Consider the following 144179-nt stretch of genomic DNA (forward strand, 5'->3'; position numbering starts at 1 on the left):
GCTACAGTTTTTTTCTGTCAGCGTCGTCTACTCGTCAGGGTGGGAAAGCCTGTGATGCAGCATTTAGTCGTCCACGCTTCCCTGAGAGCCAATATGATGAAATAATTTTGGGTGGTTGGCGGCTCCTTGCAGTAGGGTGAGCCAGGTTTCATCACAGGTTTTAAAGAGTGGCTCCCCTGAAGCCGTGGAGTTCAATCTTCCCACACCAGAGTCATTTCTCTGCTAAGCTCAGAGATCAGAGAGAAAAGTCTGTTATATCAGCAGCAAACATTCATTTGTAAGCGGTTTATCAAGGAATCTATTTGTTTTGTCAGCCTAATCTCAAGAAAGTGTCATGTCAACAGGCCTAGAATGGACTGACATTGACAAAAATAACAAAGTGATATTTTTCTAGGGTCTAGTAAAAGGAAAGGCTCTAATGAGGCCAATATATCACCTCGCTTCCTCCTGGGATAATGAAATTGTGTTGACATTCATTGTAAGACTGTGGATGTGTTCTAACTTCAATTTGTTGAAATTCTTTGGAGATTTTTCTCATAAAAGTGACAGAGAATGACTTTTAGAATCCAGACATGCGAGCAGCTGATGAAATAATTACTAACTTGCTGATATGCAGGTGTTTCCAGGGACAGCACAAGCGCTGGAAACAGCCAACCCAAAACTTTTACTGGGAAGTGCGCGAGTGCTATCACTTGTCAGAAGCATCCGTTTGATGCATGCACCTCTCCGGGAGCCTGTTGGCTGTCATTTGAGTTTAATCTTGCTGTTTTTTTTATTTTTTTATTTTTACGTTTTTGCCACACTCACCGATGATGACACTGACCGCGTTTCTATCAACGTATTTGTATGTACATTGTGTAGTATTGTATTGCAGAAGGAATGCACAAAAAGTCCTGACATAATATTCCCATTTGTTACCTTGTAAATGACCAAGGCAACTGGTTTATTGGCAGGTAACCAACAACTGTTTTGTTATTATACTCTGTTATTTCAGCCATGATAGTCTGACAGTTATGACAGTCTACAACTACTCCGGTGGCAAGGCCACACATTAACTCATGAACTTATCCTATCAATAAAAATGTCTGTCATATTGAAGTTGGTTGAAACCTCGTTTGGTGTAACACTAGAAACATCTAAGGGAAAAAAAAAAAAAAAACATGGAGCCAGCCCTGCAGTCACTGATCTAACAACTTGAGGGAGAATGTGTATTTTCAGAGCATTGGGAGGGTGTATTCGTGATAACTGGCTGTCCAACATGTGGGCTTTTGGTCCAGTGGTTTCAAAAGAATGGGCCGTTGGAGCAATGGGCAGTCACTTGTGTATCTGATAACCCTTCAAACTGAAATCCTCTCATCGATGTGCCCTAATAAGTGATGTGAAACCATCTGAGACGGTTATTGTGATAAAGCTTACAAAAATGAAGTTGACCCGACTTTAAATGACTCCGACCTGTAGCCCCATTAACAATACAGATGGTGAGTTTGTGCAGCGGGGCATATTTAAGTCTAACCTCAACCTCTACATTAAAGCTACCGTGTTTTTCTTAGCAAAATCTGACAGAGAAACATTTACTCCACTCAATCAGCCTCCTAATTACATGTCATGCTGGTAATGACATTTAGGCCTGTATGTGGTTCAGCCCTTGAAAAGGCCACACTGTCACCTCAGAAATGTTAAGCAAAGTTAGTTTTTGTCATCACGTCCCCTGATTACACTATCTGAGAGCGCCTCCAGCCGAAACCTTGGCCTCTGATAAGATATCGACCTCTCCTCTTACTGAAAGGTGATTTACAGCAAGCTAAAGAAGTGCTCTTGAGCAAGGCATTCAACATAACAAGTCCTGGTGAATCTGACACCTACCACTGGCTGAGGATACAGAGCTCTGTGTATGCTAGAAAAGGAAGAAAAAATGTTGGAGTGGCATATTTATTATGATAGCAAAAGAGTCAGTGAATCTGTGCTGAGTTCATGCTTTTCTTACACTCTAGTTTCATTTTGTTATCAAGATCTTGAGCTGAACTAAACTGCCCGATACAAACACCGCTATTTTAGTAAATTTCAATTTAAGCATCACAAATAATTGGATCAAGGTAGACTGCTCCAGTCTGGGCCTGTTGCTGTTAACAGCAGATAAAACCCTAACATTTGTGCTGTTAAGTGATCAGTCGTTTGCCATCTGGTCCAGCTGCTAAAAGTCGCCAGAATTAAGATTATTTGAATTAGAAGTCTTACTGGGTTTCACCGGACAGGACTGCCAAGTGGGAACATAATAATAATCGTTTTTTTAAACATGACCACGAACCACAAGCAAATGGAAAATGATGTGGTGTGCCCTGAGTGACAGTGTGTTAATTTATAATTAACCTTTTAGTGCAGAGAAGCAACTTTCACAAAGTTAAAACGTTTTTCTCCTCCAGCTCTCTCTGCAGAGCTTACAGTGGGTTGCCAACATTTTTACATCCAAATGGTTCTTTTTCAACATCTCTTCTCCCTCTCAGCAAGAACTCAGTCGTTGGGTCGTTGGTATGAAGACGTGTTCCTTCCTTCCTGACTTTCCACCCTATCATCTGGCGTGACCCCAAAAAGTTATAGTGACAGACTTCAAAAATGTCAAGTATACAAGTGAACCAAATACATAACCAGGGTCTAGGCATTCTGGGACATTTTGATTTAGAAATGTTACATAGTATGTCTTTAATAGAGCAATAAAACAATACAAGCATTTATTGATTTATGAATATTATCATTTGACAGCTTCAAACAAGAGGTCCTTCAGCTGCCTAAAGGAAATTACAACAGATAACACACACACAGCTAGAGGAGAGAGAGCCATGTGTTTTATTGATCTGTGAACCTCTGATGAATTTACATGAACCTCATCAAGGTCTATAAAACCACTCTAACCAAAACTGAAAGTACACAAGGTTTAAAACCCCCAAACCAACATGATACAACACACGCACACACACTGTGTCTAATTCATTCAAGACCAGAGGATAAGACAAGGAAGGTGAGTCCAGTCAATAAAAAGAAGGATCAGAGGTCATGAATAAGGAGGGGAAGAAAGAGTGTGGAGGATGAAGATGCATGGGAGGAAGGAGGAGTAGGAGGAGAGAGGGGACAACTGGGGAGGAGACAAGAAAGGAAGGTGAAATGGATGAAGAAGATGGAGAAGGAGTGTGTGTGTGTGTGGGTGGGGGGGGGGGGGAATAGAGCGTTTAAGAGGAGAGGCAGATGAACAAAAGGATGTTCAAGTAAAAGGGGAAAAGACAGGGTGACGGGAGGTAAAATGGAGATAAACAGCAGTGGAGGAAGGACAAGTTGGAGGTGATGTCGATGGGAGAGGAAGAGGGAGCTCTCTCTCTCTCTCGTACTATAAGACTCTAATCTCTCTCTGGGTGGAGAGGATCAGAGGTCAGTCAGAGGACTCATGGTGAACGGTGGGAAAAGGATCTGTCAGCGTGTGCACACACACACACACACACACACACACACATATGGATGTACAGTGCACACTTGCTATTCACTCCCAGTCAGCCAGGTATATCCATCCATGTCGTTACAACCCCCACCCACATGCACACATACATGCTGTTACAACTATCAAGGAAACACAGGGACTCTTCAGGAAAAGGTATTGGAGGAAGATTTCAGACAAAACTTGCAACAAACAACTTGCAGCATTCTCCTACACAACTGGAAAAGCTGGGTAATGTTTTTAACTTGGATACAAAAACAAAACAAAACAAGGAGAAAACAGGTCCATACAGCTTGTCTAACTGTTACCCTAACCCAGCAGAATCACTGCTAGTCCAAACATGGATGCTAATAATGCTAATGCTAATGCTTTTAGCAGCTACAGTGAAGATCTCAGCTTTAAATAGGGTGTAAAAAACATATTCTCATATCACCTTTGGATCTCAGGGCTTCTGAAGACTTGGATTACTTTTGTTTTATTGTGAAAGAAAACTATCATTATTACCATCAGCATAATAATAATAAGGGTTTGCATTATAATAATGAATGCATTTTAACTTTTGGGTGAACCTATTCTGTAATATTAAAACAGTTGAAAAGTTGCTTTTTTTAAGGACATACAGAAAGAAAACCACATTCTGCAGCATAAATGTTGCATCACTATTTTCCTTTTTAAAAACAAAAAATATGTTCCATTCTCTCACTGAAGCATTGCACGTCCTTCAGGGAGACTCACAAATATTCAATGCATTTGAAAATGAAACCTGGATTAAAAAATGATGCTGGATCTGAGAAAAGAGCTGGTGATTATGCTCCTTTAATTCTTTAATTCATTATTTTTGTGGCTGTCACTATAAACTAAAAAAGTTGACTTGTGATATCTGCTATTCTCCAGTGTCCGTCCAGTATGTAGTTGTTTCTATATGCACACTCAATGTATAAATGCAGTTATGCATTCACACATGCTATCTCTCTCTCTCTCTCTCTCTCTCTCTCTCTCTCTCTCTCTCTCTCTCTCTCAGCTACACAAACACACACACACACACACACACACACACAGACTGCAGTGTGTCCCCTCTCTCATGTGACTCAAGGACAAGTATCAGTGGCCGAAGGTCAGCTGGTTCCACGAGTGGCCGGCATTCCAGTAGTGTCACACTCAGCTATGTGTGTGTGTGTGTGTGTGTGTGTGTGTGTCAGGGTTGGTTGACCTCTAGGACACATTAGCATTCTAACACAGCAGGATCATGACTGTGACTTTGAAGGGATCTCTCTCTCTTGCTCTCCCTCTGTGATTACTGTACAACTGTGACGGTGTGTGTGTGCATTTATACCTATGTGCATGTGGAGCATCGTGACTCTGTGTGTGTGTGTGTGTGTGTGTGTGTGCGTTGGCTTGGACCCTGTGGCCTGTCACAAGTTGCCATTAGCGCCACTATTGATCAGTAGTTGGTATTACACGTGACTGTGTGTGTGTGTGTGTGTGTGTGTGTGTGTACCTGACAGTGAGCAGTACGTAGCATGTGTGTGTAAATGTAGCTGATTGAGGGCCTGCTTAGGTTTCATTGTCCATTGGTATGCATGTTGGATGAAGGTTGTGAGGGTGTGTGCGTGCGTGCGTGCGTGTGTGCGTGCATGTGTGTGTGTGTGTGTGTGTGTGTGTGTGTGTGTGTGTGTGTGTGTGAAAGGTGATGATAATAAGCCTCCATCTCATTCTGCTGGTTCCAAGGCCATCTCAAGGCCACATCACCATCCTCTGAGTGTTTTCTTCTGGATCGATGCTCTCACACAGAGGAGAGTGGAGGAGCTGTGGTCACAGTAACAGAGCTCAGCTTAGCTCAGCTCTCCTTAATGTAGTTCACTGATATTTTGCGTAAAGGAAAACCCCAAAATGCTATTATATGTGTGGAATAAAGGTCTAGAAATCCATTAATAAAGAAAATGGACCTTTGAGCTGTGAACAAACAGAGCAGTGAAGTGAAACAGCGGTCTAGAAAGGACCTTGACACAGTTCAAATTACATTTAGCTTTGTAGGCTGCGTTTCCCTGCGCCTTGCTGCACCAATACAGGGAGGATTTACTGCACTCCGATATGAAACATGACTGGCTGTTAAGCTAACTTGATGTTAATGTTAAAGGGTAATTCCACCAAATTTTACACATACCTGTCTCGGAGAGGGCAGTGTGACAGTGGGGTTCTCTCTGGGTATTCTGGCCTCCGCCCACAATCCAAAGACATGAAAAAGTTCGGTTAATGGGTTCTAAATTGTGTGATTGTGAATGTGAATGGTTGTTATTGACTTATCAACGGTGTAACCCATCGCCGCCCAATGTCATGTCATAATTGGCTCCAGCCCCCCTGTGACCCTGAAAAGGATAAGTGGTTTCAGCTGATGGATGGAATTACCCCTTTATGCTCGTGGATGTAATCTGATAAACAGCCTAAAATGGTGTCACCCAATGGCTAAGTTGCATTGTGGGTAATGTAGGCACCAGGTTCTGAAAAGGTGATATCTCTGTATATGCTGTATTGATTTGATTGATTGTTGTTAAACTGTCCACAATGATTCCAACAGTGTTAAGTGCAATGCTAGGTCAGTGGACTGTTTTTTAAAACCTACATTACCCACAATGCAACTTAGCCACTGACAGACCCCTAAGTGAAGGCAGTATATCAGATTGCACGCAGCCTCCTCTGGAGCCACAAAAGGCTTTATATAACATATAATCAGTCGCACTCCCCATGGCCTGTAAACTCACACTAATGTGTAAATGTGGTGGAGGTACAATTGATCAATTTTATGGAGCCAGGGAGAATGGTAAAGGATTTCTTAGCACTGCAAGAACTTTCAAACACTTTATCAAAATAGCCTGTCACTTTGTATATTTTGATAGACTAAAATCCATGTGCGTATCAAACATTTCTAATCATTTTCACAGGAAAGGAAGCTAAGATACAAGATATAACCATCTAATCTGAGAGGAAAATACCTCAGCACTGGTGAAATCAACTGTCCACGCAGTGAAATGCTTAGAATTTCAAGGTTTGAAATAAGTGGAAGATGCTGTTTTTTTTAGATCAAGTTACTTGACATCAGACTTGTTACAGCATAGTAATGAATGAAACAGACTGAAGACTGATGCAAGCAAATCATTTCGGCTTCTTCTTTTCAATTCCTTCTTTTTAGAAGTTTTTTTCTCAGGGGAAAATAATGATATGTCTCTTCACCCTATCCTAATGTAGCTCGTTTCAGCAGAAGTGAAAGATTCTCATACTAAACTAAGCATCAGAGCTAAACAGACCACTTTCCCAACCCCTGACATTCCAAGTGGAATCATTTTTCGATTTCCTTGCTATGAACAACTATGAGCAGCCCTGAACAAACGTTGAGTTTATTCATTAATTTAGTCGAAAATCAATACCTGAAAGCAGATAGAAGTGATGCCTGGCTGCCAGCCTGACTGCATCAACAGTCAGATTCATTCACAGGAGCTATCATGCCCAGTGGCAGACAAAATGGCACAGCGAATGCATTTGAGATCTTGGCAGGCACAGAACTTTTCGCAGTGACCAAACAGGATTGTGTCCTAGTGGCCTCTGAGTGCTTCTAGTTTAGTTTAATTTAGTCTTTTTAATCTTTCAGTTTGATTTATTTCAGTTGAGTGTAAGGAGGCCATCAGGGGCTGCTGGCCGGCTATCAGATCTGACCTTATTCTAACCCTAGATTAGTTCAGTTGATCACTTCTAGTTTGTCGGTTGTATGAAGCACTCGTGGTGCAGATGCCTTGGGTAAAAAAAATCAGAAGTTATTATGTTTGTGCAGCCGTAACGTGTGATGAATACAAATGATTCTGATTCTAACTCAGCTGTAATTTTCATGGTGATTAAGCATAGTGTTACACAAACTGTCCTCATGGCGTTAGTCCACCAGCAGCATGGCCTGACTCATGAAACCACCACTGACCTCCCTCCACCTTCCAAACAGTAGAAACACCTCTGTTTACTCCCCGTTGACCTTTCGCTGCTCTCACTGCAGACGCATCACATGTAATTTCATGAGAAGTGATGCAAGGCTTCTAGTTTTTACCACATCGAGCCTAACAAGGGTCAGTTGGAGGCTACCGCTGCCCTCCAAGCCTGATGAGTTCATATTCATACACACCCACAGCCAAGAGGGGCTTTACTGATGGGAAAAATAATGATAGGAATATTCTATGTGTAATTTTGGAGGGTAGGACGTGGAGAACAGGTCCCATTCCCCACCCTCTCTCTGTTCATTTCTGCTACGTTTCTCCTATCTCCAGAGAGGTGACTCTAAAGAGCATGAAGATGACCACTTATCAAGAAATAGATCTCATTTTTTTATCAGGAGAGAACGGGGTATCGAGAAAAATGTCGATGTGTGTAAGGATTCATAACGTAGTTCATTTTCTATGAGATCAAAGCAGGTAGAGCCACAGATTAATGTGTGATACTGTGGATATAAATCCTGGATTTTAGTCTTAAGAGGAGGATTGTTTCCATTCATCAAAATGAAACTCATTTTCAAGTTCTCCAATTTAATGTGGAAGTGAAAGGGTGACAGCGGTCAGTCCTCTTACCTCTAGCAGTGTCTTGCCATGCAGAGATTCTTTTGGTTTCATTTGGTTTGATAACTTCCTCCACACCAATACAACGGAGCGGAATGGAATTACATGTTTTGTGCCTAAAGCTGTAACACAAAGCCGCCCTGTAAACATACCACCTTTTAATTGATTGCACATTTTTTCACTTTAGTCGTTCCCAGTGAAGAGTGAGGGACTGAAAAAGAATGATAGTGACGTCACCAGTGCCTTTCTGAAAAGTTCCAAGGTTTTTGACCAGAAACGCTCGGGGTGGCTGCCCACAAAAACAGCAATGTGATGTGCCCAGCGCCCCTTTTCAGAAGGCTGTGACTTTTTTGTGCAGCGACCCCAAGTGTTTCTGGTCTTTGAACCTCTGAACTTTTCAGAAAGGCACTGTTTTTTCAGATAGCAGTCACATACTAGATTGGATGGGACTGGTAACCAAGAAAATGGAGGAGAAGCTTGTTTTGGTCATGTCCGTCTATCTTAAAGGTATAGTTTGTGTTTTCTGAAGTGGGGTCATATAAAGTACATATCTATAGTCGGTCTGTTCCCTACCGAACTCACCGATCAGCGCAGCCTCAGTTTGGAGATGTGGAGAGCTGCTCCAGCCCAGACGCTCAGCTTTGTACTGCAGTGAACAGAGAACAATCGAACTTTGACCACCTAAAACAAGGCTCACCTAAAAAAATCTGTAACAGTTCAAGTGTACGTTGTACAGAGAAAATTCTCACCGCTTCACATCGCCGTCAGACCTGCTTTTCTTTTGGCACTACATCTTCTCACCCATAGAACCTCCGTATCCCTACGCAGTTGCGCTAATGTGTAGGGATACAGAGGTTCTGTGGTCTGTATGTGAAATTGTTAAGTTTTGTTTTTATCGAAAGTAAACCTCTCATCCAGCAACTGCACCTCGTATTGTATTTCGCCGCTAGCGAAAGCCCAGTTGCACTAATGCGTAGGGATACGGAGGTTCTACGGTGTGAATTTTACCTATACAATGTACACTGGAGCCACAGATCCCGTTCACTGCAGGACAAAGCTTTGTGTCTGGGCTGGAGCGGCTCTCTACTTCTCCAAACTGAGGCTGCGCTGATCGGTGATTACGGTAGGGAACAGATCGACTATAGATATGCCCGTTTTTGGGAGCACATCAGCGTGTGAGTGAGTGTTGTACTGTCATCACCCTTCACTGTGTAGTCACAGAGTGAACCCTCTGTCATTAGCACATGTCACTAAAAAACAATGTACAGCGCATTTTGTCTCACATCTCAAAATTACCTCCAGTCAGCACTCCCAAGAGCGCTGCCAGTGCTTTTCTCCTCCTCAAAAGAAACTTTAATCCACCCAAAATGTCAACCTCACGGTGGTCTGACAGTGAAAGTCATAGGGCAAACACAACCGTCAGTATTCATCCTCTGGGAAACGTGTATGTAAGTACAACATTTTGCGCAGAACCCTCAGGGAGATGTATAGAGATTGACTTCACTGGATAACTGTAAAATCTTGCTGTTACACGGTAAAAGTCATTTGACCAACACAGTCTTTGTCACCCATCACAGGTGGCTTTCAAATATGAGTCCACCCATCATCATTATCCCTCCAACACCTGCCAATTAAAAATGTCAAGTTGCTGTTGGTGCCTGAGGAAAAGTCAGGGGATCAACAAAGTCGGCAGAATTCATCTTCTGGGGATCATAAATGTCTGTATGAAATGTAATGGCAATCCAAGCAGTCTACAGACCTCACTGGTAACAGTTTTTATTGGAAATACTGTCTGCTAAATCCCCTGAGAATGTGCTCTTAAGACTATCCTTAATAATGGGGAAAGGCTTTTTGGAATGCCAATGTGCTTTTTATATGTTACTATTTTCATCTCTATTGTATCTACTGTATTGTAAAACTATCTCCACTTGTGGTAATTGAGAACTGCTGTTGCTTGTAAGTCATTTTTGTCCGAAAGCTCAGAAATCGATCCGCGTTTCATAAGTGCTGCGGTGATATTCTGCTGATATGATTTGCGGCGGAGATGCTGTGTGTCAGCATGAGCATAAATCATTTGCAAATCCACTGACATGAGGAAGTTGTCATGTCAGCCCGGTAGTTTTCCTCTCCTCCTCCTCCTCCCCGCTCACACTCAGTGTATCGCTCCCATACAACTCTATTATGACAGCTGGCTTAGAGGAATTCAAAACAAGAACGCCTCCAGTCTTCCCCATGGGCAATCTCCATAACACACACAGTCAGACCTGCACAGACACTCAGACATGCATGTGATGGTCACACAGACGTGCAAAATAATTGACACACACACACTCACACACACACACACACACACACACACGCTGCAGCCCCCACCTCTTGTGTTTTCATAACGTGGTGTAAAGGTTAAGTCTGGCTATGCTTGTTTAACGTGCACACACACTCACACACACCGCCGCTGAAGTGGAGAAAAACAAAAAGTCCTAACGCTTCCTTTAACCCCTGGCAGGTGTAGGGGAGGGGTCGGGGGGTGGATGTATGGATATAGGGGCCGATAGGCTGCACATGAGGCTCCAGCCCTCAGGCGCAGGGGCAGACAGTAAGAGGGGAGGGGGAAAGTCGAGGGTTTGAAGTTTAAGGGTCAGTCCCCTTGGAAATACTTATTAAAAAAAAACATGTTTGCCTGTATCTCTGGTGATATACGGCCATGTGGATCATTTTTGTTCTATTGATGAAGATCATCTGTCTCTCAACGTCTGCCATCAGATACAATAGAGGTGACGGGAATTTGAGGCGGTTAAAGCATTTAAAAATTCTATTCAGTCCATATTCTGTTCCCTTGTTGATGAGTTCATCATTTTTTGTCCTTACCACCTCTCCTTGTTTCTGTCTCTAAGAGCATGTGTTGAGATAGCTAGAGTCACTTCAGAGGACAGCCTGAAGCCAGCTCCCAGGTGACACACACACACACACACACACACACACACACACATACAGCAGACACAGACATAGTGCAGAGATAACGGGTGTGTGAGCACTTCAACATGCTGGGGTGCTGTGTATTGCAAGGCACAGATACTGTATTGCGTGCCAACAAATGTGCACATCATCATGCTCACATGTATGAGCGCATGCACCTCCCTCACACTCTCACATGCTCATGTTTGTGGAGTGTTTATGTAGTACCGTTAATGCATACCTTACTGTTTAACTCAAAGTTTAGCAATGATTGTTTGTGTGGTAATGTATTGACAGATATGTTACCTGATGGGATCGAAGGTGCTGTATAAGAACTGTCACCTGTTGAGTTTATACTCCAAACAAACCAGGGGCAGCATGTCCTCAGAAAGTTGATCACCAGAGCCTGACCATCTTCGATTTTTTGGGGTCCACCCTGATATGAAGAAGTAAAATATTGTGATATCAATGCATCAGCCAATATGCACACATTTTTAGTCTCGATAAAACATACAACACAACACATCCAACTTGATTCCTTCACTTGCCATGATCTGTCCCAAACATGAAGCCAGTGTTAGTGATTGTTTTGCTTTACAAAACATGAATTATTTCTAATGGCCGTCTAATAGGCGTATCTACTGGTTGCAAAAAATGTAGTCGATTAATTTGATTGTAAATGAGCCTATGAGAAAATGGCTCTGTTCTCACTTGAAGTAATGCCTCAGTTTACAGTTTCTTATTGGGTTAACCATCTCAAGCACTAGTTTCAGGTCTTCTTCAGTGCAGCATGCTGTTCATTTTGTAAATCATGGTCCTGTTTAGAGAAAACTTGGCTATAAAGCAGGGTAAGCTTTAAAGCATAGGTGCCTTGTGATTGACTAGATGCTACAACAGTGTGTTCTTGGGTTCTCATTTAGATCCAATCAGGATATCCTTCCCATGTCCACCCTCTCATCCAAATATGGCCACTTCTTGCTAAAAAAAAAAAAAAAAAAACACTCAAAGATGCTGACAGCCATAATGCTAAACTTGACGGTTCAAAGTGGCAGTCCACAAACCAAAGGGGAATGTCAAAACCCTTGGGCCAGCACACCAAGGTCATCCTAATGCTTCTTGAGGCAAAAAAGTGTTATTACAAGATTGAATGGGCCAGGCTAGCTGATTAGCATGCTAGCTTCAGTAGATTTCTCTGCAACACGATACGCAAAAATGTCATTTCCTTACATTCTCTACAATCCTTTTTGTTCATTTTCTAATGTTTTACAACTAACATCCTCAGAGAAACGAAGGAAAAAGAGGAAATAGTTTGATATTGAAGCAAAACAAATTGGTGGAGAGATTTACCATTTCTAAACACAGTAGGTTCTAGAAATCCTTTTTTTCAGATAAGACCTTTTAACTATGACAAACACATCTCACTAAAATCATTTTGATTGTTTACAGGAAACACTCAACTAAACTGTTATTTTTTTGTTTGCATCCATCTTGTAATCCATGTTAGCAATCAATTCACATGTAATGTTCATGTATAGACCTCGACACTTTATCAGAAAGTTATTTGGCACTCTTTAGCATCTGTCTGAAAAAGAGTTTTGTGAAAATGTACGTCAGTAGCAGAGAAAACAGGAAAATAGAATGTAAAAGAAAGGAAGGAGTGGGTCCCGAAAGAGAAGAGGCTGTTTTGCATGCTGGTGGCATTTGTTTATGGTTTAAACAGCAGCCTGTGTGTGTGTGTGTGTGTGTGTGTGTGTGTGTGTGTGTGTGTGTCTGTGTATGCTGTGCATATGGACTGTGTAACTTAAGTGTGAGAGCAAATTTCAGTATCAGTGTCTGCATATGTGTGTGTGTTACCAAATGAGAATTCTATGTGCATGCATGTGTGTGAAGGTCACCATGTGTGTGTGATAAGTCTGTGTGTGTGTGTGTGCGTGCGCGCGTGTCTCATTGTGCTCATGTGATATACTCTGCAAATAGCAGCGTGCCACAAAAGAGGCAGCAGACACCGGTGGCTGCTCCCTGTGGTATGATAGAAATACAACACACACACACACACACACACACACACACACACACATGCGCGCGGAAACACACACATTGAGATACTCCCTGGCTGAGAATGATAATGCAACTGCCAGATGAAGGGACACTAGCAAGTGATGATACTGGTGGTGGACAATAAAATGAGGGACTGTAATAGGAGGGGAAAAGGAACTAACAGAGAACAACACAGAGGAGCTTGAGAATGATAAAGAAAGTGAAAACTAGAACACGGTGGAAAACTGGAACAGATCTATTCCCTCAAACATTGATAAGCCATGCTAACGCTAACAGCTATCCCTGGCCAGAAGAGATAACAAGCCTGCGGCCAACACCTGAAACAAACTGTTAACTGACATTTGACCTTTTCTGTAGCAACATGGAACAGTGAGTGTGTTTGTGAACTAACTGATGTCCTAAATAAGAACCTCATTAATAGCCAGTGTTACATTAACGCTTTTCCAAAAAAAATAAACCTTAGCCCAACCTTACTGGTAATTCAATTTTGATATGTCAGAAGGCACCAGCTAACCCAGAACTAAAAAGAAAAGTTGCATTCAAACCATCAAAAAAATTTGGTTTAGGGTATGGACTACAAATAGATTTCAGGTGGATATCTTGAAGATTTCCAGAAGCGGCATTTGGAAGTGCATTTTGTGCCTCACTGCTGCCCAGAGATCCAGTGTTGCCTTTATGATGTCAGTCAAAAGTCAAGTTGTAGTTCTGTCACGCCTCCGTAACGGCACCACATGAAAGCAATTTGAAATTTTCTTTTTGTAAGTTTCTTCAACGCCTTTTATCAGCCTTTTCTTTGGTCCTTCAGCCACAACCATTACCAGTTACGTTAGCTGTTTACTCCCAACGCTAAAAGAGACCAGGACAAACAAAATAGTTGTGTCCCATGTGAACCACTTGCTCTCTCTAACCGGCCGCCCACTGGGGGGGTGAACGCATCACTAACTGTGCACAGCTTGTGATATTTTATCAACATATTCAGGCAACTGTTTTTATAGACATATTGGTGTAACATTTTAATTCCAAAATGTCGACATCCACAACAGTGTCTACTCATGGAATGAAGCATGTTTTATGTCTTTATGGCCATGCACTGGCAAATCAAAGGATTTAGATAAGGAGAGACATATTGATTAAACATTAAACATGATTCTACAGCCATGCTAGCGGCTCTATGAGGCTAAGTCACAGAGGTGCTATGAGCAAATGCTAACATTATGCTTGTGATGAAAATCCTTGTTTGGCAGTTTGCAACCTCACTTGAAATGTAAGCATGATAACTCTTTCTATGTATGACTTATTATGACTACAGCTGAGTCTTGCGAAAATGTCATTAGTCTTTCAGGCATGTTGGTCAGGAGTCAAAGTATCGTAATAATTTAGGCTGGTAATGGAACAAAATTAAAAATTGAGGGATTACCAAGGTTTTTTTTGATCATGTTCTTGTCAGGATGAATCCAGGTCATTTTCATTCACTCAGCTATGGGCGGAAACGCTAAATGTCTAACTGGAAAAGCGGACAGTGTTTTGGTGCGGTTGATGCTGTTTCTGTGTTAGGATTATGTTTGGATAGTAACACAAGCACACTAACTGAAACTACCAGGTCTTTTTTTAGAAGTGTATCTCCTGAGTGTTAATGGGGGTGGTGGTTTTAAGAGCTTTGGCTGTATTTCACTGAGAGTCTGGACTGCGAGGATTCTGAGAAATGTGTTTGTGTGCGTGCGTTACTGTGTTTGTGTGTGTGGTTGTCCTGTGAGACATGACAGCACAAGTGTGAGTGCTGTGGTGGTGAGAGAAGTCCACAAAAAGAGATAAAATCAGTGGGACAGAATGTCACCAGAGTGATAATAAAAAACAACGGAATGATATCTTTTACAGCCACGCCAGTAAGTCTGTTGTGAAACAGTTTTGAACATGATAAAGAGGGACGATCAAGTGCTCTGTTGTTTAACCAGTCGATATCTTTTTTTTTTACATTTAAAAACTTCATTGGTCTGATTTGATTTTTTCATGTGGAAAATTGTAGTTTGTATTTTGCATGGCAACTTAGGTTTAAACATGAAGCACAGTCCAACTGATGGTTTCACACCATTCCTGCGTTGGTACAGGTTGGTGGTAATGCTGGCGTAGGAATACTTAAAAATGGTTTGCAAATGTTTCATGTGGAAGGTAATGCACTGAATGTAAAAGACATCATTCCGAGTAGTGTGTTAGACGTACAAAGAAACAATGAGTTTTTGTGAATGATGCTTCAACAAAACATTGAACTTTGATATGGGAGGCTGCTGTTTTTGTTCGCATTTCCAACCAGTGAAATCCAACAGTGAAACTTCAACACAAAGGCTCATTACCACCGTCTCCGTTTGTTGGTTGGTTTGGTTTCCACAAAACATAAATGCAGGATGGGTCTTTGCCAAGAACAGGCCTGGATAAAGGGACCAGTCAAGGAATTTGTCCTCAACATTGCGAGATGTCGACATTTTCATTCATTTTTCAGGGAATAATGCATGGCTCTTAATGGAAAAGTGCATTCAGGGCTTGGTATCTGAAAGGGACCTGAACCAGAATGTATGGAAAATGATCAAGAGTATGAATAGAAATAATTTGTAGAAGGCAGAGACCAGAGATGCTGTCCTGCAAAAATGGATGTCAGAAAACTGGTTCAGACACACCTCAAAGAAGCACAGTGAAACTCATCTGCCCAGCAAGTGGTGGAGTTCAATCAAGTCTGCACCACCCACTCCTCGCACATGACTGACTGCAAATCATAGGCAGAGTAACGTTAATTAGGACTTGATTGTTCCACACAGCTAATAAGATTTAAGGTTTTTCAAGTTCCAGTTCTCTTTGTTCCATTAATGATCAGCGCTGTGAGGGCGGTTTACATTTGATCCATCATGTCAATTTTTAATCAAGAGATCATTGTGATTCATTGAACAATAATTAAAAATAAGTTTCCCGTTATGAATGTAAGTGTGATGAACACATTTGTTTTGGGGATTTTATTTCTCTCTTTATTACTCTTATTCTGAAGATTTGTACTGTGTTTAAAGATAAATGCTCAAGTTTCTATTTAAGATCTTAATTGGTTTTAAGGCATATTTCCTGTTTGTGATGATGACATTGTTTGTTAGGTTGCTTATTGACTCATAACTTGACTTTATAATAGAGGGTAATGATATATATTGACTTTTGGATCATAAACACAACCCTTGTCTCACACAGCCCATTCAAGGGATTATGTCCATGCATAATGGCTTTCTGGGAAATCAAACATGGCTGTATTCTGGTGCACTTCCCAAAATTGTGTCACTTGACCTAGTTGTTGTGGCCTTCCGAGCATGGTGTAAATGTTGATTGCCTGGTTTTAGGGCACAAGCAGACTTGGCCTCTTCTGACTCTGCTGACCTTCTCTTTACAGACATTCCTGTTTACACTCTGAGGTCCAGAGACAGCTTCTCTCAGCTTCTTTTGAATCTCAATGCAAGATGTTTTAAATTTGCTTCGAAATAGTGTGTGTTGTGTGTTGTGTGTGTGTGCGTGCATGCATGCATGCATGCGTGTGTGTGTGTGTGTGTGTGTGTGTGTGTGTGTGTGTGTGTGTGTGTGTGTGTGTGTGTGTGTGTGCTGGCAGGTGGATTACTGTGAGAGGTCGGACACTCCAGTGATCTTAAAATGAAACTGAAACACATAGCATGCTTTGATGGTTGTGACAGCCCTTCAGCGCCTCGTCACACACGCATGTGCATGCACACACACGCACTTCCCCTGGTGAACAAACTACAAATCCTGCTTACCATATCTCACTTTCCAACTCGCCATCTGACCTTGGCTCTGACTGGCTGCTGCCAAACACACCTGTCAATCTAAGGAGGGTGAACTTCTTGTTTGGTTCCTGGGCAAAAGCACCAGCCAATCAGAATGAGCCATGCATCCTGGTGCACCAGAATCAAATTACAGTGCTGAGTGTAGAGATTTGTTTTTCAGTTTAGTATCTTCATGATCTATTTGCTTACCTGCTTTATTAAATTCACTTTAAGTTTACAGTAGAAAAATACTAACAAGTGTAAAAGTGAAAAGTCAGATTTGAAAAAAAAATGACATGGAAATTTTGTTTCAACTTTGATATTAAATGAAAAACTTGAAAGCGCAAGTCATTTTTGAGGTTACCTCGGTATCATCACTCCTTTGAGCTACTGCAAAAATAAACTATTTAATATTTCATGATGATCTTGGAATTCAGAGCCCAAAATAAAACGTGTGCGTGTTTGTGTGTGGATGAAAATCCTGCATTTCTAATGAGAGACCGAGGAGACTTGTTCTACAGTATTACTCTCCAGAGTTCACTGCAGTAGTAGTACTACTGCATGTGCACACTAATAGATGCACAGTGCTGCTCCGTGTCCCCTCGACGCTGTTGCTTCAAGACAGTGTTAGTTCATGTTTCAGGAATGAAAGGCATGAAAGATGTCTGACCTGAGCAGTCTGAACAGTGAATAACACGCACAGGCACACACCTCCTGTCTCCATCCTCCTACTGACTAATCTTACCTTCCTGTTATTCCAACTTTCTCCCTCACATTGTCACTGTCTGATGCCACAGCAAAATACACACAGTCATCACATGAGTCTCAGAAGTCTGCTTAAGTTTCTCACTTACAACAGAAACAGGCAACTCCAGCGTTTCCTTGTTATCACTGTTGGCGCTGTTGGATTACCTCAGTGAGTGTCACTGTTATTTTGTGATTCTTGTGTGTGATTTGGCTTCTGGAATAGTGCAGTTTCACTTTAGGACAATCACAAGAGTTTAATCATCAACTATCTTAATACCTATTTTGATAAATGACTAATCATTTCCTGGTTTAATTTCCTGATACCAGCTTCTCAAATGTAAGAATTTGCAGTGTTTCAATGTTAAATGTAGAATGTTTTTTGGACAATCTTTTTTGCTGTTGGTCAAGACTTCACAATTATTGAGATTTTATAGAATACATGAAAACAGCTGAAAAAATACAGCTGAAAGTCTCCAGAAGCTCTGAGATCCCACATCAATTTGAGAAGACAACATATACACCCTTTTTAAGCACAAATACGCAAATGAAGTGGGTGCACAAGCTTAACTGCGTGCCAAGGCTGTAAATAACGTCTTTTCAAATCAATATGAGATCCTGGAGCTTGCGGAGACTTGGATTATGCCCAGCGAGCTGTGTGGAGCCATCTTATGTTCAGTCGTTTAGGAGAGTGCTGCGTCGCTGATTTATTGTGAAGCTCCAGAGATGTTATGTGAACTATGAAACACATTTTCCAGCATGAGGTTAAGCAGATAATGCTTCAGTTCACCTTTTCAAGAGGTCTTGTGCTTCATTTTACCAGAAATGTTTTTTTTTTCTGAAACATCTGTTGGGAAATAGATTTCTTTGGGTTTGAATTCTTCTTCACACACAAATGTCTTCCGATGTGACGGCGTGTGCATTAAGGCTATCCAGCGCTTCCTGCTGTCCTGTGGAGTCTGTCTCTTTGTGTTTCTTTATCGTCCTCTCTGTAAGCTCCTTTCCATTACAGCTAAACTTTATTACACTAAATATTTCATCTGTCTCTTCCTGAGAGTTTCAGCTGCAGGGACTCTCAGCGCCATTTTGATCCGGGTAGTGCTCATCTATCCCTCCGTATCTCCTCTCCAGTGGAACAGTGACACACACAATAAAGCAGAACTTCTCTGCAAATCTGGGCTGACGAATGCGTACAGAGGAGCCCTTCTTTTCCTCTTCAACTCCCCCTTGTCTTTATTCCTCACCTCAGCTCCCCGTCACCTGCTTTTACCTTCCTGCTCCTCCCACGCCGAATTCAGACTGACAGCAGCAAAAGGTGATGAACAGTAGCACGGAATTCAATTCCCTTTCCTGTGTTCAGAAGCTCTGAGAAAGCCTTTCCTCCAGTAATGACATCCAGCACATATCTCAGTTGTATGTTGCCTGCAAGTTAGAAATAACAGCATTGACTGTTGGCATGAAAATCAAAAATGGCACTTTCCAATCACACATTCCACACTTCATTTTCTGCTGTTTATCACCTGTTTCCCTCGCTACTTCCTCCATCTCCTCCTGGGGAATTCAAACGGGTTCCCTTGCCAGCTTGGATATGTTTTATCCCTCAAGCAACGGTGGGCCTGCCTCAGGGTCTCCTCTCAGTTTGACAAGCACCTCCACAGAGAGGAGACATTCGTGCCAGATGTCCAAACCACCTCCACTGGCTCCTTTCATCCTGAGGGGGCTGTGATTCTAGTCAGAGCTCCCTGTGGATGGTTAAGCTCCTCACCTGTTCCCAGGGTTGATACCAGATAGAGGCTGTTATTTCCCAGTCAAATGATGATTTCAACCACCAGGACATTTTATTTGTAAATGCAATTCTTCAGCCTTGGTTGTAGTTTCATAATCGCCTCCCTCCTGGTTTTTGGCCATACTACATTTTAACTCATCACATCTGCTGTAGAGAACATGCAAATGTAATATTTTATATTAAACCTTTCATACAATTCATTCTCTCCAAGTCAAAACAAAAGTAAACGCATACATTAATCCCATGGATTAGCTATCGTAGCTAACTATAAGGTAAGGATCTCTTTCCAGGGCACCTTGTAGGCTAACCAAGCTAGCTACATATGCTAACCCTGGTATCACACCCATCCACATAACAGACCTGTTTGGCCTTGTCCACCCATGAAACCAACATGTTTTCGTTATGAGATCAAATTAGCAATAACAAAGATGCAACATCTCGTTATACTTTCAAAGTAATGGTACTATGTGTTTAGGTTTAGGAAAAGATCATGGTCTGGGTTTTGGTTTGAGACTGGATCGGTCCATACCGTTTTTTAGTTTTTGTTTTTGTTTTTTGTGTGTGTGTAAGACTGTGGATCACTCTCAGTTTAGCTGTGGGTATTCTATAAAAGTATTAGCAAACAACAGAAGATGGATTGTGCCTGTAACTTATAATAGTTTTTTGTAAATTGCAAGAATAAAATGACAAGTTACAAAATGCAGTTTCCAACTGAAACTACATAAGACTAGGTGGAGCTAGCTGCTCTACATGAGTGAGAACATGGAATCCCTCTTTGCAATGACATCTTCATGTAATAGTCGGCCAGTGCTTGTATTATGGGCCAGACGTGAGGCTCAGCTGTAGACTGGAGCCCTCAAGAAAACAAAAGTTTGGGGGGTTTTGATGAACTGAGAAATTGTCAGCCATTATCTTAAAGCAATTCTAATGCTCTAAAGGTTTAGTTATGATAGTTTCAAATGTGTGTGTCTCTCCACTGTATGTGTCTGACTGTGTTTTGTTATTAACTTTTATAAGATGTTTGGTGAACATTGTGACTGAATGTGACTGTTTGCTGTTGTTGTGTGGTATTGTTATGTATGGATTTGATGTCTGATAGATCAGTTATTAACAGGCATTGGCCCATGCAGTGACTGGACCTGCAATTACATTTTCACAGCAACATGCTTTTGGATGTTGACAGCTAATAAGCTAATATCATGAACATCGACCCCTGCAAGGAAAGCCACATTGTTATTCAAAAACTGCAGCGGGCCGACACCACTGCTGGGTGTGGTCAACTCTTTGGTATTAGGGGTTAACAATAAGGAGTCATTACAGTGATTTGTTTTCAACTTTATTTTTTTCATATACACGTATCAACATACTCATATCCAGCAAATTAAGACAACTCATGGATATTATTTATCGAGTTGAGTTTGTTACACCCAAATCCTGAAGCGCATCCAATTTCTTTCAACAAGTAACCCGATTAAACTGTCATCTTTGCTGCCCTTGATGAGAAAGTAGGGTAATTAACCTCTTGCCCACTTCCTCTGATTCTCATGATCACTTTCCTCCTCCTTTTCCTCTTCTTCTTAAACCATCATCCTCACTTCAGCTCCTCTTCATCTCTTCTGCATTCACCTTCTCTCATCTCCTTCGCCTCCCTATGCATCTCTGTGCCTCTTCAGTTTCTCCGCTACCTCCTGTGGAGAGAAAAATATGCAGCATGTGTACTGAAGCTGTGAACTCCCTGCAGATGCTGCAAAATATAATAATAACAACACACAGGTGGACGCGCACACACACAGATTCAAAGTCATTTTCACAAATCACACACACTCACAAATGTGCTTATAAAGAGCTGTATATCTGTCATTTTCTCTCTCTCTCTCTCTCTCTCTCTCTCTCTCTCTCTCTCTCTCTCTCTCTAGCATGCACACACACACGCACACACACACACACACACACACACACAGTTTTCCCTGTAAGAGCAGTCCAATCTATTATTGAGAAGAACGCCGTCATTTCAGGGCCTGAAGGTCACTGGCATCAATAACTCTGCTGGTAGCCACTAGACGACCCCACTATCCACACACACAAACACACACAGCTGGTCACATGACGGAAACTCTCAGTGCCAGTTAATACTGATACGAAAGAAACCCGCTGTTACTGCTGGAGTAGAGGCTTCAATAAATGCAGTCCTTCCTAAAACTTAATTTAGAGATACAATATTAAATATTTTGCATTAAAAACTCCAAAAACGACAAATCTTTTGTTATTTGTCTTTGTTATGTACCTATACTGGTAAGCCATAACATTGTGACCACCCACTAAATATTGTGTTGGTCCCCTTTTGCTGCCTCAACTGCCCTGGCATGGAGGCATGGACTCCACTAGACCCCCTGGAGGTGTGCTGTGGTATCTGGCACCAAGATGTTAGCAGCAGATCCTTAAAGTCCTGTAAGTTGCGAGGTGGGGCCTCCATGGATTGGACTTGTTTTTCTAGCACATCTCACAGATGCTTGATTGGATTATGATCTGGGGAATTGGGAGGCCTTGTTGTTGTGCTCCTAAAACCATTCCTGAAGCTTTTTTGCTTTTAGGCACCTCGCATTATCCTGCTGTAAGAGGCCACAGACATGGTCTGCAACAATGCTTAGGCAGGTAGTACGTGTCAAAGTAACATCCACATGGATGGCAGGACCCAAGGTTTCCCAGCAGAACATTACCCAAAACATCACACTGCCCCTGTCAGCTTGCTTTCTTCCCATAGTTCCCCATGTAAGTGATGCACATGAACCCGGCCATCCATGTGATTTAAAAGAAAACGTGATTCATCAGACCAGACCAAATTCTTCCTTTGCTCCATGGCACCCTGACTGGTCTGCAGCCCCATACACAACAAACTGTGATGCACTGTGTACTCTGGCACATTTCTATCAGAACCATCATTACCTTCTTTAGCAATTTGAGCCACAGTAGCTCGTCTGTTGGATCAGACCACATGGGCCAGCCTTCGCTCCCCACATGCATCAATGAGCTTTGGCCGCCAATGACCCTGTCGCCGGTTCACCACTGTTCCTTCCTTGGACTACTTTTGATAGATATTGACCACTGCAGACACCCCACAATAGCTGCAGTTCTGGAGATGTTCTGACCCAGTCATCTAGCCATCACAGTTCGGCCCTGGTCATACTCGCTTAAATCCTTAGGTATGCCCATTTTTCCTGCTTGTAACACATCAACTTTGAGGACGACATGTTCACTTGCTGCCTCGCAACATTCACTCAAGGTAACAGGGTAACTTTTCACGTGGTCGCTTGTCACTATATCTTCAGAGTCAGAGAGCGAGGGAGGAAGTTAATGAATGTGACTAAAACCTGAAAACATTACCTCGTCTGTGAACATTTGTGCCTGAATCACGTTAGATTTTGACTAGCAATGCTGTTTCTTAAATGATAAGTTCGCCACCTCTCTATAACATTACATTCATGAAGTAAAGTCCATTTCTCCTCCCCACTATGGAGGTCACCTCTGTGATTCACTGCTGCAGTCAGGTTGATAAACAAGAGTGAAGATAAATCCACTTTTGAATCCCAAAAGTGTAAAAGTAATCTCTTAGCTCTCCCACGTTAAGTAGCAGAATCCGATGTGACTCCCGGTGTTTATTTCCCCAGAGGATCAACATCATTCTATGAAGCAATGCAAATGATTAAGACTTTATTCTCCACCATTTGCTTCCATTTACTCCATAGTTGACAGAATATCATCTCCTCTTCACAATGAATCCAAGATGTGAATAAAAAGAATGAATGAAAAATGAAAGCATGCAATCTTGTAGTGATAAATGGAGCCTCATTTGGCCTTTTTACAGGTGACTTTGATCCTTGTATAAAGGCAGCTCAGGTTGATCGCAGCGCCTTATCAAGACCACACTTGATCCTTTGACAAAGTCATTCGCGCGTGTGTGTGTGTGTGTGTGCATGCGTGTTTTAACGAGGTGTAGCTCAGTTATCAGGCAAACACCGTGTCATGATGCTGTGTTACTGTTAATGGTTTGCCTTTGAGGAAACGGAGTGCTGCAGTAAGCATATCAGTGGCACGATGGGTGAACGACACACAGCAGCAAAGGCATGAAGGGCGAGCCAGAGAGCGGGAGTCATAGAGGTCATGGTGTGTGTGTGTGTGTGTGTGTGTGTGTGTGTGTGTGTGTGTGTGTGAGGGATAGAGAGAGAGAGAGAGAGAGAGAGAGAAAGAGAGAAGGAGGTGGTTTACTTATTAACTGTGCTCAATGTAATGCAGATAAATACATGCACAAGAGTTATTAACATCTGATTTGAGTTGTGTTGTGTTGTGTTTTTTTAATTGAGTAGTTCATGTTTTTAAAGCCAATGATCAAAGTAAGAGTCTGTGTGACTATAATTCTACTATAGTGTGGCTATTAGAGTGAGGCAGATAAAGACAGGGGGACAGTATGTGTATGTAAAACTGAATACAGTGACCACATGTCAAAGGCCATCTGGTGTCATGAAATGAATTATGGCTACTCTGTGTGTGTGTGTGTGTGTGTGTGTGTGTGTGTGTGTGTGTGTGTGTGTGTGTGTGTGTGTGTGTGTGTGTGTGTGTGTGTGCGTGTGTGTGTGTGCGTGCGTGTGTGCGTGTGTGTGTGTGTGTGCGTGTGTGTGTATGTGTGTCAGATTTCAGATGTGGGATTATAGCATCATCATCTGGCCCAAATGGACAGAAGGTTAAACATCTGACCACTGCAGGAAGTCTGCAGATTAACAGACTGACAGACATGTCGACTATACTTCCATTTAAAACTCATTCACTACAACTACTACTACCACTACTACTACGACTACGACTAATACTGCTTCTACCACTACAATGTTAATACTGCTAATATGCAACTCCTCTAATTGTCTTTTCAAATGCTAATGCCATCCACCTTATTCCTAGCCCCTGTGATACCTTGCAGAAATTATGGAAAGGATTTTTGGCCAGTCACTATGACCTGTACTATTACTGTTGTCACTTCCACTGCTGCAGGCACTGTTTCTGTAAATACTCAATCTGATATTACTGTTTAAACATGCATGTTAGCATGTTTAAACAGTAATATCAGATTGGGTTATTTTATTTTATTTATTTATTTATTTATTTATTTTAAAAACCTCACTTGTCATCATCATCTTCATCCTCAACCCAGCTGACTGGTCCCACTGCGGACCAACACCTCCCAGTTTCCTCTTTGGTCCTGACATCCAGCCACCGGTCGTCCCTCCGCCTGTCTGTCATTGCTGTCAGGCCAGAGGCTGTACTAATACCCGGCCTGAACTGTCAGTCACTGTAACCTCCGACCCTGAATGTGTCAGCCATCATCAGCACTGCAGTCCTCTTGTCAACAAGAAACACAACAAGACATGAGCTTTCGCACCTTCTCCCCCCTGCTTTTATTTTTCAGCATTACATGAACATTTTACTCTTCTCTGTTGGCTGGATGATGAACCCTCACGTTATCACACCCAGGGTATTTGCTTTCTCATTATTAGGGTTTCTGTTCACATGTGTATTTACATCTTAAGTCTCTCTATTTGTATTCACGTTTCATAGACATAATTAGTCATCTAGTCATCTAGCTAATCATCCAGTTATGATTATTCTTGCGCATATTTCCCATTTAGGATTGTATATCCACTATGCACTGTAGTCCTTATCACAACTTTCTCTATCGTTGACCTTCTGAAGGGCTACAGAGAGCCGTCATCTCACTTCATCATCTCTATGGTGCCACCTATCTACACACAAGTTATTCACAGTAATATAGGCATGCACTAAATTCAACATAATTGAATTTTATCTCATGGATATCATCTGTTTCACCAACTGTTTAGTCTTCACTCTCCTATAGCTCACATATGCATTAAGTCACTGCTAATGCGAACACAACACTTCGTACTCCTACATGTCCACATTCAACTGGCTAAACACAGGGTCTGTTTCACTGTGAAGCAGTCACAAGAACCAGAATGTATTTGTCACTGCTGACTATGACTGTTCTCCAAAAATGTGTCACAAGACAACAAAAGGACAACAGTCATTTTCAGGATATTTTGACGGTGAATCAGTGAAATTCTGCAAGGAGTAATGGAACAAGAAGGAGCCTCCACAGTGAGCTGTCAGGAGGCAAGCTGCACATGTCCAACTCCCCAGCAAGGTAACAAACACCTATTACTGTTTCCTGCTGTGTGTGAAAAAGCTACTTGTGCCATGTGCAGCATGAAATCACATCCCGGGTGCAATTATTATTGACTGAATTCATAATTAAAACAAGAGTTTGCTCGACTGACTGCAAACTGATAACAAGAGTAGCTGCTGTAGGAGTGTTTGCTGAAGTATTAAACCACATTTTCTGTTACCAACAGTAACCAAGACTGAAAATGTAAGGACTATAACTTCAAAAGATCCCACAAAAAGGAGAGATTATCTGCTAAATTGATCAAATACTATGTAAAGACTTCTTACACAAGTGAACAAGTTTAATTTAGTTTAATAGTTTGATCCAGTTCTTGAGTTAATTTTCAACTTGCAGCACTGATACGCTCTAATGAGTGCGTCTGCTCAGAGTTTAAACTGATAAGGCGCCACAAAGTAAATCCAGTTGACATATTCAACACACACAACACACACACACACGCACACACACACACACACACACACACACACACACACACACACACATTCACGTAAACCCAACAATACACCAATACCAATCACACGAACATGCATTCACACACATACTTGAATAGCACACACGCACAAACACACCAGAATACAGACCACAGACATTTACTAAAATGTACATAAAGATGAATACTTGCAAAAAACCCAAACACACATGAACAATGACACATATTATAGTTTGAATGTATATATAGATTAATGTATATTGAACCAGGGGTCACCATCTCGTTTCAGCCCTCGAGACAAATTTATAACAGTATTGATCTTTTGGAAGTAGGGCAACACACACACACACACACACACACTTATCTGTTCTTTTACACACCAACTTGTGTGATGTCACTGTAAAACATTCATGTTTATGGTTGTGTGTGTGTGTTTTTGTGTCTCCATTTCATAGCACATGTAGTATGGAAACCACACCCCCTCACTTTCTGCACATCGAGTCACGATCAGCCTGTTTACAACCAAACAATGGGGTCAAACTGACCATGACGAGGGACAGGAATTGACCGAGACCAGTCTTTTTATAGTAAAAGCATAACATATTTGTAATGGCGAGAACAGATGGGAAATGCTGTTCCTTTTCCTCCACTACATTCATTCAGGATTCAAGATTCAGAGTGTTTATTGTCATATGCACGGTAAAGAAACATGTTCTCACTTGACGCAATGAAATTCTTCCTTTGCTGTCTACAGAATGCCAACAGTGTAATAAAGAATTATACACCACTGAATCATACAATATACAAAGTAAAGCACTTTTAAAGCACTTTTACACATGGCACAAAGCAGCAGCACATATGTAATCTGTGCAATGAGGGTAGGAGTGTGAACAGTCTGTGCTGGGGGTGGGTGGGGCCTTTGAGGATGGAGGCAGCTCTCCTGTGGACTCTGCGGTGGTAGATGCTCTACAGAGAGGGCAGTGGAGTCCTGGTGATCTTCTCCGCAGTCTTTACCACTCTGTGCAAGTGTTTGCAGTCCAAAGCAGAAGTGATGCCATACCACATGGTGATGGTCAAGATGCTCTCAACACTGTCAGCTGTAGAAGTTACTGAGGATCTCAGGCGACATGCCAAACTTTGTCAGCCTCCTCAGAAACTACAGCCATTGTTGGGCCTCTATATCATCTGCATGGTGTTGAGTGAACAAGTGAGGTCCTCACCGATGTGGACGCCCAGGTATTTGAAGCTGCTCACCCTCTCTACTTCAAGCTCCCAGATGTACAGTGGCTGATGAGGTCTCCTCTTCTTCCTCATGTCTACTATCATCTCCTTGGTCTTGTCCGTGCTGAAGGTGAGATTGTTGTCACACCATGACACCAGACTGGCCACCTCCCCCTGCAGGCCGCTTCACCCTGCCAGTGATGCATCCTATCACTGTGGTGTCGTCTGCAAACTTTAGGATGCTGTTGTCTTTGTGCAACACAGTCATAGGTGAACAGGGTGCAGAGGATGGGGCTGAGGACGCATCACTGTAAAGTGCTGATGTTTGTGATAATGCTGACTGAAGTCCTGTTTCCCATCCTGACAGACTGGGGCCTGTCAGTCAGAAAGTCTAGGAGTCAGTCACAGATGGTGGGGTTCAGAGTACAACTGTAGACAGTTTGTCAGTGAGTTTGTGGGGGATGACTGTGTTGAAGTCGGAGCTGTAATCCACAAAGAGCATACTGATGCAGGAGTCTTTATTTTCCAGGTGGGAGAGGGAATAGTGGAGAACAGTGAGAGCAGTGATTTATTGACAGTTTCAGATACTTATTACTACTTATCAGACTTCTGATATGTTTTTAAAGTTATAATAATATTATATCGGTAATAAGGAACCATTGTTTTGTGGTACAAGTACTTGTGTGTTTTTGAGGATGTTTTGTGATGCTGTATTTTTACATCGTTGGTTTACTGAACATCAAAATGGTCCAACAAAATGAGCAATTGGTCTTCATTAGGGTCAGTAGCCCAAACAAAAGCTGCATTTGTTTTTTTGAAGACTTTTCTGATTTATTACGACTTGACACTCATTTTGGCCTCGTTTCTCTTAGTTATAACATACGATAAGATAACACATCGCTATACAACAAAGTCCAAATAGTCGAGAGACAAGAGCAGTCAGACAATCAGACACACTGTAAACAAGCCATCACTTCATCCAAATTATCTTAAGCACGTTATTTTGGGAGTAAAACCAAAGGTGAGTCACGCTGAAATGTCAGTAACAATCATTTATTAGTATATTGGTACATAACAAAATAGTCCCCTTCTCATGCGAATGCAGCCTGTCACATTAGGCAAAGATGTGATTTGACTGGGTTGCAAACAGAAAACAGAGTCCACCAGCAGCAAGAGTGAAGCCTCTTTTGTCTTTTTGAGTAGATAAAAGTAAAATCTGTTCCTGTTTTTTGTTCTCGCTGCCAAAAAATCATCCGAAGCACCTCATCACCAAACACAGCGTGGCTGCAGCTGGCAGCAGCTCGCTGGCCAGATACTGCCGCTCATGTTTAATAGACGACCAGATAGGAGCAGCGTGAATTCAGTCGGAGACGAGATGAGGGAGCTGTGGTCACACACACACACACACACACACACACACACACACACACACACACACACGTGGAGAGAGAGAGAGAGAGAGAGAGAATGTGTTCTGGGTTTGGAGTGACTTTGATATAAATCTTGTCATATCGCAGGGTGTCCACCCATGCAGCCTTGATGTATACACGTGCACACACACACACACACACACACACACACACACACACACACACACACACAGTCATAAATGCCCAAACATATGACAGATGGTATGCATTGTGTTTATCATGGTGAACTTCCCTGGTGTTTAAGAAATATACACTGAACAGCAGGAATAGGTGTGTGTGTGTGTGTGTGTGTGTGTGTGTGTGTGTGTGTGTGTGTATGCATTGCCAAAAAGATGAGTTCAGAAACATGTCAAGGAGTGAGGAGACAAAGTAATGCAAACAATACAAGTACTGCAGAGAGTGAAGACAGGCAGGAGACCAGTGTATCCAGTCCAGACCAGTCCAGACGAGACGTCATCCAATCTGGACTGAGCTTCTTAATGAAAGGTTTATCTTATAGACTCTCTGTACCCATCACTGCCAAAGTCCTCAGCGCTTGAGAAAGTAATCTGGACAAATGTCCTTGAGGGACAAAAACAGTTACAGCCTCTTGTGACTCGTTTTTAACCTTCCAGCACTCACAGTTGCAAAGAGAGACAGACGGAGAGAGAAGGGGGGGGGGGGGGGGATTTGGCATCTAGATAAAGTTTGATTGATTAGACACATCTTTACTGTAGAATAAATGTGTGAGTAAAAGTGGTGTCTCCTTGCATAACTTTCATCCGGACAGTGAATAAGCATATTTACCAAAATACCAAACATTTCCTTTCCAGCTGCCTTGGACTTTATGCACAGTATGTAACTTCTACCACTGTGGGTCTCTCAGTCAAAACAAAGAAAAAAAACAAGACATAGTTTTATGACACAGGGTGGAATCATGGGAGTTGTTCTTGTCTTCATTATTAAACAACCAATGCTGCAGATGTTAGTGTAGCTTAGCACAAATTTCAATCAATCAAACTCCATCTAGACTGACCCACTGACCGACTCATTGATGAAAATTATGAATGATGATCTAACAACTGCTGTAAATGTTTGTTTCTCGCTCCAAACACAAGATTAAGGGTTCAAACAGGATTTTCCACCTTCAGTTCTCACACATAGCGTGTGTGTGTGCGTGTGTGTGTGTGTGTGTGTGTGGTGTAAGACCCCATCATAGAGTTTCACTGGAGACCTGTGTAAAAGGCTGAAACATTATATGATGCCTTCATGTGTCATGTTGGGGAAAGACAAGAATACAAAAACAACATTTTTCTTGACATCTGTCCATCTATTAAGGAGAAGAGTTTACAACTCCCCGCAGCCCCCTAGTGGTGAAAGATGGTCACAGCAAGTGGTCAGGGGCGTAGACAGTGACAGTGACACAAGTATAAACAGACAGATAGATAGATAGATAGATAGATAGATAGATAGATAGATAGATAGACAGACAGACAGACAGACAGACAGACAGACAGACAGACAGATGGATAGATAGCAACTGTCCAAGTTGTTCTGCTCCTGAATAAGCTCGTCTGTCAGTGGCGAGCCACTGTAAACACACACACTCTCACAGACCGGGGAAGCAAACTCCAGCGTCGTCTGCCTGAGTCGAAGGCCTACCAAGCAAGGAAATGTTTGTCTAGTCTGGTATCTGCTGATATTATGTGGAAAAATACGGACGGGATTGGAAGCACAGGATCCAGAATATTCCCGGCATGATGTTTCCACAGCAACTGTTTCCCCGCTGGATAACAGACCTACATATTAGATGATGACATTCCCTTTGCACAAATAAATCCTGTGTATCTGTGAAGACTTTAGGGTTCCCAAGGGAAAAAAATAAACACAGGAATTGTCTGGTGAGACCAGACAACACACTCTCAGCTCACACATAACATTATGTGCCAAGTTCATTCAGTGTGGTTGTCACATTTACGATCCTTTATATTTACTTCAGACAAAACCTTTAAAGCAGTGCACTCATTCTCAGGCTGCCAAAGGCCCTCCACCATATCTAAAAGTTGTGAGACAACGATAAGAAACAAAACTTTTTGAGACATTATCAGACCTCATGCCAATTTATGGCTGTACTGTAGAAGTTCAGGAAAGACGTTTATAAAATTGAGGTTATGTGTGTCATGACCTAAACATCATGTAGTCTGCTCACAGTGTATCCAGATTCCTGATACCTTTGCTTATCATAGGCTAATCATCCGTCAAAAATGCATTAAACATGTTAATTATCAGATATCATGAAGTATTAGAAGACACAAGTTAGTAAACAGAGCCTGGCTATACTGGCTGGCTAACAACTGTTTTCCAGCTATATTAGCTAACAAATTAGCCAACATGTTCTGTGTGTTACCACTGCAAATCTTTTGTTAAAACAGTTTCCACGGAAAAGACTTGAATGTGTAGGTAATTAGCTACAATGAACTAATAAGTTAGTTTACTTCCTTAGCTACCCATTTGAAAGAATAAGTGCTGGCGAAGAAGTATGTTTCTGCACACTCCAGATATTTTAAAATGTATTTTAATGTTGCAACTTTACCTTTTCTAGGATTAATTTTCAGTTTTATTTTGTGATAATGTTGTGCTTTTAGCTCAGTTAGGTTAAGCCAGAAAAAGCACTTGGTTAGGTTCAGGAAAGGATCACGTTTTTGCATAAGATACCTTTTGACATCACAAACATGGCTGGAAATGTCCCAAAACATCTAAAAAAGACCCAGTTTTGTGGAAGTTAGCTCATATACATATAATGTGAACACGATCTGACATCTCTTATGCCAGAGTCGGAAAAAATGTCATACAGTAGATTATATTGTCCCAACCACATTCAACATACATTAGCAGTCACACTTTAAAAACTGGTACATTATAATAGCATAAAATCTTACATGATACTTTACATTATAAGTAGGTGATAAAAATTGTCTTAATGTGCATTGTTTTCTATGCACATTTTACGACACAAAACTTTAAGTAAGTGCTGATGAGTCAGCATCCCAGTAACCCTCCAGAGTCTCACACACAAGCGATCTAAGTGCATGTCATACTTACACAACATGCAAAAGCTTATTCCCACAAGTACCATCCACAACAAGACCATTACAACTGCAGCTAAACACGGCATGTTCCCATCAGCCTGCTCTGTTCCAGCCTGTTTGTGCTGTTTGTGAGACACATAATTAGCGAGTGGAGGACCCATAAAAGAATCAGAACAACCAGCTTCAGGTGTGGTGAGACGAACAGGTATGCTGCAGAACGAGGACCCTGCCAACAGTTCATCAGTGCTGCAGAATAAAGTCACATAACCTAATATAACACGTATCCTTAGTCTCAATGCCATTCATTTACAGTCAAACAGAACATTTCAAAATATTTCACACAAAATAATCTCTGCTCTATCCAGACAGTGGAGGCATGTATCAGTGTCATAATTCCAGGCGAGTTTGGCAATGCATAGTCATGGCTAGTTTCCAGGGATCATGTTTACATTTCCATGGTTCTGCTGACACTAATATACATCAAGACTTACAGTGAGTGCAACTGTAAAACCACTTTTACAAGCTAGATGGGAAATCAATGATGTAGTTCATACTCCGGGGCTGAGGTTGCAGCACTTTGGCAGACTGTAAAACAAATTCCAGTTTCTCTACAGTGAGCAGTCGGAGGGAAAATAGTAGCTGGGCAATGGAGGGGCAAAATATTCTTCAAAGTAATGAAATGAATGGAAAGCCTTGCAGCCCTTTTTTCAGTTAAAGCACAACCCCACGGTAGCAGGTGCTGATAAGTGGTATTTCCTTGTTTTGCCATGGATTTAACTGAGTAAACTGTTGAGTCAATATTACACTGCTGCTTCCCATGGACTCTGATTATACCATCGTCGCCCCTATCAGGCTCAGCACTGTTTGGGCTTTGGTTAAAATCCTTTATGTTGGCTGCTTACACTATAAACAGTTTGGTTGTTTAGTGACAGAGAGTTAGTCTGCACGACTGTTGACATGTAAGCCTTATTATAACTGACTCTGGAACGGCTACCATGTATGTGCGTCTACCTGTCGACAGGTAGTTAAACATGCTGGAACGGGTACTTTGTTTTTATCCGAACATGCGGGGACATTCCTGTACATGTACTGTATCTTTACTCTCACTGGTTTCAGGTGGGCAAATTAGAAAAAAGGTGTCATGTAATGCACTTCCTGGCATCCATCAGCTTCCAACAACAATTGTCCTTCTTCCGGGCCAACAGGCACTGCACTGATTATTTGAAATAAGAAATAAGAAATAATGATTATAGCCTCTTCAAGTTTTGAGGAGCTGAAACTTCTTGCAGAGTTAATTTTCAATGTACTTTATTAACACAGCCTGTAAAGCATTTTGAATCATCATTCTATATTAAATGAACTATGTCTAATAGTTCTGTAAAATAATTTGGTGACAGAGGTGTGAATTTTTCATTTTGGTGGGAGCTCTGAAACGCTCTGAGAGGAACGAGCGTGTGTTTATGTTATAAAACTGTGTGTGAGCTCAGGTGATTACAGTATATGTAGTGTGTGTGTGTGTGTGTGTGTGTGTGTGTGTGTGTGTGTGTGTGTGTGTGTGTGTGTGTGTGTGTGTCCAGTCTGGCCGGCAGCCAACAAGAGGCATGTGGCGCAGGCTCGTTCCAAAAAGCCCACCGTAAGGAACAGGCTTAGCTTTAAACACTTTGAGATCCATCTCAGGGATTACAGTCATGGTCTAACAGGAGTTTACAGCTCCATCGCCATCGCAGCCGGTAAACAAATTCCTCACTGGAAACTAAGACGCTTCAGAGCGAGAGGAGGGCGACTGTCTCCTTATTGGGAGGATATGAGTGATTTGTTTGTAACAGCCATGAGCTAAAATGTAAGCTACTCTTTTCTCTCCCAAGTATAGAAAGGAAACAAACAACAATATTTTTTTTAGCTGGTGTTGTTTTGCTGAGTAGCACTTTGTCTGGGAAAGTGTGATTGTACGGTGCTGCATCCAGGTGTAAGCAGCCAGAATATGCTGACACACTGTCTGTGCTCTCTGGCGTCAATCTGATAACATTCTTTAAAAGGGTGCAATGAGTTTAAAGAGTTTGGTTAAAAGTCCAGGTGGCGCTGAAAATCCGCTGACTAGACAAGAAGAAACATTCAAACAATTCAAATGATATGCCTGTACTGAAATTGTGATGTCATGTGTAGTCACCTTTCTGCCTGACAACAAAACATTGATTTTATACCCATCAGTCATGGTGTGTCAGAAAAAGAGTGCTTTTACATCTTGTCTTCCCAAATATATTTGATGCCTCATCCTGTTCTCTCTGTCATATATACATTGAGAAAGTTTCAAATACAGTCAGTTAAAGAAAACTAGACTTTGTGATAAGCACATGGGTTGTTAAAGGCCTTGCTTTACAGGTAAACATTAGCAACCCATGCTCCTAGCCTGCACTGAAATAAGAGATGTGGTACCAAGTGCAGCAACTTCACTGCTGGACACTTGGACTTTGGACTTTGGCACCATATGCCTTTAAAAGGGGGCAATGCAACCATAAAATCCATCAAAATATGGGTCTGTCATGCAGAAATCAGCAATAACGACATATAATTTGCTAGATACCCAGTTAGCTACTGGGACATCAGCAAACGACCAGCGGTTGTTTTACGCTTGTCCCAAATGCCAATACTCATTAAGACAGAGTTCTCATAACTCTCAGTTTGATGCCTCTGACTAATCTAATTTTGTAGGGCCATGTAGCCCCAACACTTCACCCTACACCTCCATCCCAACAAGAATCGGGACATCCTATCCCTGGACGTGAACATGCAAAACAGACAGCAAGGGGTGTATTAGTACTGGGTCTCAGTGTGGTGTGTTAAGACTCCTGTGAAATCTGTCAGTCAAACTCAGCACACTTCCATGTGAACTCTGGCGCAGTTCATCTGTGGCATGAGGCGTCAGACTTCCCATCAGTCACCAGGGTTGGGGTGTTTTCACACTTGTTCCCTTTCAGCCCTCCAAATGACCTCACGGCGATTTGTAAGCACGTCACCACAAATATACGGTAAATATACTTTTCTGGAAACAAATTTTCACTTCACCGAAGGACAACGGAGTGCAATTTAAAAATATATCAAAAATGCACTCTTGATATACATGTGGTATGTTAGGTTACATCCAAGGCCACAAGGTAACAGAGAAAAGCTTTTTATGTAATTTAATAATGAGACCTGGACTGTAAATCCACAGTCTGCAGAGACCATGGTAGATCTTGACCCTACAACACCAGGACAAAGACCCAGTCCAGAGCATTGCTCAGTGAGAAATAGATATTTTCCTGTGTGTTCAGTTCTAACAGAGGGTGTATCAAATAAATAAAGCAGTTTCTCTTGACTTGTTTTGTTTCTTCTGACAATCATTGGTCTTAGTATTGTGTTTTTTAATTTTAATTTTTTTTTTTTATTGTGGCTGTGTTCTGTGCCACATCCATATCCTTACATGCCTCACAGAACTTACGCTGCTTGCAAAGAACCTTCAGCTGCTTTCTGCGTGTGAAATATGAGATAAAAATATAGTTTTATTACAACCCAGTGCACTAGGACAGTACACTGGGCACTTAACAGCTACGCTGAGGCAGTGTGGGATTCCTGTTCAAGGGCAACTGAACAGTACTGCTGCAGGAGGAAGGAAGTGTTACTCCGTACCGGCATTGTTATTGAGACCCAGCAGTCTTACCGCCGTAAAACTATTTCCCCAAACGCAATCCTGCTGTTGTTTACTGATAAAACTCAGATTTTCAATGATGTGTACGCAGCAGCTTGAGCTGGCAGCAACAAGCTGTCTTAGCAATCACGGGCCATCACTGGAGGTCTAATATGTGAGTATATCATCAGGGCTGTTGTGGCCCTCTTGGGCAGGGAGCCAGTATAAACAGCACCTCAGGTAGGAGGCGGCCATGAACAGCAGCAAGGGGTTCCTAAAATGGCCTGAATGCAGCGACTGTGACTGTCTGCGCCCCCCTTGACCACCGGCTTCCTCAACACCTCCTATCTGCACCTCCACATGCACACAGAAGCGTGCCTGTGCCCATACCAGCTGAGAGATAAATGCACCAACACACATGCACACAAAGTGCTTCGTGATCCCCTGTGATCCTTACACATGACATCTTTTTCATGGCAACAGCATTCTCCATGTGTCAGGCCTCTTATGGACTCGACCTTAAGCTGTTTATCGACCTTGAGTGGCCAGCTCACCAGTTGGCTCTCTAGCTTGTATGTTGGTGTGTTGTCTGTCAGACTGGGTGGGTGTTATTCAAGTTGGTGGTTTAGCCAGTTGGTGCTCCCGCAGGTAAACTGGTTGGCTGGGACATTTTTCATTAAACCGTCGCCATTGTCACAGACTCTGCATTTGTTCATTGTTCTCTTCACACGTTGGAGGCACATTTTAGACATTTTAAGGTCTAATAATGATCCATAAGAATCATTTTTAGCATGACAGCATGCACATGTTGATGTTAACGTATTTCTGAAGCAGTGTCACCTTTTCAGTGTGATATATCCCAACCTGGAGCTTTCAGGTTACATGTTGTTGAGTCCCCAAAGTGAAAAAGGCCCGTGTGCAAGTGACAAGTCGGCTCTTTGCCTGGCTGTCTGACAAGCAGCTGTCTGGCACCGCAATTAGCCGTCTATCTGCTTGACTTACAGACACCTGACTGGTTGGTTAAGCATTGGTCCCCTGAAGGCTTTTTTTGCAGTGAGCTGAACGCTTCCAAACTTTGTGTGACTGTTTTGCTGGTAATTAGGTTTGGTATGTGGTTGGCAGAATGTTGGTTATAGGTTCTGTAACCTCAGTCCATCCTTTATCCTTTAATACTTACCATTACTTATCAGAAAGACAAAATAAACATTTCATTTAGTAATGATTATTGTCATTATTCCTTAATCTGGCAGTTATTTTCATGAAAATGTCCAAAACATTTCCCAGAGACTCTTCATTTGTGGCCGTAAATGACAAAGTAAAGCTGCAATGAACCTTCACTAACTGATAGCCAATGCTGCTAGTTTATGAGTCCATTTTCTTATATGCTGCCATGTCACCTGCACATAAACCAGGATGCCAGGAGAAGGAAAGCCTGCAAGGCAAATAACTATTTTTTTTTACTGTCTGCTCCAGAAAGCTGCTCACAGCCAGGCTGAAGAGGCGAACTGAAGCCAGGAGGCTAACGTTACAGGTGATGTTACTAGCCAAGCAGCAGCTAACACATTCAGTCGACCTTCTCAGGGGCCCAGCTATTTCTGTTGGTGGACATCTTGGGATCGTTGTCATGTACCACTGACACTTTTCATGTCAACAACAACATCAACAACAAAAGACACAAGGACTGTCTCTCTCTCTCCATTTTGGCTGTTAATCCTTTAGCGAGCACATCCCTTTGTGCTTTTGATTGACAGCCACAAGGATGTGGCAATGTGGAACTTTTTGTTTTTAAATTCACGGTACTAAAGCGACCCTCCAAAAATGCACACAACTCTTAGTCTGCACAGCTAGCTACTGCAATAAATTAGAAATAATCTAGTTCTCTTCAAAGGCCATTATCCACATCGTGTCCAGACGACTTCCTCTCGTTCAGACTTGACTACACAGACTTTACATGTGTTCAAGTGCAACTGCACACACTGAATGTTTTATTTACAGACCGTTGTTTATATGCACTGCTGGCTGTTTCCATTTTAGGAGAACATCTGTTACCATGGCTACCCTTAGTAGTTGGTTAAAGATATTGGTGATTGGATATCCGGTAATTTAACATTAATTTAGTGTGATACTGGGAACTAATTTTACTGAGTGATTAGCAGTTTGTCTCGTTATATCGGTATTCAATAATCGTATTGGAAATGAAGCTGCTTGCTGACTGGGCGGCTTGGCTTGCTGGGTGTTTCTGTGGGTGGCTGGCAGGTTGGTTGGTATCCTGTGTTAGCACGCGGGTGGGTGGGTGCTGGGCTGTCAGCTTGATGTTTGCCGGTTTGCTGGGTGACCGACTGGTTGACTGGATGATTCGACAGCTGGCTGTGGTGTTCGAAGTAATCAGAGATAGAGAGGTAGAGAGAGAGAGAGAGGTAGAGAGAGAGCGAGAGAGGTAGAGAGAGAGAGAGAGAGCAAGAGGGAGAGATGCCTGAAATGTTCATGATTGCAGTGATGCAGTTTGACATGTGGAACACTACATGTATTAATCCAGAGCACTGCAGCCCTGTCACCATGCATCTGTCTACCCTGCTGACACCGGCTGTGTGTGTGTGTGTGTGTGTGTGTGTGTGAGAGAGAGAGAGAGAGAGAGAGAGAGAGAGAGAGATCATGTTAGAGTGCAAGAGTGAAAAGTGCTTTTGTAGTGTGTGCAGCTTTGTGTTTGTCTGTGTAGGTGTCCACACCAAAAAAAAGCCGTACATTTGCACATGCGTGTGTGTGTGTGTGTGTGTGTGTGTGTGTGTGTGTGTGTGTGAGAATGTATTCTAAATCAGTTCCACAACAGCTCATGAGTGTGTAAAGAACACCACGTACCCTGTGCATCCTCAGATATGACTCACACAGTCTCTTTCTCACTCTGTCAAACACACACACACACACTCACAGATGCAAACTGTGCGCGGTTTATTGTCATTATCCATACCCGTGTCAATGCATGCATTGCATGAGTCATATACATGGAATATATCCCTGAGTGGTGCTGTACCAGGGATTTAAATGAATACCAGAATGTCTAAATCTCACCGGATGCAAAGAGTTCTAACTAAATATAGCAGCTTCATTTTACAATCGTATCACAACTGATGTACACATTGACAAAATATCTCTACAACAATAACAATAAATTGGAATCATCCCTTAAAGAGTAGAATATTCTGTTAATATTCCATCTAGATTGTTTTGATAGATTGAGTTGCTGAGTTTTAGATATTTGGGCTGCAAAGATTTCTGCCTTCTCTCTAATAACAAAACACTAGGCCAGCTATACCACTGAATAGAAGATTGCTAGTCATTCCCAAAACAACATACAGTGTATCACTGTGACAGGAACACTTCAGCTGTCTCACAGTTACTCAAAATAATCTACAGCACTGTGAGCATTTACATTCAATAACTTTTTTCTTTCTACACCCACATTAATAGTGTCGTCCTTGGCAAAGTTAGCATTAGATAGCTTAATTAAGTAGCCTCACCACGACCGCTCCCCGTTGGTATGACACATTCAGCCAAACTAGTGCACTGCATGTAGAAGTATGTATTCCTATAGAAAAGTGGGAGGTTAAGTAGCTTTTTCATGGATGGCCAAATGAGGTAGTGTTTGAAGGTGGGACGTCAGGGATATAATTGGCTGTTTTTTGACTACTTTTGATTTTACCATTATATTTCACCTTAAAAACTATTTACCTTGCCTTGTTTGGTGTCATTATTTTCAGCACAACCTCACATGTGTGACTGTACAGTTATTGTTTCATTTTGACATACTATATTAACACAATGGACCTAAAATCACAAAAAACAGTAGTAGGAAAAAGTTAGATTTTTTAATGTGAAAAGCACAAATATGTTTAACGAACCATTTTTATTACTTATTATGCAAATATAAATTGTTATTTGCTAAATTTGTGCTTGAGTTTTTGAAATTTACTATTTACATTTAAACGCAGGCAATGCCTCAGGCTCAGGCCTCCCTCAGCTCCTCCCTGCCTGCTCAACATTCAGCCGTCTCCTTGTTTTGACTCACAAAACAAAAATGGCTACACTACACACTAAATGCACTACACTGAACACTATATAACATACTAACTATACACTCCAAACATGCTATATGTCACAAATCTCTCAACTCTCAAAACTCACTTTCTCTATCATTGTCACTGCTGCTGTCACTCTTCCATCACCGTCACTCCCACAACTTCTCCTGTTCCCCAGCAACCACATCACGTGGTTTGCCATATCATTTTGTGATTGGTTGGTATGGTGCCTTTTTCCACCAATAGGAACGTGTTTTCTTGCTTGCAAACACTTCCTGATTGCGGACACTTTCATGTCAAAAGCCAGTTTTTACCATTTCTTCCTGCACCAGACACAAAGCAAACGTGACAGCAGCGTTTGCGAAAAAGTGTGGCGGACATTATTTATCATAAATCCGGTTTTGGACGCGCCAGCACGTCCATCAACTCAGGAGGTAGGGCATGGGGTTGGGCTAGCAGCTAGCTACACATGAACATCCACAGATTCCGATTCCCGAACAGACATGGTCTGGACTCGTTTAGTCTCATTAATCCACAACAGTCAGTTCAGAACGCGACAGAATGGGACCGAACCGCCGGCAAAATCCCGGTCCAGCTCGCGCCACTACAGGTATAAATCTGCTTGTTTCTTAGGGTATGTCGTGGGGGTGGACTCTACAGTGACTGGTTCTGGTGTGCACATGGCTATGGTGGCTATGGTTGACAATGCTAGCGGAATTTGTAAAGCATTTATGAAGTAATTTATTAACGATATAATTTTAGTCCAAATAAATCTGACATTGCACACCCTTGAACCAAACAGCAGCTATGTTGAAACTCTCAGGTCAGTCTGATGATCTGCAGAGATATTTGAGGCGCGCGCACACACACACACACACACACACACACACACACACACACACACACACACACACAGATTCCTTGCTTTTATAGACAGATCATGTGTGTACTATTTGCAATTCCAAGGTGTGTCAGTTATCTTGAGTAACCAGGTCATGATTCCTGGAAAAAGATGTTGCTGATGAGTTTTGAAATGTAGTTTATTTATTTATTTTTTTATCACTTTGAGCACCAAGAGCCCAGTGTCATTTAGTTTGATCATCTTTGAGAGAAGGCGGACATCTCGATGGCCAATATCTACAGACCTCCTCTACTCTCACCTGCTCTACTGTTTTTAAGCGCACTGAAGAGTAGACCTTAACATGTGTCCACTGCAGAGATGATGGTATAAAGTTAGAATGGTGGCCCTTGGTTTTATACCTATGTTATATGCAGTAAAATGCTTTGACCTCCTCACTTTCGCTAGAAAAACCTGTCTTTTATCTGCTGCTGTTTGCAAGATAAAAAACAATCTCTGAAGGCATTGGAGAGGCAGCTGTGAGTCAAGGCCAGCAGGAGAACATCTTATTGACAAAATCACTTACGCTGCCTCCCCCTCGCTCTTTCATATTGATATAGTGGAATCCTTTGCTGAGCTCCTTCTTCTCGCCTTCCAACCTATTACTTTTTTTTTTTTTTGCCCTCCTTCTGCCCCCGTCTTCACATCGACAGGGTCTTTATGGGTTTGGTGATAAACGTGACCTCCTCTTTCTCCCCCTTTCTTTCCTTTATCTGATGCTATGCTGTCATTTCCTCCTCTTTCTGCCTCATTTTACCCTGTGTCCCTCTTTTGACCACAGAGTCCTTCAACTGCCCTCACCCCACTCCTTTTCTCCACCTATTCATTTTTCTTCCACTCGTCCCTTTATTCCTATTCTTCCTCCACGGTCTTCTTGTTTTGCCTCGATTCCATCCGTCCACCTTGGATATTCATCTTCCTTTCTTCCTCTTGGCCTTTCTCCTCCCCACACCTCCAAAACATCTTTTTTCTTCCCTGACAAATTCCTCCCTCTTCTCTGCCTCCAACCCCCTTTGGTATATCTTCCTATCCTCGTTTTCTGCCTCGAAGACAGATAGCCACTTATCCTTTTTTTATTTCAGTTTTTTTACAGCTCAGCGAGGTGAAGCTGGAAGGTTAAACGACCAGAGCAAGGTCACAGCGGGCTTTACCCATTTCTATGAAATAAGGGGGGGAAAGACGAAGGAAAAGAGAAAGGGAGGTCTCAACCTCTGGTTATTGCCTCGCTGTCCATCTGCAGCCTCACGTGTCTCAGATTACAGGTAGCAAATCACGTGAGGCTGTCCTCACCAGATGAACTAAAGCATCGAGCATTCGTTCAAATTCATCCTCCTGATAACCAAAAATGGTGGTTGGGCAAATATTGACTGTCCTCTCTCACTAGGAAAGGCTGAAGTACATGATGATATATTGCAGTAAGACATACTATACAGGAGGAAGATGCAAGACAGATGTGGAGGTTAACGGTTGAGTAGCACAAGAATGCAGGAGGGAAACCGAGCAAAAGACATCGTAACACAGAAAAAAACATCAAACACAAATAAAATGAAACTCAAATGACAGGACCATGACAAGATTGCAAGCAGCTGCTTAATGTCATCAAACACATCCTCATACCTGAACAACTGAATTGATTCATTGCCAGAGACTCTCAGAACAACATGACCCTTGCAGCATGCCAGCTACAGGCGTGTGGGACCTTTATCATATGCTCGCACTTTGGGCACGACCGTGTTATGTTAGGTGCAGAAAAATGTTCTGGTTTTGGCTAAAATAAATATGTTACTTAAATGACTTCAGTTTTAAGCTTTGTCATGTTCATGATGTCATTTAACCATGAAAGAAAGTAATATATATATATATATATATATATATATATATATATATATATATATATATATATATATATATATATATACAAAAAAATAGCTGAAAAAGATATTTTGATATTTTGTGAGTATATTTTGTTCATCGAGCACACTAATAGCTAAGAGAGCTTGTGGATAATAGAGAGCTCTCTGCTAAGGGCGCAATATTAAAGGATTATCTCCCAGCGAAGTACAAAGTGGTATTATGGGACAGGAAGGACTGGGGCTAGCCGGTTAGCGCGCTGACATCTCTGCTGCACAGCACACAGACATCTCTGACACGACATCAACACTGTTTTTGGTTCACGCTCTTATTATGTGAGTTTCTGGTCCTATCTGACACATTGCCCCTTTCACATCTTACACAAGTCTGTCTTGTCAAGCCATAACATAACATAACATTACATTAGATCATAATTTAAGAAACCAGATACCTTTGAAATTGAATTTAGGTCAGTTTCAAAACAGACGGAGGTCGAAGTAAACGACACCTCACACTTCAACTAAACTGTGCCACAGTTATTTTTGAATGTTCATCAGCAATATTGAATAACATAACAACATTTAGCTCAGGCTGTATTTAGTTTCCTCCATATTTTAACCGAGCTGCCATTCAGCGGCGCTCTCTGTCTGCGTCTAATGTCTGTCTAATGAAGAGTGACAGGTCAGGCTGTAAGATGAGAATGATAAGGGTGTGTGTGTGTGTGTGTGTGTGTGTGTGTGTGTGTTTGTGTGTGTCCCAGTGTGTTTGTGTGTCAGCAGGACGCTCCACATTTAATCACAACTATCATCTGATACGTGTGAGAGTGTGAGGGTCTCTGCTAAATATAAACAGCATCGCATCATCTGGTGGTCACGTTTTTTTCCAGCGCATGTGTGTTTGTGCGTGCGGTCGTCTGAAGCTCTGTGGATCAGTTACTGAAAACGTGTGTGTGTTATTATTTTTCTAACCTTTATTTACCCTCAGGGAGTCTGCAGCAGCACTGTACTTTATATTCACACAGTCATTAAAAAAATGACACGCTGCCCTTTAGTTTGGACGTTCTGTGGTCTCCAAACACCTCACCAACCTCCTGCATGGTATTCAGTGCTGAGGCAGCTCACCAATGAGTATTTAACTATTTAACACAGAGTGATGAAGCCGGTGGTTTGTGAAGTATTTTTCTCAAATTTGGAAATGTTTTTTTTTTAAATGTCACAAACACAAATCATTTTGATTTGTTGCCAACCTCAGGAAGATGGATCTCCTCGAGACGGTCTGAATGTAACCATCATCCCTGAAGTAATCTGATCGTCTGAGTATAAGTCAAATATCTCAAACTTTTTCTTTGCACACAAAGACAAAACTAATATAAAATTTTGTGCAGAAACTTGGTGAAATCCATCTGAGTGTGAAAGACATTCTCAAATGCCCTATTAATGTCTTATTATGATATATGGTGTTTACATAAGAGACTTAACAGTAGATACAACACTATTATTTAAGGTGAAGTCAAAACTTACTGTTGTGCTTCCAACATGAGTTCTGTCTTGTGATACCTACAGTATGTGGCTGCAGAGTGTGAATGGATGTATTCACGTATTGTATGTGGTGTAATGTGCAGTGAAAAGTAACATAAAGGAAATCTGGTAAGGAGTTCATCCTGAAGGTGAAGCCTCTTCTGTGTGTAAGTGCTTTGATCTTAGGTTGACGTATGACACATAACAATGGTAGAAGTGTATAGGATGTGTATGTGTATCATAAGATGGAGGTGGAGATGATTGGAATAGTGTTTTGAGGGAGATATTATATATTTTAACCTTCAGCTTGTGTTTCTTTTGTCAGTGGAAAGTGTGACTATGACAAATCTCTACTCAGTTTACATCTGCCTCTCCATGAGACTGTGATCACTGTGCATTGCTACCTCTGGTATGATAACTTTATCTGTAGTGTGCAGTGTGCCATTATTTTGAAATGTTGTAGTGTGTGCATGTTTAAAATGAGACAGAAAAAAATCTGTGGTGTTTTTCCCTCATTTGTGCAATGCGGGCAGATTTCAAAATGGGTTTGGATTTTTAAAAAGTCCTGTAGTGTCTTCTGGTCTTCTGGGTTCGCTGTTTATTCAAAATGATGAAGAGCCACCTGCCAAGTGTGAAGCTAATTAGATGGATAGGTTAGACAGAGAGACAGACAGACAGAGGTTCCTTGCTCTATAGTTAGATTACTACATGTCATCAAGGTTATTTTTTAACTGAAACAGTCTTGAGTCTTTTTATTTGTTATTAAAAAAGTATTTGGAGGTGATCCAATATTTGAAGGTGATCCAGTATTTGGAGGTGATCCAAGGAAGCTACAGGCAGATCAATACCACAAGCATCAATGCAAAGACACCAGGGTCGGGCATAGAAAGCATGATTACTTCAAAGGAGAAGGATTGATTATTGATCCAAACACTGTAGTTTTATTCCTTGTGTGTTGTGCAAATACATTCTCACTCGATCACCCGCTGCTAATTTGTCAAATCCACAGTCAGCGTCAAAGATCAGCCGCCTGACATGTACACCGCACAGTAATTGGTCCAGTGTTGCACCAATCAGTGATTAGCAGCAAAATAGAAAACACACACACACACACACACACACACACACACACACACACACACACACACACACAGCCGTGTTTAAAATTGGTTGGCGTCTTGGTGCCACATGTCAGAGATGGTGAGAGAGGAGATGATGAAGGCAGAGAGACATTCAGTAATAGCTCAGAGGAGATGGACGGCAGAGCTGAGCTTCAAGAATAAATACAGAATGTGTGAGTGTGTTTATGTCCTGTTTTTGGTCGTCTGCACACGTGTGTCTGTGACTGACTTGTACGCACGCACATACACCAAGAATACATACGTATCTCATGCTGGAGTAAAGGGTTGGAGCCACTGACCTAATTTCACTCATGTCAATAGAGGGAATGTTTTGAACGCGACACCACCCCTCCGACCACAACAAATCGCTGTGTGTCTATTTCTGAGTGAGTATATTGAGAGCGATGTAAAACCAGAGTCAAATTCCTTGAAGGTGCACAAATAAGCTCATTCTGAGGCGTGTCCTGACAAATATACAGTGTGTGTGTGTGTGTGTGTGTGTGTTATCTCTACACCAGGCAGGCAACATCAACCAAAAGCTTGAAGGCCGATACAGTAATGTCTGGTCTCAAAGAACGTTTTTACGGCAGACATTTTGGTAAAGGGCAGGTGCGCAGGTATGATTCATAATATGAATGAGAACTCCATAACAAGTTTCCTATTAGGACCAGAGAGGCAGCACATAAAATACTAATTAAAACCTAGCTGAAAAGCTGCCATAATTATTGGCTTTGGCCACACCCATCACTAAACCTGGATGTTAATAAAATGATGCAATTACTTGAACCTTATTTTTAACACTGTACAACCCACTAACACCCACTAATATTTGGCTTTTGTCTTCACTGTTAATGTGTGTATTTGGTATGTGTGTATTTAGTCCCACGTAAATTCTAACAACAGAGAGAAAGAGGCAAGATGTCTTATCAGCAATGGAAAAAAAAAGACGCCTCAGTCCGAATTTAACTGATTTAGACTTAAAACCAGCTTAATGTCCTCTGGAAGTTATCTGATGAGGAATATTTCTATTGTTCTCTGCTTTTCCAGCACATCTGAGATGACACACATGACACACAAGGAAAAAAGAAGCAAGCAAACTTGTCTCCTGGCGAGTCGAAAAAAGTGAAACGTCTGTTCTTACCACATGTATCAGCTTTTAAAAAACCTGCATGCACACTCATTTTGGTGTAAAAGCTGTTTCAAACAGTCTGGGTCTGTGGCATCATCGGCCTCATTGACACAAGCGAGTAGTCAACCGTTTCATATCTGGCGAAACTCTACTCACATCAGTGGATGTCTTGGTTTACACCTGTAGTTCTCCTGCTATGCCTAGTGTCTGCAGTCTGGCAGTAGCCTATTTAAAGCTTCTTTTGTCAGCCTGATCAAACTCACAGGGACTCACGAGAATAGTCTGCTCGTCTGTGACCAAGTTTGTAGAATTATTTGACTTTTATTATAAATTTGATGCAGAATCCCCTCGATCCCTCGCCTCGGTTGGTTGGGCGGCCCGTTCCAAAGTGCTGATAAATGTAACTCCTTTTCTCTAATGAGCTGTCAGAGGAATATGTATTAGTATTAGTATTAGTCTGTTCAGTTGACTGCAACAAATCTTCACTACATAAGTGCAGAACAAGTGTAAATAAGAGCTTTTACCAATCGTGGCTGCATTCAGTGTGTTTAGGTGTCAGGTGTTCTCTCCCCACAGATATAACGGAGCCATCGTTAATGATATTAGTTACACCTGAGCGTTTTCCTGCCATGGCAACTGTCTGCGGTGAGAAACGTCCGTGATGTGCTGAGGTAAAAAACAAGCTGAGGACTCAAGACAGGAGCTGTGGAAATTGACTGGAACAGGTGAGTCACAGAGCTGTCAATCATCAAAGCCACGGTCTTGGAATAGAAGGATGTGCTGATTAAATCTCAGTGGCTTATTTTAAGAAAGGGCTGCATTTGACTCAAATTTGACTAAAGCCTCGGCATGTTTGGAAGATTGTTGGGACAGGCGGACATCCCACTACTATGTGTTCTCACCTCGAAGGGTCCAGCCACTGGGAGGTCATATAAATTCTCACATCCGCTCAGACTGATTCAACCTGAAAGCGGGGAATGAGGAACGAGAGAAGGAAACTGATGTGATACACTGATGATCGCAAGAACAGGTACATTTTCACAATGAATAAACCAGTTTGATTGATATCCCCTTGAGTGCTTAATAAAAAAGAATCATGATTTTTAACACCATAACAATGGAGGGATCTTATCAAAACAATCCACAACATGTTTGATTGATATCTGCTGGATTGCACACGCAGAGGTATCTGCTTTTGCAAACCAACCTTTCATTTATTAATGATAAAACGCTTCATGAGTCATCTTTGATTCCTGGTGACACAGATGTGTGAGAGAAAGGATATTAATGTGTGCCTGTGTGCGTGTCACTGTGTGCATGTGTGCATGTGTGTGTGTGTGTGTGTCATGTGAGCTCAGCCCAGCACCCCTCCACCTCCTCGGGGGGTTTGACTTTGGCTGCTCCTAATTTCAGACATCAGCTGTCACCTCGTACACACACATACACACACTTTTTACACCTCAAACTCACACGTGAGTTGTGATGTGTGTGTGTGTGCGTGTGTGTGCGCGTGTATTAGTGCGTGCACGCGTGCTGTCTCTCTTGCTTTCCTCTTTAACTATAAACCATGACATTCAGCGGTAAATAAGGCGACAGTGTGACACACACTCTTTCTAACACACACACACACACACACACACACACACACACACACATAGTTCTTGCATGCAGAGGCGCAGATGGCTTGCTCTCACCCCGAGGCTTCCATTAGCAACATGAACAGTTTGGTTGACTGTTGTAACTCTGAACACGCACACGTGCACACACACACACACACACACACGCACACACAGGCAGTTTCTGAATCAGGATGAGGACTCCACACGTTTGTCGAATGAAGACTACAAACAACTGTCCATAAACAATAACAACACAGTTATGCTGCTGTTGTTACCGTAATATATGCCAGACGCACACAATGAAAAACGCTCAATTACACCACATGTAGGCTGAAAACACGGAGGCACACAGAGAAATATGAGTTGAGATAACTGTATTGAAAGTATAGGCGGGTGGTGATTTACTGGGTGATCCACACTGTGGCACAGAGTTTCTCCTGGCAACATAGAGGTTGAGTCATTATGGGTTTTCTATGACTGATGAATTTGACTTGATTTAAATCTCTTGATCTTTCCATATTACTCTCCATCTAAAAATGAAGACAATCAGTAAAGGGTAGCAGTGTGTGTACAGGTCTTGGGGAGTCCCACTGTATACGTGGAAAAAGTAGTATAGAGAATATTAGATACGTGCACACATAGGGACACTGATGGAGCCTTCAGTTTGTATTGCATTCATTTTGTCTGTACTTCTTTCTGAAAGCTGGCCCAGCGGAGCAGTGCCTCTGCTGGTCTCGGGGGCGGTGTAGCAGTCTAGTCAGTAGTTCAAGCGAGACACGATCACAGGACGAGAGGAGGCAGTTTTAAAAATGGTTAGAACTTTTTAAGGAGAGGTTATGCGAGTTGGGGAGAAGTTTAAAACATCTGTTTGATGTTACTTTGGCCGGGCACAGCGACAAAAGGTTACTACAGAGCAGCTCGGAGGAGATCAGATGGGAATTAAATGGGAGTTGGACAGCGGCAAAGGAAAAAGTGGACGTCCGTGGGAGACAGATTTCATTCTCTCCTCTGGTGTTTGCATTGCTTAACATCTTTGCCAACACGAAGGACTCGTGGAAGTATGTGGGCAGCAACGGTTATTCCATTTGAAACAGATGCGTCTATTTAAGTACGTAAAGGGGGCATAAACGAGCCTCAAAGCCTTTTGTGGAAGCTGCATGTAATCTGATAAACAGCCGCTGGTGATGTCACTTAGTGGCTAAGTTGCATTGTGGGTAATGTAGAACGTGTGGAATCGAAAAAAAAAAAAGAATGGCTCTGTGGTTTGCCTTGATCATTTCTTTTTTTAAACTGGCTACTATGACTCCTACAGTGCTATAGGATTGCAATGCTTAGATGAGACCTAGTGACTACATTACCCACAATGCAACCCAACTGGAGCCAAATTATCAGATTACACGCAGCTTCCTCTTGAGCCACAACAGGCTTTAACTCTTTAACTCGCTTAACTCTTTTACATATGCAGTGGCGCTCCCCAAGACCCGTAAACACACTCTAATGTGTAAAAGTGGTGGAGTTACCCTTTAAGACATTTCAATTAACTGAAGGTTTCTGATTTGTGTCCAGCAGGGAAAATCTGTTGCATATTCCTCCACATCTCTCTCTACCCTTACGTCCTGTCATCTCACTGCTGTCGTATTTTATGTGAAGGCATAAAGTGCTCAAGAAGTTCAATAAAAAAGGGAAATTTACCCGCTTATAAAAGACAAGAGCATACTTCACAATATCATAGTGGTGTTTAATCGACGCCAAATATCGCAGCTGTCAAAAACCCAGAGGACTACTTCACTGACAAACTGACACAGCCATCTGAGTCAGAATGGCTTGAGCTGAATGACAACAGAGTGTTTTTGTGTCTAGTGAGCTGATTCTAAAGAAATTTTACTTTAGTTTTACTTTCACTTATTTTTTTTTAGCATTTACATCCATATTGATTTTGAGAGAATTTGTTATTTGCATACTGATTTTTTTTTACCCACATCCTTCCCTTCAAGTGAAACCTTGATACTACTTGACTGTCTTTACCTGAGGCCACAGACACTGCAAGCTGTAATTTCTAACTGAACACAGAAAAAAAAGAAAAGAAACACAAACTGTTTCTTTAGACGTCAGACATGCTGCAGTTCGTCTCTTCTCCTCCAAGAGGCAGTGTGACCTGAACATCTATTTTTAGCTCCGTCTCGGTTAGCGGACAAGCTATTTATAGCCTCAGATCTGTTTGGTTGCATTGCAGAGGCTCAGCCACACAAACACGCACACACACAGAAACATCCACACACACAGGCATGCGCATCCTCAGACATCGGAAAGCATAAACACTGATGCACACACCAAGACCAATGCAGTCATTCAGAGGGCAGCGGATGCCTGAAGGTGTTCTGCATCAATCTGCTGCGAACAGAAAAAAAAAAAAAAGGTTAGCTGATGTAAGCATTAATGAGGGCTACACACACATACACATACACACACACACACACACACACACACACACCGCTGTTAAATCTGAACTCGTGCTTGGATGGACACATACGTCGAGGATGTTTAGCGGGGAACTCACACTGGAAATGCTTGCAATTCACAGATATACACACTGAATCATACAATATTCATGCATGTATACGTCCATATGTCTAATTTTGAACTAGTCCTCTAAGCATCCGCACTCATGCCAGCAGGCTCGCAGCATGGCTTGACGTGCTGCCACAGAAATACAGAGGCAGCGTTTGTTCACTAAGTGCCACTCTAAAAGCCCCTAAACCAGCTCTCCAGTTCACACTCCAGTGCCCGCTGAAGCCGACTAATGCTCCCTGTGGAGACGCTCAGTGCGCGCGCACACACACACACACACACACACACACACACACACACACACACACACACACACTTACTCATCTGCTTAGATTCCACAGGCGGCTCCAGCCTTTAACACAACACAAAAAAATACACTCAGCAGACATGATGCTATGGCTGTGGTTAGCATGCAGCAGTGCAGGCTACATGTAAGGAGGTTACAGCTGTTATAAAAACCACAAATACATTTAGGAGATCCAAAGATGGGTAGTAAGATGTTGACCTATTGGATATATTTCATTGTGGCAAAAAGACATTGATCCAGACTGAAAATGAGAAAACCCAACAGACATGTTCGCCTCCAGTGTTGAAGAAGAGCAACTTTGAAAACCGGAGTTGGTAAGACTGGAGAAACCAGCATAAGTGACCTAAGATGTGAGTTAAGTATCATACCATCATATCATACTGAAAATTACTCCTTCTCTCTCAAGGCCTTACTTCTATACCAAATACAACACTACAGACTGCCCGGACAGCTTTCGCTGGCCAGCTGAGACATGAGTTAGCAGCTAGTAGCAGCTACGACACATAAGCTCCCTTAACAACAATGTTAAAGGCTAGCATAGCAAGCTGCTGAAGAACAAGCTCAGTGTCAGTGTAATGTGAGTGCAAATCAATGTTGTCCTTGCTAACTGTATCCATCTTCCTCATATCTCACTCACATGTAAAACACACATTATCATTATGAACACGAACAACAAACATGGCTTTTGTTAGTACTCACCGCTGTCAAACTAGCATGTTAGGTTCACAGTATTTAGACTGCACTCTCGTGCCATTTTTGTGTGACTAGCTTGCTTTTAGCTTTAGCGATACATCCACCTAGCCTCGTGGAAGACTATGTGTAGACGGGCAGATTGCACACAGGCAGGCAGGTGCATAGGTTGACAGACAGGTAGACTGTTAACGTTCTCATACAGTCTGTATGAAATGTTTGGATGGGTGTATAAGAGGTCTGCTACAGCCACAGTAACAGGATGCTTTCTTTAGTTTGTCAAAGCAGATTCATTGGTTGATGTCTGGGTGTCAGCCAGTCTTTTTGTGAAGAATATTATGTTGCAATTCAACTATGATCTTTTCCAAAACCCAACCAAGTAGTTTTGTTGCCTAAATCAAACCAAACTAGGACAGACGAATGAAAAAAAGGTCAACCAAGTTTAAATAATTATCATTAGATAATAATATAGACAACACCATATAACAGGATATATCTCCAGTCTCTTGGGTGAATGTGGGGCCATGTCAGATAAATGTCAGTATATTCATCATCATCACCTCTTTCTGCTGTTGTCAAAACTCCTGAAATTCATCTTGTTTCCAAAAAGTCCACTGAAACCACTGGGAGACAACCTGCTGTGTCAGTTTTTGTCATCTTATTCGTCATCTTGTGTTTTGTCCATTTCTGCCCAAATCAATACTGGGAGTTATTTGTCCCCCCCTCCTCCATTTAGCATTTCTCTATTTGTCGCTTCATCAATAACTCTAATGAAGTCCGCCTGAAAGTCAACAGAAATGATGCTAATAAGAGATAAACAACCCATCAGGGCACCTGTGGCCTTATGGGTTGCTGCGAGAACAAAACAGGTAAAAGCAGACCAAACAGCATCTGACAGGCAGAGAAAAACACAAACTCTACCTTTTGGGTTTGGCTCGTGACAAAATACATAGTGTGTCTGGAGTTTAATAAACACTATCATATCATTCTCTGGGAACTATTTGTTGTTGCTGAGCTGCTTTATATTCACACAGCAGGTGATCAGTTCAGTGAAGGCCACACACTGAATTCACCCAAAAAAAGAAACAAAGCTGACAGCGTAGAATACAAATGTGTGTGTGTGTGTGTTTGTTTGTGTGTTGCTGCAGTGCTCTATTATGCATTTATTTTGCACTTGGCTGCACTGGAGGTGTATGAAGATGAAAGAGGCGCCTGTGAGCGGCTCAAACTCACACCTGCTGCTCTGGAAAAGACCAAATTCTTCAGAGAAAATGGAAGTTTAAGTTTTGTCTTATTATACACTGGTGAAAAATGAGAACGAAGTCGAAGGGCATTTTTTTTGTCAATAACAGAGTTGAGGACAGGATGTGAACAAAGCAAACACACTGGGCAACACAATATTTTAGATTAGCTGCGGATGATAGTGACAGCTGCTGTGCAAAGAATCCAGCCCATCCAACAGACCTGTTCGCACTGCAGAGCCCAAAACCTGTGAGGAGCCCTGTTTACTCTGCAAACATGTTCAGGCTGTAAAGTAAGTAAATCGCTCAGATGACACACCGTCTGTGGGCTTCTGTGCTTCAATTAAAGAGCCACAGTGGTAGTAGTGGTTGAGGGAGAAAATAAACTGTTGTCGCTGGCTCCGGAGTCCAGGTTTTCTCAACTAGTCTGGGATCCAATCTAGCAACAGGCAAGGTGAAATCCTTAATAAGTCTAAAACGACTAACTTTGAAAATCTGTTATTGTATCATATCATGTTCACTTAAACTTTGTCAAGATTCAGTCTACTTCAGCTGTTCTGTGTAAATTATAATTCCGAACATTGTTTTGCACCTTGAGACAAAGCCAGACGGATATATTGTTTAACCACTTTTGGCCTATGACAGATATATCGGTGAATATGTTGTCCAGAATGTGGTGAAATTAGTTATTATTATTGAGTTATTATGAGTAATTGTCAGTTTAAAACAAAGTAAAGTACAGAGTAAATTACTCTGCCTCCACAACAAAATTGTTTGATTACCACATTTAGGGACGGCAAAAATATATATACATTGGCTGATATATCAGTATTGGCCCCAGAAATTGGGGTTGGTCACAACATAGATGTGTTTCTTGAAATGCAGTTCGGACTAAGGTTTTTGCAATAGCCTGTACAGCTGTATGGAGTAAAGTTACTTTATCGTCTTTGTGAGGTTTCATGCCACCCGCCTCAGAGCATTTCCAAATGGCGTTATTAACGGCCACAGCCAAAAATGCCCCTACACAGAATTGGATAAACTTACAACCAATTACAGCAATGAACACCATGAGTGCAACATCAACTTTGGGGTGGGTTATTGCCACTGACAGGCTGAGATTGGAGTGTCAGACATTATGGAAAGGACTGATCCAGAGTTAGACCTTAAAGAGGAGGCTCTCATTTGTTAAGCTAGAAACAGCAGATATGTTGGTCTCATCCACCAAACTCCATTGACAAAAGCAGTACTTCTCACTAAATTCAAACTCAACAGAAAGAAAAAAAAAAAACTCACCCAAACCATCTGAGTTTATTTTCCCTCTGCTCCAACTATCGCCATCTCTGGATTGGTCAAAATAAACCCTTTTCTCCAATGACCCTGATGCCAAAAGTCCCTTTCACACCCAACTTGGTTGTTTCATATCAAGCCATTAAAAAAAAACTGTTGTGACTGGCCCAACACAGACCAGGTAATCTGGAAATCTGGCTAAATGGGAGCGGCACCGAAAGCATCTGCAAGAGCATATAAAACCTGAGCTTGCAGATTCGTCTTGTTCCCTGGTTACATTTTTCATGTTTTACTTAGATATTGGGTGTTTCCGGAACTGTCACAAGACAAATCATTAAAGTATGTTTTTTTCAATCATATTCTAGATGATTAAACTGATTTTCATTGGTGCAGGCTGTGTTATCAGTATTTTGGATACGGTTTTAGTGTGAAGTGACTTGAGAACACTCAACAGGTTTTCTGTTTAGTTTTATTGAAGCCACACAGTCAGCTCACAGCTGCCCTGACAGGTACGACTGCTGCACTGCAGAAACTCCCATCTGCTGTGTGAAAACATGTGTGTGAGAGGGAGTTCAACATCATAACTTTGGCAACACTTCAAAGACTACATGACTCATCTCTGGTCATATTCCCCCGCGGCATCGAATAAGTTAAAAACAACGACATGACGAAACAGTTACAAAACAATAAGTTATAATCAAAAATGCTGTACAGACTGTAGAACCAGATCATCAGCAGGTTAAACATGTTACACGTCACGTTGGATAATAGAAAATAAATGACAGGTAAACAGAATGTACAGGTTATTGTTCAGTTGCTGCTCTCAGGAAAGCACCAATACTGACACACACACACACACACACTTTCCAGTTGCAGTGAGACACAGGCACCCTCATCAACCATCCTTTGTCCTCTACTCCCTCTAGTGTTGGAGAGATGAAAAATGACAGCCCTCTTTCATATTAAAAGCACGCGCTCGCTCACACACACACACACACGATTTCTGGAAGGACATTAATGGACCTAGAAGGACAATGTTGATGTCCTAACTACTATACCGAGCTGAAATTGTGTCCTGATTTAGGAAAAATCCACCTTTTACTACACTACATGCTCATATATAATAAGCACATGTTATCTAATAGTGTGTGGTGAAATAATGTTGTTTAGTTGCTACATGTTACTGCTACATATTAAGTTTTCACAGGGAATAAGAAAATACTTTCAAAAACAAAATGGGTTCAAATTGGAAGGAGCCAGTTGCAGCAGTAGCAGCTTCAAACAGATAATAATGGTAATTAAAATGAAGACTGAACAGCAGAACGGATCCAAAAATACAACATATTACACCATTACCATTAAACTAACATTTAAAGGCTGAACTGTCCCCAGTTCCTTTTAAACTGGCCTATGAAGAGGTGAAAGCAGGTAAAATGTCGTCAGGTAGGGGGGATTTCCTTGTTTTCCTCCTTCTTACTAACCTTGAGGACATCTGGTATTTTGGTATATTAGTAACACACACACACACACACACACACACACACACACACACTCGCTCTCTCGCTCTGTCCCTCCTGCTGCTCTGCTACGTCCTGACATTCAGATGGATGGGAACAGCAAAGCTCCAGCTGAGCAGCCTCCCTCCCTGAGCTTCACACCCACAGCAGCTGATACAGCACCAACCAGCAGAAAAACACTCCATTTTATGCAAAAACATGCTCGTCCACTTTAAGGAATGTCTTGTGCAACCGTTGTCAAGAAGGCGTCACCATCCTGGACAAATGATCTGAAAGATTTCATTGTTGCTGCTCTCTCAAAATAGTCAAATTTTTGTTGTTGTAAAGGTTTTAAATTCTACTGTATATGCGTAGATTGCTTACTTCTTTATACCATTCTTGTCTACCTACACAGATAATGTTCAGTCAACAATAAAAAGGTCCAATCTTTGGAATTTAGTGCCATCTAGCTGAGATTGTAGACTGCAACCAATGAAAGCCCCCTCACCACCCACGGTGGCTGCTAAAACCGTGGCCTGTCCAATCTAGGCTACTATATTGCCACGCCACATATTAAGATATGAGTCGTACTAATTTTGAAGTTTGTGGGGATGAATAAACATGTAAGTCTAATCTTGATCAACTTCTCCATGTGTTGTTTCTCCCAATTCTCTCACCTGTGTGTCTGTCTTACCAACTCAAATCACTGTGCTAACTCAATAGACCAGGGGCTGCTAGTGCTCTAAGTGCCAGAAAGCGTGCGCCAGTAGAAATAGAAACACTTAAAAAAATGTAATAATCCTCAATACAATAAATCAGCTATAGGTCGGGGTCTGGAAAGAACGACTGACAGACAGACATATAAACACCTGGCAATCACAGATACTGTCCTGGCTGGTAAATATTCTGATCCATTTCTGCCTCTGAATCTCCTGAAACCCCACACACTGGATCTATAAAAATCGAAAAAACTACTAAGACATGAATGGGGCTTGTTTTACACCAAGGAAATTGTCTTAATTGTAAGGGGTGGGGCTTAGTTGCCAAATTAACAGTTTGTGCAGTTTGTGCAACACTGACATGTTGAGATATGATTTTTTGTTTTTTTTGCTTATGAGTTTGTCAGATATGTGATAGCTTAATATCAGGTCATTAACCCATGACTGCTCTGTTCAACATTTAGATCTCCCCCCTCCCCTCCATTATATTTTATATATTATCTTTATAATTTATAGACAAAGATGAGAGATGAAGACTTGACTCCATGATCAGGAGTGAGATAGGAATTATTTTTGGGAGCTAAATGTAGAGCAATACAATGTATAGAACCACCGATATGTCATATACAGAGGTGGACCCACTGAGACCATGGTGCAGAATGCTTCTTCTTGTCATTCAGGTCTGTACACCTGTAGCAAACTCTTGGTAAACTGGCAATAACAATTAAATTATGCTATTGCTAAATGTTTTGTCACAGTCCAGCCGACTTGACGAGTTGCCACGGGAAGACATGGCCTGCATTGATTGAACTGTATCCATGGCAACAAGCATCATCAAGATGCCTATGAATACAGAAGTAGGCCGCTTCAGTTGCGTCTGCAATGTTTTATATCCAAGATTAAAACCTTTTCAAGCCCAAAACCTGAAGGAGCAATTTAGTCGTCGCTGTAATAGTAGCTGAGTGAATGAAAGCACAACAGCAACACATCGCCTTTACACATACAGGAAGAGAGGTGTGAATTTAAATCAGCTTACGGATAGAGAAGAAGGAAGGAGGCTGAGAGAAAGGACACATCCACACTAACAGGATAACTCTGCTGAGTCTCCTGCTCGCCTGCTGATCTTCACATTTCCCCTCCAACTCTTTCAGTTTGTCTCCCTGTTCCTTCCTCTGTCTTTACATCTCCTCCTCTCCCTTTCTCCTCTCGGTTTCTCTCCAACTCGGCCCTGGAGACATTTAACATTTACATCACATTACACAGTCTGAGATGATGAGAGTGCTGTGTACCTGTCAGTCTCGATACAGTACTGCTCCTGCCTCCAGGTGAGGAGGAGGAGACTCAACACACGCACACTCTCACACAGACACACACATTCACCCGTCAGCTCAATTTCATATCAAACAGATGCACACAGGCATACACACACCAACTCGTGCTCTCTGTGTGTTGCAGTTTAACTCACTAACACATGAACGCTTTAATTAGAACATACAGTCAATGGTTTTAAATTCAAATGTCCTTTTGTTTATACATGTCTGTTAACCCCAGTACACCTCTAATACTATTCTTCATCTCTGGGGCTTTGTAGCAATGGCAATAAAAACCTGCTGCGCAACGTAAAAGATTATCCTTCAGCTTATAAAAACAAAGTTAAATTCCATCTCAGTAAGCGTCTGCTCTGCCATAGTGCTCTTGAGCAAGACACCACACCCATTTTTTTCCAGTGTGTCGCATAGATGGTCCACAGTCAAAAAAAAAAAAAAAAGAACATAAGGTGATTCTCGACCACCATCATTTTCAGATGTCAGTGTTTATAAAATTTCCATTTGTGTGTTGGCACTATCTGGCTTTGAGAAACATTTTGGAAAGATACATTAATAGTGCAGACTAAGAAAGACATTTTCTAAATTTGGCTGAGTGCAGAAATGACCTAAAAATGAGGGCCGACTGTGACTTAAAATAGGTAACAATCAGAAGACCTACTCTTTCTTTCGTTATCCAATTAGGGTCTAAGCATGGAGGGCGCTGCATGCTGTAATGATTGTAAAGCCCTTTGATGCATTATTTTTGATTTTAGACTTTTCTTTCCTCAAAATTTTGTACAAGGAACTGCACAATTCAGGCTGTAAAACTGAAAAAGTAGAGAGCAGAACTTGGCTCACATTGTGGCTGTCAAATCTTCTTAATTATGTGTTTAAAAACTTCACTTTGTAATACATGCTACAAGAAGGTGCTGCTCCATTACAAAAATACTGCTGTAAGCCTAAAACCCCTGTCATACTGTACATGCTGATACTGTAGAAGCTGCTGTTTTTTTTTCTCTCCTTCATTTCTTCGTTCCCTTCAGTAGGGTTGGTGTGTTCCAGCTGGTCCAGTCCCAACAGGCATGATTGCGAGGTAGTTGGAGGGCACGTAGCCTCTCTGCCCACCTCTCGCCTCCACCAGACTCCATTCAGGATTCCCTCGTTTGTCGTGGGGCTCCAGGACACGGACTGGCTCGCCAGCCCGTACAGATACTTCATGGTTTCCTCTTGCTGTGAAGTCATAGGCCGCCAATACCTGGAAGACAGAATGCTGAGTCAAAAAGGCAAGATAGTCTGAGAAGATTTAATGCTAATTCCATACAGAGAACAAACTGATGTGATAAGAGGAAAAAGTAGATACAAATTATTTTCTAACATCCAAGGAAAGGTTATGTTGTTACATAACTTTATCCTTTCTAAAGTGGCCAATTTAAGACATCTCAGGCTCAAGTTGTCTTTTGACATTTACTGAAATTTACTGTAGTTTGTCCAACTCAGTCTGCTAATGCTGCAGCACATTTCACTGCCTGTGTGTGTGAAGAAATAATTTGGTGAGTGACAGACTAAGTGTGGCAAAATACAAACTTTGTTAAACACAGAGGGTAATTATCATCAACAGAGAGGGTTGCACAAAGTACAAAGCAAAACCTCTCATTTTTAGCCGGTACGAAACATTTTCATTTGCTCTCACCATTTAATTTGACAAATGTTGCCGGCAGCGTGTCACATCAGCTGTTTCTAATTAATGTTAATTCCATCCAGCTAATTGAGTAACCTGACAACATCAAATTCAATTTAAACTTTAAAATTTAATCTGTCAGTTATCTGCTCAAATTGCCCCCTGCAGCTGGGACCTGTACACTGCCAAAGATCTTTTTTGAGGGAGGAACTTCCACTCTATTACACCACTCTAGAATCAGAGTGGACTCAGTGTTTCCTTATTGAAAACTACTCCTCAAGCTAGTTGCATGCGTCACGTCAGTTAGCACATTCTCTAATTAAATCTTTCATTTATCATATGAAATGATAAGGTTTATTGACTATGTTTACCCAGGACCTCCAGCATTTGGATCAAGTAACTTGTGGAAAATACTGTATGACAGATGTAGTAGCCTACAGCTGCTATTTCAATGTGTCTAAGTGAATCCAAGTATCGTGTGGGACTTGGTTTCCGCAAATACTAACTGCTGACGCCCAGGGCTGAAATATAAAGCCAGTCCTGCAAAAACTGCAGGTCCTTGAATGGCCACTTGAGGCTCAATCCAAAAACGAGTCAATCCCTACAGACCCCCATATTGAAACGCCCTGCTTTAAGGCAAATACAAACATTTTTCCAACCTAGTACAGCAACTGTTTTGGTCTCTGTAGCTCATTTCTCTCTTCATGTCAATTGCACAGGGGTGAATTTTTATTTAACCTAATTGTGTAAATTACCATAAGGCTTAAAGTAATGCTTAATTGAGGGTGTGGCTTCTCGGAGTAACAGCTAGTTGTGAGCTGTCTAGATAGCTGTCAGCAACCAGGCTTCCTTCAGCCTGCCTATGTTTAACCATGCTTCTCTTTTTCAGAAGCAGGCACAGCCAGGACAGGAACAGCCAGAGTCACTACACTGAGCTTCACATAAAGCTCTTCAGAAACCTGTGGGTAATGTTACTAAGACTACGTCCATGTTTTATACAGTCCATGGCAGATACCAAGTACTAATGGACTCTGACGTACCAAACAACTTGACCAGGACATCCCTAAAAAATGACACAAATATCAAATCACAAAGAGCAAAATAACTGAATGCATAGGTACAAATGCGAACACACACAGGCACACAGACACTAACACAACCACAAATCATTGTAATACTCTCTGAAAAGGTTAAGCCCACTAGTTATGTCTTGACAAATCCCATCTCATCACCACACACACACACGCAGATAGAATGAAGGCTTTCTAATGAGCCCGGTGTTGGTATGACAGAGTGCCCCAACAGTGCTAATAGCTGAGTTTAGCCGGCTGCTCGGTGTCATTAACAAACCCTTCACCTCAGCTCACCTCTCAGCTACGACATTAGCTCTGCCCTGACAGCCTACACCAATTAGCATTTAATTAGCATTTTGCCGGGCAGAGACATGGAGGAAAAAAAAAAAAGTGAAGTGACCATGGCTATCGGCTGCAGAGTGATTCATGTTGCAGGAGCTGAGAGAATATAAGGTGCAGTGGTCTCTGCTGGAAATGACAGAGTTGAGGAGGGTGGTGTAGCCAAATGGCGCCTCAGTGTGTTTGAATATTGTCAGGACAACATGCTGGGGCCACAAATGTGAGAGACAGAGACAAGTTTACAAGAGCTAGACATATACATCAGAGGATTACAGCCACCATGACAAAATTGTGTTTAACATATAACTATAAAAACTGTCTTTGTTTTAAAAAACCCTCTTCACATCATGACAAGATGTGTTCATGTTACTATTTTCATTTATTTAATACTAGGTATGTACCCAATAATGTTAAGAAAAAGCCCTCCTAGTTATAACATATCACTTCATCTTAAAATCTGTAAAATCAAAAAAAAGTAACATAAATGTCTTATCATAACTGCTATAACATTGGTTGTTGTGTTATTAAAATGATATTAAGATCCAATCAGTGCCTAAAACAAATAATATAGTAACCTGCATGCACAGGCTGAAACCATCCTTGGATAACCCTGCACTCTGAACAGGTCAACAGTCCTTACGGTGCTGAGATGACAGTATTTGAAAAGTACAAATATGAAGGACTGGTCCTCACAATTCTGGATTCTACATGGTCAACTTCAAAGTCTGCTCTCATTAAAATGAGATGAAACTGTAGACTCTGCTGCATTCAATTAGAACCTAAAAACAAGAAGTGTATATATCCTACTGAGAATCTTCTGTCTTGTCTGTCTGTCACAGAGGAAGTCACAGCAAAGATGAATGTGACATATCGATGAATTCTACTACATCGTCATGTCTCTGGGTTAACAGTGATACATGGTCCCGATTTTCCTCAGACACTGACAAAAGAACAGTATAGTTTTTCATAAGATACGTTCCCTGTCGTGGAAAACAGCAGCTTAGTGTGGATGAAAGAACACTCACTGTTTTATCTTCAGTAGTGAGGACAAGTCTGAGGGTGTGTATATTTTGTATATGAGCAGACTCAGGGTCATGGGGGGTATCATGGGGAGGAGGGTGCATGAAAACCTGCCTCTATAAGGTCACTGGAGCAATCACTCACTTTAACAGGCAGTGAGGAGTCATAACACACTACACACACACGCACACACACACACACACACACACACACACACACGGAAACTAATGCACTCCTGCTTTCTCATCCACTCACCTAAATCTCCCTTTCTCACATGTACACACCCACATGAACCATTGCAAATTTACAAGCCATGACACTCCCCTCTCACACTTACATGTGTTGCAAATGTAAATCAATCTCACAACACACACACACACACACACACACACACACACAGGAACACGCTCCATCTCAGCCTGCAGTCCTGCCTCACATAAATTAACTCCCCTCTCACCGTAACCCACTTACAAGGTTAAACAGCTAATTATGGACCTTTCCATTAATAACACTCAAACACTAATACAAAAATCTATCTCTCATGCACATACACACACGCACACACAAACTTTCTTTCCCATGCTCCAGTATGCCCTTTTACAGATATCGGTACACAATTAAACATTACCATGGCTGGTACATACACGTACAGATTCTTATACACACACACACACACACACACACACACACAGTCAGACCTGTGACAGATTGATGCTTCCGGAGCAGAATGCTGTCACATCGATCAGTTAAACCATCAGACACACAGCGAGTCTGTGACACTTTATTTGGGAAATTAACACGCAACTGCAGATGCATGCACGCACGCACACACACACACACACACACACACATAGGAGTCTGCTATTAGATTGTTTAAACTCAGAGCAGCAAATGGAGAGGTCACTTGAGATACCTTGCAATGTAACAAACACAAGCGAGGCCCTTTTAAACTAATTTATTTCACATGAGATTTGTGTGATCATTTGAACTCTGCATCTCAAAGCATTGAGGTACAGATTAAGACAGTTTTAAAAGAATCACTCTCAACCTCTTTAATATGCAAATATATGCAGGAAGTTGCTCCAGCATCTGCCCTGATCCTCTAAACATTTATGAGATTATGTGTAATGAGTGAGAACTTGGTTTCACGTAAATAAAGTCAATCAATCAATCAATCACCTGGAAGCATGGCTGGCTCATGACGGTCAGTGGTCGGCCCTCTGGGGTGTAGGAGTGTCTTCTGATTCCTGCCCCACCCACAGGCAGGGTCAGGTGTGGCGAAGGGGGCGGGTCCTCTGTTGGCTGGTGATAGCGAAGCAGCTTTGAGGAGGGAACATAACCTCTTCTGCCTACATGCAACAATCACAGATAAAGGAGGTCTCGTTCATTTAAAAGCTGTAAAAAGTTACCATGTCATTATCTATCAGAGCTGAAACGTGAATTTGTTTTCACTGTGAATTAATCTGCAGATTTTCCAAATAAACTAATATATTGCTAGGACTACAGAAGGTCAGAAAATAGTGCAAAATGGCTGTCACATTTTTCCAGAGCTAAAGCTGACATATTTAAAGATCTTGTTTTGTCCAACCAACAATCCAAAACAGAAAGTAAATTAAACTTTACTCTCATAGAAGACATTTCATTGGGGGAGAATTCCAACTGAGATTCAAGCTTGTACCCACAGTCTAATTCCTTTGAGTTAGACTAGTTTTTGGAGGTTGCAGTAACAAAAACACCCAAAAGATGGGGCCAATGAGTTGCATTTAAGTAAAACTGCTTTGGCATAGAAATTGGATGACTGGGGAACCATCTTCAAGAAACTGAAACAAGTTCAGTTGCCTACGATACAGCACAATTATCAGGACCTATCAGGACCTGGATAACTGAGAACCTTCAGCAACAAAATATATTCTATGACAGTACCTGAGGCTTCTATCATCCCTGGGTTTCTACATACTACACGTCTTTTAACCTCACTTTAGTTAATGTTTTTTAATCTCCACATCTGTTAAGATAGACAGTAAGTGCTTTTTGATTCATATCTCAATTATCCACTTGTTAATAATGCCAGCACCAGCCACGATCACAAATGATCCTCTTATAAATATCTCTGCGGATTTCAGGTTCACTTTACAGAACTGTAGTAAGCATGGGCAGAAAAAGTCAGCATGAATGAATACACAAGACATCCAGTTAATTAACTTTATCAAAGACAAAAAGATTATAGTACAGCCAAAACGATCTCAGAGAAAGTCCTGAAACAAAAGATGTTATATTTTTTATGAATGCCTCTTGTTGATAATTACCATTTAACCAGTTATTTAGTAGGAGGATGTTGGTTCTTACCTCCTGCATCAACCAGCCATCTTCGCTTGTCTCCCCGGCTGTCTGCCTCACTGATAATAGCCACCAGCTCCCCTTTGGCCAGATTCAGGTCCAGGTCCCGGCTGCCCACCACTGTCCCCACCACCTGGTAGATCTTTCCAGAACCGTGCTTATCTGTTAGCTGCTTCAGACGGCGCTGAGAGGATGGACTCAAGGGCTGACAGAAAATTAACACAAGGCAGAAGAGAGTGTAGAGTTAAATTGACAGAAATCAAATATCAGTTAGATGTGAAAAGGTACAAAGGACAGTTTGGTTGCTGACTGACATTAGAACTTGGTCAGTTTAAACCAATCTACATTAAGCTGATAATGAAACACAGATATATTTATGAAGTTACACAAACTTAAATTTCTTATTGATGACAGTGTGGGCTTAATTTGTCATAATATCCCAAACTGGGTTACATAAGTTTGAAGTAGAAAATATAAAGTCTTTAGTTCAAGCTTCTAACTGCATATTTTAAGTCTTAATTCTGCATATTTGTCTCCTTTAAATTAGAGGTGATCCTGCTGTCAAACAAGGAGAATCCACTAGTTTGAGGAAGGAGCTTTAAAAATACAGGAAAACATAATCCAGAGTCATGAATCATGTCAAACCTTGTCTAGCCTGCAATGCCAAATCACAGTCACATCACAATCACAATCACATTCCTACTCGGAATGACAGCTACGCAGAAAAATGTTACATTTCCTGTCACTGAATATGTGAACAAACCAGGAAGTAACAGACCACGAAGCGCATGCAGAGTGTTTTTATCAATTACTGATTTGTAGTTACACATGAATGGTGTAAATCTGAAGATATGATGATGACAACAGTATGAGCACAGTACAAAAAGATCACCTGTCATCCAATCTGTTCTTACAGTAGGTTATTCAAGCAGGTTTCCTGGCAGGTTAAACAAATGTGACCCAATTCAAGACATCTGACAGGCAGCAGAACATATGCCACAGAAAACTGATAAAAGCCAAAACTGACCTGTTGCTATATGAAAAATTTTATGGCAAGTCATCTAATAGCTGCTGATATATTTTAGACCAAAGAGCCTCACTTGATTAAAATAGCCTATATTTTGGAAATTTTAATTAACTGCATCGATTTAAGAGGAACGGTGCTTATACTATAGAAAGTTTTCTTTCTGCAGAAATCGATGAAAAGTAAGAATATATTAGCATTTTTTTTTCCAATTTGATGTAAAACAGGGATGAAAATGTGTAGCAGGTAACCATAAAATACTAATATCTTGTGATCAATGTAGAAGTGAACTTTGGATTGTTTTATGATATTCAATGCCTGGTATGCTGGTTATACTGTGGTTGGTTAGGGTTACTGTGCAGTAAACACAAAGAGCTTCCAAAAGAGAGAAAATAATTTTGAACCTCTGCATTCTCAATAACTGACACCTGTGGTACATGGTTCTACTGGGGAGATGATTGACACTACATTGGTCTGAAGTTAACATTACTATACTGACAGACATTACCCACAAGTGTTTTGACAACAGTTTTTTTAGCAAGCGATTCCAGCTGCATCCACATTCATTGATATACCCTAAGTGTGTGAAGGAGAGGTATTGCAGGTCCTTCCTTCCTGCTGCTGTCAGACTTTACAACCAGCACTGCTCCCAATAGCCTATAGACCCTGTACCCTGCATTGTGCAGTATGTCTGCACAAGGTCACTCTGTTTTTTGCATCTAACACCCATATTTATTCTGTATTTAAAATCTACGTTTAACAAAAAAAACAAAAACAAAACAAAAACTGCTATTAATTTTGCACTACATCATGTAAATATGTATATACTGTATGTCTATTTCTTCCCTTTTTAATTTTATTTCTTATAATACGTTACTGTTTTTGTAAGATTATGTTGCTGCTGTGACAAACAAATTTCCCCGTTTGCGGGACATTAAAGGATTTCTGATTCCGATTCTGATTGGTCATTTGAACCACTGATTCGATACTTTACACAGTCACCTTTTTAAGGCAGTAGTTGTCACAACCAGTGCCCGCAGTTTGTAAGTAACTGTTAAAATTGTTGAATAAAAAAGGTCTGCATAATCATGTTAGCTGGGTTAAACATCCCTTAACACAGTGTTGTATTACTAGTCATTAAACTGTCATAAAGGACATTAGTGTCTCCTGGGACACTCTGTCCTACACCTTTCACAGCATCTTTATATAGCAGGACATGTAGTGTAAATATTTTGTACTGAGCGTGTCAGTGCCAGCTATGCAGCTCAAATTTCCTGTTGTGAAACAAGAAAGTGTGACAGATGTCTGGTGTCCAGTGACTTTGTGTTGTGTTGATTGTGCTGTTTTCATGATATTGTTCATTTATGGCCTGTAGACCACCGTGCCTGTCTGTTAACATTTGATAAATCTTTGACTAAACAAAACAAAACCTGAACTTGGTTAATTAAATACATTATGTATAAGACATATACCAACAGTACAGCAATGCAACAAAACTATTTCAGCTCTTGTACCAACCTGGACGACAGGAGCATGAAGTGTGTCCTCTACGCTACGACACAGAGTTTCTATCCTCCTCGCGCCTTCCAACACCGCAGACTCTGCCCACCCCCAGAATGCACTTGGGTCAAGAGAGCTGTGAGGGAGCTGGAAGACGAACAAAACATAGAGACAGAGAGAAAAAAACAAAATAAGTATAGAAATTAAATTAAACCTTTGAAACAGAGTTGTTTATATATCCTGTTATCTACCACTTCTTTTTTTTTTTGCTTATGTGGAAAATTGATTCTTCTTCCCCTCACTGCATGACTTCACACCCGTCTAATTTCTCAAGAAATCTCAGCACCATCTTAAAGAAAATACTGACTACAACCTGGTGCCAAAACGCTCATCCATTTTCTACTTTATTGTGTCATCAGTGCAGAGGCTTGAGTGGATGACATATCATGAGATCACCTGTTGTGCAAAGCTCTGGAAAAGTTGCTCCATGTCGGAGGCGAGGTCTTTATGCAGACAGCTGAACGTTCCCAACATGCTCCAGATCATCTGCAGAGCCAAACCGTTAAACTGAGGAAGCTCATTGAGGAGCAACGTATTCATCGTCCTGTGAAAAGAGGACAAGTCAGCAATAACCAATCAATTTGAATTTACATGAATGCAAAAACTCAGTTAAATAATGACAGTACCTTTAACTGTAATCATGCAATAGACTTTCCATGCATAAATCAGTCTAGACTGTAATTTTAAACAGATCCTGCTCCCTCCCTCTCTACCTGTACGTGTTGGCCACAGCCTGCTCCTCATAGCTCAGACTGGATTTTTCACAAATCAGTTCATAATCGAGCAGCTTGTCCAGCCTTTTTCTGATCAGGTTCCTTGGGCCCACCAGGAGGTCACGGAGTGCACACAGTGGTTTGTGGATTAACGTCCTCATCCTCTTCTCCTATACAGAAGCAGAGATGATGCTTATTGTGAGACATGTACCTGCTAATGCATCAATCATTTCAGACTGGCAGGGTCCAGTCTTCACAAGTGTGTTTGCGTTGATACTCTAGTAGGCATCGGTTTCAGTACTTTTTTTCTTAGGTGCAATTACTGTGGTGTTGTGATTTTGACTGCAGTGAAGAGCCGAAATACTACTGGTATCTGAATGAGAATGTTGGGTAGACTCACAAATGTAGGAAGAATCCACTGTCTGAGAGCGGTAGTGATCTCCTTGTAGCAAATAGGTGCCTTTTCTCCGTCCATATCTAAGTCAAACTCCTCTGTTTTGCAGGCCAGGAAGCCCTGCAGACCAACACAGGAAAAAGGAGCTGTCAAACCCTGCACAGGTCTGACGTCTGTTGATTGATTCTAGGAGCACTGAATAACCGAGGCTGTTAAGAGGCCTTACTTTGTGAATATAAAAAAGAGTAGTCAGTTTTCCCAGCAAAAAACATGTTTTCTGGCCTGGTAAAAACAAATTACAGCTATATTAGTAAGAAATTATGAAAAAAGGAGAATACAGAGCTGGTTCTGGTTGGTTGGTTTGGGAAAAGAAAGAGGAAAAACTGCTTCAACAGATGTTAATTTTAGAGTGGAAACACACAGAAACTCATGTGTTTGACCTCAGGGACTTCAGGAGCCTCTGAGTTTACACAGCGTGACTCAAACGTCTTCAAGAATAAATATCCAGTTATGTTCCACTTCTCCACAAGAGACGAGGAAGTAACCAGTTACAGTCTGGGCTAGCCTGATGTGAACGGGGATATACAATCTCTTCATCCTTCAGTTGAGACCAGCAGGTGCTCTTAAGCAAGGCACTAACCCCCGACTTGTGTCTGTGTGTAATCGAATAAATACAATGCTGAAAAATAAGAGTGTAAAATGAATTCTCATGGGGCCCCGAAGTGTCCAAGGTGGGATTTTCACCTTAATGGAAGTTGACGGACATTTGATTTTATTTCTTTAATCTATTTTGCTCAATGACTCAATCTGAAGAAAAGTGATGCTCACATCAGAATATACACAATTTTTATTTTGACAGCAAAAAGGTTTAGAAATTGAGGTGAAGTCATGTGTCAGCATGGAAAACAAGACACAATTATCAAAAAGCAGACATTAGGTTAAGGTTACTTATGTAGGAGGGATGTTTTAGATGGGTATAGTCTGATTATTGGAAGGACTTTCTGAATTAAAGGGCAATCTAAATGATGAAAAAGTAGCAGTGCAGTTTACTGAGGATGCCATACACTAAAATCCACTGAGATGCATCGACAATCGTTTTGCATTAGAATCACTGACAACTAAATCGTTTTAGAATTGCATAGCGAAGCCTGTAAGGATTCACACCTAGTGTGATACTGTTGTCTGCAGTGTGAATGTAAATAAAGAAAAACATATCTACATTCAGAGTTTCTTGATTAAAGTGAACAGCTGCAATGGAGCCACCTCCTGTTAAGTGTCTCAAACAAAGGCAAATAACACATCCTGACACATAAGAGGATATTTATTGTTTCCATAATTTAAACTATAAAAAATTTTAATTAAGTTATTGGGTGTTCTGTCACATATTCAAAGTGAAGTGTTAAAAAAAGAGCTTCATAGAATTATCACTCAGTTAGCATAATGTAGCATAATATACCTGTAGGTGGTGCAGGTACGTCTCCACATTCTCTAGGAGCTCCAGGATCCCGTGCTCCAGAACATAGAAGAAACCTTCCAGGGCGTCAAACTCCTCATCCACCAGCTATAACATGCGAGGAGACATAAATATTGACACTTTATAATTCATTTCTCAAAAAAGGGATGGGCTCTGACTGTCTTGTGATGTTTCATTTGAAGCATATTTTTAGATGCATTACACAAGCCAAAAAAATATTCAACTGAAGGCCTAAATCATGGTATACATATTAATGTGAGCAGAAAACATTTTCTGTACGCTTATATCAAATTTGGTTTTAGTATGTCAGCTTCCTTCCCCAGCTGCTGGATCAGAACCTTTGAATTGATGCTATACATAGTTTAGAATCCTACAATTTCAATAATCAGATAAATTTACTTGTATGAAATCTCAGAATGCCTGCAGAACCCTGTTTTCCACATGCAGCAATTCAAAAAGAGTATATTAGCACATCTTGCAGACATGATTCCTAGATCCATAACAAATTAGTATTCTCTGTCCTCAGTCCTACAAAGTTAATCATTTTCTATAAAAAAACATAAGGGAAATGTACTAATAGTCCATTCTGTCCTCTAAGGAAATGGTTGCACTTGTTTCTAATCACCAATTTATATTGGACAGCTTTAACTGGTAGGTGAAAGCACAGAAATGTAGGTTTTGCAGAGCTTCCAAGTCTGATTTCTTCATATTCTATACGCTATGCCGCTGTGACCTACATACTGTATGAGAGATGTAAAGGGATCAAAAGGCAAAGTGAGAAAATGTAATCCAGTCAGCAGCTACTAGAAATGAAGCAACAGGAGACATGTGAGGATGAGCTGAACTCTTTGATCAGACATTAAAAAAACCTCATTGCACTGACAACTGTAAGCATTGCAAGGCGCAAAATAGCAGGCCAGAGCAAACAGCAGGTTCAATATACGGTCATAACATGCTTGTTTAATCACTTGTTTGATTAATTATTAACTACTGCAATGCTGCTGGGGGAGATAGTGAACTGGAAGATTATTGCCTAGAAATGTTACCTTGAGATATAAGCATCCTTACTTCAACAAACTTAACATGTTGCCTCTTAAATTGTTATGGGTGAAGTTCTTCTTTCTAATGTCTTATTCAAACAAGGGAAGGTGATTGGTCAGGTCCAGTTACATACAGATTTTAGGCATAAATGCAGGTAAATCAATCAAAAAATGGGTGATGGAATCCTTTCCCACTGTCAGTAGATGAGTTTGCCTTTCTGGTTTTTTTTTTCCGGGTGTGTGACATTCATCTTCACCAACTCGCTGCCCACCTAGGTGTCATGTTTCCATCCCACGATCAGAGCCAGAGTCAATAAATGTCTGTGACTACCGCAGACTCCTTGGACCTGGGAATAAATGTTGTTTCTACCCTCTCCCATGTTGGTGGGTTATATCTCAAGTATGAAAGGGGTTGTAGTAAAACGAGGGCCTTCTGTCCTACCTTAGTTGCTATTCCAGTCTCATGTTTGATGTGCTGGCTGAGCCTTGCAGTCTTCTTTGCGATGCTGTGGGAGTTGAGGCGGTTGATCTTGTCCTTAATGGTTAGGGTTTCTGTCTTCTTGTATTTGTCAGCTACAATCACAGAATGAGGGGCAGTTAATGAAGTTCTTGTAACTTTTGCCTTACAAAAGGAATTGATTCTCTGATTCTGGGAGTAATTAGATCTGAAAGGCCCATGTCCTAAAGGGTAATAAAATGATTCGATATTATCAGCTCACCGACTTCTCTGAAGCGTTTGTACTCATTGATGCGACAGTTCAAGGCAATGGAGGTGTGAGCGGTCTGCTCCAGAAGGGCATATGCTGGGTGAGTTATCTCTGTGTGTTTCTGGATGGTCTGCAGCAGGAGGGGGTAGCGGGCAATCCGCTGCACCGGCATCACCAGGAAGAAGCTCAGAGAGGTGGCATTTACTTCAGGCCTGGAGAGATTAATAGCATAAATGAACATAACTTCCGGAATTAATTGAGTAGTGTTGATCCCAGTGTGAAACAAAAGAAAATGATATAAACCTACGCTGAGGTCTTGATGACTCTGACAATGTCATTCCAAAGTGCCTCCTTCTGTTTGTAGCTGTTCTCCACCACTGTAACATTGTTGTAGTTGGCTAAGTATTCCCTATAGGCTTCCTCAATGTCCGAAGACAGGCTGAGGAATGAATCACCTGTCAGTAAAACAAAATATGTATTTACATACATCATACACCACAACAAAGGGGTAAAGTATAATTCTGACACCAAAACAGGCACAAAGTTACACCTTTACAATGCTAGCAGATGATTAAATAAAATTGTGATTTCATTTTTATCAAATTAGCTGTACCTTTCATTTGAATACTCTATGCAAATAAGACAAATACATTTCAGAATAATGTGAAACACAATCCATGCTTTGAGTGATGCTTCCAGCATTCTGGCTAACACAACAACACTCTTGTTGTAAAGTCATCATAGACATCATGCAGACAGCCAGATTTAATCACTCCACTTTCACCTCCCAGATCCCCACCAGCAACATATTTAGCAGATATTTCCATTAAACAATCAGCTCTAATGTGTGTGCATTAAATTGAAGATGCACCCATTACCAGCAATACTGACCCTGCTGACACTGAATTTGTTTGTGTGAACTTGTTAAGTTTTTCACATGAATGTGAAACCCACGTCTGAGACCAGGACGTGTGAAGATTTTCTTGTTTCCTGTCAACAAGTGTGATCAGAGCAAATAATATAATTTGGTTATAGGCTGGATATGCTCATGTTGTCAAGTGACACAACAGGAGGTTTGGGGGCTAATACTGATTAAAAGTAAAATAAATAAATAAATAAAAGGTAAGTTTACAGAGTGTCTCCAGGAAGTGAGGGTCTCCGGGCTGAACTTGCTTCTGGTCCAGGAGGCTGAGGAGTCGACTGGACACATCAATCACATCCTCTATGTAGACAAACATGCTGTCCAGGTTGGCTGGAGGCGGCTGCAGTTACAGAAAGATACACTAATTAATTTCCTGTATGTATGGATTTGCAAACTGGACGAAGATTCTATTTAAATATGCAGCTTATGTTACACAATCTTTTTCCTCTAACAAAAGTCTTTTGTGAGACTGTGCCTATGTGTACCTGGTCACAGCTACTGAAAAGTGGCTCTTGTTATGGGTTGTTTAGCTACTTCAACAAAAAAGATAAAAACATGTAAACTGGTAAATCTTACAAAAATGATATCCACAATACAATAGTATTATTAGCATCAGCATTATGTACTCCTAAAACTGAGGTTTCTGTCTGAACTATTATTGTAAGTTTAAAAGTAAGATTATATAATCAAACTGAATGTCTCGCGCAACATATGCATGTGTTTCCGCTCCCGTACAAGACAAATGGTAATACGCTGATAAACAGCCATTTTCTTTAGCTCCATTCTATTCTAATGAGAGACAGTGGGCACTGCTGGAACAATCAGCACATTGCCACGGAAAACAAATCAGCAACTCTCCTGTTTCACAATGGCTTCATTCATTCACATATTTATACTATTTCTCTGCCCAAATGCGCTGCTTCCCTCTGTCATTGTCTTGCTGTTCCTCCATCTATCTGATCACTTCATCTATATCTTAATACTACTTTCACCTCCATCTTTCATTTTATTTCCACACACCTGCATATTGGACGAATGCCCTAAGACACTGACAAACATCTTTCTTAATGTCTCTTTCATCATCCATTCCCATAAACACCAGCTAATCTCTTTCCCTCAACAGGTCATCAGATCACAATTTAGCTCTTTCATTCCTTCTTTCTATTTCCATTTCATTATCTTTCCCTTCACCTCCCATTCCCTTAGCGTGTTATCATCATCATGCTCATCCAGCGCTCAGTCCTTCCAGCCCATGAAGCCTGATTCCATTGTGTTTTATGGGGGCCCATTTCATTACCACACTGACAATAAATGATTATTTGGCAGTAATAACAATACTCAGATGTAATGAAAAGCTAATGGTGATAAACCACCAAACAGCCTCTGCATATCAGTTGCTCTGCAGCAATGCTGCAGCACCAATTCAACATTAAGTGACTACTTTTTATTTAAAGGCACAAACCACAGAGTTTGTTTCATAATTAAATTTCAGAACACAGAGCTAAATTTGGAAGATCTTCTAATACAGGGAGTAAAACTAAACAACGACCAAACCAATGTTTCCTGATGCTGGTCAAGATGTGTTTACATTCATTTTTAACATGAAACTCAGTACATGAGAATATCCTTTTTTGTGTGGGTAACAAAACTGATCGTAACCTGCGACCTCTTTCATAGCAAAATCATTGCTTCAGCCTTTCTTTGTTTATCATTGTACAGTTAATGTAATGTTTGGGATTTTGGACTGTCTGCAACAGACATCACATGTAATTTTCAAGACCTTCACTTTGGGCTCATAAGACTTGATGTACATGATTTTTCAGGAATTGCTGAAATTTCCCAGATGAAATGATACTGAAAACAATTGCAGGCTGCAGACAAACAGAGCATGCATGTGATACCTGTAGTTTCTGCAGGTTGCTCCTGATGGTCACAGTGCTCATTTGCAGCAAGTGAAGATAATTCCTTTCAGACTGGACCAGCTCCTCTATGGCCATAAGCTGTCTCTGGGCTGCCCTTTCTTTAGCTGCTGCTTCCTCCTCTTCAGACTTCCTTTTGGCCTCTTTTGCCTCCTCTGCAAGCCGCTCCTCTGACAATGAACTGTCATCTGAGAAACTATCCTGTGACGAAAGCTTTGTTTCCACAGTGGAAGTATCTGTATCTTTAAGTTCTGAGGGTGCAACTGATTCCTCCTCTGTATGGAATGTCTCTTCTTCAAACGGCTCTTTCTCTGCGGTTCCATCCTTCCTCTCCTGGAGCTTCTCCGTCATTGGCTCTTTCTTAGCGACCGTCTCGACAGCTCCGAGAGGTGACAGAGCGGATGAGGCCGGCTTAGGGAGAACAAGTGTAAGGGAGGTGGGATGAGGCCTCCTGGGCACCTCCATGCTGGAGATCACTGTCAAAAAGTGAAAAACACTGTTTATACAAAGTGTTGTCAAAGTGTTTTTAAATAGCATCCTCAAAACAGCTTATCATATGTTCCTCATAGTCAATGTTAAGCATCTCCAATATGATGAAAAGCAACCTTAATCCACTGCAAAGTGTACGCATCTTAAAACAGTTTTAAAAACGTTTACCGCCCTTATTGAATGTCTGAGATATCAGTGTAAGGGGGCAACAGCTGCATGGTGTCATATGTCCTAATTTCATTGTGGATACAGATGGACCACACTGGATGTACAAAAACACTGGATTACACAGAATGGCCACTCAGGCTTTAAAGGAACAGTTCACCAAAAGATGAAAATTCAGTCAATATCTCCTTACCACCATGCTGATGGAAAGCCAGGTGAAGTTTCTTAGTCCACACAACATTTCTGCTTCAACTAAACAACCAAAAGAAAGCATAAGAGGGCTCTATAGAACTAGTCCAAAGAAGTTTCCAGACGGAAACCCAAATCTCAAATTTATCTGAAAAAAATGTATTTACACTCCTTTAAGCCAGAATCTTCATAGCGGCTGCTATGCTAAGAGCAATGCATTAAGTGTGTAAATAACACCTGTTTAAATAATTTTGAGATCCCTGGGTTTCTAGAGGCTTGGATTATGCCAGATGAGCTGGAGCCTTAAAGGAGTTTTTTTTAGGTTCCCAAGTCGCCAGCTACTTCAATTGTATAGGAGAATACTGTTTTGCTGTGAAACTCCAGAGACATTTTGTGCATTACAAAATGTCACCTGACTTCCCATCAACATCAGCATAGGGGTGAGGAGATAGTGACAACATTTCCATTTTTGGGTGAGCTGTTCCTTTAATAAACAAACCTTAAGAAATTTGATATCTCAGTCGATGACTGTGGTGACATATTAAAACATGCTAGGTTAGCTGAACACAACTGCCATGCTACTAAAGACACTTAGTATTACATGAAGAACATTTTCAGTTCAGTTCTGCAATCCGTGTAGTTACTGTTTACAAGGCTCCAGGTAATCCATGTAAGTGATTATTTTCATAAGAAGACCATTTAAATGTTCTGCCCTCTATCTGTTTTTCACAGAACACAAGAGTGAAGAAAGAGTTAAAGAATATTTTTTCTAAACATCTGGTGCCAGATGTACCCTCCACAGGATCATTCCAAGAATTTCAGGGCAGATAAAGAAAAAATCCCGCTTTGATTGAAGATTTATCACTTAGAAGTGAAGTGCACTTATATACTGTGTACTCAACACAAACATGCAAGGAGTGAAGATGTATTGCAATGGGCCCTCTGAGCTGAAACACCACATGTTGGCTCACTGGGAGACTAGTAAGCCGCATACAGAGCGACTAATGCTGCAACCGCTGTGACAATTAGCCATTATATTACATGGTCCGGCTGAACAGTTGGCTGTGGCTTTAAAAGACTGACTGTGATAACAGTTTTATTTTTGGCTGATTTAATTATGCAGATACTTTTAATTATAGAGACTGATGTTTATGCTTTTGTTAAATTTTACTGGGTTTTTACTGAGAGGTGTTTCTAACATCTTCCAAACCATTAAATGTTTTTAATCTTTTCTTCAGTCTATTTTTTGGTCATGATTATCTGCATGGCTACACTGGATACCAATTTTGTTGGGTGTCCATCACTGTGGATTACTATGAAATAGGTCATTGTGACTCCTGTCATTCATTCTGATGTAATTCTTTAACACAGACTGATCTCTTCTCTCCAACAAAAGGTTTAGGGGTTTAGCAGCATATGGTGACCCAGAGTTGGGGATAACCGAGATTTACAAGTAGAGCTGAGCATCAAACCTAATTACACTTAAAGTACTACAGGAAATACATTTACAGCCATAATCAAAAACTGACACTGCATACCTGTCTGATCAGTTCCCATTTAAGTCAAAATTTTGTCTGTGTTATTTTTTTTTGTCCGGAGAAGTTGTTGATAAGCTGCCTGAGGTCAGATGAAATTCAACATTTTAATGAAAATGTTTTAAATGAAAAAAGAAGCCTGTAGGAAAAACATGTTCAGTTTTCTAAAATATATTCAGGAATATTCTGGTACTGAAACTCAGGAGTAACACGGCAACTCTTTATAAGCTCTTTATAAGCCATAACAACAATTATGGCTCACAAAAGTACAACAGGAGACTTTAAGTCACAATCTGACGCAGAAACTTTCTTTAAATCCCAAAACAAGTGTGTCAGAGCATCAGGATGAGACATCTGCAGTCCACAAGCTGAACCCAAACCACACCAAACTTCGCCACCTGACGACAGCAGTGTGTATTAGAATAACAGAGTATCATTAAATAACATTTTTACAAGAGATCAGGCTATCATTACCTTGTGCAAAATCCCTGATTCAGCTGCGGTGAACCTCGATCGCCCCTCTCTCCCTGTCCTGTTGTGCTCTGTCCCAAGTGAAGCAGAAATCTGCTGCAGAGACTCTGCTGCATTGAAAACACACACACACATATACACACACCGATGTAACTTTCTCCAGTGACTCACACACATCAGGCTGCTGCTGGGCCTCATGTGGCAGGAGTGTGTGAGTGTTTATTCAGGAGTGTGTGCATGTGAGAGAAAAACACAGTGTATGAGTAAGTGAGGAAAGGGGGGATGGGAGTGGAAAGGAGGGTGGGCTGGCTGTTTTGTAGAGGAAAAAGAGGGGAGGGGGAGGAAAGGGTGACCACACACACACACACACACACACACACACACACATACACACAAACACTCATGCTGCTGAATAAGCTGATTGACTGCAGCAGCTGGTGGGACGAGGAAGTGGCACTCACCCAGGCAGACACCAATTGGCTGCAAAGTCTTTGCAGTGGAATGAAAGACCAATCAGACGACACCTAGAGGGTTCTCATGAAACACTATATGGACCAATGAGGACTGACGTTTGAAGTGATTGAAGTTTTCTTCTCACAGGAAACAAAAGCACTGCGGGACAGCCCATCCTCTTCCAATTGCAGAGTGATTGTGTTGATTCTCTGGTGGAAGCAGACAAAAAGAGGCTTACAGCTCCCTCCTTCAGGTGTGTTCAGTCGGAAATAATAGATTTATGTGTGTTTGTCCTTTATTTCAAACAATCACACAAACAAGGTAAGTGTAGGGCAACTACCTAGTTAGCTAAAAATGGTATTGAGAAAAAAAAGTAGTACTGAGAGTACTGTGTATTTTGAGAGTTCACAGCACAACCATCCCCTTTCATTGAACATTAAAGGATGAGTTTACCTAACATTTCACCTTTAAGTGTCCAGCTGTGCACACAGAATTAGTTTTATCTGGTTTTTAATGGAGATGGCTTTCAAAACACAGTTAAAGAAGCTCTAACACGTTGAAGTATGCATGAGGGCTGGCTCGCATATCTTGCTTCTGTTTAGAGCATCGGTTGTGCATGTCCTAAAAAATTAAGGCAACACGTATGCAAGATACAATATGTACATGGATGGTAGGAGTAGTGTAGCACCAGTACGGGGATATGACAGGGTCAGGAGTCAGTTACCAAGTCTGCGGCAAAAGTTAAATGAACAGGACAACAAGTTTAAGCATGCAATCTAGTGGTATCCAGGAACATGCGTAGTATACAGGCAAGTATGTGATCAATTGTGCAAACGTGTTGCTCAACAGCAAGTATATCTCCAGCCAGGGCAGCTTTTTGGCCAACTCAGCATGTTGAATGTTGGCTAGATAAAACCCTGGTTAGCTTTTTGGACAACAAATTCCATGCCCGAAAAGAGAAACAGACAAAGAAAGTGAAATCCCTTTAAGCCTGTTGCGGTAGTATCCATAATTTCTACAACCAAAACACACAGGGCTGTCACCACCATTTGCTCCACCATGAGCCATTTGTGCTAAACGATAACATCAGCTTTCTAATACGCTCAACATGACAGTGCTGAAATGTGTTAACTAGAATTAAATACAGAGCAGGACTGAGACTGATGGGAATGTCATTTGTTTTGTAGGTATTTGGTCATAAACCAAAGTTTTGGACATATTCAAATTCCAACCTAATGCTGGTGCTAGACTGAAAATTAAAGAAACGTGAAAATGTGGCTTTCAGCCTGGTAAAATTCTGCTTACATGACATGTCACTCTGTCACTTGAAATAAGTCCTTGTGCTACACATTCAAAAAACAGTTTGAATTTTAAATGAATAAGGTTCTCAGAAAATCCTTCATTAAGCTTCAGTGGTTTTATATGATAAGGATCAACACTACAAGATCAAATCTATCATTACTCATTACAAACAGTCCTGTCCTCTGTTGATGATTAGATGTTTTGAAGAAGATGACAACACTGGACTTGTCAGCCTTTCAGTGATAATAAATGAAGGTTTCATAGGCATAGCATTTATAATACTCTGCTGACTAAAACCACAAGTATTACTGTATTTTCCTATGCAAAGGTGTCCTTACTTCCAGATGATTCATTCAATCGTTGACTGTTTTTTTTTTTTAAACAGTGAAGCAAACACACAGACTGAAAGAGCCATCTTAGTGTGCGCTGATGAGCCATGAGAATGAGAATAACATGAGCCGGAAGACAATGAAGGAATTCATTGCTGTCGGACTCTATGAGTCTGGAATGAAGGAGGCAGGAACGCAGTGACTGGCTAATCTGGTTCATCAGATCGGCATGTTAGGAAGGAATGCTGCAGGATTGCATTCTTTTATCAGCTGACTTATGATGATCTGAAACTAAAAGGTGTGTTGCAGGAGAATAACATTTCTGCAAGGTGACAACAGACTTCAGGCATTTCTCCAAATCACTCAATCACATGGCTGAAATGTCTCTCTCAGAGCCAGCATCTGCCTTTGTGGCAAAAAAGCTTGATTCTTAAAAAGCTTTCCATATATTTCTGCCAAGGCTGCATGTTTCTGAATCGTAAACGTTTTTTTCTCTCTGACACCACCATAACGACAGCACTAAGAGAACTGACAAGTTGAGCTTAGTAAACAGTTCCACTCAGTATGTATTTGGTCACAGTTCTCTAAATGAACAATATCATATTATGTTGTAGTATTATGGTATTATCTGTATCACAGTTTGTTGTTATTGTTTTATATTCTGACCTGCATTAACATCTTTAGATTTTTCTGATAGATTTGATTTAGGACTTTCTGTGGGTGGAACACATTACTGACTTAGACTTAAAAAGATATTTTCTAGAAATCAGTGCACTAATGCCAATCTTCCTTAACACATGAGGTGTCAAGCTCTTCCTGTTCAGGAGAGTGTATGAGTTAGCATGATGTCATGATAGGAGTGGAGAGGTCATGACAGTAATAAAGAGCCAAGTGAAAGAACTTGCAGAGCTGGGTGGAGTGAGGAGTGAGGAAAATGTCTAAATATAGAAACATGTTTACGGCAAATGAGGGGTTGGTCTAGTTTATGGCTTCTGTACATGTGTGCACTCATGTAAACACAGGACTTGACTTTGGTTGTGTGCTAAAAAAGGAAACTATTTGGCAGCCTTCGATATCAGTCAGACATGTTATACCAGAGCACTTTGATTCTGCATCAATGCAATACTGTCATTTCCTGAGCTGGAAGTCACCAAGACTGCTAACAGCAAATGGTGAAGGTCTTCCTGTTGCTGACTGAGTGACACCCAGCTGAGGAAAGATGACACAGCTGAAAACAAAAGCCGTGATGACTGCATCCTGTCTGTTTGGTCAGCATTAAACACCCTTCCTGACAAATCCTCAAGCTGCTGCTGCATTAACCACAATAAGTGAAGTATAAGTGCAGGATGACAGTGAGATTAAAGGTGTCAGCACACCTGCACTTTGTTTTCGTAGCTCTGAACTACAGTGGGTCAGTTTCTGTTGCCATTTAGCTAATTTAGTTGTCATGCTGTACGGAACGTCATGGACTCACAAGCTGCTTGATCAACTGGCGTTTTGATATTTTGACATCATGCAGGGGAGGAATACTGGCAGTGAAGAGTGAAGAAATTTCAGTGAATGAAAATGTGGGAGGATAAATAACATCCGATACCCTGATTTCAAAGAAGTATCCACCAGCTATCTCTGATGAGGGTCTACGCTGATCTCCATGTCTGCCCCACATGGTTTATATCCAACAAGAAAGGAAGGACATAGACTGATTTAGTAGCTTCACATGACAAATACAATACATACATATTTCACAGATAACTGAAGATGATATACCGTGATATGGACTGGTTTTAGAGACTGTAAATACATCTTTATGGTTACCTTCACGCACATGATTCCAAGTCTATCTCTTGTATAACAGATAAGTGCAAAATCAGGGACAACACATACATATGGAAGAAGTCTATGTTAAATACAGTATTAGCAGATACGTTCTCCATAAGAGTCTTAGCTCCATGTACAGGTGGTGAAAACACAGGAATATCATTTTTAACCTCAAGCACCCTTACTGTAAATGAACTGTCCTTCCCTAATGTCTTCAACATGTCCACCAGAGACTACCTAAGTCTGACATGACAGTGGCCGCTTGGATTTGGAGATAAGATGATGGCAAACGATCATATTGTGGGTTAATAAGTGACACTAAAACAACATCCAGCCCGCTGTTATGATGATATGAGTGAGAGGAGAGGGGGGCGGCGGCCACTCAAAACACGATACATTGATTTTAATGTTCTCTCAAGCATTTTCCTCACTCCAGTTTTCACGTGTGACGTTATCACTTTAGAAGACATGTCGAAGGATTTTAAACCAACCGAATAGAAGCTCGTTCGCAAACAGCCGCGGGCCGAGATAAAAAAAAAAAAAAAATTGTTTGGTTTAATGTTGAGGAATAATGCGGTCTTTCTGCTGCCACGTGTGTGGTTAAAACAGCAGAGAATGAGAAAGAAATATGACGAAACGTTTACCTTTCAGTGACCGTCCTCTCCTCGCATGCTCGCCCCTGAGTGTCATGTCCTGTCCGCCGTGGTTCTGACGTTGAACTCACGTTCACCTGTTGTCAAGTCAGCAGCCAGTCAACTCGCGACAACTACAAGCAACAAACGCGACGTCCGGCGAGCCTTCTACAAAATAAAAGTCTTATAATGGCAGCGGCATCCGTGCTGTCTCCAGAATAAAAGACGAGCAACCAGTATGTTTCCGATCAATTTAACTATAACACTTGATGGAAATACAGAAATAAGGAGGTGGTAATTTTATGGAATATGAGTAAACGTGAAGGAGAGCTTTAAGTAGTAGTTAATAGAACAGAAATATAATAACCGCCAGCAGATGAGTGGTATGATATTTATTGATATTATGCTTGTTCCCTGACAATTATTACATCAGTGTCAGGGAGCAAGCAGATAATGTATGTGCAAAACCAATGGTACAGTTTTATGTTATTCTGGATCAAGTATTTATAAAATGAAAATGTACACAGTTCATATGTACATCATTTGATCAAGTATAATCTTAAAAAATTCGAATAATAATATGAAATAATAGTCAATTAGTGTTTGATACAAATGTTTATATGGCAGCCACTTGATTGGTTTTAAAGTGATATTGAAGAAAAAGTGCTTTAGTCACACTCAGCTTACATTTACTTGTGTAAACATTTACTGATTTGTGATACAGACTTATAAAAGAGAACATTTTTTAAGTCCATTTTCCTCCATAGATGTAAGTTTACTCCAGGACGCCAGAGGGCGACACCGCTGTCACCTCACGTATCTGTGTGAGGGGTGAAAGTTGACTCGTGTGACAGCGCCACATGCATCATGTTGTCTTGTTGATGTGGGACGAGCTGTTTCTTCTCGGTAGGCTTTACCCTTCCCTTGAGTCATTAATTCGTGTTTAAAGCCGACATTTTCCGTTTGGTAAATATAATTACCGCAGCTGAATAGAATGTCGCTCGTTCTTGTATGAAAGTAAGCTAGCCGGTTCCATTTTCGGACACGCTGAAGCTAACTTAGTTCTTCCTTCTACAGCTGCCAGTTTGGTCTTTTAAACAGCCAATAAGCAAGTTATTTAAACTATAGAAATACTTATAAAGCTACACCACTATTGTTGGTTCATACAATCTATCTCACGTTCACCAGACTGATGTGCTAATGCCTTGTTAAAAAAAGAAATGGCTGTTGAGACTAGCGATTTAGATTTAAAGAACATACTGAATTGACAATACTGCGTTGACTGGAAATATGATAGAGGTCCAGTTTTAAGACCGTGTAGAGTGCTGCCATCCAAATTGCGGTTTAAAATATATAAGATTCCCACAGGGCTTCGTCGGATAGTGGGACAAGACAGACAACATGTGGTGTTTTGTGTGAAGAGGAGAAGTCAACAAATGTTTGTTTACTTTAAACTGAGTTCTTAAGACAGTTGCAGCCAAATGCAGGCAAAACTTCCAGACACAAATCCTCCAAACCTTGTGCACAGTAAAACGTTAAAAGCAACCCTTAATCGATGAAGACAGATTGTCATTTAAACCAATTGCAATAGAGTAATCCCATTAAAGGCCATATTAAACAGATTTTAATAGAATACGAAAGCTAAATTCCCAACAAGGTGCATGGTGTTTCTAACCCAGTATTGAAATTGGACTGATATATCACCCTCGTAATTTCAGTACTGAGCATTTTTGAATTCTGCTGTTTCAGGTGTTTTCTAGCCTTTGCATCCAGAACTCGGCTCAGTCTGTTTTCAGACGGTCTTGAGGTAAAATGCGGAACCTGAAGCTGCTGAAGAGTCTGCAGAGTTCGGAGCTGCAGGGTCCGGGCTCACCACAGTGTCTGGCTGTGCGAGCTGACACCGGCTCGCTGCTGATCGCTTCTCAATACTCCATCACAGAGTATGACCCACGAACTGGACAGGTACGATGCTGATGACGTGCTGTACTTGTCTCCTCCCTTTGCAAGTCGAAATTGGAATTTCAAACATGTAATAAAGCGAAGGGCTATGCTTCCTATTAAATGCATCTTGATTATAAACTACATGTGGAAGTGACAGTTGTTTCACTCATCATCGACTTTCGTCCGTTCTCTTCTGCAGGTAGTGAGTGAGGCCTCGTTGACAGCTGAGGGTTTCCTCCCAGAGGATGGCAGCGGTACAGTGGTTGGACTGCAGGACCTGGCTGAACTCGAGTCAGCGTGTTTGGCCACAGTTGGTGGTGACGTCGTCCTCTTCAACCTCAACACTTGCCAGGTTCGTAATACAGAAACATTAAAAGTTAGAGTTAGTATTAAGTTAAGGCCAATGCTAACGAGGGTCCTCACAAAATATATGTTCCACAGTTGGAGTGTGTTGGCAGTGTGGACAGTGGGCTGACGTCGATGAGTTGGAGTCCTGATGAAGAGCTTGTCGTTCTCACTACTGGTCAGTATTTTATTCCAATGTCAAAAAAGTAACCTCGCTGTTCCATCTCAAGTTTAATGCTTTGATTTGTCAGACAAAAAGACAGCCCCCAGCTCAGTGTCTGAGCTCTAATAATTGTCGGATTATGTCTGCATACCTGCACACAAAATAAAGCACGAAAAATATGAACCGTTAGTTGTCCTCTTACGAGCTGAGTTATTAAGTAGAGGTAGTTATTGGTAGTTCTAGAAATGTGAAGGGAGCACCATTTCTTTGTGTGGAAATTGTTAAAGATTTTCTGTTTACTTATAAGATGAGTATGTTCAAGACACACTGTTGTTCTAGATATACACATGTAACCTTAATAAGAGATTATTGCTTCATTAGCTTATTCTTAGTGAAACAGTAAGCAGTGTTACAAAGGAATAAATCACTAATAATTTGTGCTCACAGGTCAGGAAACAATCATCATGATGACCAAAGACTTTGAGCCGATCACTGAGGTTGGGATCCACCAGGATGACTTTGGTGAAGGTACAATGGCTCCAAATGGCTTCCGTAGAACTCACAGAGGGGCATGAGATGATTCATAAAATGTAGAAATATATGAGTTATGTCTGAATGATGATAATGTTTACTTAAGCATTTTCATCAATTATGTTTTTGTGGGTTTTTTGCAGGGAAGTTCATCACGGTTGGCTGGGGAAAGAAGGAGACTCAGTTCCACGGCTCAGAGGGTAAACAGGCAGCACAGAGGAGGATCCAGGTCAGTGTTCCAACTACAAAAACATCATAGCTTGGAAATAAACAAAAATGTAACAGAAATGGTTCAAAATTAATGAAAAATATGCATCCTCAGGAGGTGCAGTCAGCTGCAGCCTGGGACGACCGAAGGCCTCGGGTGACTTGGCGAGGTGATGGTCAGCTGTTTGCTGTCAGTGCCGTCTGTCCTCAAACCGGCGCTAGGAAGGTCCGAGTCTGGAACAGAGAGGGTGTCCTGCAGTCCACCAGTGAGACCATCAATGGCCTGGAGCAGGCGCTCTGCTGGAAGTAAGAGTGCTTCCAGGGGGATTTTCTTACAAATTAATACAAAGTCTACTGGACGTGTGAGCCTCTGCTAAATGTTCTCCTGGTGTTTCAGACCCTCAGGCAGCCTGATAGCAAGCACTCAGCGTCATCCCAACAAACACAGTGTGGTTTTCATGGAGAAGAACGGACTACTGCACGGTGACTTCACTCTCCCATTCAGCAAAGATCAGGCTAAGGTACTGCATGTTCAGCTAACCCTGACTCTCGTACCATTTTATAAATATGGAATAATACATTCATTTATAAATTCATTTAGTGCTTTTTATTTAAAAAAAAAAAAAACTTTGATTGATATGTTTGTTTTTCAGGTGAAGGATCTGCTGTGGAACAATGACTCTACTGTTTTAGCTGTTTGGTTGGAGGACATGACCGCTGGAGAAGATGAAAAAGTCAGCACCTACAGTAAGTTGTCGCCCGTCCCTCAGGCATATTAACAGGATGTTAATCTGGTCACACACAACAATTTTCAAGTCAAACAGAATTTGATAAATCTGTGCCAATTCTGTTGTTTACATGAAGTGCAGTAATTTGTTTTTGGAGTTTATTCTTAAGTTTCCAGGTAATTTTACTGTTAAAAAGCAAAGTCTTATTAATAGTTAAAGAGGACCCAGAATGTTACAGCCCTAAAATCATATTCCAACACAGTGAGTGAAGGAAGTGAAGTGAAGTGCGTTTTTTAAATATAAATGAACAAGTATATGAATCTGCCTGATATTTGTCCATGTTCCTACTAGTCCAGCTGTGGACGATGGGGAACTATCACTGGTATCTGAAGCAGAGTCTGGACTTTGGCAGAGATTCTCAGAAGGCTCCGGTCTGTGTATACTGGGACCCTCAGCACTCCTTAACCATCCACGTGATAACCCGCAACTGGACCAGCATCACCTATGACTGGGGCTGGACGACTGAGAGGAGCCCCGGCCTGGACGCCACTGACAACGCCAACGTGGCTGTGATTGATGGAGGTGAGAGCCAATGGGATGAGAGGACATGGAACTATATGCTGATTCCAACGGGGTGTTAATAATAAATTTAACCACCTCAGATAAAATCCTGGTGACAACCTTCAGGCAGTGTGTGGTTCCTCCGCCCATGTGTGCATTTGAGCTGCAGCTGCCATCGCCAGTCAACCAGGTAACCTTCCTCTGCCAACCTCAGAGGACCAATCAGCTGGCAGCATTGACTTCTGATGGACAGATCTCAGTCTACAGCCAAGGTGGGTTATACAATGTTTCCATAAAGATAGCAATCCTCAGAATTAATGGGAACAAAATGATTCTGTTGAATCCTCCATCTGATGTCACAAGTTGAGTAGAAGTGTTTTTATAGTCGATCAGTTTGTGTGCATTTTTGAAGAAGAAAAAGATAAAAATTATCTGATTTCAGCTTAATTGATGTGAACATTTTCTCATTTCTTTCCTCCTTCATGGCAGTAAACTGAATATATCTGGGTTGTGGATTAAAACAAGACATTTGAGCCAAGTATCTAGGGGATTTTCTGGCATTTTTATTAATCAAAGAACAAACTAATGATCAAGAAAATAATCAACACATTAGTAGACAATGAAAATAATCGTTAGTTACAGCCCTAAAGAATTAAGAATATTAGTGCAAAATCCAGACCTAACTAAAGGAAACAAGCTAAATACACGAGGATTCAATGAACATGAACGTCTGGGCTGATTTTCGCATTTAGCATATTAACTTCATATTTTAAATTATGTCAACACTGATACATATTCTGATCAATCTGCTCTGTTTACTTCAACAACCGCTCTGTCCAGATACAGGAGAAAAGGCTGACAAAACAGAAAATGGATTCCGGATGGTGTCTCGTCCCCTGGTCCTCCAGAAAACTTTTAGGTAACATAGCAATCTGCAGGGCTGTTGGTATCCAGCTTGAAGGTTAAGATGCTAGTAGTCTGATAAATGCTCAGTGTGTTCTCTCAGTTATCTGTTACTCAACTTCCTCTGATTTTCCTGCCATCTCCCCGCAGAGTGAAGGTTGACCAGGAACAGCCTCTGGCCCTGCGGCAGCTGCTGTGGTTAGAGGATAAGCTGTTTGTAGGTGTGTGCTCTGGTCTGCTGCCAACCTCCTCCACCCTGCTGATGCTCCACTCTGCCCAAGACACTGATGACACACTCGTCGTCAGGTCAGCAAAGCAGCAGTTGCGGTTTTGAATCCCATTCAGTTGAATTATTTGATTGCAATGTTTTAAGTCAGAACTCAGTCCAGTGTTTCCATGTTTCAGGTCTGAGATTGAAGTGGACGGTGTTGTGGTCAGTATGGTTCACTGCTTCCAGTCTGGCACTGTGGCTCTACAGCTGGAGGATGGACAGATCAGGAAGCTGCTCTGGGGTCAGTTACAAACACTCTTTTTCTGCTACTGAATTGTATCTTTTGCTAAGTGATGTTTTGTTTGAATTTTGCTAATTGTAGTTGCATTATTTGATTTCAAAAGTACACAGCACAACACTGAGATTGTCCAGAGGCTGTTAACTTACAGCCTCCCAAGTAGGAGGTAATTTTCCAGCTGATTACCATTAACAGCATGATAATGTTTTGCCTGGTAGAGTCATTCTCCTTCACAGGGTATTCAGAGTTCTTGAATAAACTGAACTCTCAAATGGTCTTAAAAAAAAGCCTCAAGTCATTTTAGCAGCATAGGAAAAAAGCCCTCCTTGTGCTTTCTTGTTATGTGAGGGGTATGTCTTCAGTTATTTTGGTTCAATTTTTCTGACAAATTTTGATGCTTACTTTCATAACTGAGGCACAAGGGGCAAGTGAAGATTTTTTTTTCTTGTGAACCGTTTTCCAAGTCTGATCTAAATTATTTTCTCTCATGTGTTTAGGACTTGAGAACTGGTGGGAAAAAAAGTTATGCTATCCAGTCTTTCTAATTTCTTTAATTATTTGTGTGAAACGGAGTGGGAAAAAAATTTCAATTGAACGAAACAAAATGTGTTATCTACTGTGATACAACAGATATTTTCCCAGGGAAATCTTTTTTCATGGGTGAAACCAAATAAAAAAAAAAAAAGTTCATGAGGAAAAAACATTTTGAGCAGCTTTTTTATTTTCATTGAATTTCTTTTTCATGTGTGAAACCTAGAAAAAAAAGAGGAAAGTTTGAATGAAAGATGCAGGGACACACCATTTTCTCAGATCAAGTGTATAATGACTGAAAGGTTGAAGCCGAGTTTCCTGCAATGCAGCTGTCAGGCAACAGTTGTATACGCCCCCTGCCAGAGTCCTAGTAACTGCTACTGATTTCATAACAGCACTTTGAACATAAAACAATAGAAAACACAAATTACTGTACTGCTGCAATGAACAGTACCATTATAACCATAAACTATGATGTAACAGGAAGAGGCTCATATATCAGTGTAAGGGCATTAAATTGTGCTGCTTGATCTGACTTACACAGCAGATTACTGCCAAATATAATGCATTTCTCACCAAAAGACAGACATAACAGTAATGTTACATAACTGGAAGAAAACTGGAATGATGTTAGTGCTATTTAGAGTATTCCGCCCTCTTGTGGTCAAGATGAATATTACAAAAACACTTTGAAAAATAAGCCTTACAAAAAAATAAGTCTTAAAAAAAAACTTCACACACACATTTAAAAGTTTTTCCTGGTTAAAAACTCCCCCCCCACACCAGTTTATAAGTTATACCAGTTATAAACACAGGATAGCAAACTATTTTGACCTTTAATTTCCTCTTTTCAGTCCTTAGTGCCTCCATATTGAAGAGTTCATCATCAAAGTTTAGAAAATGCTTGTTTGCTGGAAAATAAAGCGCTTGTTTTAATAATGTGTAGACCATCCTGAGGCATCAGTGGAGGATTGGCGTGACTCCAGCGGATGCAGCATCAACTTCCCTGTCTCCTGCGTTCAGACGGCCCTGTGCAGCATCAGTGGGGAGGTAGAGAAACAGTACAATCATATTCATGCAATTACATCACTCACTACAAGCGAGATTGTTTCTTCAGGCCTAAATGTTTCCCTTTGCCTTCATGTCTTCAGGAATGTCTACTGGGCCTCACAGACAGATCCCACCTGTATGCCGGAGATACAGAAGTACGCTCTCTCCTTTATTTTACCAGCTTTATCAATATGGTCATCATGAGACAAAGCTGACCGGGTTCATTTAAATCTCTTTCTTTATTAGCTGGCTTCCAATATTTCCTCCTTTGTGGTTTGCAATGACTTCCTCCTCATCACCACACACTCCCACACCTGTCGCTGCCTCCAGCTGAGCACGCTAAGTATCAAAGGTAGGTTGGAGACCCTCACAGAAAAATCTGCTGTGTTTAGGTCTGTTTAGGTCAAAAAACAGTTACACACAGCCTCTTCCATGTTAATAAATGTGTTTATGCTTCAGTTACGTGCAGTGTAGTACAGTATTTTTGGAAGCAGCACATTAGATGCTAACATGAGCTGCATTGTTAGCTGGCCTCTGGCTGATTGCTCCTTCAGGTAATGTTTTTGCGTACTTCTGAAATGAGTAGTGAAGTTGGTTTTACCACCGGTATAGTTCATGGTTGAGTCGAACGAACCGTTGACCCCACAGGGCTGCAGGCAGCATTGGCCTCAGATGGAGGTCAGAATGACGAGACGCTGCGGCGGGTGGAGAGAGGATCCAGGATTGTCACTGTGGTCCCACAAGACACCAGAGTGATTCTACAGGTCAGTGTCACACACACAGTTAACACCACATCAGTGCTGTAAATGCGAACATCTGTGCATTACCATGTAAAAGCTAAGCTCCAGATGCAATTGAAAAATGTCTTAACATTATTTATAAATAATTACAGTGTGTGTTTATATCTGATATGTTTTGTTGTGTTTTCATCCAGATGCCTCGTGGGAACCTGGAGACTGTGCATCATCGAGCACTGGTGTTGGCTCAGCTCAGGAAGTGGTTAGACAGGTGAGTTTGATGCTCTCCTGTCATATATAACTACACTGATCTGTTATCTGTCTGACATTGTGTTATTGTCGGGATTGAAGATGAATAGAAGTAGCGAGTGAGAAAAAGTGTTATAATTGCATTATATCTTTGTTTGGTTCTTCAGGTTGAGGTTCAGAGATGCCTTTGAATGTATGAAGAAGCTGAGGATCAACATGAACTTAATTTACGACCACAACCCAAAGGTACGAACAGGGTTTAACGTGTTTCTTATGTGACATCACATCTTTTAACTTTGTGTAATTGATAATTGTAGATTTCATACATTTGCAATTCTTATTGTTATCTTTATTGTTGCACTGAATTTGTCTCTTTCTGGCTGGTCTTGTTTTTAATGTCCATCTCTTCCTGCAGGTTTTTCTGGAAAACACAGAGAACTTCATCACACAACTGAGCTCCATCAACCACATTAACCTCTTCCTCACTGAGCTCAAGTAAGACTCTTAAGATCTGCTGCAGTACATTTTCAGTTATGGAAAGACAACTGAGCTTTCTTATTTTACTTCTACATTCTGTAAGTTGTTTTGTCTTTGGTACCCAGGGAGGAGAATACGACCAGCAGCATGTACCCCCGTCCTGACGGCAGCCCGGTCCAGACCCAGCCTGTTTCTGGGCAGAAGAAGGTGGATGTAGTCTGTGACGCTTTGCGGAGCACCATGGAATCGATGGGTCCAAACAAGTCAGTGATACTGAGAATAACTTATAAACATTGCATGCTTAATGTTATGGGTCAAATTATGTCAATATCAAATGTTTGGTGTCTATCTAATTATATCCAACCCCCCAATAGTTTTTGGAAAATTAATCTAAAAACCTGATTCCAAAAGAGTTTTGATGTTGCGTAAATTGGGTTTACTCCATGTTAAAAAGGGTTTTGAAAATGATCACATTCTCTTTCATTTATGTTTTTTAAGTTACCCACAATGCCATTTAGTCAATGAGTGACATCACTGAATGCAATTTATCAGATTGAAGCAGCTTCTTCCGGAGCCACAAAAAGTTTTCTACTACTTTCTTCACATACACAGTAGTACTCCCCACAACCTGTAAACACATGTGAACATATGAAAAATTGGTAACTCTGTGTAACTGAACCACATTGTTGCATTAACTGGTTATAAAAACTTTAATTGTGTCAACTGCCCAGGTTCTTTCTGTCCATCCTGACGGCTCATGTTAGGAAGACAGTTCCAGAGTTGGAGATTGCTCTACAGAAAGTCCACGAGCTTCGAGGTGAGCACACTGATGGCCTTCCTTCTCTCTCGCAACACACTGTAGCGGATGATTTTTCAGTTGGTCATTTGGTTTTTGATTGTGTGTTTGTCCAGTGAACCCCCCTGAAGGACCCGGTGCTGTGAGTGCTGAAGAGGCGTTGAAGTACCTCCTCTTCCTCATCAACGTGAATGACTTATATGAACACTCTCTGGGAACATATGACTTTGATCTGGTGCTCATGGTGGCTGAGAAATCCCAGAAGGTACCGCAAACGTCCTCATTATCTCGTTTGACATTTTTTTATCAGATACAGTAAATTATGTATATTAAGTCATTAAGGAAGCCCTCATTTCCATTCACTACCACCTGTGATATTCATGACCCCTGTGTCTAAAAGCCTCAAGAAGTTTTCAAGGAAACATTTTTTTCCTCATTGACATGCAGATTTATGCACAAAAACACCACATGTGGAGTCAAAATTAAAACAAGATGCAGTCAAGCTGCCAAATATCACACAGATTTACACATTAATAGGTTGAGATGCACTGCAAGGTGCTCCAAAATCAAATTAGAAAAAACCTGTCTCATGTCGCAGCTGATTATCAAAGTGCATCTCTACTCTACTAAATTGTACATGGTTTCCTTTTTCATATCTAGGATTTTTGATGAATTTTCATAGTTCCAGACAGCCTAAAAAGCAGAACATGTGTAATATAACTAAGCTGTGATGAGCAGATGTATTTGTCAGCCAGTTGTGTCCACTATCCCTGCAGGACCCTAAAGAGTACCTTCCCTTCCTAAACATGCTAAAGAATCTGGAACCAAACTACCAGCGCTACACCATCGACAAACACCTGAAACGCTACAGGAAGGCCCTGCAGCACCTCAGCAAGTGTGGTCAGTCCAAATGATTCTGTCATGATTTCTGAAATAAAAGATTCCTGGCTAACATGAGAAAATGAGATGGCAATCATCACAAGAAAGCAAACACTGAATGAACACTTACACTCAGAATTGTGCAATATCAATGACCACTCAGTGGTAAGTACTTTGATCTGTCAAGTAAAACCTCCTCATCAAAACTTCTTATGTAAAAAAAACTTCTGTAAAACTTCTTCTGCCAGTGTTTTGCAAAGACCAGCTGTGTTTTTGAGCTGAGCACAATGTAACTGTGATTGAATCTTTGCTGTTCAGGAGATGAACATTTCCCTGAAGCTTTGCAGCTCGTGAAGGAGCAGAAATTATACAGTGAAGCTCTGCGACTGTACACAGCAGACAGGCCTCACTACAAGGTACAAACACACACACTGCTCACATTCTTCATCCAGAAGTTACTCCAGCTCGTGGTCACACTATTTGAGTGTAAATATTTATTCTATTTAAAGACATAACCTTTGGTGTCACCAAGTTAAAATGGGAAATTTCTTGACAATAAACACTTACCTGTTTTCGGATAACTCTTTCATTCATTATCCTATATATGGATGTAGACAGTGTTGGATCTAAAGTACTTGAAATTTGATGAGGAAACTCAACACTAACAAGTGACCTTCTGCTGTGACCCGTAAACTTTGACCTGTGAACTCTAGGCCCTGAGCTGCGCTTATGCCCAGTACCTGGTGGAGCAGCAACAGGCGGAGCAGGCCGGTCTGTTGCTATGGCGATGCGGAGAGTTAACCAGCGCCCTGCAAGCATTCGCTGGCAGCTCTAGTTGGAGAAATGCCATCTGTGTGGCACAGCAAATGCCTCTACCACCAGACCAGTTAGCTCTGCTGGCCAGAGACTTGGCAGGTAACCCGGACAACTAGTTGATGAAAATATAGGTTGACAGTCAGTCACACAGGTTAGCTGGTGAGACAGGATGTCATTGCACGTAAATCCTAAAATAGTTTGTTTGTTTCTCTTCTAGAGAAGCTGACTGAACAGCGACGGTACTCAGAAGCTGCTCTGCTGTTAGACCAGTACGCCAAAGTAAGATCCTCCACAAAAAGAAGCTGCTCAAGAAAATGGCTTTTAATGAAGCAGATCATATAATATTAAATGATCCTGTGAAGAGTTTTTTTTTTTTTTTGTTAAAAATATTTTAAAAATCACAAAGCAACAGTTCACTTCTGCCCTAAATGTAAATGTAAACTTCTCATTTGTCGCTGCTTGTTGAGGCTGAAAGTCTGCATTTTTCTGTTTCCAATAGGACTGTGAGGAGGCCATCTTGGCTCTGATCACAGGTGCCGTCTGGGAGGAGGCGCTCCGATTGGTGTGTGAAAAATACCACCATTTTCTTTTTTTCAACTTTTCTTTGTTGATTTATTGTTTTTTGATATTACCATTCTGTAAAGAGTTCCAACAATTAATACAACACTTAAAAGCATCCAGGTAAAAAGAAAAAATACTTTGTTTACAAGTCAAGGTTATTTATACAGCACATTTTGTACGACAGGCATTGACTCAATGTGCTTAAAAATACAGCACAGTCTGTTTCTTTAATCTATTTTCTTTGTCTGCTTCAGATTTATATGCACAACAGACAGGACATCACTGAAACCAACCTCAAACCCGCTCTGTTGGAAGGTAAGGAGAAATCAGATGGGCACTGTTGTTATCCTGCTGTACAGACCGAAGATAAAAGAAAGGAACAGAAGTCATGAAAAAATGATCCTGTTAGTGAGCAGTCTTTTTATGATGTATCATGTTTTCTTGTGTCAGCTGTCAGTGCACAGACTGCTTTCCTGGAGGCTCAAGCAGCAACATTCACGCGGCACCGGACCCGACTGGCCGTGGTCCGAGAGCAGAAAGAGAAGGCCAGATTGGACATGCTGGGTGAGTATAGGCCAGAGCTGACAGGACATACAGTATCTGGGCCAACGTGTTTGCTTATTTGTTTTGATATTTTTGGGGGGGTTTTTTGTGACCTGTCTCCTCATGAGTAAAACCTAAATTTGTCTTCTTGATCAGATGAGGATGGTCCAGACTGTCCTGACGCTGAGCTTTACTCTGAAGCCAGCAGTGTAATGACCGGCTCCAAATACTCCCAGAGTAACTCCCGCATTTCCTCGTAAGACACACGCGCACCTAAAACTTGTTGTTCAGATTTTGTAGTCTCTGGGATGAGTGATGTAATTTTGTTACTGCTCACAGGAGATCATCAAAGAACCGTCGCAAAGCAGAGCGGAAGAAGCTGAGTTTGAAGGAAGGAAGCCCGATGGAGGACAGAGCTCTGATGTATGCTCTGGGTGAGATCATCTCCACTGTGGACAAGATGAGAGGTACACACACTCTTAATCATTTATTTACTTTACGTGATATTATAATAACACTAATAGTAATGGTAGTAAGCAGCCAGGGATGATGGGAGATGTTCACAAAACTAACACTATACTCAAGTGGTTCGTCTGCCCTCTTTCTCCCCTGCAGAGGAAGTGCACAGCCTGCTGAAGGCCCTGGTGCTGTTCCAATTTGACAAACAGGCGGAGAAGATACAACTGACCTATGAGGAAGCTCTGCAGATGATGGAGGCAGCAGTCCCTGAGGTGTGGCCTGAAGGACTGCAGAACAGTCAAGCTCAGGTAAATGTAAAACAATCATATTTGTATACTCAGTGATATGCTTTTGTCACACTTGTTTCAATCTAATGTCAGGTCTGTTGCACACCAGGAAGATAAATTAATTCAAATGTTTTGCTTAAATTGTGGTCTCCTTCTTGCTTTTCAGCTCACTGGGCCAAACTCGACTGCAAACAGCATCATGGCTTCTTTCCAGCAGCAGCAGCAGCAGCAGAGACCCGCAGCTTCACACCAGGGTGAGCAGTGTTAAATGAGTGTTCTTCCTCTGTTTATAAATACAGACACGCGGGTCACTCACAACCTGATTCTATTTTGTTGGGTTAGGGTTGGCATATGGGATCTATGCCATATGAGAGCAAATAAATTAAATGGTTGTAAAGTGCCATGCCCTGAGGAGCAAGTCAGGAATATTTTTCTTTCTGGTGATTTATTTGCTAAGACTGATTCAGTGTTTCCTACAGAATCAACTTCCAGTTTGCTAACTTGGATGGGAATAAAATGTAATCGGGCGTCCCTTTTCTAGACTCTCCAATTGGCCAAATTCTTAGAGTAAAACAAGTCATTTCGTTGGGGTTGTGAGGCTTTCACAATGTTAGCTTTTTGGAAAAATCCCCAGTGACGATGTAATTGCACGACTTGGCCACGACCAAAACTGGCTTCAACTGTCTTTTCATTTTGTCATACTCATTTGGACCACAAGAAGCTGAAGTGCATCACTAAATAAGAATAAGTAACTTTGTAAGATTATCCCTTGTAAGATATATGCAAAGCTTGTTTTTCCCACCATTTCACTTCACTTGAAGACAGTAGGAATCTATGTAAAATAATTTTCAGTCACTGCAGATGATGTAACATTCAGTTGTTTTCATTTTTTCTTCATAGCTGCTGATGTCCCGTTGCCACCAAAGATGAGAAATGGTGTCAAGTGGAAGCTCATTGTTCTTACATAAATTAGTTCTGTTTGTATTTTTTTTTTTTTTGAAACTGTAAAGCCAAATGATAATTATGTATCAAATAAAGATTCAGTTAATGTCTCTTTGTACCACAAGTGTTCATTCTCTGGAGTTTAGACACTCAACAACATATCAAATCATTTAGAACATGTTTAACTCCAGTCAACATGATTCTCACTCAACTTACGTTCTCTAATGGCTTCACCAGATATAAACACTTATTTTTCATGTGTAAGTGATGACGTTTTTGTCAATAGTTTATTTTATTGTGTTGTGGCAATTGAATTTGCTGAAAACAAAACAGTTTGACCTGAAACATTGAAAGAAACATGGTAAAGATATCTAAACTGTTATCAACCATAAATGCATCCATAAAAATCCTACTGTTCCCTCAGTTGCTCTGCTGCTCCACAGCAGAAGGTGAGACTGTTCATTTCTCAGGTGCAGAACAACATGGTGCCCAGCTGCCTTATCCTCCTTAATAACAGCCTTTAAGTACTATGAATCCAGTGAAGATGGGTGTCTCTGAACCCAGAGTGAACAGAACCAAGTCCTGCTTTGTTCTCACATTTCTCATCATCACACCCTCTTGGCCTGCTTGGCAGTAGCAGCAGCAGCAGCACGCCTCTGGTTCATGGCCTTGGTGGTGACTCGGAGCTTCCGCAGGCGGAGCTGTCTCAGCCGCAGCTGCAGGTCCTTAGGGAGCTTCCCTCCCTTCGCCAAAATGTCCTTTAGCCTCTGTTTGGGCACCTTGGTGAGGCGGAAGTCGCAGATTGTTGGGTAGTGGTCGTACATGACGTGGCAGGTGCGGGAGGAGGGGAGGTAGCCTTCTGCGCTGACTGTCACCTTGTACTCACCTGGATTCAGAAGCCGCCAGTAGTCGCCATCAGCAACTGAAGATAGGATAAGAAGGACAGTTTTGTTCCCGACAAATGACAGTAGCACATAAACACAGTAATATAAGTAATCATATAAAGTGTAAAATGAGTAAATGCTGATATCAATGGCTGTGAGACTGTACCTGATCTAATATGATGATTAATGTCATCAACTTTGATGATGGCATCTGCTATACCAGCCTCTGTATCTTTATCACGAACCACACCCTTAATTCCTCTGTGGACCTGAAGAAAAAAAAAGAGAGAGAGACATTAAGGGTTATACTGGTGCTGTAGATATAAAACAACTTTTACATGTTATGTAAAAAGCAACATATAAGAAATATTCTCCATTTTAAGGGAAGATACATTTGAAATTATAGGAAGCAGAATAGAATAAGCATGTAAAATATAGCTGGGAAAAGGAGATATGAGAGAAAAGAAACAAGACTGAAGATGAAAAGAACAATATTATTAAAATTCTCAACATCAACAGAATTTAGCCAAAGCAGCCTGACCTGCTCCATGTAAATCAGCAGAGATTCTTTGTTGTTCTCCCATTCAATGGGAAGCTCACTGGCATGAGGAAACTTATCACAGGACAACTCCACCGTCACCTCAAAACAGTTGGTGTGCAGGTAGCTGAAGTCATTCATACCTGCAAGGAAAGAGAAATACACTAAGTTTATTCGACACTTTCAGTTTAGTTTTTTTGATGCAGTGTGCTGGACCCACACTAACAGTGGGAATAACAGGGATTAAGATTAGGATTAGGATCAGTTTTTAAGTGTTAAGAAAACGTGTGGAAAAAAAAAACAATTATCCTGGTTATTTTTTTTTTCCTGAGTGAACATTTTATTTTTTGGTAGAATTATTTCTTTCTTGTGTGAAGCTGAGGTTTTTTTGTTTGTTTGTTTTTTGTAGCAAGGCACTTTTTTGTGCCTGTTGTGAAAATGTGGGGTGAAAAAATTTTGGGTGAAAAATTGTTGTGTTAAATAACGAAAAAAAAAAAAATAAATCACTACAATATTTTGTATCCATTAGACATCAAGTTAAATTAAAACATTGTCATGAGAATTTTAGTTTTTTAGTGTTCTGAAAAACACTTTTTACAGGAGACAAAAAAAACAGGAGATTTGTTTTGTCATGTATGAAAGAAAGTGAAAAGAAATTGTCTTGTGTGCAAACAAAATTCACTTTGGTGTCACATGTTCTTTTAAAGTGAAAAGGAATTCTGGGGAAAGGAAAATGTTATGTGTGAAAAGTGAAAAAAGTGAAAAGAAAATTTTATCAAATTATGTCCTCACAACCGAAAAAATACTTTCAGGAGAAAAAGAATATATTATGTGTGAACTTGTTAGGGCTCATAAGATTTGTGAAAATATATGGACATTTTTCTCAAGAGAATGTTCTCATACATGAAAATGAGTGGAAATAAATGGCATGTGAGGAAAAATGTCCAGATAGTTCTTTTTTTATGTGAAAAAAATGTTTAAAAAAAAGTCAGGAGAAAAAAATATCATGTGAAACCAAAGTTAATTTTTGTTCAGAAGAAGAGTGAAACTGAGTGTAAAAATGTTTTTACATTTTTACATTACAAGTGTTCCAGGAGAAAAACATGTTTGGAGAATTTCATTTTCATGTAGAGAAACTGTTTTTCTCTTGTTTTTTGGGGGGGATGGGGTGGGGGGAACATTTTCAGAGGAAAAAAATAATGTCACGTCTGACATAAAGTTTGAAAAATATAGATTGATTAATTTTACTCTGAAAAACACACACTTTCTTACTTCCTGGTACGTTGTGCCAGTCGGCTCCGTTGATGATGTTGTTGTACCTGAGGAAGTCTTTGTTGTGGCAGGGCCGCCGGTCTGGGTTGGACATCACCTGGTTAAATAAGATAGAATAACACGTTGAGTTCATCCAGTCTCTCGATCAGTCACCTTCTTGAAGAGGTTTTAGAACGGAGGGCAGGCAGTGACAGTAGGAGCAGCATTCACCCGATTGGTGCTGGCGTATGCTGTGGCCAGCCAGCGGAAGAAGCTCTCATCAGGAGTGGGTGTGTGCTCGCGAGGAGCCCAGTCCCGGGTCATGTCGTACGGGTAGGTGACCACCAGCTCTCCACCGTGGAGGTTAGCACTGAGAACAAATGGGATGTTCTGCATCCAGTTGATGACAGCTCGGGTCTCTGACGCCACCTGGAGTTAGAGTTGGAGTTTTAATTTTAAAAAAAGTAGGGTCAGAGGATCAGCTCAACCCAGTTTATACACTCTTTTTACATTTACATCTTTAAGTTACAGACATTTAGCTGCTGTTTTCATCACAAGAGAACAAGTAAGAGCAGAATACCTCTCAAAAAGTTAAAAAAAAAAAAAAAAAAAAAAGTTAGGGTGATTAACAAAAACAGTGAGAAGTTGAGGGGTCAAAGCCATACTGTCAGGGAAGATTATTATGCAGATAATAAGATTAATTTTAAGAATCAGAGGTATGTTGCAGAGAAGAGGCGGAGGGATGAAGATTTGGTTCTGATTACGAACACCTCTTTCCAAAGTGTGTATGATTTGTCTATATGAAACTTACAAAGGCCTCCTCCGAGGTGTACTGCTCAGGGATGGGGAAGTAGTGGTTGATGAGTTTGGACTGGTCCGTCTCCAGCTCGATGGCGGTCCACATCCCCGAGTTGAGGTCGGCGAAATTGTGGTTCATGTCGATCCATTCATGGCTGTAACGGCCCAGAGCCCAGCCTGACAGCTCCGAGCCCTGCGGGTGACAGAAAGCGCAATAGAGTGTTTGCTGTCATGTCGTGGAGCCATCACGCAGTCTGGGAACAAACGCCTCTCCAGGCACCTTTTTAAAAGCCATCTCGTATCCGTCAGGGTTCATGGACGGCAGGAGGTGGATGCGGGTCTCTTTGACCAGGTGGACGATGCGCTGGTCCCCACGTTTGTACTCCTGGCACATGAACTGCATCAGGTTGAGCAGGAGCTCTCGGCCCAGCACCTCGTTCCCATGCATCCCTGCAACGTATCGGAACTCTGGCTCTCCTGCGGGGGGTGCCAAAACAAAGACACGGGAAGGGAGTCAAGAGCACTGTAATGTCTTAGTAATAGTAAGCTACCCAGGGCAAAAATGAGTAAATATAGAGAGAGTCAGTCTTAAGAATCCAAACAAGACGGCGCAAGATGCCAACAGGGAAGTCAGATATCTTTTTTGAAAAAGCAGCATCTGGGCTTCTGGACAGTCCCCCTGTACAGATCCACCTCTTTCACTGACCTTGATGAAAGACCTGGCTCTGTTTCCTGTTTGGTGTGCATACACTGCGCTGACGGGCGACTCTGAAATCTCACATCCTCCTCACAACTGTTTATGAGGAGAAGCTTCAGCTCAGTCTGCTTCGAACACTGAACGCCAAGGCAAGTTTCACACACGCTGGATTATGTTGCACACAACAATCAGCATGTGCGCAAACAATGACACAGTTTTAATCGACAAGTTACACACTGTCAGGAAATTCATATTTATGTACAGGTTTTGAGTCTGTCGGTGGTTTGGAGGCTGAAAACAGCACTTCTTTTTTAATATTCAAGGAGCTCTGAGGCTGGGTCAGGAGCTCTGAATCCCTGCGTGTATTTTTGAAATTCAAGCAAATTAAATGAAAACAAAAATGTAATGAAGTCTGATTATCAGACTGGGCTTTTATTAAGAAGGAATTATATTTTTCTTGATTAACTTTGAGTTTACCTCAATAACTAGAGCTGTTATTCCCACTTTGACTGATGTTGGCTTTGAGGGACAACCTTTAAACCTTCTGACCCACGTGGACTCAAAAGTGTGCTCAGGAGCAGCTGGGACTGTGTCATTAAAACAATTCACTGCCATCTTCTGAACCGGGATGTGTTCAGATTGACAGTAGGCTACATGTTATGCAAACATATTAAGTTCGGCCCTGTCAGATGGGAAGCTCACATCTGTCGAGTGTCAAGGTGACTTTTTTTTTGGCAAGATTTTCTGTTTTCTTTTGGTGCAAAACAAGCATCTGCCCACAAAATCACCTCAATTATCAAATGGTTGATGTCTACCTCGCTCCTTACTAGCTGATGTTTGTCTTGGCCAGACAGGTTTGAGGAGGGTTTGATGCTACAAAGGACAAAATGCTCTGTAAAATGTAGTGCTCAGTGACATACATTACCGTCAAGCAAAACACAAAGACGCACAAAGAGCACAACATTCAGATAAGTTATATAACTGTAAAAAAAAAGGGGAATTTGGGGAGGAGGAAGAAGTCTCACCACACTGAGCCCAGTATGCATGTTTCAACTGTTCCCAGCGAGATGGCAAAAAATACTGAGAAACACATCACATAACATTGTTCCAACACGGAGCAAAAGATGGCACCCAACTATCACTGGTCGCTGGAAAAACAGAGTATGAGGTTAGGAATGAGAGAGAGGGGGGTGACATGCGGCAAAGGGCCCCAGGCCGGGACTCTAACCCGGGGCCACCGCAGTGAGGACAAAGCCTATACTTACGTATTTAAGAATTTTTAAGGTCTAAAATTGAGATTGTCAAATTTTAGACTTTTTAAGACCCCGTGGAAACCCTGTGCAGGTAAAAAAGTCCACATAAATCATCATTTGAAACCTTAACTGCACTGAAACAAGCTAAAACATCCTCTGGTAGAATCCTTTTGCCCCTGTGGGAAGATTACATTCGATAACTGAACACAGATTTGAAAGACTGAATGAACAGATGTGATCTTCTCTCTCTGGTGCTGTTTTCTCTGCCATGTGTTTTCGGCGGGAAAACCTCTCCGTTCTGCTGCCATGTGGGCAGAGCGAAGGAGGCCAAAGAAAACATTTGTACACCGCAGAGCAAACGCAGTGCAAACGCAGAGCAAACGCAGAGCAAACGCAGTGCAAACGCAGAGCAAACGCAGAGCAAACGCAGAGCAAACTCGGAGCAAACGCAGAGCAAACGCAGAGCAAACGCAGAGCAAACGCAGAGCAAACGCAGAGCGACGCTGGTCTGTATCGGTGAATGTCCACACGGTGCCGGGCTGTCTGCAGGTTTGGAGGAACACAGTGGCAGCAACTGTGTAAGTCCCCTCAGACCTTGTAGATAAAGTTGTGATCACAAAGCAGCCGTCTCCCATTAGATCAAATGATTCCTCCGACTGGAGATGAAGCAGCGAGGCAGCTGTACATTACGTGGGCGACGGCAGTTCTGGTTCGAGAAGAATTTCTTTGAGATTTTAACTTTTGGTGGATGAAAATGATGAAACTTTACCAATTGAATCTTCTGCATTTTCAGATAAACCACGATGCACCTTGGAATGAGGTTTTCCTCTCAAACGTTTGCTCGTCACATGCGTCTCCAGCGTTTCTCACCCAGTTCGTGTTTTCCGGGGTTGTCGGAGATCTCCATGACGTAGAGCTTCAGGCCTGTGTAGCTCTTCCCGATGCTGTAGATGCGGGTGATGTCAGGACACGCCTCGCTCACCGACTTCATCAGCTGGGGAACAACAGCAGCGTTTATTACAGATGTCAGATTGTGAGATTTTCTTCATTCTTCTCTGGTTTTAACTGTTTTCAATAATGGATGGAAACAAAGTTTTGCCAAGAAAATCCTTCTTTTCCATCTGTGAAAACTTGTGAAAAAATAAAAAAAATGGCAGAATGTTTTTTCAGTGTTTTTACATTTTTTAAGTGTTTATTTTTGTTACAGTCATTTTCAGCACAAGAGGCTGAAGTGCACCGCCACCTCATGTTTTATGAAAAGGCTCATATATCATATCAGGACTATTAAATGCTCCTGCTTGATCTGACTTGCTGATAATACACTGAAGGCAGATAAGTGCCAATGAGAAAGACATGACAGTAATATTCATACTCTTATTCATTATTTTGCATTTATTAATAACAATATACTGCCCACACTGTTTGTACATATTATGTATATGCAATTCTGTTTCTATTTCTGCTCTAGCTTTTCTTCTTACCCTTTTGAACTGTCCTTTGGCTGCTGTGTCACACAAATTTCCCCATTTGTGGGACCGATAATGGATTTTCTAAATTTCTGATAACCTGACATAGATGGATCTTGTGTTAAGTGTGCATGGAGAAATTAAATCCCCCCTGGAAGTGAACAAGAATTAAGAACATGTGGTACAAAAACAAACACAAGCTTTTCTTCTTTTCCTCTTCCTTTCATGTGAAATGCGTGTCATCACACACATTACTGCATTTCAAGATTTGTATCAAATGCCACTTAAGAGAGGCGACTAAAGGGGACAATGATGAATCTGAAATTATCGGAGGTGGCGTGTGGAATGCAGGTCTCTGTTTCTGTGGGCTGTTTTCTGACCATCAGATTCAACACGGTGTCTCCAAACAGGCCGCTGGTAGTGGCAGCTCAGTGAGGACGCTGCCGTGAGGCAGTGAAAGCTCCCACTGTGTTTGTTTTTAGGTCAGGCTGAGACCAGACCACACACACACACACACACACACACACACACACACACACACACACACACACACACACTGTGGGAGCTTCCTACACTCACTGCGAGAAACCAGATAGTGGTGGCTTTCTCAACAGTGGACTGGAGTTTTATTTATAGGCATTTACATTTACACTAAACGTTTTCAGCTGGTAAACTTAAATCTCATTGAGCTGACTGATCATCAGATTACAGACAGCACATACAAATGTTTTACCTTTCTCATCTCCTTGTAGTTGTGGTGTCTGAAGTCCAGTTTGTCTCTGGACCCAGTCGCCTCGGTCTGCCACGCGTAGATATTATTCGGATCTGTAAAATGGGAGAGGTGTGTATTATAGTGACCAAACAGTGAAAATGTAAAGAAATTAAATCTACATAAAAACACTGTTTGAAGAAGCTGGCCTCATGTACCTGGGAGTGTGCAGCCCAACACCTCTGCTCTCAGGCAGATGTCACCCTGCGTCCCGTTCTGGTACCAGGTCTGCGGGTTGATTCGAATGTAACGGGCCACTGTGGAAGTGTTGAAAAGGGCGAGGACGGGCGTCTCTGCATCCTGGTTCCCTTCGAATACCTGCAGCACAAGACACAACCCGAGATCACGGCAGTTTGTGAAATTTAATCTACAGGATTTGTGTACATGGGTACAAACTGTCATTTTTCCCCCCCCTGACATGTACACAAATCCTTAAAGATGACATTTTTGATGTCATTACATATTTATAAACATCAGCAAGTCCATCCTTGAATACAAGAATTCTGAAAAACATGAAATCACAATGTTTGAATCCAGGCAGGGCTCTTTGTCATGATGTCGTCTCTCTTTCTAACCTGCCTAATCTTACCTGCACACCTCCACTGTCGACTGCACTGCAAGAAAACACTGATGACCTTTAAAAAAATCGGAAACTACTTTAATATTCAATAACTGGCTCCAGAAAAGGATCTAACTGTGAGGTTAAACACTGGCGTCAACATTTACTTTTATGTCATTGCAAATCATGAGTGATGATGCTATGACCTATTTCTGTTTACAACGGTCAGTTGATGGACATTTTTTCTTGTTTCTAAACACTTGAATTAAGCTCAAGACCTAAAAATAGACTCATGAAACAATGTCTGTTATACTAATTTCTCTCTTTGGAACATTTAAGCCAGTCTGGTGCCCTGTGGAAAGACTTCTTTGCATGACTGACACTTGGTTGTCAGCTGTGGCTGTGGCACACATGCCTTTAAAACCACTTGGCTAAACAAACCTGACCAAGGCCGCCGTGTTTCCAGACCTGTCTTGGCAAAAATGTAACCAGATCATACAGCCCGGTGACCGAGGAAATGGAGAAAACAAAAGAGCACTCTCTCCTTTCTAACACAAAGAAGAAACTTGCTTACTGTTAGATTGTCCTGTCTTCCAATACACACTGATGACCAAACTTTCCTTTACAGGCCTCTGTTGGAATGGTGGTAACAGTTTATGGGTAAATTACACTGTAATGACTTTTCCTTTATTTTTTTCCTTCCAGAGAGATGATGTGTCTGCTGCAAGAATTTAAACATGAAGGATTAACTTTGAAATATAGTAGAGGGTGTGTTCATATTTGACCATTTAGAATATCATAATATCTCTCTGTGACATTTAGTTTTTCCATCAATTATGTGGAATTTTATTTGAACTTGATTGCTATATAGTTGTTAATTTATTTATAGTTTGTAAGTACTCACATATTATCATATTTAAGGTTTTAAGAAAAAATCATCTGGGAGTTTCAACAGAACAGCAACATTTTTAATTAGTTTGCAGATCAGAGATCTTGTTATGCCAACTACTAGGCAACTCAATTACACTTAATCGCACAGGTCCAAAGATTTAACAGTACATAGTTGGTAATTACTAATCAACATATTTAAAACTTCTTTGGAATTGCCCTCAAATTACCATGATCTCAAAATGTATGGGAAATCAACCCATAAATGCTTAAAATGAAATGTTACCAGCTACTTTATTCTTTAAAAATCTAGGCAATTTACATATTTTCACAAGTGATTAATCTCTGAAATAAAATGCTGAACATTTCCACGTATGAGAATGTGAGGCCAAAAACTTTGTTTAATTTTAAAATTTTTGCCAGATTGTTCAAGTGTTGTACTGATCAACTAAACAGTAGTTTTATTGTCCATAAATAGGTCTTATCACTACTTAGTCAGCAAGAATTGGTTGATATTAAATTGGCAGAGCCAGACACCATTTACTCGTAACTCGGCACATTCTCATTTTCAGTGGAAAAGCCAGTGATCACACCTTTTTTGTTTCTGCTCTGTTCTTTACATCAAATCAAACACACTTTCAAATCATCTTCTTTCCCCTTAAACTAACACCTTTGTGAGCATCTGATGAAACCACATGATTAGAATTATACAGGAACATGATAAATATTTAAAAGAATTGCGGTACATTTATTTCAGGTTCAGGTCCATTTCAGCCACTTCCAATTCGTCCAAAGGTTCTATGTGGAGTTTGAAAATGCTCCGCAGTTCTTCCTGCATGAGATTTAGCTCCAGTGCTGTGGATGCTACTTGTTCATCAGACACTTTGGTGTTTGTGGACCGTTGCCATGGGAACTTAAACTTCTTTGGCCATGGCTGGTACAGTTGATTTGTACTTTGTGCCACAGAGTACACAGAGGCCAGATCAGGTGAAGTGGTGATGCCCCCTAAGGCTCTGTGAGGAAAACATAAGCAGTGAACTCATAAGGAATTCCTTCACTTCCTTCAGGCAGGTGTGACAAAACATCTGGCATGAAAGGTCTTTGCTGACCTCCTCAGGGGACACGGTCAAAGGATAACTTATCATTCAGCCTGTGGTGTCTCCTCCTCAATTATCTTTTTAAAGGCGTCTCTTTCTTTGCTGGTAAATTGTGAGCACTGGACTAATCACCAGGCAGCAGAGCCTAAGCTTGGTGTTATATTTGATTATTTTCGCCCTTCGGATTTCTTACCTGTTTGCATGGCTTTTGGTCTATTTCAGTCGAGCGTTCCAGTTATGAAATACTTTTTTACTCTCTCTGTCTGAGCCTACATTTCTTAGGATAAAACTCATTCAGTACTTTTTTGGAGGAAAATGAGATAGAAATAATCATCAAATGTAAATTCACCCACTAGCTGTCACCACCATGAAAACAAAAGCCTTAAGAGACAAATGAAGGCGTTTCTGACCACGAGGTTGATGGTTCAAATATCAGACATGTGCAAAGGAGTACAGAGCGAGGAGTTCAGTCTGAATGTTGAATGTTCACTCACAGCCTCTTCAGTCCCGTTCATACAAGGCTTCCACACCAGCGAGTCGTTGCTGAACTGCACCTTGTAGGTGTGCACCACATCCCAGCTGTGGGAACAGGAAACATTTAGTTCATATCAGATGTAGAAAACAGAAGAACCTTGCAAGAGAGTCCAAAAACTGAACCCCATCATTAAAGAAATTGATTAAACAAGTATATATTTTTCTATTGTTCAGATGTTTTCAACTCGAGAATAGGATGGCAGGTATTTATGCATTGTGAAAATATACCCAAATATAAAGTGCAGGACAAAAATACAAAATGTTGTGTACTTAGAGAAAGATAAAGATGCAGTGTTGAAATTTATTTACTTTAATGTGAAGGTGTGAATATCCACATCAGATGAAAAGTATTTACATTAAAAAACAGATTTTAGGAGGAATATCACCAGAAAGAAGTGGACTGAAACACATAATGTCTTTCATCTCTATAAAACTACATTTCCCAGATGATATATTTACTTTGTTCTTTACCACTGACCTCCAGATGGAGTTGCGACCCTGCAGGATGACCCCAGTGAAGCGAGTCAGTCGCTGGGCGTCGACCTCCAGCCACTGATTCTTGTCTCTGTACTGAGCACACCAGGCTCCATCATAGACGTCACCATCTTCTATACCCGACTGCAACACACACGGGAAACAGAAAAGAAACAAACACAGTTATTGCTGCTCTGTACGTAACACGCAATAGATGATGTCTTTGGTTTGCTTGTTACCTGGATGTTGAGTCGGCCTCGGTGAGGGCCCAGTCCTCTGCGCTTATATGATGATGCTCTCAGCTGAGCGTCTTTGACCTTCAGTGACTCCAGACCCAGCGGAGGACATTCTGAAACAGTCAAAATGGATTTATTCAACATTTTAAATTGATTATAACCTGCCATTAGGAAGTCAAGTTAAAAAAGTCAAGGTCACACGATATCCCATTTATGTGTGTTTATTGAAATGCAGTGTGAAATTTGCTTAATAAAATCTTGCTTGAATCATTTCATGTGTAATTCTGTGTCACCTCCTGCACAGTGTGTGCAGGGTTCCTGATTCTGAAAATGCTTTAAGATTTTTTTTGGACTGGCCCCTTTCTCAAATAAAAGTAAATCAGAAATCACTCAGGGGAGAGGAAAGAAGACATTCTGATTTTATATAATGCACATACATTATATAACACTGAAAGATTTCTCACATCTTATCAATGTGACAAATGCCTGGTGAGTTATCAAAAAAAGGCTGAATAAATGAGCGCCGAAATATGAGAATGTAAATGCTTCCATACAAGGCATGGGGATTAAGGATTAAATGTGTGAAGAGCATGGACATTATAAATCATATGCAGTGGCCATCACAGAGACCAAATCTCAACCCAACCGAACACCTGTGGGAGATTCTGAGAGAGCCAGCACTCTCAACAACCGTCATCAACAATATCGAATTAGGGATTAGGGATGTTTTCACTGTAAACAACAAATCAACCCAAAAATGAAAATTCAGTCATTATCTACTCACCTCCATGCTGATGGAAAGTCGGCTGAAGTTTTGCAGTCCACAGAACATTTCTGGAGCCTCACAGAGAAAGAGTGCTGCAGGATTCTCCTTAACAACCAATAAATGGGGACCAATTTAAAATGTCAAAAGCAACTGAAATAGGAACAAAAGAAAGCTCCAACAGCACATCGGGCAAAATCCATTCATGCTGGAGCCTTGAGATCCAAAGTCATTTGAAAAGACATTAAAGTGCAGCCACATCAGATGTAGTGCGTGCTGGAGCTTTTAGCTTAGCAGCTACAGTGAGGATTTTGGTTTATAAAAGGGTGTAAATAATGTGTTTTCAAAGCAGTCTGGAATGTCAGGGCATCCCGAGACTTGGATTCGCTGGACTGAGTTGTATGGAGCTATTTTCTTTTTTTTTTTTTCTTTTTTTACATTGTAAAACAAGTCCCCATCTACTTCAGTTGTTTCGGAGAATAGAACTTTACCTGACTTTCCATCAACTGAAGGGTTATTACATGATGACTGACTTAAAGTTTAAAAACTTGTTCATATGCTCCATATTGAAGTATTGTGACGTGATGGAATTTCCAAATTTAGCTAAACTGACTGAGAAGTTAAAATGTGAGCAGGAAACAGAGAAAGCACAACTGCTGCTGTATTAACACCTCAGACAGACTCACATTGTCTGGAGGGTTCAATTCGGTTCAAACTGCCTCTTCCTGCCAGGAAGCTTTACTGGCTGCTAAAAAGTCTCAGGCGGAGGTATAGAGGCAGGGTAAGTGGATGCTAAATGTAGGTGGCATTCTCTTTAAAGACCATATCTCCCTTCTGCCTTGTAGTCCAGTTGGATCTCTGCTGAGCTGCTTGTGACACAAAATGTTGCTCAGCTCTAAAAACTAATGTCTCTTTGTTGCTGTTGACCAGTGGAGTCCTGCCAAACCACCAAACTTACGAAAACAACTGAAGCTGAGCCAGAGAGACTTGGCAGACTGACAATGATGCAAAAAAGAAATTGATTTATTTTACATTAAAGCAGCCCACTACCCAGCTGATTATCTTCATAAATAGAGTCCACTGTGAGAGAAAATAAATCATGGGCGCAAAACCTTGAAGCACTTGGTGGTCCTGAGATATGCAAAAAAAAGAAAAATGTGGTTTCGTGGGGAGAAGAACGGTCACTCTTCTGATTCTTCCCAGCCTGACAGCTGAGGATCCTGTCTTTTCCTCCCAATAAAGTTTTTATAAAGGAACAAAGACCATGACTCACCTACAGCAGTAAGGTACGCTTAACCCCCCAAACCTTTTTTCATTTCCTTTTACCTTCTTAACTGTCTTTACAGGAACCACAAGGGCTAAGTGGAGTCCTGAGATGACTCATCAAAGACACAGTCTCCCTGGGTCTCCAGTCGTGACCCCCCTGGCTTTACGATTCCTATTCCAGGCCATCCTCACCAGATAAACATCTCTATTGGTCGTCTGTGCCAGCCGCTTCTTATGACCGATATTGACGTTGATTGTGAAATGGCAGCCTCTAGTGGCTGCAGTTATTATGGCAGGAGCAGAGGAGGCAGTCAGGTGACGTAGTATAAAGCGCAAGAACGCCTTTGCAGGGAGGAGATTAGGGTGGATTAAAGGGATAACCCGTGTTTTTTGAAGTGGGGCCATGTAAAGTACATATCTATAGTCGATCTGTTCCCTACTGTAATAACCAATCAGCGCAGCCTCAGTTTGGAGAAGTAGAGAGTCGCTCCAGCCCAGACACTCAGCTTTGTCCTGCAGTGAACAGGGTCCAGAGAAAAAGCGAAATTTAACCATATCCGTATCCCTATGCAGTAGGGATTCAGAGGTTCGACAGTTTGTTAAGTTTCGTTTTTATCGAAAGTAAACCTCTCATCCAGCAACTGGGCCTCGCACTGTATTTTGCCGCTCGCAGATCACCTATGACTCAGTTGCGCTAATACGTAGAGATACGGAGGTTCTACGGTTGAGAAAATGTAGTGCCAAAAGAAATGGCGGTCTGACGGTGATGTATAGCGGTGTGAATTTTCCCTACACAACATACACTTGGACTGTTACAGATTTTTTTTAGGTGAGCCTTGTTTTAGGTGGTTTATTTTGCCTTTTCTCTGGAGCCCGTTTACTGCAGTACAAAACTGTGTTCTTTTCCTAAACCTAACCAATCTGCAGCCACATCACAGTATTTACCACATGACAGCAAAGGTCCCGTATGTGTGTTGCTGGTACTGTTCTCCACCAAACCTCTGCACATGATGTATCACTCAGAGTCAAACTAACTCAAGCAGTGTCTGACAGGCCTGAGTGGATTTTAATGAGCGTCAGCTCTGATTTGGCATGATGTGACAAGTTGCGTACTCAGCATTTATTTCTAGCTGACCCCCACAGGCTAATCTCTCTGCTTCCCTCTGCTGTACATACACACATTAGATATACAGACACTGTGTACACACACATCCTCAGTCGACTCAATTTCAGGTCCAGCACAAATATGTATACCCGCACATATTTGAGAAAGCATGCACACAAAGCAGCTGGGAGACTAATTGGAGGTCTCTGGAGGCAGAAACACAGACGTGCACACCAAACAGACTGTATAGACTCTTTAAGACTGTAGTGAAGCTTGTGATTTGAAGCAGCAGATTGGATTAATTTACTCACGCTATACAAGTTTAGGTATGCAGTATGTGCTGCCTCAGTATGGGGCCAACAAGAATCAGATCCGGGTCTGAATCTAGTGTTAAATTAGCAAATAGTTATATTTGATGCTTTCCAGGGTGGGTTTGTCTCAACCAAGAGCAGTGTAGTAAGTATCAAAACACTCCACAAAGCCACTCTGAAACAGTAAACCCAACAGCTGAACACTGAAAGCACTTAGAACTATTTGCCACTAATATCTGACCCTTGTCTGATTGACATACTGCATACATCAGGGCTGACCCCTATACGTACGTGGAACTGTCTCCGTGGCCACTGACGGGCTCGCTCTTTGTTTGACTTGAGGTTTGGCTTTCTTAACAACCTTTGGCTTCTTGGCGATGAGTTTGGGGTTCTTCTGGATTGTTTTGGGTTTCTTCTTTGCTACCTTAACACTCCTGGTGGTCCTTCTCTCTACAAAATTGCAAACCATTTAATGCATAGTAGGAAATAGAACCTCAACATGGAACATGATGTAAACAGAAACACCTGGAAGAACCCTTTTGCACTGAACTTAAATTTAGAATAATTCAAAATCTTGGGAGATAGACTCATTCAATCCCTTGCAGAGAGTTACATTAGAGGATTTATAACACTCTTAAGACAGCAGCTGGTTAGCTTAGTTTTACAATTCACATGAGAGTGTTAACATGTTAAAGGGACAGTTCACCCCAAAATCAAATGCAATGCATTACATATTTTTCCTCTCACCTGTAGTGCTATTTATCCATCTAGGTTGTAATATTGGCTGTAAAGGTTTCTGCTTTCTCTCTGATATAATAGAATTAGATGGTGATCAAAGCACAAAGGCTGTGGTGTTACGTTTTCCAGTTTCTTTTATTTAAATACAGCTAGCAGCACAAACGAGCTTTAAAAACCTGAGACTGGATTCATTGAGCTTTACATCTATTTACATTACAGCCGTTTGGCTGCAGCCACAGCTTCAGGGAGTGTTATTTTTGAGGAGTGTGAGGGGTCTTGTTCTTCGTATTTTGGTATGAGGCATCATGCAGCCCATCTGGTTTTCATCAGCAGAAAACACACAGCTTAAATATCTCAGTGCACACAGGCTAGAATGTGAAACATCCTCCCCCAACTCCTGGACACTGACTCCCTGACCGCACATACGCAAAGACTAACACAGCACCCTGCACACTACACTATCAGGCTTTAAGGAACCCCTAACTGGATTCCCTTTTGACGGTAGCTCCTTAATCAATGGGTATTGGACTTTTGAAACTTTTGACATACTGACGGGCATCTCTTGATCCCAGAACACCACCAGTCTTGAGTTTACAGGTTTGTTGAATCTATCTCCTCAGGATGCAAACTCAGCTGCACATTTACTCCACAAAATGAACCTCTGGTAACTGTGTTTTCAGGGAGCTTCTGAGAGTTTGCACAGATACATAACACTGTCCACTTCAACTGTCGACTTTAACAGCAAGGCTGTGTCTGGAAAAGGTAATGAGACATTTGTAAAACTGATGAGCAATTAGTCGGGATGTAAAAAAAAAAAAAAAAAAGAAGTGCATGTAACATTTCTTTCTAAAGAAGCAGAAATCATATAACAACTTCACAAGGCTACATTATAATCACCATATGATTATTCTAAAAATGAAGTATTGTAAGAATGTTACAGAGATTATTTGATCACCATGCAGTCACAGTATATATATATCGAATACATAACCAAAGACACAATGCAAAGTTCCACAGAAATATATTGTTTCCAGCTCACCCAATTCTAAAGGACCTTCTTCTTCTTCTGTTACTTTTCTTGACTCTGTTCTCTCTGCTGCTTTAGGGTCTTTGGTCAGAGCTTCAGTAGTTGTGGTTGTTCCTGGAGGTTTAGTTGTTGACTTGGCTGTGAATGCTGTGGTGGGAGCCTCCGTTGTGTTGGTTTTCCTTGCAGAAAAAAGGCTCTTGGTTGTAGTAAAAGCTGCATCTGATTTCACAGTGGTCCCGTCATCACCAGGTGTGGCTGTAATGAGCATGAATGATCCCCAAAGCAGGATTAAAAGCAGGTTGAAGTATAGAACTCCTGCCATAGTAACTGCAACCAGAAGGAGCCCCTCTAACACTAAACACTAGTTCAACCTCCCTGACCTGCTGCTCTGCAGCTCTGTCACATTACTGACAATGTGGAACAACTTCCCATCACAGGTTGAGAAAATAAAAGCAGCGTCGTAGGGCGAAAAAGGTTGAGTTGACAATGAGTTGACCGCCAGGAAATGAATTACTGGCCTAAATGCTTTGATTTTGGTTTTTAATTCATTTTTAATTAAAATGCCCCACATCCTTTGAAGTCCAGCTTCTCAAATGTGAAGATTTACTGCATTAATCAGTCATAAATTAAACCAAATCAGCACATTTAAGTCTAAGATGGATGATTAGAGAAATCAAGAAATTTTAAGACTTCATTCGTTAATGAGTCTCAGTAAAAAGTATGATTGATTACTCCCACGAAGAACAATTCAGAAAACATATTTAAGGTTGCCAGTTCTGCAAGTCATACAACTATTATAAGTGAAAAAAGCAAGCTTTTATTTTGAAGACATGCTCAAACTCCTGCTGTCTGTCTTTCTGGCTGACTTGACGCTCCTCTCTGCAGAGCTGCTGTACTCACAACCATCACACCAGAGTTTGTTCAGGGATCAAGCTCAGTCAACCCTTCATCTGTCTATTACACAGAGGCAGCATGCATGGATGGAAATTAAGTTATCCAGATGTTTTTAAAAGCCTGATGTCCAAATATAAAGCTGTTTAGTAACGGTTCTATACTGACATCTGGTGTCCCTGTTTACTGACACAGTCTAAAAAAAGGTTCATATTCAATTGTGTCCATATTCCACTTCCACAACACAAAAGGTTAACACAATTTAAAAATGCTCACTTCACTATTCTGGTTAAACAGCTTTAATGGCACAGACAGACCTACATTAATTTGAAATGTATACATCCGAAAAGTTCAAAACATATGAGCTCAATGTAGGAAAACATTTCTGACTGAGACATAATCAGTCAGTCATAATCAGACCTAATGTATTATTTGGTTCCCTTGGTTGACAGATCTGAATAGTTTGAGGAAACAAATCCATGTATATAAAATAGTATGCCATAAGATGCTGCTCAAGTCTTGCTGGAATTTAAAAAGAAGAAAAAAAACAAACACACTATTCAACCAGGTCTTCTTGGAAAAGAAAAATGCAAATAAAAAATATATTTACAAAAAAAGTGTAATTTTCAAAACAAGATCAGAGTCTAGTATCTACACTCCTCCCCCCAAATTCTGACAACTCCCCTTCTCTCACTCTGTTAGTTACTGAATGTCTGCAGAGCTCAGGTGTTGAACAAAAGAACCTTATTAAACTGTGACTTCAATATAATGGATTTAGAATTAACTGCATTTTCCACCTCTTTCTTCAGAAAATCGGGACGACCATGGAGGTACCCTTCTTGATGTGCAAAATGGACAGTTAATGAATTTGAAATAACTCTGTCTGGTTTTCAATTTAAAGAGTTTCTTTCCAAAATCACACCGACCACTTAACATGACACAAATTCTAACAAAATCATAAAGAAAATGATATGGCTGTGTAAAACACACTTTAAATCATTTCTTTGGTGGACAAACTTCAAAAAACCAAAAAAAACCCCCCAAAAAACAAATTAAGGCTCTTCTGTGCAAACACTCCAAACCCCAAACTGCTAGTAGTTTCCAATTTTCAGCTATGTGGCGTCAATGGTTTACACAGTTTGACATTTGAAAGATGCGGCTGAATGAGTAAATCGTATGGTGTGGTATTGAGATCATCAGCATGTTCACAGTGACCTGAAAGGATTCCCCCAGTGACAGAAAAGGAAATATAACAAAACAGTGTCCAGAGTGAGGAGAGCAGCTGCTGTGTGAGAACGTCCAATCTCAGTTCAGGTTCAACACCTCAAGGCTTCCAGAGTTTCAGCAGACCATCCTCACTGTAGGTGCCGATCAGGTTCTGATGGGGGTGGTGGGCGATGCCAATCACATCCTTCTCATGGACCTGAATGGAGGAAGAGCCAGAACCATTTAATATAGTGGCAATGGAAGCGGAAACAGACAACTCCCCCCTCCTAGCATTTCCAAGTGATATTTTTGTTGATGCTACTGTAACAAGAGCAAACACTTTATCTATTTCATCTATTATCTATAATTATTCATATATTATAGCTACTTAATCTTGTACAGTGCTGACCTAAAATCATTAAACTCATTAAGTTACAAGCTACAGGAAAAGTGGTGCAATAAAAATCATGCTAAAACTAATTTCTGGACATCAAAGCAAAAAGCACATAAGAACCCAACATTGTTCTAGAGGTAATTATTTTGACACTAAATGAAGAAGAGCAACATCAGAGTGTTGATTTCTAGATGGACTAATTATGCAGGAATTGAGCCCCTGGCAGTGTTCGCTCCTCACTCCTGAGTCAAATGGGATCATGAACAAGTGTTCACACAGCAGCTGCAGATTTCTAGAAATAACCGCAAAGTGATGTAAATCTAAAGTGTTTGGTAAGTAATCTGGTATTATCCTTAAAATGGCCTCCTTGCACAAAGTGAACTGTGAACAATGAACAATTATTTTCTTAAAGAAATTGTCCACACATAGACTTTTAATACTAATGCAGTGTACTGCTTTAGAGATTCATCCTCAATGTCAGGACTTAAACGAAAACATAACAGTGAGAGCATTGTGTAGCATGAGCAGAGGAGGGAATGTGCCATTATATTTTTGGACACTTTGATCTGTGCTCCTGAGTCCAATAACCTACCGTCAGCGTTCTCTCCAGCTTGCCAGTGACTGTACTGAAGCAGTAGAGCACAAAGTCTTCACCCACGCAATAGATCCACTCGCCACGGGGCGACAGAGTGCAGCACACAAAGTCACCGCCTTCCCTCTTACCAGAGCTGAAACTCCTCACGATCTGCATGGAGAGTCACAAGTGCATTCAAACACACACAAAGCACGTATGTTAAAGGGCCGGTAGGGTTAGTTTCATAAACAAACACCATAAAAGAAAATCTACAATATTCCATGTTTACTACTATGAATTTAGGAGGGGAAAAAAAAAAAACAATATTTGGAGCTTAAAGTGGCTACGATTTGAACTGACCTGTCCCTGCATATTCATGATGACCACCGTGTTGGAGCGGTTACACACTACAAAGTGCTCCGGGTTCTTAGGCAGCAGGATGACGTTGTTGACTGTGATGTCGGTGCCAGCTGATGAGCCCAAAGGTTTGAAGGTGCTGCTGCACTCTGTGGTCTTCATGTTCCACACCTGACACCAGAGATACAAAGCATAAGTGCAGCCAGATTAATTCCAGTAAAAGATTTACTGTGTCGCTTAGAAGCAAATGAGTGAGAGATCTTATTTTTACAGCTGCTTCTCACACCTTGACGGTACCGTCCGAGGAGGCACTGATGATGTGGTGACCGTCTGGAGTAAAGGTGGCCTCATTCACAAACGAAGAGTGACCGCGGAATTCTTTAAGGGTTTTACCTGATTTCAGTCCATGGATTCTTAGGCAAAGAAGGAGAATTTATAGATGTTAACATAACAAAAAAGAGAACAGATGCCCCGTCAATTAAAATAATTAACTGTTAGTTGTATTTGGAGTTTCGAAGTAAAAAAAAAAAACGTTCAGTCAGATATGAGTTTACCTGATTGTCTGGTCAAAGGAGGCACTGAGGAGCTGGCTGCTGTCTTTGCAGAAACTGACACATGTTACTCCTTTACTGTGGGCGCGTTCAAACCTCCTCAGACACTGACCGCTCTGGATCTTCCACACCTACACATAAATACAAGCTTACTTTAACCTGTTTTTGCAACAAGACAATAAAACTGTAATGATTAGTTGATATATCGAAAAATGAATGGCCTAGAGACTATGTTGATAATCAACTGATTGTTGCAGAACAAAAATGTGAAACATTTGCTGGGTCTAGTCCCCTAACTGTGACAGTAAATGAAGAATCTGTGTGTTTTGGACTGTTGATCGCACAAAGGAAGAAGACGTCATTTTGGGCGCTACGACATTGTGATGAGCAGCTTTCACGTTTTTGTTTTACATTTTGCAGACTGAATATCAATTAATGGTGAAAACAACTGGAAGATTAATCAACTGTGAACATTCTTATTAGCTGCAGTTCTACACACCTCAAATGCCAATATTTGGTAGGCAGAAGTTTTATTGAGAGAAAGCACTGTAATTCATGTGTGCAAGAGAACAGACCTGCTCAGTGACCCTTTCTTTTCTTATATTCAACTGAGAACATATCAGCTGAAGTAAGATCAATGAGAGAAATGGAACTAATGTGTCAAGTCTACCTTGATCTTCCCATCCTGAGCTCCTGTGGCCAACATCTCTGTGTCTCGACTGAAGCACATACACAACACTGCATCGTCCATCATCATGAAGTTATCCTGAGCCTGGTACTTAAGATCCTGTTGGACACAATGCATACAATTATTTTAGGTCGGCAGACGTCATTTGGAAACAAATGTTGTAAATCTGGTTTGCATGAATTTGACTTTAGATAATGTACCTTTCTGATTTTGCCTGTGGTGAAGTTCCAGACCTCGATGAAACCGTCCACAGAGCCAGTTACCAGGTACTGACCATCAGGGGAGAATCGGGAACACTCCACATGAGACTTCTGTCCAAACTGTCCAGGGAGGAAAAACAGGTCACGTCAGAACATTGAAAACATTCATGTCATGACATGTGTGATAATTCTAGGAAGTGTACATTTATAATGACTGACAACATTTAGAACTGTGGGACAGTGTGGGTACCTTGATGTGTCTGCTGAGCTGGGTGGGGAAACGCTCCTCCTCCACATCTTTAACAGCTGCTTTACCCCTAAACAAATCGATGGTCATACCAGGAGGCAGAAGACCCTGATGCTGCTGCCACTTCAGAGACTGAAGAAGGAGAAAGAAAGAGACAGTGAGCAAATCAGAACTAGCACTTTTTCTTTGGTGGTAACATAACTTGTGCATGTTGAGAATATTCATCAAGAGACACGACAATGCCAATATGTAGCATCTGTCAGGATTTGAATGCACATTAGAGAATTTATGTTGAGTCAGTAGGTCACTTACCTGTCCCAGAAGAGCCATGAGACGAGAGGGTGGCACCACGCTGACCTCCCCTGCTAGGGCCTGGGCGATGGCCGCCCGGCGCTTCTCCTTACTGCTGCCGTCTGGGTATGCCTTAACAACAGAAAGAAAACTATCAGAAACTACACACAAATGGAATCTTTGAAGTGTTCTCTTAATGCAACATTTTGAATTTAACCAGTATGTTAGATCTGAAGGCAGATACAGACTGTACAGACTGTAATGTATTACATGTCAATCTTCTGCTCCAGTGAGGACGGAGAATAAGTAGCTTAGTTTGGACTCACCTCTCTGGGATCGAAGTAAGAGCGAGCCAGCAGGTTCTCCAGGTGGATGTACCTCTCTGGCTGGGTCTGTTTCAGCATGATCATGGGGTCGGTCTGCCTGAGGAGTGAACGGGCAGCGCCCAGCTCTCTCAACTCAATCAGCTCCAACACCACCTGCAACACAGAACATCAGATTTAGAGGAACGCATGATCCACATGGGGGGGTTTGGGTTTTTTTTCACATGAAAAGATCTGTTGACATGAGCAATGAAAACAGCTGAATAGATGCTGGGCCTTTCTATCTAAACTAGTTTTAAGGTATCAGAATATAGTTTAAGATGTGGAATAAGATAACAACCTTGCATAGACATGACAAACACAGGCACCAAGAATAGACAAAGCTAAAGATGAGCAGCTACATAGAAAAGTCAGTTCCATGGTTACAAAATGCTGATTTAATAAACAAACAAACAAACTGAATTAGGTTCATGAAGTAGAAGAAAAGGTAGACAGGGGAAGACATAAAATAAGGCAATGAAATGTCTCCTTAAAAGATCTTATAGGAATATTGGAGGATATCAAAATCCAGTATGAGCACAGTGTAAAGTTGATTTTTAGATCATCTGTAGGCTTCTTCATCCAAAGCTCACCTGTTCATAAAGGTCGATCAGGGTCTTATCTGGCAGCTTGAGGGACTGGATGGCTTGCAGGACTGTGTCCCAGTGGCCGCTGTTTATGTCTGCCACGAAGCTCTCTATACTGTCCACAGTGTTCAGAGACACGGTGGTCTCCTCCTGCAGGGTGACTAGAGTCCGGTGCAGGTTATTCTCCTTTAGGTACTGCATAATCAGACGGATCACGCTGTGGAAACCACAAAGCACTTAATTTATCTAGATACACAAACGCTGGAAGATAACCTAGCTGAAAGCGATTTAAATGTGCTAAATAGGGAGCCATAGTTGAATGAAACTGGATCATTCACACTATCAACACACGTGACGATCAGTAGACTGTTGCTAACTTAGTTTGGAACATGTAACATCCCCGATCAGATCTCAATCCATGACAACTGGCAGTGTAACGTTAGCTAATGCTAGGTTATTCCAACTCCCGTTTTTCCGATTGTGTTCATCCCATAGAGAAGGGCTGTAGATAAGACGGAGACATTATAGATTATTATGAATGACATCGAAACACTTAAGGCTGAAATTACTCTTAAGTCACTTCGTTTTAAAAGAAGCAAACATCCACGGGAGTGGGTTTCTGTACGGTAGCTTGTTAGCTTAGCACGCTAACACTAGCAGCTTGCAGCACAGGCTGCGGTAGGCCCCAGTGACAGAAAAGGTAATGCAATGTGGAGTTATTGGCCGGTAATGTATCACACAAACTGCCCTGCTTCAATAGTAATTAACTAGACTACTTACTCTGCGGATTCCACCTCCAAAGACATGATTATTGTTCCCAAAACAGAAGCAACAATACACTTAAGAGTCTGTATTAAGAGCAAGAAACCGACACGCAGGGCGCACGCAAATACGGAAGTAGTGGGAGGAGTCAGAGACCTTCAAAATAAAACGCTCACCATGTAAAAAGAGTATATAATTTTGAAATACATACAAAAAGGCTCAGTAAATGAATGCAGGTTAAAATATTACAGTAAACATAAATACTACATATCATATACTATATGAGCACAAGGTGGTTATATATGGCAACACCTGTACAAAGCAATGTTACCAAGTCCACCAACCTCTTCCTTGCTGGTTTCGACAGTCAAATGTAAATTACAGCCCAGATTATGACTGTTTTGAAATCAGTGGGTGAGAAGTGAGTTTCTTTTAATATTCGATATTACTTGGGCCGAAATCAAGTTATTTCCTCACCAGCCAATGTTGCAAGTCACTGAAGATTTCACTTCTATGGCTGCTGCTTCTTAAACACTGAGTCACTGATGCTCTCATCTCTGCAGATTGCTTTTTAAAATAAATAATACATTATAGTATCATAGCCTAAGAAAAACTATTTATGATTTACTTACTTATACCTACAGGTCACAAACCTGATCTAAAATTCCTATCAACATTAACCCTGTATTTGACAGGTGTACGGTGCTAATTTCATTCAGTAATATTATAACAAGAATATAACAGTAATAAGGAGCATTAATGGTAGTTATTATATTATCAATTATATTTAATATGCACATGAGATCATTTATTTTCCAAATCAGGTCCAGGGATTAACAAGAGTCCTAGAAGAGGCTACAATTGACCCTATCAGGATCACCATTTAGTCAGCAGTACTTTCTTGGATTGGTTTTCTCTCTATCTCCTTCTACATAAATTCAAAACATAAATAGTTTTCAGTGAGCAGATTTTCATTTCATTTGTGATTGTTATGACCCATTAATGATCCTAAGTCTTAATGTGCCAAAACATCTCCATCTGCTTTAGTGCTGCTCCTTGTTTTATTCCCCCCCAGAGTGATCAACAGAGGGCGCTCTCAGCCCAGCGATCACTCAGAGGCTTCCTCACTCTCTTCTCTCTGCCAGTGAAGGTCTTTCAAGGTTATGATTATGATGATGATCTCCAGCACAGCATCACTTCAGTCTGCATTCCCGCGACCAGGGTTTGACTGTTTCGGGCAATCATGATTCACATGATCAGTGTGAGTTCCGTCCACATTGGAAATGAATTTGGCACCAAGAACAGAGCAGACCTCGTTTGGTTTCATTTGTCTCTGCAGATGGAGAAATATATTGGGAAACGATGAGGAAACACACGGAGCAATGTGAGGGGAGGAGGGCTGTTTTTACAATTCCATAACGCCCCAGTCATTCTGAATATGTTAACATAAGAGCAGAACAAAGACGTTAATATAATTTGTCCGTCCTCTGGCATGACAAAGCAGAGGCTGTTCGGAGAATGCTTACCAATGAGGGAGACGCCACCACGCTTCAAGAATGACAGGGAAACAAAAGGCTGTAATGTAATCACTTCATCCTTCTGCGAAAAAAACAAAGAAAATCCTATTTTATGCTCGGTGCCATTCATGGTGTGCAATAAAGTTAGCCGTCTCCATCATAATTAGAACTCATTACCACCACAAAGAGATTCAGCCATTCTTTGGTCTGTCAGGAAGGAAACTAACACTTTGTGAGCACATATCCGCATAAATTCCACCTGCTCAGTGATGGAGGGTGGTGTTATGAATTAATGTCTGACATCAAAACTCTTCCCAGCTCAGATTCACACATTGCTTTCCAGCCAAAGTGCAAAGGAGAAAGTACTCTCAGAGTGGCATTAGTTTACACTGTGGACAAAATAAGCAAATGCTGACATTAATGAATTAAATTCTGTTAAGTGTTCACATTTCTGCTAAACACGACAGATGATTCTGCATTTCTGGCACGCTCCTCGCAATCACAATCTCCACTGTTCTCATGGAAACCATTTAAAATGCTTTGATAAAATGACCATTTGGCCACACTGAATGCTCACCGCTCTGACAATAACAACAAATCAAAGCATGGAGCCAAGGGCAGGTTGTTTAAGAGATGAATAGACGAATGAGTCAATCGGTGAGGCAGAGGGTGAGGATCCAGGGAACTTTTATCAGACAGCTGTCGCACTTTTAAAAATTTCCCTTTGGATTTGTAACATGCCGTAAAATCTAACCTCTCGGCAGAAATGTTCACAGTCATTCCCTCACTATATTTGTGCTGTGTTTGGACAGTACACAAGAGCATGCACTTTGGGAAATGCTAATCAGAACACATTAAATAATTATAGACTTAAAATGAAAGATGATACGATAATGGAGACACCCTTGAAGCAACCAGTGAACCAGTTTTAATGAAACAACCCCTCATCAGAATAAATATTGACAATGTGTTTCTGTCAACCACAAATATACTGACACTTCACATTTCTCTGTGTTCAAAATTCAATTTCTTATAGTGACAATGTTATGCTTATGGTCTGCTTACATTTGGGCAGAAAAACCACTTCATTAGGGTTGGGAAAAGATTGTGTCTGGGCTGAAAATACCTGGTTCTGACCCAACAAACACAGCTCGAATCTTGTCCTAATGTCCAGTTTCCACAAGTGTTGAAACACCGTCTCAAGCAAGGCACCTTCTGGCTGGGCTGTAACTTCACCCCAATCCCTTACACGTACTGACATTAAAGTGATTAAAGCTGAAATTTTGATATGATACATACAACAAGTGCAAATTTTAACATATTCCTGCTTTGCAAAAATGAAGATTCCCAGATTTTACGCTGCCGACTGGGCTAGAGGAAAACACAAAATAATAGAACTTATAGGGAAGTCAAGGCAGCAAATTTCTCTGTTAATACATCTGCTGGGTGGCAGGTTTTGTTTAAATGCAAAAATCAGCACTGATGTGACAGAACTCAGATCACTGATGCCTATTTTCCTGTATTTGTGTTTCATTTCTGCATTTTCCTCTGTGTCCTGCACTCTCAGAGAAGGACTCTGAGCACGCCAATTGCAACAAAGAAATGCAAACAAATTCACATTGGAAAGACGAATACCCTCTGTCACTGAGATCCAGTGGCAATGCTTTTTAATGGGAATAGAACCATATAAGAATAAGTTACAAATACTAGTGAAGCTTTGATGTCGATGTCTTATCAGCTAAAGGGGGGATTACAGGTGTGCTGCTGGAGCAGGATTTAAGACGTTCTGCACATGTGCTGCTTTTCAGCTGATATCAATGATTTAAAAACAATTGTATTGCTGGTTTGATAGAATAGATATTTGATGTTTGATTTGTGCGGGAATAGGACAGAGTAGGAAACCTGATGCTGCATTTTCCAGTTCATACTATATGATGGATTGATGGATTTGAAGATATCAGATCTAGTTTTCTGCTATTAATAACGCCACTATGTCACTATGCTTGAGACAGTGTTAGTTCAAATCTTGTATTTGTACAGCTATTTCCTGTAGCTTTGTGTCTTTATGACCTAGTAAAGTCTCTTTTTTGATTCTAATGTTTTATTGTACAAAATCAGTTCTTTCCAAGTTTCTCTATTTGTACTGTGTGTCCTTCTGCTGCTCTAGCTCTCGAATTTCCCCTTGGAAGATCAATACAGGCTTATGTTATCTGATCCGTATCTTACATGAAGGAAGAAAACATATTAACCTTCACATGCTGTGTGAACCGTGTGGTACGCTGTGAACAGGTAGTGGAGCATCACACAATGCACCTTGTGTTGAGCACTGATGACAGAAGGGAAATAATTGATCAGTACTCTGTGCTAAGAGGGTCCTCACTGTCTGAGGAACACAAACAAGTGCAGCGTGATTCACTAACCTACAGTACACATGGTCTGCTGTTTATGTTAGTGTACCATGGCATCATTGTAAAAAAAAAAAAAAAAGAAACATGTCACTGCCATTGGAGAGATCAATTTATAATATTGGAAACTTTAAATTGGGTCATATATCTTTTGGTCCAAAACCTCTACAGTCCCGTTTCATGATAATGGTTGAACTGTCCATTCGCGAGGTCTTCGTGATGAGTTCAGGACCTACAAAGTAGTCCCCATAGTCTAACAAGCAAAATAGGACATTCTTGTCCAAATTAAGAACTCTGATTTGCAACCTCTGTGGCTTAGGTTTCAATAAGTTAAGGCAACTTAAACCACAGCCCTAAGGTCATGAAAGGATTACCTTACAGGAAAGAAAGCATTGTTTAGTGCTGATTGGTGACAGGGTGGACAGGGTGTCATGTCCATTTTGTACCCAAAAACACAAGTCTAATTCTTAAATCTGTTGAGGTGTGAGTTGGAGTTTGGAGACATGGCTGAACACTTAACTAATAACTAATAATTCTAGATGTGGCAACAACTGTAACAGCTCATTTCACAAGAAATTTAGAACAAGATGTTTCCCAGAATGTGAAGCACCAAAACAAGCACTTTTAAGGGATGGAACTTTGTCGCAGTTGCCCCAGAGGTTTACATTGCAGCCATTGCAACCATGTTGTGGCCAGCTTAATATGAATCTGCTAGTTTACACACTCAAACATTTAGTTAAAGCGCCCAGGTTTAAAAATACTGGAATTCCACTTTTACCTCATGCTGAGGTGGAAAAGAGAGAGATTAGTTATTACTTGATTAAAGGTACAGTGTGTAATATATCGAGTATTCATCAGCATCTAGCGGTGAGATTCTAGATTGGAACACTCTCTTGCTCATCCCTCCCTTCCTGAAGACATTGGAGAATCTTAGTTAGATATCGCTCCATGCCTCGTCTGCAACAGACAAGGAATAAACCTAAATAAATCTTGCTAACGCGACATCACTCCCAGCTCTCTGAGGGGCACAATCTGAGGCTATGGTGTGCTAATATCTAATAACTTCTCTGCTGAAAACAGAAATAAAAAGACAACAGGAAGGAATAAGAAAGGAATACACACACAAGTCTAATCATGGCAGCTGGGAATTGAAATCTTATTTGTTGAACTTGAAGGCAAACACATCCACCAATCCATCATACTGTTCCTGCTTCTGTCATATCTTTTTTTTATATGAACTTGCTCAGAGCAGACAAGTTAAAAGGTTATTTTCATGTAGCTCATTTAAAGTGTCAAATAAACCAATACCAACCAATACCTCGTTCCTGTGTAACTTCAGTAAATCAAAAGTATTCAGATTAGATCAGCTGATGCTGACAACACCAGACAACTTAAACTGAATAAAACGGCTAAATCAGGCAACAAAGCCTCATTTGTTTGTTTGGTTTTGTTTCTGTCTCTTTAAAAGCTTTGCCCTCGAGTGTACCCTGTGGCCAAACACAATGAGCAAAGGTCCATTAATTTGCTGCTGGGAAGTTACTCACAACTCCTCACTAATGGTTGATTTCTCTGTCAGCCCTTGAGAAATGAGTGGTAGTGGGTGGAGGGTGTGTGTGTGTGTGTGTGTGTGTGTGTGTGTGTGTGTGTGTGTGTGTGTGTGTGTGTGTGTGTGTGTGTTTGTGAGAGGTATTGGTGATGGGGGTGGCGTTGTCGGTTATCATCCAGGTGGAGAAGCCTATTGGCATTACCATTATTCCCAATGGACATATTACAGAGCCAAAAGGGACTCATTGAGAGGCCTTTATTGATATTGTCAATCCTCTTGTAAACAGGAAGAAGGAGCAACACTGTAACTGCAGAGCTGCATTCAGGTGGTGCACAAACCCATACAGAGGCACAGAATTGTGTCTGTTTAAGCCCCGGCTGCTTGCATTGGAGTGCAATAAATGGAGGGTCATCAAGATGATAAAGCACTGAGCTAGGGATGGGATTGTGTTGGTAGGCAGCACACACGTGAACTGATATATGTTAGTCCCTGAGCAGTCTGGATAAGAGAGGTAGCCCACTCAGCAGGGCACGTTTCTACCCGTGACAATGTAAATAGAGCCTATCCACTCACTGGGTGAATGCCGCTGCCTCCCCTCAGCTGAAAAGCTCCCAGGGCTGCTCGTATTTACTGAAAAAAAAAAAAGAAAAAACACCCACAAAGTGCTGACACAAGTGGATGGTTCTGAGTGGGGTAAGCTCTCTCTTTTCAATTACCGCTCTATCTCTGCTTGTTCCAGTGTCTGCATTCGTGTAAGTCTGACATCTACAACTTGAGGCGTCCTTTTTGTAATGTTGTTGGGGAATTCACTAGAGGGCTTTATGGACAGTCATGCAACGTACCAGCATCTTTTCAGCCGGATGAAAGGCATGCTTTCGGAAGGTAGCAGAGGCCGTGTTGAGCTTTGAGGTGTGAAATATCAGCCGGTTCTTAGTTGTTGAAGGGAAAATAAAAGCTTGAGTGGAAGTCTGTTCTTGGAGGCGTTATGGGTTGGAAAGAAAAAGTAGCATAGGGACCAAGAGCTCGAAAAACTTCAATAGCTTCAAAGTTGTCCTTGTGAGGCCGTTTTATTGGAGACGGCAAGAACTCATTATTGCTTTAGATTATCTAGATTAAATTCTTAAGGCCTTATATCTGTTCCTAATCAATAGTGGGGTGTAAAACCTGCCAACCTCTGGCCAACAGAGCAGGCAAGATTTCGGATCCTTCAAGGGAAAATTTCAAGCATGGCAGGAAAAATCAGAAATGAGGATGAGGATACCAGAGTCCACAATTTGACTTTAGCATGTAGACCTGAGCATTCCAGTTAGCTTCTCTACGCAACACTCTGTAGAAACTAGCATTTTTGTAGTTAATGTGTTAACTTGTACGTTGAAGTAAACATCTTTTTAAAACTATGATCCTATTCACTCACTGGAGTGACATAGTGAAACAAATGATGGGTAGATGGGTGTACACAGAGTTTACTAAAAAGAACGTTTTTGAACAACTCACTTTACCAGTTGTTTTTTCCGCTCGCCACCATCTTGCCAGTTGATGAGTGTCGGTCTCCGAACATGACGTAATAGGGAGGAGAGTAAAGGTGAAAAGCTCCTAAAGCTTGCTGCTGGGGTGAGTTGCCGCTTCCAGTTGCTTTTGGGTACAAGTTTGTTGCACTGTCCGATTTATAAGGGAGGGGAAATCTTCAATCCTCCTCCCTATTACAACACATTCGGATATCGACACTTCTCGACTGGCGAGAGGGCGGTGAGCGGAAAAAACAACTGCCAATGTGAGTTGTTCAAAAACTCTCTTTTTAGTAAACTCTGTGTGTGCAAACAATGTTCTCAATGCTCGTGTTCATGTGATGAGACCCTGGTGATACTACGAGCAAAGTTTCATGTTGTATCGAGCCTTCTTAGTGTTTTAAATATAGTGATGCCATCATAGAAGTGCCCCTTGCACTCCCATTGAAAACAGCAAATCTTAAAAGTGGCACTTTCATCAAAATTATGCTTTCGCGACTTTGACAAGGGTACTTTCACAGAAAGACCCTAGGTTGCATTTTGGCGATGGTTTTTGCTTTACATGTATCATTCTGAAGTAAATACTGATTGCACAGTGACGTGGCTGTAAAAGAATGACATCATCTGCATATAGGCTGGCTCCCTATTAACCTCACTTTCACTATGCTTGGAATTCTTGAAAAGTTAAGTTCTTTCCAATTTAACTTATAAGAATAAAGGCTTTCTTTGATAAGTGCTTCATTTTGTGGAAAACCTTACAAAAGTAATATTTGCTTTTACTTGCTATTAAATGATAGCAGAGATTTAATCCCTTTTATTTACTTTGAGAATGGAAGATGATTGTTTTGAGAAAGTGCTCGTCTTGCAGGAAGAGTAAAGTCCTACATGTGGCCTTTGAGCAGCAACAGAGGCATACGCACAAAAAAAAACAGAATCCCACACATCCCATCTTCATACCTAAAGGCCTAAATAGGTGTGTATCACCATCATCAAAACAACCACTGCAGTCACACATACAAAATCCAGCACACACACTAGGCCGTAGAGCAGGTCTAGCAATCGGAAGGTCACTGGTTCAAATCCCAGCTCCGGGCAGTGCTGAGCTGCATGTCGAAGTGTCCTTGAGCGAGATACTGAACCCCACGTTGCTCACTAGTGAGGGCCCTGCGATGAGCTGGCGACTTATCCAGGGAGTACCCTGCCCTCGCCCTGAGACAAGGCTGGGATTGGCTCCAGCAGCAACACCCCGTGACCCCATGGAAAGGGATAAGCGGTTTGGACAATGACATGACATGACACACTAGGCCTTTACTGTGGCTTGGAACCACAAAAGGTAATTACTGTCAAGTGTGGCGATGTATATAGTCTCCATAGTGGGTGTTTTGTTTGGGTTGTGTGCATGTATATGAGAAAACCCACAAGAGAATGTTTTGTGCCTTCAGCCAGAAACATTACATGTTGGTGGTTGAAGTGTCCACTTGCAAGTGTTGAATAAAGAAAAAACTAGTCTGTCCTGTGATCGGTTCTGTGTTCACAAGAAGTTGCCATGAAACGTTATATTTCGACTAGCAATCGGAAGGTCAATGGTTCAAATCCCAGCTCTGGGCAGTGCTGAGCTGCATGTTGAAGTGTCCTTGAGCGAGACACTGAACCCCACATTGCTCACTAGTGAGGGCCCTGCAATGAGCTGGCGACCCATCCAGGGAGTACCCTGCCCTCGCCCTGAGACAAGGCTGGGATTGGCTCCAGCAGCAACACCCCACAACCCCATGGAAAGGGATAAGCAGTTCGGACAATGACATGACATGACTAGTTGAAAGATCACTATTGACCTCTGGTTTCACAAACGTTTACGAGACTGGAGGCATTTGGTCATTTGGTCGATGTTTTGGTGACATCTTCCCAGTTATCAAATGCTCCCCATACTACCTCTTTCCTGCATAACTTGAGTACATCAAAAGTATTCAGATTAGATCATGTTTGTTTTGTAATTTCATGGCTTTTGTTACTATAGCAAAATATGTCATGCAATTTGTACACAGTAACTGACCGCCAAAGATGTGTGAAACAAGTAAGGATGTCTCACATCTGATGAAAACATACTACGCACTCACTGAGCAGCTTAACTGTTGAAGGGAAGAGTGACATGTTTTACTTTCCTTGCTCTAATCTTTGAATAAGTCTCACGATTTAAAGTGACAGGCTTCTTTAACCTTTGGGAGAGGCACATTACTCATATGACACTGTAGAATTCTCTGAGGTGCAGAGGCACAAAAAAGGCTTTGATCATTTTATTGAGGTTCACAATTAAGACCTAATTGTGTTCAGAAAGCCATTCAGCAGAGCTCCGAGTAGGCAGATCCAGCAGGTTGAAATGAGGTTATTATGCAAAACATAGAAGACAAAGGGAGGCTATTTGCAGTTCATTAAAGTGCTAATTTTCTCAGTAACTCTCTAATAATTTACGCTGGCAAAGAATATGGATAGTTAGACCTCTCTGCTTACTTTTACTGAAGAAACTGCCTCATTCGTAACTTGGTCTGACAGTGGATTTGTATGACCCTCACACTCTTCCAGGGGAGTTATTGATTCCCTGTGTCTCTCTCATCGGCATGCACAGCCATGATAATAAGTAAATCCATCTTCTGTCAGACCCCGCTGAAGGGAATGTAGTCCTGAGGGGAAGAGGGCGACATATTGGGGTCCAATTTTCCTCATCTTTTGTTAAGCATTACCATCGTATTGTTTTCTCTTATATAGTCCCAGCGTGCCGAACTCAGCCGCACCGATGCATCAAGTGAGAAGAGGACTCAGACACATTTGGAATACTCACAAGCAGAGAGAATCCAATAATAGAATACATTCATCCATGGTGGGTTAATTAACATGTGCCGTTGGGGTGGAACAAAGCTAGTTGATGGGACACAAACACTCAAACAGAAAAGACAGCACTTAAAGAGCAATATCCACCCAAGCTATGTACTGTCCCTCAAAATCATACACAGGACATGGAAAAGACAGGCCAGGCAACAGAGGTAAGCATGGATATGTTCAAATTTGCACATTATACATGCCATGCTGACATTTCTACAATATGTCATGTCATGTTCACATTACTTGTATATGAGCTGACTTTCATGTCATGACTGTTTCACCACTGTCTGAGACTGCGCTGAAGAATTCTAGCCGTGTGTTTTGGTGATTTTAATGATAGTATATCGGGATATTTTCCAGCTGTGTCTGTGATGACAAATGTGGTTGTTTTTGATGCAACGTCAGAACATTTTCCAGCCACGTTTGTCGCCACAAAATCTAAATAATTTTGATGAGCCTTTGGGACATCTGCTCTCTGTGTGTGGCAACACAAACAGGCCTTTTTTTGTTCCTGAACCCTAGTCATGTGTTTTTGTGCCTAAACCTAACCAAATCATAAGCACACCATTATACATAATATTTTTACCAAAAGAATCATTAAAAGTTGCAATGTAAAGAAATGTGTTTAAGTATAACTGAAATGTACACTGGCAACAGTTGTTGTGGTGTTTGGGTGGTTCAAGACCAAGATACAGACATACAGTATGATGCATTTCAGTAGAAATTAGCCTAATTTGTCAAAATCATTGGCCCCTTCCTGAATTTCAAACTGGGCTTTTTTTTTTTAAGCATGGTAGCATACATGTCAACTGACCACTTGGCCTCGGGGACCCCGCTGGTTTTAAAAGGAAGTCCTCGACATTTCATTCTTTGCTGATTGAGGCTATTTTCACTGTTCCACAGTAGATGTCCCAGCATGGGGCCTGTTTCAAACAGAAATAATGGGCCGTGGACTGTCAGAGTGCCCCATGGCAGTTGTCATCCTCAGAGGCAGGACTGGCATGCATGGTCCCTTTTAAAATATTGGATCAGGCTGAAAACCACTTGTGGGTTCTTCAGGGGGCGACTGCAGAAATGGAACAAGAAATCTGAAATGTCACTGCCTCCCCTCATCTGTCCTATAGCACCACTCTGCGTTATATTACTTTTTTCAGTGGCATTTTGTCTCTATAAGAATGGGACTGGCAGACACAATTGAATTGAAAGAAAAGGAAGGACCCATCTGCAAAGGTCACATCCTAATAATGAGAGCTAGATGGCCTTTTTCATATCTGCATTTTAAATGTGTGATTTATGATGGGTGATATGATGAGATATAATTACTGTCTGTCATGGTGAAAGGGCCTTAAGTCTTATTTTTAGCACTGGAGTGCTATACTCAAATATGTTTTTTGTATTTTCTTGGTGATGCACTGCATATTTTGTTGTACCTTTTAAATTGCAGAGCTAGCAGGAATACCTTTCCTGGTAACATGAACAATGTACCCCATACATACTTTCAAATTCAACATTTGTCACCAAGATCTTCTACTCATTTACATTCCAGTGTGCAAAGAAAAGGTCAGAAAAGAAATCTGTCTGGATTTATAATGCTGCTGCCAACTTCTTCCTGCACATAATATTAATCAAGGATTTCATGATGGATGTATTCTCTGTACACAAGAAAGTCCTTAAAGCCCAGATACATAATAGGGAGTAGAAATGTATATGTGTCCTCTTGTCTAACCCCTTTAAAAGCTCTTACAGGCACTGTTATCTTAAATAATCACTTAATTACATGTATTAATGGTCTATTTAGAAGTATATAAAATCTCTCATTTTGATAACATATTTCAGTGACTACTGTTCATCCTGCAGTGAAATTGTATTCTATCCTTCAGGAATGAACCCTAACATTCATGTTAGCTGCACCCTTGACTTTTTCGGCCATTGTCATCTCAGGCCATTTATACATTTCTGTCAATATCATCCATCACCATTGCCATTTCCTAATTATCTTTTGTTGGGTTCCAGTCTAATAAAAAATATCCCAGAGTTTCATGTTTACAATAGTGAAACACTATCTGAAACAGTGGTCTCTTGCTTGGCAGCCATCTTGGAGCTGCCGTGCCACTGCCATCCTATCATCATCCTGACGATAAATTCAGTATATGTATTATAAAAATGTTGATATGATACGTGCCAACATTTATTGTGGCGACTGGTTGGCTTTGAGACTGGACGTATTATGTGCTATCAGTTGATGCTGACCTTTTGGTTTGTGTTCTCAGTACTGAAGCAGTACTTACATGTAGGACCCATTGTCACAGTTTACAGAACCATGAGCAGTTCTGGCATACACTGATTTTTTCCCTCCAAATTTTCCTGATTGACAGCAACTAGATAAGGTATAATGATGGAAAATACAGCTACACTGAATCATGTGCCAGGGCACAACAATCTATCTGTCATTAATTGAGGGCTGTCCCTTTTAATAAAGTCAGATTATGTGACTTCACTATCAGCACACGGCTCCATTTCTTGTCAAAAACAGAAATGTAAAATCAGCTGCTGACTTGAGGAGACACTTTTCTTTGGTGTATTATGGAGATGAATGCTCACTGATGCAGAGGAAACACCTGCCAAGGAAAACACGGACACATGCACACAGTTGCAAATTTTTCTCCTGTGAATTCACACTCACACAGACACTCAGATTCTCTCTCTCTCTCTCTCTCTCTCTCTCTCTCTCACACACACACACACACACACACACACACACACACACACACACACACACACACACACACACACACACAGGCTTAGATGGAAGTGTGAAGCAGAGATAGCAGAGTGTGAGCATCCGTCAATCCTCCTCCATCGCTGAGCTTCCCGAGCTTCAAAGTGGAGCCAGATCTGCAGGACGTGAGGAGAAAGAGAACTACCAGCTGCAGCATCATTTGGTATTATCCTCCACAGCTGTCTGATGTAGCCGGGGAAGCCGAAGACATTTGGTCTGCTCGATGTGATCTCACACTATAGTTTCACATGACACTAAATCTGATATATGTCTCTGAGCTGGACTGGAAACAATAATTTTTTAACTCTTTATTGCAGGAGATTTTGGATTAGAGATGTGCAGTATTGTTTATGAAACATGAATGGTTTTCTTCCTGTTTTTTTCTCTTTCAATTCAAGTAATTCATATTTCATTCAAGTAAAAAAAAAGAAAAGAAACGTATACTGCTTTTCACATGAGAGGTGGGGAGGTTACTCTGTGATCCTTGAAGGCTGAAACACAGGCCAAGTCATGAGAAGCATGAGGATGATATCAAAAGATTTCTGATGCATAAACATTTGACTGTGGGCTAATTAAATGGGTGAAACAGGCTGAGCTCTGTTGTTTCGAGCTTTTGCAGCTTGAATGTTAATCACTGACAGAATCTGCCTGAAGCATCAGACAATATCTGAAAGTTTAATTTAGTGTAAGGTTACACAAACTCATGAAGAGGATGTCTTTATCTGATGCGCCTCACTAATGATTTACATTGAGTGCTGTTCGATACCTTGAGGACAGGATGTTTTCAATGTATTTCATATTCATGATATATCCTATATTATAATATAAGTTGTCCTTGATTCAGAACCATCAAGTCTTGGGGAACAGTCATTATAGCAAAAATTCTCACCAAAGTACATAGATTGGAATCGATCATTCAGAGGTTTTAGTTATATCAGCAAAGTCAAGCTGTTTACGAAGGCCGAAGCTATTATAGCTATTTAAAAAAAAATCTAAATTGTTCAGCAAATAACTTGTAGTGATGCATAAATGAGATTTAAATTGCTAACTGCAGCTGCTGTTAGCTAGTTAGCTCAGTGAGACGTGCAGCTAGCCGTCTGGGCTGGGAGCTTGGAGTGGTATTATGAGAAAGGATGATAGCTGGTTAGCATGCTTACTTCAGTTTTTCTTCACTTTCTGTCATTAAGTCTTGTTATTTTTTAAATTTGTAAACTTCACTTCTAACACATTAAATTGTTTTTCTGCAAATGAGCTTGTTCACTGTTTTCCTGACTTCACTAGTGATGTGATGAGATAACTAGTTAGCTCTGTCACATGCAATTTGAACAAAAATGACATCATACATTATACAGATGTATTTCTTATTCATCATATCTTCTGTTTATGACTATATATTTGGTGTGAGGCGCTCATGCCTGTGATGTTCTGCACTGCACATCACAGACACCTACAAGTCACACAGTGCAGCTGATATTTTCCTTTGTGTTTTGTGGTGGATGAATTTTGAATTGCTATAAATGGCAAAAACATTTTGTCTGCTCAGCAATCAGCTATTTTGTGTTCACCCTAAAATTCTGAAATACATTGAGGTAATGAAAATGTTTGCATAGTAAATATACAAATACAAGATGGTCAGGAATTGAATACATGTTAAATCACTGCCGTATATAACAGACCTTTGTTGATGTGAACATACACACATTTGTACATCTTACTTTTAGACACACGCGAAATCAAATCCTTTACCTTTGCCCTTCGTTCTGAGCTCTACAGAATCCCTTTAGCCTTTTGCCTTTAAATGGAGCTGTTGCCCCGAGCGACTTTTACATTCCTTTACGTCAATATTTATTTTGAAAATCATTATCAATCCCATTTTCCTGATTTACCTCTGAGAAAAGGCACAAAAAGAAAATATCCACAGGCGTCTTCTGTTAAAGCGAGATATTATGTAACATGAAATGTCTTTTGTGGCCGCAGAGAATGGAAGAGATGAGTGATGTCAGAGAGCAGAGGTGTTTCCAGATCCAATTCACCGGAGTAAAAAGCTTATGCAACATTAAAACCCACACAAACCAACACCGGAGAGCTGATAAGACTCAACAGCAGACACAGTCGTGGATCAAGTTGTAGTCCCTTCATGCAACACAAACATAGAACAAATGTGAAAATAAATACATTAAAAATAAAATAAGAATAAATAAATTAAGAGTAACCACCTCGCAGTTGTATGCCTCTGTGCACCATTCAAGCTGCTGTTCCTGAGCAATGGTGCTGAATACTGGCCAGAACAATTTTACATTATGATGTGACACTGACGTTGACCTTTGGGATTTGGGATATAAAATGGCATAATTTCATAATTTTATCCTGTTAGACATTGATTCAATATGTTCAGAATCAGAATTATCAATTGTAGATAATGGCCAAAAATGTGTCTTCTGACCTTTGAGTGTCACATTCTAATCAGTATATACTTGAGCCAAAGTGGACCTTTTTGCAAAATTGGAAGACATTTTCTCTGAGACTTCTTAAGCTATCATGTTGGCAAGAATGGGATGGATACAGAAACCAAATTATATATATACAGGTATACACCTAGAATATTATGTAGGAATGAATATCATCTTAACATTTTCAGCATTAAGGAAAGAATTTTCAGCTGCTGTGTTGGAGTCCTGCGCTCCGTCAGCCCGGAACATGATCCGCATACAGAGTACAACAGGTTGATCTGGGATGCTCTCGGTGGAGACAGGTCTCTGTAAAGAGGTGGGCACAGCAGCCCACAGCCAAGACTCCCACAGACAGGAACAGCTGACCATGTTAATGTTACTAGAGTCACGTCATATTAAAGTCATTACAATTATCTTTATTAGAGGGAACATGAATGCCTGAACAGAACTTTGTGACAATCTGTCCAGTAGTTCTGAAAACATTTGTGTCAAAACCGTGAATTCAAGGCTCAAGGTGACATTGGTGGAAAAGTTTGAGGATCACTGAGGTCACGGGGATTCATCCTCTGGAAACTATGAATATCTGAACCTAATTTCAATGTCATGCCTTTTTGTGCCTGTTTAGATATTTCACTATGGACCAGAGTGGTCCACTGACCGACCAATGAATAGAATCATATCTCTACCATCACATTAGCTCAAGGTGATGGAGGATGACTTAGAATCATTTTGAATCTGGGTTTCATCCCCCCCACACACTCTCTCTCTATCCTCTCTGTCTCCTCATATGAACCTTCTTAGACAGTATAACATGACATCATACCTTGACATTTATTTATTCCCCAGTAGTTCTTAAAAATCAGAGAGATCTTTAATATATGTTCGACTTTATTGCTTTCCTATATACCCCTCATTGCCTTTTCATTCTTGTTTCCGCGTATCTTTAGATCTTTTCTTTGTGAACTGACGTCTCTATTCTTCACTGCTGAAGCGAGTCTTTTCTCCCTCAGGGATCAATAAACTTTGTTTTATCTTATCATGTTTCTCCAGGGAAAGTTGACTGAGCATGAATTCTTTCTATCACTAACGTGACCAGACTCAGTCACGATTGAATGAATGCCCACTGCAGTCTGTTGAACACTGACTGCAGAGTTTGGTCTGATGGGATAGTTCCTGAGAGAGTTGTTTCTCAAATTTTAATGTTCTTATTTCAAACCTTTGATCTTAATCATTAGTATATGGTTAACTTTTTCAGATACATTAGCATTCAACTGCTTTATTGCACTTTTTGACTCTGTATAGAAAGTTATATACAATTAAATTTTCCTCAATTTGATGTCTAATTGTCATATCATGTGTTTCATGCCCACACAGTGCCCAGCCCTCATAGATTTACAAGATACCAATGGTGCAGTTGCAGCTGTCAAACATTTCATTACAGTTTGTTTCATTACAAAAATCACAGCTCAGTTTGCAGCTCAGTATTGAACAATATATTCTGCCATCTCTCCCGAGCTCGGCAAACAAAATCTGCTTGAAAAAGGTGTTCGGTTTCTGAAGCACAACAACAATCTGAAGCATTTTTTTTTCAGCCAAAAGAAATCAGCATATATAAAGGACATTACTCTCTCTTATGCCCCCATATGTAGGACATCAAAAATTAAAAAGTAGTAATGAACCAATGTTCCTTAACGTGACTGAGCACACAGGGATCTTTGTCTTATGTAATTATACTCGCATAATGCTTGTTATTCTTTAAGAGACAATACGTTTGTAAGTGTTACTTATACTATATATCAACAGACCATTTTCTTCTATACAAAGAATACCACACTCATCTACAGAATGTCACAAAATATCCTCTTCTGGTAAATGGATGACAAAAATCATCAGAATTTGAGTTTTGACTTACTAGCCCAGAGATGACCATGTGAGTCATAAAAGCTAAAGGGTTGCATTTAACATTTACACTATGTCTGATGTCTGCAGGTTCCCATCCCATGTCTCAACTCAAGACCAAGACTAATGCAAACTATTATCATCGTATAAATCCACTTCACACAGACAGCATTTCTTCTCTTTTTGCCGATGAAAGTTTTCTGTCAAAAATATCCATTTTAGCTCCTTGAATATTTGGACATGCCATCAAAGTCTCAGCATTTGAACAGTTATTTTCACGAAAGTGAAGAAATTAGCAGAACAGAAAAATTGAAATGCAGTGCTCAATCCCAGATAATCTGTGTCACTGTTTCTGTAGCACCCGCAGACCCCCAAATGCGATGTCGCAATCTACTGACCACACTCAGATCCACAGTCCTACATCAGATTAAAGGTGAGAAGCTGCTGTTGCATGTAGAGAAAATGAATGATGGACTTCACTTACTGCTCCCTCCACTTGAGAACAAATGTGGATTTCAAACTTGGTCAGGGTCGTTCAAATGCAGCTCGATCTTGCTGTGTTAACGGTCTGAGCCCTGAAACTTTCTGTAGAATCCAGAATATAACAGCCTGGTCTGCCTGGTGGTGAAGAGTTTCTGCATCTAGATGGAATAGAAAAAAGTCATACAGTATTTCAAGTCATTACAATAGAGCCTTTTTAACAGCTTTTAACACTTCCATACATTTATAATATGGTGGAAATTTACACTCCATCTTGCCAATTAATTATTTAAAAATGCATTAATACCGAAAATGCTGAACCAGCCTCCTACAGATGAGGTTTAATCAAATTACAGGACATATTCTAAATCATAAAAATATATTTTTACTTCTACAGAAAAAAAGAAAAAACCCAATGAAGTGGCACAACCAGCACACACACAAACACACACGCTGACTTTCAAACATATCTAAACTTTCCACCTTTATCAGAGCAAATGAGATCAAGCCCTCTGCACTCTTTACTTGGCTTCGATCTGACCTCTACAGTGTGATATTTCTCCAGACACTTGAGAGTTGATTTCTCATTAACACCAGTGACATTTGGACTTTTTGGGGTTAGCTGCGCTTTCATGGCACAAACTCTATCAATAATTTATGAGCAGGGATGAGCTTTGCATCGAGGGCCAGATTCTGATAAATGAACTTGGTCCTCAGCTCAGGATGTAGCAGCATCACCTTATTGGAGCTTATGTTTATGCTTGCTTTTCAGGCAGTCAGGTGTACATCTATATGGCAAAACAAACAATGCTTTTGTTTAAATATTTGCATATCTTAGCATTAAGATGGGAAACAGTGGAAACCAGCCCAGTTGATGGCATTTTATTTTCTGAAAACAACATAAACATCTACAGTCTACATCTGACATATCATGTTCACATCGCATGTGTATGAACTGACTTTCATGTCAGAAGGTGGAGGTGGTGAGCAAGAGACCCCACTTCAAGATGGCATTTCAACATTTGGTAGCATGAAACCACTGGATATTTTTGAGTATAATTTCAGGACATTTTAGTGGCAACAGAACCAGGTAAGCCAAAACACGACCTTTTTGTGCCTAAACCTAACCACACCACAGCATTGTCACAAAATGAAATTTAAAATTGAGCCCTGAAGAAATGTAAAGTTGCTAGATAAAGAAAAGTGAAGTTTCAAAATGTTCTTGGTTTGCAGAACATTTATTCTGGCAATTGGATTGGCCAGTTGGGAACCCAAGATTTGGATTTACCTGGCTGCTTTTCATGGATTCAAATCTTTTGAATGAGATGGTAATATCTCAGCAGAATCTACGACCATAGCTGGCCCGATTCAGGCCTGGATCCCGGCCTGATGTCACTGGTACCCCAGCACCAAAAACAATTTTGCAGGGTGTGTTGAAACCACATAAACCAGATCTGATCCTGGCTGTGTTCTGTGTTTATGTAGGGCTGTCAAGTAATACAAATGTAGAAAGCTTTGCCCAGACAGATTCAATAAAGGGTTCAAAAGGACTGACATTTGATCACATTCCTGGTGGACACAGTTTTACTAGATTTTACCATGGTGGTCAGAACCTGCCGAAGGTGAAATATAATATTCAAGAGAAAAACAAAGCCCTCCATTTGATGAGACTTTGGAACCAGGAAAGGCATAGACAAAAGCTGCAGACACGGGTGACAAATAGCCTCCTTTAGCTTCAGCAGACCTTATCTGAAAGGATGAGATCTCATCTTCCCGCTTCTTTTATCGACGATCAGCCTCGTTCTCCTGAAGTTGGCCTCTCTGCCGCCGGGCAGCAAAAACATGACAAACACAATCAAAGCGCCTCGGGGGAATTTGAGTGAAGATCCGGCATGATATTGAAGGTCATCTCATTTTGCTCTGATTAACTCACTCCCTTGTCTTTTACTCTCTCACAAGGCAATAAATCTTTTCCTCCTGTAAGTTCTTTCTCATAAACTCTCTGATGCAGTTTTAATCAATCCTCTGCCCTGTGAGTGTAATGGTGCGATGTGTCTGAATTGCTTTCCCCCCCTTTGGAAAATGTTAAGGTGATAGGATATCACCTTTCTTGTTCCCAACAGTGAAACAGAATTAGTTGAAGTCTGAATCCTGAGCTTCTGTACGGAGGGAATCCCTCTCACCGCTCCAGTGCAATCGGTCCTGGCTGTGCGTTCACCACCTCACTCCATTACGCTTAATGATTGCCTCCTGATATCCGTCTTGTTAAAAGGCTCCTCACAATGTAAGAATGCATTTGACTATGCAATTTGTACAGAGCAGTCAATGCGAATCAAAGTAGTCCCTCGGACAGAAATCAATAGCATTTTGAAGGCTGCACTTTGGTTTGTGGTAAATGATGGTTCATTTGATAGTCTTCATCTTCAGAGGTGGGCAGGGAAATTCCTAGATTCACTTCACAATTGATGCAGTTTGCATTTTTAGACCTTTACAGCTTCAAATTTCTAGTCTGATCCCATGTAACAACAGTCTCAGCAGTCTGCCACAGCATTCAGATTCAAACAGCTGCCACATCAACTGAGCTGTTGCGCTGACAACATAAACATCTGCTGTGATTTGACCGTGAAACTGATCAAAGGTACGAGGAGAGCACGACACTAAACAAGTCTTTAACATCTGGTTTACCAAAAGCTGTAAATTGTAGGTCAGAAAGATCTGTCGACCATTCAGACATCATTTCAGGATCTGGAACCATGTCTCAGAGTTACAGCTCAAATATGATAACTTGTATGTCTTATCTTTTATATATCTTGATCCAGCAATGTTGATTTGAAACGTTAGTACTGCAAGTTTTTCTGGCATGAACTGTGTCTCCTTCTTTTACTTTGTGTTTATGAGAAAATGACAGCACACTGGCATGTATTTCATATGTGTCCGGCCTGTTTTTTACATTTTGCACCATGAGCAAGATGGCATAAAAAAAAAAAACCCAAAAAACCCAAAACAAACTCTAATCAGTCTTAACATCCACTGATCAACGTGACTGTATGTTACATTTCCAGAACTGTGGCTCCAAACCACAACGTCTTTCGGTAACCTGTCTACACACCTTACGGCTGACCAAAGTAATCATAGCATGAAGTTCTCTTCGACTGTGACAACATGCTGGGACCTGTCACACACTAGGAGAGATAGTTACAAAACTGCAGGAGGGTGCATGTTGGATGCCACAAGTTTAGATTTCATCACCACCAAGCATTACCACTTTGTACAATTACACCAAGAAGTAGGGGAACAAAATGACTTCTTGTCCTTTCTATTTTGGCGCCAGTGGGGAAGGGGACATGTTTAACTGCAAATTACACCTGGATTATTTCTTTTGGATTGTAAGCATTGATAGTAAACCTGTTGCGTCTAGCCCACCACTGAATTTCATTATCTTTTCAACACATCCCAAATGTTTATTTAGTAACAAAGTAAAGGCAGATAACTGTAAAAACCTTTTCACAAATACGTCCTCAAACCGAGGCTTAATAATCGACTCTGTTAGCTTTGAGTGTGTTCAATGCTTTTCGAGGTATGTTGTTGGCATGCTGGAAAACATTCTTCTTCTTCAATTTAAAATCTCACACGTTATTTCAGCCCCTGGGAAGACATGCTGGCAGGGAGAGAGATTTCAGAGAGCACCCATCCATCTTCAGACACTCGTAATGGGAGTGTTTTTTCAGCGCTCTGCTGTATCCATTATACCATTAGAGGCTCCTTTGCCAGTGTGTGTGTATGAAGGGGTGGGTCCTTCCCCGAGGATAACCAGTCTGCCTCGACTTCCTCCGGCTTCACCGCGCGCCCTGTCCTCTCATCCTGTACGACAATAAAATAATGGCTGTTGAATAGCGAGGTGATAGCATAATCACACGTTGCCTCGGGGTGTTGCGCACACGGCTGGTCTCTGGTAGCCACATTACAGTGGCAGATAAGTGAAAGTGCTCCTCTCAAAATAGGTGCCGGGATGCAGATTGCGCTCGCTGCTGAAGTGCCACTTTATCTTGCAGCGGGGTGAAGAGTCGTGCCATGAAATTCACTTGGCTTTCACTGAGATTTGACAAATCCAGTTTTCATGGCAATTTAAACCACTGATCTTGTGCGGCGATTGTTCGATTTCACAGCGAGAAATGAGTTTGAACGAGTTTGAAAGGGGTCGTGAGTTCACAGCTGACGTGTGGGGAAACTTTTATTTAATTGCTCGCCCATAGAGGATTACAAGTATCCTATCTGCTTTCAGAGACACAATCCCTTAAGAATCTCAGTGTTCCATCAATATGTAGGTTTTTATTGACTCTAATATACAACACTGGAGACCAGTTTGTGATGGGATTGCACGTCAACATGTTCACATTCTGGGGCATCCATTAGCTCAGTTAGCAGAGCAGGTTTCCCGTGTGCAGAGACTTTATTCTCACTGCAGGAGCCTGTGGTTCAAGTCTGACCTAGTCCCCGCCCCCATCCTGTTTCCTGTCATCACTGAAGCTGTCCTATCAATAAGGTCATTAAAAAGCAAAAAAAAAAAAATACTTAGAAAAACAAAAACATGATCACATTCTGACCCATGACTGCCTTGTAACATGAGCAGTATTTAAGAGTTGAACTCCCCTTTATTTTGACACCTGTAAAGATTCATGACTGCATCATGCACAGTTGTGACACCATTGCGCTGACAATATGTGATCAGATTCTTTTTAGTCTAAGTTGCTGAGGTCACACTGAATGTGTTTTACTCTTTACTGAATTTACTGTTCAATCAGCTGTTTACTTGAGCAATTTATTGTCTTCACCTTATTTGTGTTTTCATAATTGGTTTTGGAGATATGATGCAAAATACATAATTCACTTATAGCTGACAGCGTTTTTCCATGGCTGCAAATCTGAGAATGTTCAGGGCGCCAAACTGTACGACTCTAACAGGTTTCGTGCTTTTATGAAAAACTGAACGATTCACCATACTCCAACATTTTGCTGTGAAGACACACACGGACTCACTTCAAACAGTGTCAGTCAATGCTGCCGTGGCTCGTAGGATGCACCGAGTAACACACTGATGCACCAGCAAACATCAGTGAAGAAGAAAACTATATAAATGTAGACTGAAGTTTATTAAAAGGAAACATTCTCCTGGTGTCTTTACATTTTTTGTCACAATAATATAAATATCACAATATCACAAAAATATAAAATAATAAATGCATTTTCAAGATGTCTCAACTGAAGCTCAGTTTTTAAAGATATTGTCGGCTTCGCTTTGCGTATGCAAGTGTTAAATCTCTTTTCTCCTGAAATATCCATGCTCTCCTTTTATTACTAGCCAGGGTTCAGACTGTGGGTGTCACTGCTTTAATAAAAAACAGGACCGGCTCACTATCAGACAGCACAACTCTTAGTGAACTTAGCGACTTCTTGCACGTCCAGCCAGAGACGAAGCGTCGAGATGCCTTCACTCTCCACACAAAAGATTGTGGGAGCACTTTCATGTTAAAACTACAGAGCTGCTCATGTGTTGCTGGGTGCTGGGAAGGTCTGTGTCTCTAAGCAACTGTCAAGTTCCCTGTTCAGAGAAGCTGACCATGTCCACTAGTAAGAAGTCACTTGTCCCAAATGAACAAGGATACAGATGAATTACACATGAAGATCTCTCTTTAGTTGGCAGTCCACAGAGAGCCCCTGTCCCTTCTGTCAGTGAGACTGTTATCATAGACTTCTGGTGTAAAGACGCTGTGTTTGTGAAGAATCATCTTTAGTCTACAATGGAGGAAGGGATCGATCTAATAATCTATGAGATTTTTTGTGTCTATCTCCCATTTGGATAATTAAGTTAAAGTCTTACAGTCAGATGGCTGAGGGAACTGCTCTATATTTTTGAATTATGCTTTTATGCTGTGGAAAGTTCTCGTTTCTAATAGTCTTGCATGAAGGGTTTCCAAAATAAGTAATGTTTTGCTCATGGACAACAAAAACATTTTTTTTTTTTTTTAAATGAAACAGAGCAGACAAAGAAATCCTGAGCTAAAGTCAACGGTCCCATATCATGCTTATTTTCAGGCTCATGCTTTTATTTTGGGTGTCTCCTAGAAGCTGTTGTCATTTTTTTTTCTTTTACTGCCCATTGCTACAGCACCTCTATTCACTCTCTGGCTGAATGCTCGGTTTTAGTGCCTGTCTCTCTCAACCCCCCCTCCTGAACAGCCCAGTGTGCTCTGACTGGTCAGCTCTTACATGCCAGAGCAGGCACCTACCCATTGCTGTGTTTCCGACAGAACAGACACAACAGACGCAACAGAACATGGAAATCTCACTTTCTACATTATGGGGGCTTTGAAAAAAGAATATAAATCACCAGTTCTTGGTAACTCATTCTTTATTTTTCAATAAGGACATTGTACACTCATCAAATGTAAGTGCACCTTAGTTAGCTGAATTAGAAATAGTTAGCTTAGCATCAAAACCTGTGCAGATTTAAATAGGAACAGATTCCTGTTTTTGTGTCACAATGTGACAAGTGCACAATAATCCCTAAAACAAGCTGGGATTAAAAGGTGTGTTGCTCAAGCACTGCTAATCCTAAAACCTCAAAATAAAAACAGATCTAGATCCAGGGTTTGCACTACTGGAATTTGTGCTAAAAAAAATCACACTGCAGAGGGCCCAAAGAAATATGGGTTCCACCAGTGATGATTTTCTGGAAAATTAAACAAGCAAAAAAAAATGTAAAAGATTTTCAAAATTGTTACACCAGTGTTGTCCCCTGTCATGGGGACCACGTGGGGACAGCGACTAAAATTACTTTAAATCAGTGACTTACTGTTTTCTGGAGGCCAAAATTCCAGATGTAAAAATGCACTTGCTATCTGACTTACCTTTTTTGTACCTCTGTTTTAAAAAGCCATTACTGAAGTAAAGAAGAAAAGCATCAATATAAAAGATATTGTCCTAAAAGCTAGAGGATTTTCCTATGCAGAACCACGAGACATCAAGGGCTCACCCAGCATTCACCCTAATGCTCTTTGCTTTGTGTGGATTTAGTGTGTGCTTTCAACTTATTAGACAGAGCAACATCGCTCTTCTGCTTACAAATGGTAATAAGGTGCGAACAACAAATTCTTAGACATAAATCTAACATAAAATGCACGAGCCTCACTCCACTGACCACAGCAACGCCTCTGCCTCTGATAACGAGGCCAGAGCATTTACTCTAAACACACAGGTGATAATGATACAAATCAGCGAGGGTTCAGTGATTAGAGCACAGGCTGAACACTGATTAGGCCGGAGTGCTTTGAAAAGCTTTTATCAGCCTGATACAAATAAGTCCTGTATTGCTTTAACAGAATGGTTTTTAATCCCAGTCCTCAGGATTCAAAGCCCTGCTGCTTTCCACCCGAACCATGTAATCAAACTGATTAGTACCTGGCCTCGCTGTTCAATCACTTACACAGAAAACCAGCAAGCATTTCAGATCATAGAGGGGACTTTCACTAAAGCCACAAGCTCAAACGGAGCTAATTTACGACTCTGTTTATTCACTTGAAAAGCCACTTTGACTTTAATCAAGTAATTCATTATCTTTCTCTGGTCACAGTTTCTAATATCTCTCCATATATGAAATATTTATTTGCAGGCTGATAAAGCTTGGTGGATTAAAAACATTAGAAGTGGCAGCGGAAATACGTGCAGACGTTCTTCAAACATCTGTTAATCTGTTGGTTCTTGAAATTCATTTAGAGGATTAATTTGTGAATTTTAGATGAAGTAATCTTAAGAGAGTGCTCTTAATTTGAAATAAGAGCATTAAGAGTTGGTGCTCAAAGC

At 41.0% G+C, this 144179-nt stretch overlaps 4 protein-coding genes and 1 long non-coding RNA gene across 10 annotated transcripts; 1 reads left to right on the top strand and 4 right to left on the bottom strand.

Annotated features, from left to right (window-relative positions):
* Positions 1-20879: 20879 nt before the first annotated feature.
* On the bottom strand, positions 20880-81037 carry arhgef37 (Rho guanine nucleotide exchange factor (GEF) 37). 4 transcript variants are annotated; one of them, XR_005071140.1, is made up of 17 exons: positions 80898-81037; positions 76813-77013; positions 76355-76461; positions 73485-73978; positions 71794-71923; positions 70969-71116; positions 70674-70873; positions 70397-70527; positions 68897-69001; positions 67447-67560; positions 67047-67216; positions 66730-66877; positions 66292-66420; positions 63759-63954; positions 62592-62761; positions 57032-58557; positions 20880-21104 (listed from the first exon to the last, which is right to left on the bottom strand). XR_005071140.1 is itself a non-coding variant. In XM_037077228.1 (17 exons), the coding sequence occupies exons 4-17, from the start codon at positions 73965-73967 to the stop codon at positions 57174-57176; spliced, it is 2304 nt and encodes a 767-aa protein (XP_036933123.1). In that variant the 5' UTR covers positions 73968-73978; positions 76355-76461; positions 76813-77013; positions 80898-81037; the 3' UTR covers positions 54234-57173. The 4 variants fall into 4 exon arrangements, 3 of the variants coding, with proteins under 3 accessions (XP_036933123.1, XP_036933121.1, XP_036933120.1); XM_037077228.1 differs by lacking the exon at positions 20880-21104 and having other exon boundaries at positions 54234-57223; positions 58428-58557; XM_037077226.1 differs by lacking the exon at positions 20880-21104 and having other exon boundaries at positions 54234-58557; positions 76355-76458.
* Positions 54234-76747, bottom strand: LOC119007492. Its single transcript, XR_005071141.1, has 2 exons — positions 76705-76747; positions 54234-55331 (listed from the first exon to the last, which is right to left on the bottom strand). It is a non-coding gene; the product is annotated as an uncharacterized LOC119007492 (long non-coding RNA).
* Positions 81038-81656: 619 nt separating the features above from the next.
* elp1 (elongator acetyltransferase complex subunit 1) lies at positions 81657-95218 on the top strand. Its single transcript, XM_037077676.1, has 36 exons — positions 81657-81791; positions 82635-82847; positions 83026-83178; positions 83268-83349; positions 83782-83862; positions 84009-84094; positions 84188-84378; positions 84470-84593; positions 84726-84819; positions 85152-85382; positions 85463-85633; positions 86202-86280; positions 86415-86570; positions 86670-86776; positions 88251-88354; positions 88456-88509; positions 88601-88706; positions 89003-89118; positions 89289-89362; positions 89508-89586; positions 89756-89835; positions 89943-90080; positions 90549-90634; positions 90730-90878; positions 91390-91513; positions 91811-91908; positions 92206-92407; positions 92526-92587; positions 92808-92870; positions 93124-93184; positions 93320-93433; positions 93569-93668; positions 93752-93879; positions 94028-94179; positions 94325-94412; positions 95059-95218. Exons 2-36 carry the CDS (start codon positions 82698-82700, stop codon positions 95124-95126), a joined length of 3951 nt encoding a protein of 1316 aa, XP_036933571.1. The 5' UTR covers positions 81657-81791; positions 82635-82697; the 3' UTR covers positions 95127-95218.
* Positions 95219-95294: 76 nt separating this feature from the next.
* LOC119007782 (probable carboxypeptidase X1) lies at positions 95295-112115 on the bottom strand. Of its 3 annotated transcripts, XM_037077679.1 has the most exons (16): positions 111767-111864; positions 111277-111480; positions 110281-110439; positions 106548-106657; positions 106313-106452; positions 105795-105879; positions 102915-103074; positions 102721-102812; positions 101392-101515; positions 98852-99048; positions 98585-98764; positions 98005-98202; positions 97795-97891; positions 96526-96665; positions 96151-96253; positions 95297-96022 (listed from the first exon to the last, which is right to left on the bottom strand). In XM_037077679.1, the coding sequence occupies exons 2-16, from the start codon at positions 111284-111286 to the stop codon at positions 95709-95711; spliced, it is 2109 nt and encodes a 702-aa protein (XP_036933574.1). In that variant the 5' UTR covers positions 111287-111480; positions 111767-111864; the 3' UTR covers positions 95297-95708. The 3 variants fall into 3 exon arrangements, with proteins under 3 accessions (XP_036933572.1, XP_036933574.1, XP_036933573.1); XM_037077677.1 differs by lacking the exons at positions 110281-110439; positions 111277-111480 and having other exon boundaries at positions 95295-96022; positions 111767-112115; XM_037077678.1 differs by lacking the exons at positions 111277-111480; positions 111767-111864 and having other exon boundaries at positions 110281-110523.
* An 811-nt stretch (positions 112116-112926) lies between these two features.
* Positions 112927-119038, bottom strand: smu1a (SMU1 DNA replication regulator and spliceosomal factor a). Its single transcript, XM_037077932.1, has 12 exons — positions 118883-119038; positions 118109-118319; positions 117480-117632; positions 117175-117285; positions 116866-116994; positions 116616-116735; positions 116398-116514; positions 115731-115858; positions 115463-115589; positions 115180-115347; positions 114838-114990; positions 112927-114068 (listed from the first exon to the last, which is right to left on the bottom strand). The coding sequence occupies exons 1-12, from the start codon at positions 118906-118908 to the stop codon at positions 113970-113972; spliced, it is 1542 nt and encodes a 513-aa protein (XP_036933827.1). The 5' UTR covers positions 118909-119038; the 3' UTR covers positions 112927-113969.
* Between the last annotated feature and the right edge of the window lie 25141 nt (positions 119039-144179).

Source organism: Acanthopagrus latus, chromosome 18 (genome assembly GCF_904848185.1).
Source record: "Acanthopagrus latus isolate v.2019 chromosome 18, fAcaLat1.1, whole genome shotgun sequence".
NCBI lineage: Eukaryota > Metazoa > Chordata > Actinopteri > Spariformes > Sparidae > Acanthopagrus > Acanthopagrus latus.

Excerpts from the sequence above, each read along its gene's own strand:
- arhgef37 (XM_037077226.1), bottom strand. The coding sequence starts at position 73,967 with ATGGAGGTGCCCAGGAGGCCTCATCCCACCTCCCTTACACTTGTTCTC. Across the intron at positions 70,528-70,673 it reads CAAACGCTTCAGAGAAGTCG|CTGACAAATACAAGAAGACA; the intron begins GTGAGCTGATAA and ends CTGTGATTGTAG. Across the intron at positions 58,558-62,591 it reads TGAGCCAGCCATGCTTCCAG|GTATTGGCGGCCTATGACTT; the intron begins GTGATTGATTGA and ends TCTGTCTTCCAG.
- elp1 (XM_037077676.1), top strand. The coding sequence starts at position 82,698 with ATGCGGAACCTGAAGCTGCTGAAGAGTCTGCAGAGTTCGGAGCTGCAG. Across the intron at positions 83,179-83,267 it reads TCAACCTCAACACTTGCCAG|TTGGAGTGTGTTGGCAGTGT; the intron begins GTTCGTAATACA and ends TATGTTCCACAG. Across the intron at positions 93,880-94,027 it reads CACTGTGGACAAGATGAGAG|AGGAAGTGCACAGCCTGCTG; the intron begins GTACACACACTC and ends TCTCCCCTGCAG.
- smu1a (XM_037077932.1), bottom strand. The coding sequence starts at position 118,908 with ATGTCTTTGGAGGTGGAATCCGCAGA. Across the intron at positions 116,736-116,865 it reads AGCTCAGCAGACACATCAAG|TTTGGACAGAAGTCTCATGT; the intron begins GTACCCACACTG and ends CTCCCTGGACAG. Across the intron at positions 114,991-115,179 it reads TCATGAATATGCAGGGACAG|ATCGTGAGGAGTTTCAGCTC; the intron begins GTCAGTTCAAAT and ends CTCTCCATGCAG.
- LOC119007782 (XM_037077677.1), bottom strand. The coding sequence starts at position 112,076 with ATGGCAGGAGTTCTATACTTCAACCTGCTTTTAATCCTGCTTTGGGGA. Across the intron at positions 102,813-102,914 it reads GTTGGGCTGCACACTCCCAG|ATCCGAATAATATCTACGCG; the intron begins GTACATGAGGCC and ends CCCATTTTACAG. Across the intron at positions 101,516-102,720 it reads ACTACAAGGAGATGAGAAAG|CTGATGAAGTCGGTGAGCGA; the intron begins GTAAAACATTTG and ends GTTGTTCCCCAG.